The following is a 130855-nucleotide window of genomic DNA, read 5'->3' as shown; positions in this document are numbered from 1 at the left end:
TTGTTGGCGGCGCAGCTGGCGGTGGCGGCGGCCGGCCGGCGGCCCTGAAAGACATTCCTGCGCACAATGTCCCCCGGCCTCCCGCCGCGGCCCGGCCACTGCCGCCAGATGGGGGCTAATTAGCAGCTTTGAGAGCCGCGGTGGGAACCGGGCAGCACCGGGCCCTCCGCCGAGCCCTGAATGGAGGGGGCGACCCCAGCGCCGTGCCCACCCTGGGAACCGCCACCGCACCGGGCTGGGGGACACAGGGAGGAGGGACAGAGGGAGGGACAGGGGAATAGAGTGATCCAGCTACCCCCCGGCCATCCACACTCCACAGGATTGCTGCTTCTCCCCCTCCAGAGGAGGAAGAGGAGGAGAGGCCCTCGGCTCCCTGCATGCTTGGGGAGGCAAAGCCAGGCACGGGAGGGTTTACCCCCTAACCCACCCCCACAAAGGGTAGGGGGGCTGCACTGGCACCTGGGCACACACGCTGGTGTGCAAGGTGGAGTGTACGGGTGCATGGGAGTGCATGGATGTGCACACACGTGAGTGTGTGTGTGTGTGTACTACATGTGCATCCATCTTTGTTTGTTTGTGGTTGTGTTTGTGCTCTGTAGGTTTCATCATCATCATGGCTAGGCTTCGCGAACGAAGATTTGAGAAGGGCTCTACCCACGCTTGCTACAAGCACGCTGATGGCTAAAAAGGCCAATGCGAGATAGACAAGTCCGGTTGCAGAAGGCACAGCAGAAAGACTCCCCAGGTGATATCAGACAAGACGCGATTCTTTCTGCGTTGTCTTTTCTCCTCGAGAGTGATCCTGCGTGTGTTCTCAAAAGCAGCAGCAGCGTTATAGATGGCCGTGTCACCCTGGGGTCCCGGTGCCTCCCGTGGGGTCCCGGTACCCCCGCGAGGGTTCCGGTGCCCATCGCGGGGGTCTCGGTGCCCCCGTGTCCCCGTGGGGGTGTCGCTGTCTCCGTGGGGGTCCCGGAGCCCCCCGCGGGGGCTGCAGGTGTGTGTCCCCGCCCCGCCCCCGTCGCCATGGGCACCGCCCGCCCGGCGCCGCGCTGACAGCGCGCGGGGTTTTATGAATGGGTGACGTCACGGCCCTGGCGTCTCACGGTCTGAGCCGCCGGGGAGGGCGGGGGGGCGCGGGCAGCGCGGGGGGGCCGAGCTCCCGGAGGGGCACCGGGGGCCGGGAGGGGGCGAGGGGCGAGCGGGACTGCGGGGAGCCCGACACCAGGAGCCTGCGGACCAACTACCCGCGCTAATGGCGGCGGGGAGCGGGCGCTCCGCACCCCGTAACTCCCGCAGCCCAAGCCCGCCACCGCCCGCTCCCCGCCATTGCCCCTTTAAGAGCTGCCCTTCGCGGGCGCTTGAATGGGATGGGCGGGGCCGTCCCCGCGCGCTCCGCGTCGCTATTGGCCGAGGCGTTCCGCGCGGCCACGCCCACCGGTCGGCGGCCACTCTATAAGTGGCGCGGCGGGGCGCGAGCTCGGCTGTTCCTCCGCAGGGTCCCAGCGCCGCCCGTCCCGCCCGGCCCCGCCGCCCCGAGACATGAAGGTCGCCGCTGTCGCTCCTTCGCCGCTGCCCGCGGGCGCCGGCGGCGCGCTGAAGGCCGTGCGGCCCGGGGAGGCCGCCCGCTGCGGGCCGGTGCCGGGAGTGTCCGCCGGGGTGGCGGAGCAGGCGGCCGCCGCGCTGCTGTACGACATGAAGGGCTGCTACTCGCGGCTACGGGCGCTGGTGCCGACTCTGCCGCGGCACCGGCGGGTCTCCAAGGTGGAGCTTCTGCAGCACGTTATCGACTACATCTGGGACCTGCAGCTGGCGCTGCAGTGCGGGCCCCCCCGCCCCGCCGCCGCCGGGGATCCCCCCGAGGTGAGTGCGGACCCCCCGGCACCGGCCCGGTCCCGCGCTCCCGCCGGGCAGCACCGGCGTCCCCCGGACCCTCCTTCCCACGATCCACACCGCCTCTTTCCTTCCCGGGGGTGTCCTTTCCTCCTGCCCCCTTCCACCCCCGCCGTCCCCGAAACTCCTCTGACAAGTATTGACCGGCAGCTTCGTCCCCGTTTCCCGCAGGCTCCGTGTATTCCCGCTGCTGACCGGATCCTCTGCCGCTGAGACCGCTCGGGACTCGCCACGGACGACATCCCCGGGTCCCCGGCCCCGCCACGGACCTCGTTCGTCCCCGGCATCCCGACCCCGAGCGCCACGGCTCGCCTGCATCCCTGGCCCCCGGCAGCGCTGCCCTGGGGGTCCCCCCGCAGTCTGGGCAGGGGGTGCCGCGGGCCGTATCCTTCCTTCTCAGATTGCTGAGAGCATTCCCCGTATTGTATATTACAATGATGCTGGAGAATATTGTTCTACAATAGCTGGAGTTTTGTTATTAAACAAGCCCTGATGACCACGCATGCCTCTTCTTCCTGCCCCTCACACCCCTCCCCTGGGGTTTGTGGGGGTTCAGCCCAGGGGATGTGAGCCCCCATCGAACTGGAGGGACTTGGGCAGACCAGTGTGGGCTGGGTGGGTGTGCTGTGGGGTGCAGGGACTGGGCCCCCGTGGTGGTGCTGGGGAGGGAGTCTCTCACAGGTTGGTCCCAATTCCCTGTGTGCTGGCCTTTCCCAGAGCCCACAGAGCCTCTCCCAGTGGCTCCCATGTGGTCCATATCTCTCCCTCCTTCACTCCCTGGGCTCAGACATGGGCTATTAGGGGGCAGACACAGGAGGAAAGACTGCACACCAGTTTCTGTGGTGGGATAAAGCAGCAGCACTGGGATGCATCTTCCCCTGGCCAGGCACCTTGATGGGATGATGACACGGAGGGGACAGTGCTGGGAACCAGGTGTGGGAATCTGTGTCCAGACAGGGAGTGTGGGGGTCCCCATCTCTCTGGGCAATGATGAGTTTGCAGGGTGGGCTTCCCTCACTCCGTTTTCCAACTGAGCCACTTGCACCCTTCCCAGGGCTCCCACAGTCGCTGCTGTGTCAGGGCTGGGGTGCAGGGGTGGTGCTGTAGGGGATGCTTTGCATTGCAGTGTCCTGGGGAGGTGGGGAACAGGTCCTGGGGTGCTGCCTTCTGCGGCCCCACCGGTGCTGCCCCGCTGGTTCCAGCTCTTCCTGGTGCAACCCCTGCCTGTGGAGACAGAAACATTTTGGGAGAAGGAAGTTGCATCAAGGGTTGTGCAACCCCGAGGGCTGGGGGATGCCCCAGGCAGCAGCACTGGCCTGAGCTGCCCCATGACTCACAAACACCTCGAGGACCACACAGCTCCTGTACCGGATCCGTAGAGCCTGGTGGGAGAAAATTGGGGTGCCTGGAGGGGCTCTTGTTTAGGCCCCCAGGGTTCTGAAGCTGGGGGTTTGGTGCTGGCAGGGGTTGACCTGCCCTGGGCACAGGTGTGTTTGTGTGTGAGCCTTGGCACAAGCGTTTGTGTGTGTTTGCATGTTCACAGTCACAGCTCTGAGTGTGTCCCTGCCTGCTCGTGGTTCCCCAGTCCAGCAGATCCCCTGGCAGTGGGATGTGATTTAGGGAACCTGGACACTGCCTGGCCCAGCCAGCCCTGTCCTGGTGGTGACACAGCAGTGGGGGACACTTAGCGGGGTGTCAGGGCTCTAGTGTTCCTGTAGATGAACCTGTCCATCATCGGATGAGTCCCCTCTGTCACCCCCACTGGTGTCCCCTCCCTCACTCTCCAGGTCCATTTTGTCACCCCCACTGATGTCCCCTTTGTCGCCCGGCTCACTCCCGGTCCCGGAGCGCGGCACTGTCGGGGCGGTGGGTCCCTCTCCTGGTGTCCGCTCGCACTGCACGGCCTGGACTGGACTCCTGGAGGAGTCCGGAGGGTCCCAGGACAGGGAGAACCAGTGCCAGGGGCTCTCCTCGGGCTGCGGGGGATGGTGCGGGAGGCGCTGGGGCTCGTCCCGTGCCGTGTTCCCCGGTGCCGTCCTTATCTGCTCATTGCCGGCAGACGTGGAATCTCCAGCTGGAGCCGCGGCGAGACGGGCTCCGTGCGTGTCTCTGTGTGTCCCCACGTCTCTGCCCGACCCTCTGCCCGAGCCCCGCGCACCCCGCGACCGAGCCCTCGCGATGCAGCCCCGATCATCACCTGCCACCCAGGGCATGGGGACAACACGGCGTGGCCACGGCCGGGAGCTGGGGAAGGGGCTGCCAGAGCCAGCCCGGGCTCGGAGCGAGGCCGGCACGGCTGAGCCGCCTCACACGTGCCGGGATGCCGGATGCGGCAGCACCAGGATTCACCAGAAAGCCCCAGGGAGCGCCCAGCCCGCGGGCACCTGCGCTCCAACCGGTCCCTCGGTGTTTTCGTGGGACCTGATTCATCCCGGAAGGGATTAGGGACCGGGGAACAGGGTGACGTTCTGGTCTGACCAGGACCCTGGATGGACATTGGTGTCAGAGCCTGTCCCTGTTGTTTGCTGCCACGTACGGTCCCGGGGACATGGCGGAGCTGGGACCTATGGTGGGACCTGCGGCCCCCGTGATGGGGAGCAGCCTCCCCGCCTGCCATGGTGAGTGTTGGCACAGAGAGGGGGCACCCGGGGGTAGAGGGGCTGTGGTGGGCATGAGGCTGGGGTTCAGGGTCAGCACTGGCCTTTGGGATGTTCTTGGGGGCCATGACCATCACTGCAGCCCTGGCTGGTGGCACTGGGGGTCTCAGGCAAGGGGCAGCTGTTCTCAAGGGCTCCATTATGGAGGGAGCTGTGGTCCCTCTGGTGAGGTTTGCCATGGGGTCTTACATTCCCTTATGGTGCTGGGATGAGAACCTGGTCTTTCCATCTTCCCAGAGGGATTCCTGAGTCCCCCGGGCTGGATCCAGGAGGGCAGCTGGACCCCTGTCAGCCCATGGCACTGTCCAGCTGGAAGGATTCACTCCAGCTGGGGGATGGTCCCATTGATGAGCTGCTCCTTTCCTGCAGCCAGGGCTTTTCAGAGGGGATTCCACAGTTCTGCTCTTGCTCTGACTCCCCTGACCTTCCCACCACTTTCCCTGGGGGCAGTCACCGTGCCCTGGCCACCCTGATCCCCACTGAAGATTGGCTGACCCTACACAGGGTCCCCAGAGCCCTTCCCAATGTGGGAACAGCTGCTGCTTCCCAGCACAAGTGTGTCTAGCCCTGTTTGCCCCGGTGCAGCCCCCCCGTCCCAGGACCAACTCACCGTGTATCCCCACTCCTGTGTCCCCGGGCAGGGCACAGCTGAAGCCCCTGGTGACCCTGGCCCAGCCGTGTCTCTGTCTGTCCCCACATGCCAGTCACACGTCCCTGTGGGGAGCCCTGGTGGGTGGCCCCAGCTCCTGTGCACCCCCTGGGCAGGGGGTCGGCAGTGGACGGTGGGGGACCCCTCCTTCCTCCTCTCCCACGGTGGGCGCGAGTGGGGAACCACGGCAGAACCGGCTTCCCCTTTGAGTCACATGTTGGGCAAGGCCGGGCTTTCGGTGGCCGGAGTGCTGCGGTGTCCCCACACGTGCTGATGTCACCCGGGACTCCCTGTCCCCGATATAAGTCTTGGCTTTGCTGGTGCAGATGGAGGGGGGGTCTCTGTATCAGCTGAGAGTGCCCAAGACATGTCCTCTGCTCCAGCCTTCAGGTGCCAGCACCGTCCTGTGGGTGTCACGTGGCTCTGCCTCCTGCTCCTGCTGCCTGTCTGTGTCCCTGCCACCGTCACCAACCCTGGCATCAACCCTGGCATCAACCCCGGCATCAAGGCCTGGCTGACCCGACGTTCGCTGGAGTTTGGTGGGTCTGTGCCCCTGACTGGGCAGGGGTGGGGGATGATGCCCAGACCACTAAGGATGGGGGATGGAGGAGCCATCCTGGACCTGTCTGCTCGCCCCCCTGGCACTCTGGGGACCCCAGACCCTTCCTTGGTGTCACCATAAATTCCCACTTTGCCTCAGGCCGCCGCTTTGGGCTGGAGCTGTTCCAGTCGGCGCTGCAGAAGGAGCACGAGCTGAACCTGACAGGCTCCTACAACATCCCGCTCCTGGGGACCCTCACCTACGCCGTGCCGCGGTAAGAGCTGCCCGTGGGGTCCCTGTCCCCATCTCTGTCCCCATCCCTGTCCCGGGCACACCCGTGAGCCCAGTGTGCCTGTGTTGTGCAGGATCCACATCCACGAGCTGCAGCTGAACGACTCCACACTGGACTTTGCCGAGGACGTGGGGGTGAGGCTGACGGTGCAGCGCGCCCAAATCCGGCTCAGCGCAGACTGGGCAGCCCGGCTGGGAGCCATGTGAGTCCTCATGGGGACAGGGACGGGGACCTGGCTGGCCCAGGGTGTCTTGATGTCACTGCTGTCCCTGTGCTCACCTGCGCTGTCCCCAGCCAGGACAGCGGCTCCGTGGAGCTCCGCATGCGGGACCTGGCCGTGGCAGCGGTGCTGGCGGTGAGCGAGGACTGCGGCGGCCACCCCACGGTGTGGAGCGCTGGGTGTGACGCCCGTGGCACCGACCTGCACGTGGAGTTCCACCGTGGATACAGGTGATGCCGAGACCCCCGCTCTGTCCTGTCCCTGGAATGTGGGGACTCCCGGTGCCCCAGCCAGGGTGGTGGGCTGGGGGGTGCCAGGGGGTGATCTGAGCACCCCGCTCTGCCCCACAGCTGGCTCTACAACCTGCTGGCACCGCTGCTCCAGAGAACCCTGCGGCAGCGGCTGAACAAGCAGGTGGGTGCTCAGCCCCCGTGCCATGGGGTGTCGGTGTCCCTGTCCCCCCCAGCCCAGTGAGAGGCTTGGGCATCCCCATTCCTGGGATCGCTGATGCCTTTCTCTGCTTCCAGCTCTGCCTTGAGCTCCAGAGGGGCATTGACAAGCTGGATGCTGCCCTGAAGCACATGAAAGGTGGGTGAGAGGACCTCAGGACCAGGGATGAGCACTGTGGTCCCAGGGACACATGGACAGCCCCACTGTGGGACTGGATCCTGTCAGCCCCTGTGCTGACAGAGGGGGGGCTGGTGGTCCAACTCCCCTGACCACCCTCCTGTCCCTGCAGTGTTCACCCAACTGGACAACTTTGCTGCCATCGACCACTCCCTGCTGGGACCGCCAGCCTTCACAGCAGAGCACGGGGACATTGCCCTCAAGGTAATACCACCCTAGGCGTCCCTGGGACAGATTTGGGAACAGGGAATGGAGGAGCCTGGCTGAGCCTCACATCCATCTGTCTGTCTGCACAGGGGGAGATCTTCAGGGTGGGCATGTACCAGCAGAGACGCTCAGCACCGCCAGTGGCACCGCCCATGGCACTGCCCTTGTCCCTGCCCACACCACTGCCCGTGGCACTGCCCCTGTCTGTGCCCACACTGACACCCAAGGCACTACCCGTGGCACATGAGCCCATGCTGCTGGTGGCTGTCACCGAGTTTGTTGCCAACTCGGCTGCCTTCACGTACTTCACGGCCGGGGCCCTGCGCAGGAACATCTCCAGTGACATGGTAGGGACATCTGGAGGGCAGAGCTGTCCCCACTGGGGTCCCACTGGGGTGTCCCCGGGGCCCACCTGTGCCTTGACCCCAGCACCCTGACCCCTCCCTGCCTTCCAGCTCCCACAGAGGTTCCCACTCCAGCTGAGCACCAAGAGCATGGGGGTCTTCTCCCCACAGGTGAGTGTGACACGGGGAGAAGGGGACATAGGTGGGACATTTGATAGGACAGGATGGAGGGTGGATGGGACATGGAATGGGACACAGGAAGGAAGGGATGCGGGAGGGGCAGGACAGGGGTTGGGGTGCAGGGAAGGTGGGAGATGGGATGGTATGTGGGCAGCATGAGGCACAGGGGACATGGGGTGCAGGGGAGATGGGACATGGGATGGGATGCAGACAGAATGGGACACAGATAGGACAGGCCATGGGCATGTGAGGACCACGGGCAGGGCAGGACACTGCCCACCCTGCCTGCACCCGACCCAAGCAGGGCAATCGTGGAACTTGGGCTGGGGCCCATGGTGGTGGCAGTGCCAGTGTGGCTCGGTGCCATCCCAACCCTGTCCCCTCCAGCTGCAGGATCGCTACGGGGACCAGCCCATGGAGCTGCACCTCTGGGCCCGCCGGCAGCCCCTGCTCTCCTGCCACCCCGACGCCCTGCACGGGACCCTCTTCGGCTCCGCCGAGGCCTTCGTGGTGCTGCCCAACACCACCCGTGTCCCCGCCTTTCTGCTGAACATCGTGAGTGGCTGCTGCTGCCACGGCTTGGGGAGCCAGGGCACCCCAAAGGGCTGGGCTGGGGCTGGCCTGCCTGTGCTCCTGGCTGGGGCCACGCTGGGTGATGCTGGAGGGATGTTGGGTTGCAGACAGTGGCATGATCTCTCCAACATCTCTTCTTGCCACAGGATGCCAACGTGACAGGAAAGCCGACCATCACCAGGAACAGGCTCAGGGGGACTGTGAGACTGACAGAGTGAGTGTCTGATCCCAAGTTGGACTCCCTGGGTTGTGCCTGGGGAGCTCCCCATTCTCCACCTCAGGCCATTTGCCTCTCTGAGTCCCGTATTGCCTGCTCAAACTCCATCCTGCTCTCATCCTGGCTCTCATCCCTGCCAGCTACCCTGGCACTAGATCCTGAACCCACTCTGCTGGGCTCCCAGTCCCACCATGGAGCTCAGCCTCTCCCTACCCTGGGAAGGGACAGTTCCTGTCCCTGTGCCTGGCTCTGACCCTGATCTTGTCCTCCAGGCTCAGCGTGACACAGGTGGCATCAAACGTGGGCCCTGTGGAGGTGAGTGGCTGTGCCAGGGAAGCCAAGGGGAGCCTTGGATTCCACATCACCTTGGGAGCAGAGTCTGAGGGGGTGGGAGGGGTGCAGTGGACCCTGTGCAAGGCAAGTCTGGTAGGGACCTGAGCCTTGCCTGCACCCTGGACCCCTTTACCCGCTCTGTGCCGGGCTCAGGGACTGTCTGTCCCACAGGTGAAGCGCCTGGAGACCCTGCTGAAGTTTGGGCTGTGGCTTTTTGGGGTACCCCGAGCAAACAGTGAGTGCTGTCCCCATCCTGTCCCCACCCCACCTCCCCCTGTTGCACCAGGGTCACCTCCCCTTATGCCTTTGTCTCCCCACAGAGTGGCTCCAGGCTGGCATCCCTCTGCCTCTCCCGCATGGCCTCAGCCTGCTCAGGCCCCGGGTCTCGCTGCAAGAGGTGAGTGCCACCACTGTCCCCTCTTCCTGGTGTCCCCCGTGTCCCCCATGTCCCTTCTCTCACCCTGACTCCCTGCAGGACTTCGTGCTCATCACCACGGACCTGCAATATGAGCCATGAGACCGCCTGCCTCGCGGGAACCCTCCAAAGTGTCCCTGTCACCATCCCGATGCCATTGTGACCCTGTGGCTGGCAGAGCCGCCTGCCCCTGGGACTCAAATGCCCCCCCTCCTTGGCAGGGATTAAATCTGGTAGCATGGCACAGCCCGGTGTGCTGTGGGGTGTCTCGGGGAGCCTCCTCAGCCGTGTCCCCCATTCCCATCCCAGGTCCCATTCCCAGCTCCGGGATGGGGCATTGCCTTGTCCGTGGCCATGTGGGGCTCTGGCCGTGCCGGGGTGGGGGTTCCATCCTCTGTGGGGGGCTCACGGTGGCTGGGAAGGGGTCTGGTGGCCCTCGGGGACCGGGGTTTCCCCTAATCCTGGCGGCAGTGTTGGCCATGGAGGTCCCCTCTGCCCCCGCCCGGCACATCCGCTGCGGCTGCAGCTCCGCGCAGCTTCTCCCGCTGCCCACGGGATGGTGCTCGTGTCCGTGGGCTCCCACCGCATCCCGCCGGCCCATGGAGCCCGTCAGGGCCCGGCCGCTGCCCCCCGCGCTCCGGGGGTCCCCCGGCAGGGACAGGAGGGTCTGGGGAAGGCTGAGCTGCGCACAGGGAGCGTCCTGTGGTGGGAGGGATATGGGGGTGGCTCGGTGTCCCCCACGCTTGTGACACCCCGGAAAAGCCCCAGTGTTTGTGGGGTTCTACCCACGTGGGGTTCAAACTGTGCTAGAATGAGTCCCCCACGAAGGGAGGGTGGTGCTGGAGAGGAGGTTTCCCCTTTTGAGGTACAGCCCCAGGAATGCAGGGGGGGGTTGTGGGTCCCAGTGAGGCTGTGAGCCCCCTGCTGTCCTCACCCCAACATGACTGGATGCTGAGCCCATGTCCCCAAAAATACCACCCCATGGCCAGCAAAGAGCCTGTTCTGGGCTCTCCTGCTCCCATCTCTCCTTAGTACCACCCTCCCCCATGCCCCCATCCCCTCGAGACCACAGGAAGCTGTCCTTGGAGCATCCCACCCCTTCCCTGGGCACGGAGAGGATCCCATCTCCATCTACCCATTCCGCCGAAGGCAACTCCTTTGGGCCCAAAGTTGCCCAAATTCCCAACGCTTGCAAAGACCACAGCACCACCAGCGGCTCCAATGACAACTTTATTAGTGGATCACCTCCACCTGCAATCCGAAGCGTTCAATGTTTGGGCTAATGTTAGTCCTCGTGCTCCCCGTGGGGGATCTGAGCGGATCCCACACGGGGAGCGCAAGTCTGTGCTCAGTGGCCAAGTGAGCCCCCCTGGAGCGTCTGGTTCTCCCCCCCCACCTCCATCCCACCTTGGCCTCTGCAGGGAGCATGGCCCCACACATAAATACGGACAGACAAGATAACAAAAATAGCATTGAGTATTCACAAATGAATTAAAAACTACTCGACCTGTACAGAGCGGAGCGCGGGCGCGTGTACGTCGACAGGCCCGCGTGGACAGCTGTGTGTGCCAGTGGTGGGCTCTGAAGGATGAGGGGGTTTATTCTGGAAGCTATTAAAGGCTGGAGGTTCCCTGCTCCAGCAGCAGCAGGAGCAAGGGAGGGATGAGGGGGAGGGAAGCCAGACACCTCAGTCACTGCATGCACCCGCAACAGCCACGCACGGATCTGCCAGGGATCTGCCTGCGCTATGGGACTGGGAGCAAACGGGACAGCACGGGAGAGGATCCCACTGTCCCCAAAGAGGCTTCCCAGTGGCCAGCACGGCTCTCAGCCAGTGCCAGCCCTCTCTCTCTCTCTCTCACCTCCTCTGGGCTTGCTTCCCTGCTGGTCCCATGGATCGGCTGCTCCCTGGGCTTTGCCACCTCTGTGAAGGACATCACTCCCCTGCCCTTTCCAATCCCTGGTTCTGGATTCCTGGACACCACAGCCCCAGCTCTCTGCAGAGCTCCTTGTGCCAGGGACAAGTGCTCTCCCCCTTGCCTGCCTCCCTCCTTTGCCAGCCCAGAGGAGCAGGCTGGGGACAGATGAACACAGCCCCACAGCCATCTACATTCGGAAGGAGGAGGAGGAGGAAGAGGACAAGGAACCCTTCCAACCGGGCACAACCCTGGGCCTGGTACACCATCCCAATCCGGGACTGGATGCAGCTCCCAGCAGCTGATGTCCAGGGAGAAGAGGGCTCGGGGGGCTAACTGAGGGCAGAGCTCCTCGCCCCCAGCCTCTGCCTCTTCCTCCTGCTCCCCCCACCACAGGGATGAGCTCTGCCTGGAAAAGCAAGGACGGGACAGGGATGCAGGGAAGCTCCATCCCACTGTGCAGCCTGCCTCTTCCCGGTGCCTAAGCATGGAGACGGGGGCATGGAGCCTGACCCTTGCTCTGGCTGGGGAACCTTATATTAGTGACACATCTACACACACGCACGCACTCACACATGCAAAAATAAGTCTGTTTATTCTCTTCCACGTGGTTTGGAGGACCCTGCAGGGCTGGGACACCTTCTAGCCTGTTGCCCCACAGCTGCCTGGACCTCCCCGGCGCTGGGAGCCGGTGGCTGAAGTGCTGCATTGGCCTCAGCGCCTTTAAAACACAACGGAACAGTAAATAAGACGGGCTACGATAAAAGGAGCTGGGCGGCACGAGGGAGGCGACTCCGCGGAGCAGGGTGGTGCTCAGCCGGGACCCAGGAGCTGCTCCCCCGCGCCGGTGCCGGTGCTCGGGAGCGGAGTGTAGTGGATGTGGCGGTGAAGGCGCAGCCGTCCTGGCGACGGGGGGCTCGGCGGAGGGTCACTTGCGGCTCAGCAGGGATCCCAGCAGAAGCACTCCGGCCACCGTCGCCCCGGTCAGGAGCCATTTGTTGAAGGTCTCCTGGCCCTTCCTCACCTCGGCAGCAGCATCGTTCCCGTAGAGGTCCACAAAGCGCTCCTGCGGGAAGAGGGAAGGGTGAGCAGAGGGGTGGGAGTGGAGCACGGAGCACTGGCAGGAGAGTGGCGGTGTGGAGCGGGTGGATGACAGATGCCTTGTGCCTCCTCGCTCTGAATCATGCACAGAGGGCAATGGGGGAAGCACAGGACCAGTCATGAGAGAAGAGGATGCCAGAAAGGATTTGTGAGGAGAACACCACGCAGGCAGGGCAGGGGATGCATCACGTGCTCTTGGCTCTCTAAAATTAGCATCCAAGTGTGATAGAAATCATTGCAGCAGGAACACACTGGGCTCCATTCCCTGGCCGAGGCCTGGGGAAGCAGCAGCAGGGCTGATGCCCACAGTGGTGAGCCCACACCATGCATCCCACCACTGATTTCATCTCCACACTGCTGCATCCTGGCACGACGAGCGCTCCCAGATCCTGGCCCTCACAGGTTACTCCACAACACCAACTGGATTTCGTGAATCCCTGTGGCAAAGGCAGACACTGGGTCGCCAAACTACTGCCTTCCCACGGCTTCAGGAGAGCAGGCCAAGCACGAGGCTTGGCCAGGAATGCAGTCACTCCGGCCCAGCTCGTCCAAGCCGGCTGCCTCCAGCCCTTCATCTCCAGCAAGAGCTGGGAAGATTTAGGAAGAACCACAGCCCCTTTCCCTGGGGCTGGGGACAGGTGGCCATGGCCTGGACTGGGGGAGATGGAGGGCAGAGAGAAACCACCAGAGTTGAACTGCTCCTGAAAACAGGTATGTCGTGCCCAGGCAGCTCCTCCATGGCACACTGCCAACACTCCTGCTGCCCCAGGCACCAGGAACCTTGGCCCACTGTGAGGAGAGCTGCTGGGGTCCCTGGGCTGCACACAGAAGGGCAGGAGGGGTCCCTGGGCAGGCTGTAGGAAGCAGGGAAACATGGCCCAGGATCTCCCAGGTTTATCAGGGCTGAGCAGGAGCCACAGGGCCAGAGGGAGCGGGAGCTGCGAGCTCCAGGCTCGGGGATCGCCAGCAGCTTGGCGTCAGCAGGGGCTCGATGCTGTCGCACCTCGGGTCCATCTTCCCAAGAAGGTCCCCTGTTCCCTGATAAGTGAAGGCAGTTCCAGTAACCCGGCTGCTCTGGGAAAGCAGAGATAAGCCCAGCTGACGCTGTGCTCGTGTCACGCCTCACCACGGGCTCCACGCAGACTGGAGCAGCATCCCTGCCTGCCCTCCCGGTCTGGCAGCTCTGCCTGCACGCTGCTTCCCACGCCTGCCCACAGCCTGCGGCCACAGCACTGCAGGGGTTGGGTGCCCAGGTCATGGTTGGCACCCGTGTCACTCATGGAACATGGTGCCAATCTCCCAGCTCCCACAAAACAGCTGCATGCTCGTTCCCAGGGAGCCAGGTTGTGTCCCTCTCCATGGCCACAGGCCTCCCCACCACGGGGGATCCGGTCCTTGATGGGCTGCACTCAGCACCCACCTCTGCCAACAAGGCTCTTCTCCACCTCTCACCAAACACCAGCATCTCCACCTCCCCCGTCTGCCTTCCACACCCTGTGACCATGAGGAGGCACCCACAGACCCAAGGGCAGCGTGTTGGGACAACGGGGACTTTGGGACTTTGCTAACTCACCCCAGGGCATGTCACTGCTGCTGCCTCACTCAGAGTCCTCTTCAGGGATGTGACAATCATCCCCATGACTCACACCACATACATGGAGTGGCAGAAGGCAGCTCGCTTCCCACCATGCCTGCCAGCTGGCATGGGATCCGTGGAGGTGTTGCACGGTGTCCCAGCCCCACAGGAATGGGCAGCTTGCAGGCAGGTGCTGTCCAGGGAGAAAGGTGAAGGCTGCTGCCCACTGCCAGCCCCTCTGCCCGGCCACTCACCCAGGGAACAGCCAGTGACGTGCTGCAGGAGAGGGATGGGAGGAAAGCCCAAATCCAAGGAGGGGGTATTTTAAATTCTGGCACAGGAATTCCCTCTGCTGACAGGTGATGAGCACAGAGCTGTGACAGGGCAGGGCAAGCAGCAGCATTTGCTGAGAGCAGGCTGGCAGGGATGGAGGGCACAGGGAACTGGGGCAAAAGGCACAGCCTTGTCCAAAAACACCACCCTTACAACACCTGTGCCAGGGGAGGTTTAAGTTGGACAGGAGGAAAAGGTTCTTCACCCAGAGGGTGGTTGGGCATTGGAACAGGGTCCCCAGGGAAGTGATCCTGGCACCAAGCCTGAATCAGAGTTCAATGAGCATTTGGACAATGCTCTCAGGGACAGGGTGGGATTGTTGGGCTGTCCTGTGCAGGGACAGGAGTTGGACTTCAGCGATCCCTGTGGGTCCCTTCTCTCTGTGCCAGGGCCCTGGCCCCAGGGATGGTCCTCCCCTGGTACACACCTCCCTGACACTCACACACAGCACCTGGTCCTGCAGGGTGCTCAGCAGGAGGAAGGAGGCTGCACCCTCACAACGCATTCCCCAGAAAAACCTGCTTTCCTCAGGGAGTCAGTAGGACCTGCCCCACTGAGAGTCCCACACATCTCCACAGGCTCCTCCTGCCCCCTGGCAGGGATGTCCCTGCTGTCCCCAGGAAGGCTGCACTGGTGGACAGGGCCACACAGCCACCTGGCCTCTCCATGGGACAGGCACCCCCCCGGCCGGGCAGGGAGCCAGGGAGGGCTGGCAGCCGGCTCTCCCTGCTGCTTTTTCCATGGCATGTGCCACCGAGCTTGTGGAAAGGCAGTTCCAAGAAGCGTGTTTTGAAGCCTTTACTTCTAAGAAAAGGAAGTGTTTGCTGCAGGAGAGATAAATGGCGCACGGTGAACGCAGAGCTATCGGGTGCTACAGACGGAGGGCAGCATGGCCAGAGCCCGGCACGGGCAGGGAGGGGGCATGAGCCCTTCTCCTTCCCTTGGGAAGGGAGCAGCAGCTGCTGGATCCACAGCTGGGGGCCACAGGGGACCCGAGGAGAGCGCCTTGCCCTTCCTCAGGGAAACAGCCCCAGGAGCTGCGATAGCTCAGCCCCTGCACAACTGCGATCCCAGATGTGTCCCCTGGGAAACAGATCCCAGACCGGAGGGAGTGGGAAAACAGGCAGGAGTATCCTCCCTGCCTGTTCCGGGGGGGTTGAAGGTTAGGGAAAGGCAGCTTGCTCTGTTCCCACACCACCCCGGGCCTCGGCTGCTCCGCACCTGAAGCTCAGCACTCCCAGGACCGATCCTGACCTCTCTGTCCTGGTGTTTGGGATCTCAGGCTAGCCCAGACACGTCCAGATATTTCTGGCCTCCCCCCAGTCACCTTTATCTGAGAGGAAATATTTGGAATTCCTGAGTCAATCACAAGGACTATGGTAGCAACAGCACGTCAGTGTCCCAGCCGCTCTCTCTCCCTGTGCCAGTGGGCCTCTTCCAGCAGAGGGGATGGGCTGTTCCCCTGCTGAACACCCTGTTCCACTGCTGAACACCCGTCACATCCCCTTCCCCACCCCGGGTGACCGACATGTCCCGGAGGAGGACGCTCTGGGGCAGGCAGTGAGGAGGCAGAGACGTTATTCCTACGCAAGAGGCAATCCCTTGCCCTGGCCTCTCCTCCCCAGAGCTGGAGAAGGAAGAAACGTTTTCTTGTTGGAGCCTAAAGCCAGCACTTGCTGGGGAAATTGAGGTGAGGGGGGTTTCCCTCCTTGCACAAGGCAGAGGACCCGGAGAGTCAGGCTCCACCACCCCACAGAGGCAGGGCAGGAAGGTTCTGCAGTGCCAAAGGTTCTCTGGACACTGGCTGAGACACTACTCACATCCTGACCTGGGAAGTGGAACACCCAAAATTTGAGGCTCTCACTGGTTTCGTTGGTTTCATTCACCAGCGCTGCCTGCAAGGGAGGGAGAACAGTTGCTGGATCCCATTCAGGGTGAGCAGAGCAGAGCAGGTTCCTCTTTCAAGATAAGCCCCAACACTTGGGGAAAGAGGATTCGGTGACATCAAGCCATGAGGGCAGGTGAAGGAAGCAGATGTGGGCAATGAATCCCCATCTGGCCCCTGGTGAGGCGGGAGAGCAGAGAGGGGAGGGCTCTGAGTTTGGGGGCTCAAAGTTTGCCTCGCACAGGACACTGAAGGGTAGGAAGGTAATCGAGAGCACCAGTACAAAGCTCTGAAAACCAGCAGAGAAGAGCCAGGCACTACTGGGAGTATTCAGGTGAACTGGTGGCACTTGGTCAGACTTTGACAGAGACTCAGACTCCAGCAGGGGCTCTGGAGCTTCCCCACAGCTCTGATACCCAGTCAGACACCCACAGCAACCACCTCAGCACGCACAGCAGCCTTTTCCACCCAAGGATCCTCGTGTCTTTCATCAGAACTGAGCTGGTTCTCCAAAACCTCCCGTGGGATAAGTCAGTGCTGTTCCCAGATGGATCAACAGAGATGCAGGGAGGTTAAGTGCCTTCCCCAGAGCTGTATGCAAGCCAGCAGCGTGAGCCACACATCTGACTCCCAACCCAGGCATTCTCATCACGAGGCAATGTTTCCCTTGAAAACAAGGCTGTTTCTGTTTTACCTTCGCCGTAAGTACAGCTGTGTTCCTGCTCAGAGCTCTAACAGCAACCGCCGGCCAGGAGCGGAGTCATCTGGATGACCAGACATTTGTTAATGAGATGCTGGGAACAGTTTTGTGCTGAGCAGAGAGACAAGGACGGAAAAAGAAAGGCAGCAGCTCAGAGCACAGACCACAACAAAGCCCTGCATCGACAGCAACCTGCTCCCAGAGCCCCCTTGAGCTGCCAGCTCACCACATGGAACTGGCATATGCGAACCTGGAGGTGAAACACGGGGAGGGGGGGAGAAGAGGCAGCTGAGAGCTTTAAGAATAAAAGAAAACATAAGTGTTCCCAAAGGATGCCACTAGGATCCTGTAAACACATCTCTGTGGGTCCCTATGTGATACGAGAAGAGATCCTGGAGGCTCTCCCTCTGCCCTGCTTTCCCTCACACCATATCCCTGTGTGGCTCCCACCACCCCCAGCCTGGAAAGGAGGGCAGCAGGGACAGTGTGACTGCATCAGTCACAGCCCTGCCTGCAGTATCAGGACTTGAGGTCAAGGTGAGCCCCAGACACAGCAGCATGCCAAGGGCCTGCCATCCAAGGCCGAAGTCTCAGACTTTCTCCACAGAAACACAGAATCTTAGAATGGCTGGAAGAGACCTTAAAGAGACCATCTAATTCCAATCCCCTTCTACGGGCAGGGAAGATCCACAGTTCATCCTCCTGGTCCCCACCACAAACCCTGGGCAGGCTTGGAATGGGGTGGGCAAGGGGCTCTGGGGACAGGGGGAGAGGAAGGGGCTTTTGGGACAACACGCTGCAGGTGCAAATACTCCAGAGACTCAGTTCTAACTGTTATGCAAATGGTGACCTCCAGGGAAGCAGCTGCTGATCTCCATGACAATGGTAGGGAATGCCACCCACCCACTGCCTCTCCTGCCCCTGGAGCCGGTGGCACTGGGGTGCTAAGGGTGCTGGGGTGTTGAGGGTGCTGGGGTGCTGTCCCTGCCCAAACCCCAGGGTTCTCCATTCACTGAAACCTGAGACTCTGAAGGAGGCAGCTATAAATTCAAAAGGGTCATTAAACAAGCACATCCCCTCCTCATTCTCCTCCCACTAACCGAGGGGTTTCGCTGTGGGGCTGCAGGGTGGGGGGACCAGCAAGGAGGTTGCCTCTGGGGCCAAAGCCCAACAGACCTTCGGGGCTCCAGCCTAGCCCGGGCCAAAGCCAGCTCTTTTCTAACCAGAAACAAACCCTCACTAGCACATTCCAGCCCTAATCCTTGCCGTGGCAGCCTCCTGTCAAACTGGTTTCATCACCGGCTCCAGGGAACCTGCAATAACCCCACACCATTCAGCACAATTTCAGCGTTTTCCAAATACATGAAAGAGGCTACGGTGACAGCTGTAACCCCCGTCCCTGCCCCGGGAGACTGCTGTGCACAGCACGAGATGGAGAGCAGGGAATTGCGCTCTCCGTTCCAGAAATCTGCTGAAACATTCATGTGTATTAAAGCCGGAGACGATGTGAATGACTAATCCACTTGCATCCATCTTTCATCAGTGTTTTCTCCCAGAGCTAAGCGGGCTGAGGGCTCCCGAAGGTGCGGCAGCCCCGGCCGGCACCGGTCCCGCTCGGCAGCGGGACTGCTGGCAGGCAACACGGCCCCGGTACAAAGGCACAGCGAAGAACACATTGGCTGAGCCGGATCCACTCAAGAGATTAGCACCTGCTGGGAATGGGATTGTTTTCCAAAGGGCATTAAGTGGAATAGTCCGAGGAAAGACGGTCTCTCTGATGCTTCTCCCCACCGGACAGATGGTGTCTGAGCCCCGCAGCGGAGCAGCCTTTGTGCGAGGGGCGCGCTCGGGGGGCAGGGAAGGCTCCTGCTTTCATGTCCCGGTTATCTGCCCGGGAGCAACGAGTGCCACGGCCAGCTCGCTGTGCCGGACGGACGGCACCTCGGCAGGGTCACCCACACCCGGGGAACTGAGCTCAGTTTTCACCTTGTCACTGCTCTTCCCGCACGTCACAGCTCCTGTGCAATCGCGCCCTTGTGTAAGCGTGGGGAAACCTGTGCCGAGGAGATGTGCCACGCTCACGTGTGCCCGGCTGCCGAGCCACGTTCCCTCCCGCCAGGGGACGAGTGGGCGATGCTGACAGCTCTCCCCGGCCCTCACCCTCGCCGCAAGCCTCATCCCAAAGGGAATGGCAGCGTTAGCAGGGCCCACGGATAACGGGCAGGGGTGCGGGGACAGCCCTCAGGGGAGGTGGGCCCTGGGGAACGGCTGCCCAGTTCTGCCTCAGCCACTCGTCCTCCAGCATCCCGGAGGAGCGAGGGCCAAGCTTCACCACTTCCCACTTCAGCCCCAGCACCTCACGAGGCTGCTGTAATTCTTACATGCCACTTGAATGAAAAAAAAGGGGAAAGGGTGGAGGTGCAGGAAGAGGAGGAAGATGTGCTCATTCTGTTTTCACTTCCTGTTAGTCCACATGAAATCTCAAATGATTCAGGCCACAAAGTCCCTTTTAGCAAAATCCTTGCTGACTTGAGGGCAGGAAGCACAGTAGGCAGCTGATGCAGCAAACATGGGAGAGAGTGGTGCAGCATGAGAAGGAGACTTTGTGCTCTGCCCTGGGCTCTTCCATGCATGTTGTTGCATGAAATAATCACTGGCTGGTGCACTGGAAGCTTCTAAATGAGGTCAGTTGCTCTATTAAAAGATATTAGCTCTCCAGCAAGTTTAATACGCTGGTGAGCCATACCAGTAGAGGATGGAGGCACTTGCAACACTCCATTATGGCCCATTTACAGGTAGCAACACCTCATTTTCTCCATACATAAGTCATATGTCACACAGGCACTACCCAGGGCCACACACACGCCCAGCTCTCACATCCCAGCCCAAACCCTGAGCCAGCTCACCGCGAGTCACACACACAGAGTAATGTCACACTGCCACTAACCATGTCCCTGCACAACTCTCATAGTGTTCCCAGCCTTCCTCAGCCTCAGTGGTGGCACAAACCAGAGAGATGGGCAAATGGGACTGGTATCATTTGGAGAAGTGATGCAGGCAGACAGCTGTCCTGCTCCACCTGAGCGTGACATTAGCTGCATTCAAACCAAACCAGCTCTGTGCCAGCCCAGACCACTTCTCTGAGCTTTCCAAAGAGCCCTTCACCCTCCTGCAGAGAAGAGAACCCTTCCATGCTCCTTCAGGGAGCAGCCAGCTCCAGCAGCTCCCTTTCAAGTCCTACCCCAGGAGCCAGGTCACCACACGGCTCTGCCCCACGGCCCCTCACGCTCCTGGTGTGAGCAGCTCCATCTCCTGCTCCAAGCCCTGCCTGCTGCCAACTTGTCACGTTTTGGAGTGTTTGATTTTACTCTTAAGAGCACCTGTCTGGCAGCAGCAGAGGCAGGGAGAACCTGCCTGCTCTTTGTTCTTGGCCAGGTGGAGCACAGAGCAGGACACCTGCCTCGGTGGCCCTCTGAGCTCAGGTGCAGGGCTGTGAGCCAGGGACCTCCAGGACCATCCCAGATCAGGAGTGGGGGCTCAAGAGCTGAGCCCAGCCCCGCTCCCACTGGAGGCTCCTCATCTCCAGGGCTCATCTCCCGGAGCAGGATACTGATGCCAGGAGCTAGCTACTAATTGGATCTACTTAAATCAGCAGCTACGTCTGCAGACACAGCTGAAACACAAGCTTGAGCAGGAAGGAGGATAATGCAATAAATTCAAGCAGCTCTCCCCCAGGGAATTGCACAGACCCCTGAAACTTCCCTCTTTGCAGATACAGCCTATTACCCTTCCCTGGGCATGCTGTGCCAGTGCAGGGGCAACCAGCCTTTGAAAGAGTAACCAGCCCAAAGCCCCCTGAAACACCAAGCTCCCCCAGCTCCCTGCTCCCAGCAGCAGAGGGAAGGCAGACCAGTTACAGCACAACGCTCAAACAGTCCCCGTGGCCATGGGAGCCTCTCTGGTTAACGCTCCGAATCCCGCTCCTCCCTCCCTCCCTCGCTACCCGGAGGCAGGCAGGCAGCAGCGCTGAGTGCACTGGGTTTCCCATTAAAGAGATCCTGGGAGACAGCACTGGGCTGGTACACGTGAGCACGTGTCCGAGAGAAGACACGGGCGGCTGGAGAGAGATGCTGGAGCTGCAGCGGGCGTTCCCGCCTGCAGGCAGTCCTTCCCAGCACTGCTCAGCCCTCTCGATTCTTTTTTTTTTTTCCCTCTCTTTTTTTTTTTTTGTGCTAACTAAATTAAACATGAGGATAAAATAAGCAAAAAAATACCTAAAAATAAAAAATAAACCGAGCATTTCTACAGCACAACTAGGTCACAGCTCCCCAGCATGCGAGTCGCGGCAGCCACGGCTCAGCCCCTTGAGCCCTCCCTGGGTTCAAAACTGACATCTCTCTTAAAAGGCTGCCCCCGAAACCCACACCTGCTCCCCGGTAAGCCCAGCTGGAGCCATCTGCTAACGGCTCTGCCTCCCGGCAGCCCTGGGCACCCTCGCTCCAGAGCACAGGGCTGCTCAGCTGCTGTGGCAGAGAGTAACCCTTCTCCCCACCTGAACACGGCAGGGCCAGCCAGTGCCCTGAGACTGCTGCCCCCCTCCGTGGGCGCACCTCTCCCACGCCTTTGGAATGCATGTTCCCTAACTTTAGCTCTTAGCATCCCAAGGATGATTAGGAGCAGGACTTCAGAGAGATCCTGCACCAAGCACCCCCTCTGCTCATCCTTCCAGGTGAGGAGCAGGGAGGAGGAAGTTTCCCGGTCCAAGGCCAGGGCAGTAAAGCAAGGAGTGCCCTGGCACCGAGGGATGCCGCTTCCCTTTCATGCCTCTACTCTGTGTCTTAATCTTTAGTGGCTCAGAACAATAGTGTTTAAGGGAACCATCCCACGCGGGAGGGTGGAGGAGGAGAGCAGAGGGTGGAGGAGAGCATGGCTGCTCTCCTGCCACCACAAGGCAGAGCCACCCGCAGCGAATACCTGTGCTCTGAGTCAGCAGGTAGGTCAACATCCCGGCTGCTCTCAGGATCCCCAGAGGGGACAGAGCAGCTGCCCCCAGCCCCCTTCTGCTCCCACGGCAGAAGCCACCATTAATTCCTCGCCTCTCGGTTCAGCAGGTCTGCAACACTTCTACAACTGATATCCATCCCCTCCCTTCCCCCAGCTCCTCCTGGGAATACTCTGGCTTTACAGCTAGTGAGGAAAGAGCTGCTGGAGAAATACTCCTTGTAACGTCAAGACGGGACTGTGCTCACAGCCGTCAGCTGCTTGGTAAAAACCCAGGGAGACAGAAGCTTAAGCAAAGGTCTCGGAGCACCACACCACCATTCATCTGCAGCCGGTGTGTGCCGCAGGCGTGTCACCGCTCCCGGGTGACACAAACCGTACAGAAGCTCCAGAGAAATCAGGCACAGCACCCCAGACACGTACAGAAAGCTGCAGCTTCCACTGGGGAGAAGAGAGCACGTTGCTCCCATCCACCCCTTCTGCTGCACTGGGACACCCCATTGCTGCTGAAACAGGGAGAGACCCCGGGCAATGCTCCGGGGACCCGGCTCTGGCGTCAGAGAGGAACAGGATGAGCAGGCGGAATGACATTGCCGAGAGCAGCTGTGAACACAGAGCAGCAAGAAACAGTTTGTTAATTATTTCACAGGTCTTTTTTTAAACGACACTCAGCTCTTCGGATTACAGAACCTCGGAGTGCTTTACGAATCCGAGTTGCCAGTGGCTCCCCTGGGAGGAAAGGAAACGTTATCCCTTTCGCTGAAGGACCCCGGGGTTAAGTGGGCTGCTCTGAGCCACAGCCAGCCACGGGCAGGAGCTTGGGCTTTCCAGGCGCCTGCTCTAAACACACATCTAAGGAACGTAATCAAACTGCACCGCACACCGAGAGGCAGCTCGGAAAACAGGCAGGGCCCCAGAGAAAGGAAAACCAGTTTAAAGGGGGTGAGGAGCAGAGCTCTGAAATCAGCCTTTGCATCGCTCTCGGTCTAGTGGCAGGAATGCTGCTGCGGGCCGGGCAGGAAGCTGCAGTGGAAGTCATTCCAATGGCATTTCCTGGAGAGCACTGCAGAAAAGCCTCCCAGGTCGCAGGCAGGGTGAGGAGCTGCCAGGGCTCTGCTGAGCCCAGTTCTCCAGCCCTCAGTGAGGATGCAGCTACCTGGGCTGCTCACTCCAGGCAGGACAGTCTGAGCCAAGACCCTGCCAGTGGCTCCCAAAGCCAGGGAGGAACACCCAGGATTGTGAAGGGACAGGGGAGACCCCGCTGGCAGGAGGACAGTATTTTTTTCACCCCAAGCAGGTGATGACAATGGGGCCATGGTCTCAGCTGCAAGGGATCAAGGCTGTAAAATAATTACAGAGGCCAAAGTGCAAAGTGACAGCCCAGCTGAGCTCCACAGGCCACCGAAGGGGATTCACAGAATGGTTTGGGCTGGAAGGTACCTTAAAGTCCATCTCATTCCAACTCCTCTGCCATGGGCAGGGACACCTTCCATCAGCCCAGGTTGCTCCAAGCCCCGCCCAACCTGGCTGTGAACACTTGCAAGGATGGGGCAGCCACAGCTTCTCTGGGCAAGCTGTGCCAGGGCCTCAGGACCCCCACAGGGAAAAATTCCTTCCTAACATACAATCTGACCCTGCCCTCTGTCAGTGTGAAACCATTCCCCCTTGTCCTGTCACTCCATCCTTTTGTCCAAAATCCCCCTGCAGCTCTCTTGGAACCCCTTTAGGCATTGGAAGGGGCTCTAAGGTCTCCTCAGAGCCTTCTCTTCTCCAGGCTGAACAATCCCAACTCTCGCAGTCTGTCTCCAAAGAATTCATCTCCAAGAGTGCAAAGCGTGGCCTTGGCTATGCTCAGTCACCTCCACAGTCAGCTCTGCTGTGTGGTGGTGTGGTGGCCAGCACGTGAAACCAGTCTCAAACAGGATTAGAAGTGCTGGCATCTCAAACAGGATTAGAAGTGCTGGGACATTCCCGAAAACCAACATGTTCAATGCTCAGAAGGGCAGAGCTCTGGCAAATGACACTCCCAGGTAACGTGGTGTTGGCAGGGACAGCTTGTGCAGGATACCTGGGTGATGGCACAAGGTCAAGAAATGTTTCCCAAGAGCTGAGAATCGAAGTGTAGCTCTCAACCTGAAACCATTGAGGAGCCTGGAGCCAGAGCACAGGACGAAATCCCAGCTGCACTCTGTCATATGACACAGGCTGAGTCATTTCCTACCATTCAGAAAAAACTAAAAAGATAGAAAATGAGTGTGCTATATTGAAATCTTCAAAGGGTTTTCCCCAAAGAGAACCACAAGCTTCCAAGTCCACTGCAGAGCAACGCAACACATGTCCCAGCACACAAAGTCCTGTGTGGCCAGGGCCAGCTGAGAGCCCGGGAAGCACCACGCAGTCATAGGAAGCAGTCCATCCTCCTTCAGCCTAGCCCAGTTTGTTGGGATTCAGATGTGACTGGTGACAAAGACGCCGTTTGCTTTCACAGCCCCCTCACACTGGTTCCCACCACAGGCCCTACAAACAGGAAACCTCTGACTTGCCACCCACAGATACACCTCCAAGCCCCTCCAGAACGCCCTCCTTAAATCCCACTCTGAATGTGGGTTTAGCCTGGAAGGAAATGCTGTCGTGCACTGGAGGGTCACAGCCAGGCAGGAACTACTGCTCACTTTCCTTTCTCAAACAGATTAAGCACGGTCAGTACATCTCTGCCTGCCAGGCTCTTTCCTGCTCGCTCTGCGCTTCCCCCTCCTGCCTTCCCACTCACCAGATTTCTCCCTCCATGACTCCCGATACCCACTGGGATCACCATTTGAACTTCACGGCTAGTGGGATCTGGCCAAAGCAACTGCCCCAGGAAAGCTTCTTCTATAGATCTGATGGCTTGCCAAGGCAGCAGCTCTCTTCTGGCTGGTTATTAAATGTTCCCCTTGGGTTGCTCTCGTTTGTTTGTTTTCCCAGTGCCAGATTGCAGAGAGGAGGGCAAACCGAGGCAGTGACAAAACACTCCCAGGTTAACGCTATGGAGCGAGATTTACTGTTTCCCCCTTGCCTTAAAAAACAATTTCTCAAGAGAACTGCTACAGCCCAGCAAGCAGCAGCAGCCTCCAAAGGCACCTGCACCCCGCAGCCACCCTATGCTGCCTTTGTTCCACTGGTGGTGAATGAAACAGAGCTTCCTACACAGCCGTGCCGTGCAGCACTTGTGATGGAGCCACGCTCCTTCCCTCTTTCAGAGGGGCTTTCCAGGAAGAGAAGCGCTGCAGCTCTCCAAAGCACAAACCACCTGGGCCCTGCCGAGCAGGCCTGCCAGAACTTGCGCCCGTCTCACCGGGACCTGCCCGCTGCACCTCTCGGGAGCGCTTTGTTTGCGTGGGACAGGCTCTAACAGCTCCGACGCACCACACACAACTCCCTGTGCAAACAGGGAGAGGGACGGCTCCGGCACAGCCAGGGCAGGAGGGTGGCACTGCTCTCGCAAGGGAGAGCTGGCAGCGGGCCAGCGGCGTCCTCCCTGCAGCTGGAATCGCGCGAGAGCCGAGGGAAGCGAAGCATCCCCACGCACACCCCACACGGGAGGCACCCCGCAGAAATTATGGCCTCTGTCCCTTGGCGTGGGCTGGGATGGATGCCCACGAGAAGCGGCACGGTGAAACCTCAGCGTGGGGGAAAGCAATGGCTGAGACCTCGAACAGGCACTGCTTGTGGTTTGCAACAGGCTGGCAGCAGCCACACGCCCGGCCCTGGTTTTTAGGTGGCTGTGAGGTGGATCCCCCCCACTTTGGCCTTCATCGCCCTGCCCAGCTCCCCTCCAGCTCTCAGCAGAGCAGCACAGCCAGGGGAGGGAAGTTAGAAGCCCGGTTCAAGGTTAGAACAAGAGAGCAAGGCTGTCCCCTGAGTGGGAAACGGCGATTTTCAAAGCGAGAGCTGGTGGGCGGGTCAGATAGAGAGGAGTCCTGACCCTTCCGCAATCTGTTGAACAAATATTTGCTCCAAACAATTAATTTAGAGACAGACACAAAAAAATTGAAGAGTCTGAATCGTGATGGTTGGGGGTGGGGAACACAGGGAGGAGGTATTTCATTCTCTGCAAGCAGGGACCAGTGATTTTCCACCAGTGATTTAATCTAAATCCCCCAGAGAGTTCATTTACAAAAAATCAGATTGCATTATCGCCTAGGTCTCCAGGATACAGCCCAATCCGTCACTAACAGCAACAGCCACACTAGCTTGGAAACCTCAATTTGATCACTCAATTCCAAGACTAATCTGTGGCTTTAAAAGCCAAGGCCAGAGGGAGGGGGAAGGACCTCTGAATTTGGCCAGGGTTATCTGCAGGATGAGAGAGCTAATGGGCCAGATACAGCCAGATGAAATGGCCAGCAGATCCAGGGTTATTAATCGAAACCAAGCTCCTCTCCTTGCCTGAGCAGCCCCACCCAAGCAGTGCCCCAGGGCGGCCACATTCTTGGAATTCCTGCACCCTTCCTGAACTGACTCCCTCTCCCTGGGTGCACCGGCTCCCCCTCTTCTCCGGGGTCCCCAGCGTTGCTGGCCAGGCACAGGGAATTGGGAAGAGCCTTTCCTCTGTCAGGAGGGTGCAGAGCACAATGCTGAGCTCTAAGGCTCCTGTCCCCTTCCAAAAATATGGGGTTCTGTTGATGGACCGTGAGCTGAAGAGGGCCATGAGGCCTCAGCTCCCAGCAAGGAGGCGATTCCCCACCGTTTAGATGCTGATGCCTGACAGCATGAACTCTTTTCCAGTGGGAACCGGTAAAGGTTACACCAGCAGGGAATCACTGGGATGCAGACGCCAAATGAAAACTCAGACATCTGTAGGTCATATACCTCCCGCCGGCAGTCCCAGGCTGCACCGCATACAGCCGGACCCGGCATTTCAAGAATGCTTCCTGAAGAAATGCTTATTCATGTTAATACCTCACCACTGAGAGCTCCCGGGGTTTGCTGCTGGGGCGGCTGGGAGCACTGCTCCCCGCCAAGGGAGAAGCAGCTGCAGGTTTAGCAGCTCCCCAGCACAGAGGTTGCCCCCACCTCAGCTCTGGGCTCCCACCACACCAGCTCAGACGGTCCCAGACGCCCACCCACCCGCTGGGATCTGCTGTGGGATTCACTTCACCACGAGCAAGGCAGAGTGCTGTCTCCAGAATGAAGAAGTAGCTGTTACCTCGGGAAACCACCAGCCAGCCCACCACAGCACTGCCTTGGAGAGGAGGAAGCTCCGCTCCCTGCTGTTAATGACATCAGGAATATCCCCCAGAGCAAAAGCTCTGCTTGAAGAACAAGCTTGGATGACATTAGGTTTCCAAAGGAAAACAGGTCTTCTACGTAACATCCAGGGAGATGGAGAAGAAACGGGGAGAAGGGCACGTCTGAGCACAAACTGCTTGTGTCATTGTGGTGGACTGACCCTCTTGGGACAGTGTGTTAAGAACAGAGAGGGAAAGGCCACACACGCCCCTTTATCTCCCTGCAAGGGCCAGGACAAGCACCAGCACAAACACTGCTCCGGTCTGACCGGCCCCACTGCCAGCCTGGAGCGAGGGAGGCCACGGGCAGCCACCAACCCCCCAACCACCACTGCAGAGAGGAGCTCTTACCCATCCGCCATTCTCCTGGATCCAGGGATCTAGGTGGTCGGTCAAGTACGTGGTCATCCACGACACAATGCGCTTCACCAGTACCCGCATCTCCTTGTCAACGCTCTCCACGCACAGGGCCCCCCCGAAGGAGAAGAAAGCCACGATGCGGCCCCAGTTCACCCCGTCGCGGAACAGTTCGTTCACCACCTGCTCGAAGCTCTGGTAGGCCGTGCCGGGGGTGATGTGGAGCTGGGAGGTGAGGTCGCTGAACGCCCGCCGGTACCTCAGCTCGAACTCGTCCCCCGCCTCCCTCAGCGCCTGCCTCACGTCGGCCGCCCGCCGGATCTCGCGCACCTCCAGGCTGCTCCGGTGCACGGTGGCCCCGTTCACTACGTGCCAGGAGGGGCTCCCGTTGAGGACGCCGTCCATCTCGTCCTCCCCCGCCGCCGAAGAGTCAGTCCTGTTCTCATCATCCTCCTCCTCCAGCTGGCTCCAGCTGTACCCCTTCTGCGAGAGCTTGTAGGAAACAAAGTCAATCACCAACTCCCGGTTACTGCTGGACATTTTCACACCTGGGGCGCCCTCAATGAGTCCATGGTCCGGGGCACAAGCAGATCGGCGCTTAGCAGGTCCCGGCTCCGCTCCTCTTCCTCGCGATCGATGGCGACATCTGACCTTCGCACAGAGGAGGAGAGAGGCACCGAAACGGTTAATGCCACAGCTCTCAGATGCGCCCGCGCCATTACCACCGACAGCTTATCCTTAGACCGAGCTCACCCCCGCAGCTCTACGCCGAATCTCGGGGGGGGCCACCGCATCGAAGAACCCACCGCAACACCCCCCTCCCGGGACACCACCCCCAGGCCCCGGGGGCCCCCCCGGCTCGCCCCGAGCAGCCCCCAGGTCTCACCGGGTGCGGGCAGCGCCTTGGCAGACCGGCAGCGGGCCGGGCCGGGGCGGAGGCGGCTCTCGTTGTGCTGGAGCTGCGGGCCGGCCCGGCCGCGCTCCGCCAGTCCCGGAGCGCCGCGGCGGCGGCACCGCCCCTGCCCGCCCCCGCCCCGCCCCGCCCGTTAAAGGGCCCGGTGCCCCCGCCCCCTCCGCCGGCCCGATGTTGCCCAACGGCGGCGGCGGCGCTGCCCAAGGGTCACGGCAGCGCCGGCGCGGCCCGCTTTGATGGTGTAACCGCGGCCCCGGCGGGCGGAGGGGATGAACCGCTGGAAACCGGCGGGCGAGCGATCGCCAGCGGGGCTCGCAAGGCACGGCCCGCCCGGGGGCTGCCGCCGCCCGACCCTGCTCCCGGGGGTGCCACAGGGGGGAGCCGGCCCCCCCCAGCCCACTGGACGGCTCCCACCGCTACCGGACCCCCCTCAAGCCCCCGGGCCGCCCCCCCTCGGTGCCCGGGCCGGTCCCGGCCCTCCCCCCCCGGCCGCCGTACCCGGGGGGCGGGGCCCGCGCACGAGGCCCGACACGGTGCACGGCCCGCCAGCCAATCGGCACCAGCGAGAGCCCCCGCAGGGGCGGGGCCCCGGCATTGCGCCCTCCCGGTTGGCTGAGCCGCGCGTCACTCACGGCCTGCCCTCTCCCGCCCCTCACCTCAGCGGCCGGCTGTGGGTCCGCGTCCTTGCCGGCCCTGCCCCACGGGCCCGGCTGGCAGCGACGCCGCGGAGGTCACCGGGAGGCCCGCCGGGCGTAGGCCCCGTTCAGCAGTGCCGGGGCTCCTCCCGCATCGCCCGCCGAGCGGCTGAGGGGGCGCGGCCGGGTGGGAGGGGGCGGGAGAGGAGGCGGTGCGCATGCGCTCGGCGCCGCGGGGCTGGGCGGGGAGCGTCGGTTGGACGGCGCGGGGGCGCGGTGCGCGCGCGCGCGGCCGGCGAGAACAGCGCGCAGGCGCGAAGATGCCGGGCCCGGGGCGGGGCTGTGGCGCCCCCTGCCGGGTGAGGGCCGGCCACGGTAAGCTGCCGCCCGGCCCCGCTGGCACCGACCCGGTACCCGCCCACTGGCCGCTGATAGGGCATTCCGAGTGTCACTCAAAACGCCGCCTCGCCTGATTGGCCGAGCTCGCCGCGCTGTGCATCGCGGGAGTTGTGGTTCACATCTCGCCGCCGCTCGGTAGCGCACTTCTAACGGGCACCGCATTTCCCAGTGGCCTTTGCGGGCACCGCCCGACTCCGCACGGCGGGGCCGCCTCATCCGGGCCCTGCGGCGGGCCCGGCCAATGGGCGCGCGGCGGGGGCGCAGGGCGGGCGCCGATTGGTGTGTTCGGGCGGGCGGGCCCCGTTTGAAATGCGTTAACGGCGGCGCCGCGCGGGGCGCTGAGGGCACTGAGGGGGCTCGGGTTGGGACCCCCCCGGCTTCGGCCTTGGCGCTGCTTCCCCAGAGCCGCTCTGCTTGTGAGGACGCGGCGCCGCCCGCAGCCCATGTGTCGCTAACGGGGCCCAGGGCGCGACTCGGTAAGCGGGGGAGGGAGGCGGCTCTGGGCGCTCAGCCCGTGGCCGGGGCCGCTGTCGCGCCGAGCCGGTGCGTTCCCGCTCTCCCTGTGGGATCGCGGTGCTGGGACAAGCCTTGGGCTTGGGTGGGTTGCTCGGGAGTGATGTGAAGTTCTGAGTCTTTTAAAACATCACAAAATCTGGCGGAAAGGTGTATTTCACGATCTCACCCTGCTGCTTCTTCTCAGGCCGAATTCTGCTTCACAGGAAAAGGAGGGAAGCCAACCAGGCGAAGCCGGGCTCAAGTAACAGAAAAAGCATCGAGGGAGCTATTTTTGCGCGGTGCTTTTTTTAAGCTAGTGGACCTTTAACTTAATCTAACAATAAGGTGAGGTTATACTGGCTAAAAATAATTTATCTTTCCTTGAACTGATATTCTTAGACTGCCCCATCTTCGTGTCTTCTGAAACTTGTGGGATCTCTTTTAGGGAGGGTGAGCTGTCGGGGCTGTTTATTTTCGGGGGTGAGGGCGGGTCCGGGCCGTTAGGACAGCGATGGCTGTGCCAGCACCTCGCCCCTCCCTTGTCCCCGGAGCTTCCTGCTGGCTCCGCTCTCGGATGGAGGGGGAGAGATAAAGGCTTTGTCTCCCAGTTTGGACCCTGCACGATGGAACAGCAGCGTTGCCTCAGTTCTGTCCCCGGGATGGTGAATCCGGTGTTGATTCTGTGCTGCAGAGAAGCACAGCTGAACACTGAGTGGAGGGAGGGGCACCGGGGAGGAGGGAGAAGCTGCAGATCCAGAGCGTGCTAAAAGCGTCCATTTCACCCTGCTCAGTGAAAAGCAAGCATCAAGGACGGCTTTCCCAGGCTTCTGACATCATATGGAAGTAGTTCAGGAGGTGGTTGGGATGGCTCCTGCCAGGCTGTGGTGGTGGGACTGTAGCTACACAGAGGCAATTTCTAACCCTTTCTAATGGTCCAGTATACACATTAACCACTGAAAAGCATCTGGGAGCTTTGTATGCATTATTATTCCTAAAAAAGGGATGGGAAGCTCAGGGTCTGAGGACAATAAAGAAGCTGCCAGGTTAGTGCAGTGTCCTGTGTGGAAGCAGCAGCTGGTGTTGGAGCCCAGCAGAAGGCACTGGAATTGCCTCAGCACGTTGCTGTGCAGCTGCCTCAGCCTTGGGGAAGCTTCTTTTGCTTGTTCCTGGTTGCCCATCTTAGGTTTTGAGGCATGTGGATCGACTGGTTTTGCACTTGTCTGCTGGAATAGTTTGGAATATCCTGTTTGTGTCTGCTCTTATTTTCTTTCTGCTTTCTGATCCTGTTGGGATTTGCCATAAGTAACATCTGTAGCTTGTGAAGCTCCACTGGTGTGTTGTGATGAGGTGTCATCCCCAGGTGACCAGGAGTTCATCTGATTGCACTGTGAGGTGGCAGAGAAGAGCATATCTCTGTGCCCTCCTTAAAATCCAGACCAGTTTGGGTTGGAAGGGACTCTTAAGGCTCACCTCATTCCACCCCTCTGCCATGGGCAGGGACACCTTCCCCTATCCCAGGTTGCTCCAAGCCCTGTCCAACCTGGCCTTAAACATTTGCAGGAATGAGGCAGATTCTTTGGGCAACCTATGCCTCACTGCCCCACAGGGAAGGCTTTCTCACTAATATCCAATCTAAATTTCTCCTCTTTTATTTTGTCCTATCACATATTAGTCCCTCTCAATAGCCTGTCTGGCCCTTGCTACTCCCTCAAACTCAAACTCTCTGTTCTCTGTGCTTCTGACCTCTATTTCTCATCTTGAAATGCTGCATCCTTTCCCTGACACAATGTCCTGCACAGCTGGAAGGTCCTTTGTCCATTCAGGGTCTGCTGTTCCTGCTTTTGGCACAAAATTCTCAGCTACACTGAGAAAAAGACACTGATGACATCTGTGATGGAATCGTGTCAGTATTTTAAAGCTAATTTGGATTAGAGCGAGGTGTGAAGTTATTCCAAAATACCTCCAGTGCTTGCTGTTGGATCAGTCTTATTCTGGGATAGGAATGCTTGTTTCAATTTAGCTTAATCCTTTTTCAAAGCTAACTAATCTAAACCATGCCAAGGCACTCTTCTGGAACGTGCCAGAGTGTAGTTACTCAAAAGAAACCTGACATCCAGAGGAACCCACTGCCCATTCCTCTGTGTGGATATGGCTGTGCTGCTCTGGAGGCACGTTTAGCTCAGTGAGAGGGCAGACCTGGAAAGGAAATTAAGGTTTTAATCAGGTAGTTGCTTTATAAAAGGAATTTGAAGTGGTTTTGAAAGTGAGAAGAGCAGATCCTCCTTTGCTGCCCCAGCAGCTCCACGGACCAGGTGAAAGCTGATCCTGCAGAACGGGGGTGAGGGTTCCCCAGCTGGCTGGGGACACCTGTGTCGACACAGGAGGTGATGGATGTGGGGGAGAGCAGGGTCAGGCTTTAAATCCACGCCGGAGCTGTGTAGGGTTACAGTGCGCCTGCAGTCACGCTCAGGGAAACGCACGCAGTGCCTGCTAATTGGGGAAATGGCCCTATTAATGAAAAGAAATTTCCTCAGCTCACTTCAGATAGATGAGTGCCACGGTGGAGAGAAAGAATTTTGGGTTGAGATGGATGTGGTTGTGCTGCCAGAATCCTGCTCAGGTGTTTTGAAACGCCTGCAGGGAGTGGGCAGCGGGGGTCGGGCTGTGCCCGGCTCAGCCTGTTGGGATGGCAGGAGCTTTGTGGCGGCACATTGGAGCGATAAATCACTGGAATGTTCCTGTCTGATGGGAGCTGAGTCGGTGGGTGGAGGAGGGAGATGCCTTTCAGTGAACTGCTGTTTCACTGTCCATCCTGTACCAGGCAGGACTGGGAGGATACCTAGGGATTTGAGAAACAGATACCATGACTTCATCCGACTGAAATGGACCCTCTGGAGTTCAGTCACAATAACTTTTACCTCTCTTTCAAAAATCTTGGAGTATGAACCTGAGGCATTGATACAATCTCTTTCTTTTCCTGACTATTCTCTTCTGTCTGGGATGGAGGGAAGGGAAGAGAGAAGGGGTCGGTGATGAGGTCAGTGATGAGGGTGCTGACACTGTGGGACAATATGGACTTTACACAGTAAAAAGCTGGGAACTGCAGCAGTGTAGCAGTGGGCACAAGTAACTGTGAAACATGATGCCCAGAGCTCTGACTTGGTGAACTGACTGGGGGGGGTGAGGGGAGAATGCAGATGACGCATTTGATTTTTAAAAAAGAGGAAAGTGTTGACAGAAACTCTATCTTGATTAAGGGCAGTAGGAAAGCATTCGATTCCAGCCATGTCTCCAGCTCAGTTACAGTTGGTTTTGGCTCTGATTCTTCTGTTTGCCTTCTTTGGGCCCTACCTTGACATCTTCACAGCCGTGGTAGCCGGTGCTTCTCCAGTGCCATTCTTCCCTTTGGCTATTGCAGTTCTGCTCAGGGGAGCTGGAGGTTTCTCAGTGCAGCCATCCTCAGGTTGTGACCAGACGTGATACCCCCGAACGCTGCATTCCCTTATTCATGGAGCACACGCCATCTGGGTCGAACCTTGTGTGGTCTGCCTAGACAGATGGTTTAGGGCTGAGGCTGCCTGGATTAGGAGATACGCTGCCTTGGAGCTGATTGGGCTCATAAAAGCAAAGTTCAGGTGATTTCCTCAGGGAGGGTTTTATAACATCCTCGTGGGCCTTGCCTTGCAGCTGTGCGAGGCACTGCCAAAGCACCTTTGCGAAAGGGTTTTGATGTGATTTCAGAGTTTATAACTTTGTCACTGGCTTTATTCCTGTTCCGTTGAGTTTAATATCACCTGTTGACACAGGGACTCCTCTTGCTGTCAGTGCTCCATTAATTAACTGCAGGGACTGTTTGACATGGTCACAGTGCTCGGTTTGTTTATAGCCTGGCCAGCCTTGGGCTAGTGCTGTGGAATGCAGGAGGGCCTGACACTGCCCTCCTTCTGACTTTTTGCCCAGTAACAATGCTCTACAGAGCCATTTTCCTGCTTTGAAAATCAATTTACTCTCTAGAAGAGCACCTTTGTGTCATTAGTTCTTGTTTGTAGCCCTTCAGAGGGAGACAGGCTGTGCTTTACAGTGCTCTGGAGTGAAGCTCATCAATTTTGTAAATCCTGTAATGATAAGAACTCTTCTTTGTGTGGTGGTGAGGGAAGGAAGTGCAAATCAGTTGCTTTCTGGAAAAGACTCACACTTTACTTTGTCTTAAAAATACAATTCTAGCACCTACAGGTACAAAGAAACCCCTCAAAACCTGATCTTCCTGATAGTTCTGAACCTGCAAATGTCAACAGTGGTGAGATCTCCTTAGCTTTGCCAATCAGCAGTAGAATAAAACCCTGCATTGCTCAAGAGGCATTTTGCCCAAAGGTGTGAAGTGCAAGAAAGGGGAGTTGTACAAAAGGCTGTCCCAGTGCCTCTCCCTAGAAACCCCATGGTGGAAGAGAGGTGGGGGGTGATTGCACTGACATGCTGTTGTTGTCTAAACAACTGTAGTGGTGCAGGCAGAGGACTCCTGGGGACAGTGTGACAGCAAAGATGGCGAGATCAGAATCCCGTTACTCCTTTGATGTCCCAAACCCCTGCATCAACTTTGCAACTCTGAATGAGGATGATGCTGATGTGCACAATGCAGACTCCTGGTTTGGTAAGTTGCTTCCAACTCCTTGATTTGTTTTCTGGTTGGATGAGGCCTCAGTGTTATCTTTGGTTTGGGTGTGGCTTCTGTGCCAATTGGTTAATCATGTTTTTAGCTGCATCATCCATCATGCATGGGGTTGGTTTGTTTGTTTGTTTTTGTTTTTTTTTAATTTAAACTTTAATATCTGTAACTCGACAAATGACTTCACTAACCTCATAATGATATTGTGATGTATTGTTAAAAATTCTTGATATTGTGCATAGTGAACGTTTCTCTTTTTCTCCTTACAGACCTAAAAGCCAATATGGAGAATATCCCTCCTGCAGAAAATGTGGCAAAGCTCTCACAGAGCAGCCCTGCTTATACAAAGCCTGATGTTCTGTCTATCTGCACATCACAAGGAGCAGCAATGAGTAAGCTGGCATACTCTGGGGGCTAGGGAATTAATTTTCCCTGCTTTTCACTGGCAAAATGGAAAGACCTCTGTCTGGCTTTTGTGGGACCATAGTCATAAACTGGTGTCTGCAAGGTCTCACATGGTTTTAATTTGTGGTGTTCTTTATAAATGTGTATGGATGAGATGACACTTGTCTCCCTTCTCAGATGAAAGCAATGGTGAAGCAGAGGATGCACAGACCCACACGGTCTCTCAGAACATCGTTGGGTCCCTGGCGACCTGGAGAGCTGCTGCCCCTGCAGAGGCCCCTCAGAGGTGAAATCCTTGTGTTCAGTTTGCAAAATGATTGATGATGGTGTAACTAAGTAGCTCTCTGCTCTCAGGATCTGCAGTTCTTGGGTGATCCTGTGGGGCTGGAGTTCTCCAGCACGGAGATCGTGTATTGGGACAGCTGATCTGCTGGCTAAGCTGGAGGGACAGTCTCTAGGGTGGAAATGTAATGCAGTATCTCACATACTTGTCAAATGAGACTTGGTAGCACCAGGAGCTTCTGGAATGTGAGGATATCTGAAACTGAGGTGGCTTATAAAGTTTCTTTGTTTATATCTGTCTGACTTGGGCAGAACTTGTTCTTCATATTAATGCAAGGGGCTCTCTATGCTTGCATATACCAAAGAACACTAAGTCTATGGATTGCTAAACTTTAATAAATCGTGCTGCGTTTGGATTGTTGTTTTAAATGCAATTTGCATGGTGGGAATGGTGGAGTTAGGTGATGCACTGACATAAAAAGTGTTATCCAAGTCGTGTGTCTCCTCAGATCTGTGGGAAAGCTGACCCCTGTTTTCTGTTCTACTCCAGGGTGGGCAAGAGAGCGGCTACGAAGCCAAGAAAAACCCAGCAGCGCAAGCAGCCAGGGAGAATCAAAGCAGAGAGAATTGCTAATGCTCTGGATAATAAGGAAGAGGTTCCACCTCTGAAGAAAATGAGAATGTACGTCATCAAAGTCCTCTCCTTCGGGGCTGGGAATGGGGATAAAACTGTTCCTTTGGAAAGGATTTCCACTTGTCTGAGAGGGTTCTTACACAAAGGTTAGGTGGTGATGACTGGAACTGGTTCCTGATACTGGTTTCATAAACAAGAAATGGCTGTAAGAGCTGAAGGAATCGCTCTGTTTGGAAGTAGAGATGTGAATGAAATGAGCGTGGGTTTCTTCAGCTTCTTACTCCTTACTCACTGTCAGCCAGTTAGTTTTAAATTTGTCTTAACTTATCCATCAGGAAGTCATCAGGCAGTTAGTCATAAGTTATGAAAGAGTCACAGCTCAAATATTTCTCAAATTAACTTAACCACTAAGGTATCATGTGGTGATAAGCTTGAGGTCAGGAAATTGTGATCTTTGAAATGCTGCTGTACCACAGTGCAGTACTCCTTCCTCTAGAAAAGTTCCAAAAACTCAGTAATTCATCTTCCCTTCTGCAGCCTTAGAGTACCAGGGAAAACTGGACAGTCTTTGCCTGGGCGTGTGGTGAGGTAAGGCCAGCCTGGCATACCTTAGACCTCACCAGGTGTTGGGATGTTATACATGGTGGTGAGAACCGCAGGTGATCTTTCATTTACAACACAGTTGATCGGAGTGGTTTGCTCTAACAAGTTGTTTTCTTAGTTCTGGCAGCAGAGAGGAGACAGAAGAATCCACAAAGGCAGAGCCTTCACAGGATCCTGACCTGTCCCCAGGGAGAGAGAAAAGCAAACCATTCATGCCCTCCACGCCAACAGTGTTGAAGTACGTGGCTTTCTTGTGACTTGTCTGCTAATCACGGTTGATTTAGGTGACAGTCCTGGCTGAGTGTTTCCAGCTTCAACTTAGCATGTGATGGTGTCACATTTAGTAAACACTGGGTTGAGGCAACAATGTGGGGATGAAATGTACTTCACCAGCTGAACCTGTGCACAGGAAAGCTTTTGCTTTTCTTTTGAGGAACAAGTTGTTCTTGCTGATGAATTGAGCACGCACACAGAAAATGGGTCTGCAGAATAGCAGCTAGCTGTGAGGTTTCCTGAGCAAACAAAATCCAAGCAGATCTTCTGAAGAGTACGATTTTATAACAAGGGATGCTCCTGCAGTGAGGTCGGAGATGAGCATGTTCCTTGCACTAGCATGCTAATAACCAGGAAGGCATATCTCAGCCTTTAATGTGCTTCTGCAGGAGGACCAAACCTTCTAGCAAGCTGAAGAGTACAGAAGAGCAGGAACTTGAAAAGATGCAGCAGTTGCAGCAGGAGGTTATGGAGCTGCGGAAGAAGAATGAGGAGTCTCTGAAAGCAGCTATTGCCGGAGCAGGTGGGCTCTGCCTGGATTGCAGATTGGAGCTGTACTGGGCTCAGCTGGAAAGTGCTGCACAGAGCTGTGCAAGTACCTCTGGAAACAAACATTCCAAAATTTGTGCTAAATGTTAGGAGGTCTTTAATGTAGATCAACCCCTAAACTGCCTGGAAAAAATCGTGTTTGGGTTTTGTCGTATTTTGAAAGGTTAAAGATGAGGCTTCTAATTTGTTAGTTATTAGATATTAAATGCCTTTTTAATCCCCACAAATCCTACACCCCCACCCCACTCCAAAAGGCTTCCAGTTCTTAAGTGTTCTTTTTCTTCAGGACAACTTGTGAAGAGACCCGTTGGTCAAGTAACAAAGCCAATTGATTTCCACTTCTGCACGGAGAATAGGATTAAACAGAATGTGGAAAGCCAGCCTGGGAATGAGTACAAGGAGCTGGATTTTGCAGCAGTGCTCAGGAAGCATCCCCCTTCTCCGGTGAGAGCCAAAGCGTTGCCAGCACTTGGCTGACTGATTCTTGACGTCACCTCCTTGCTGCTTGTGCAACACCCATGCTGGTGACCCACAGAGGGGTTACCACAGGAGGGGCAGGTGTTGTGCAAACCTAACCGTGAGCTCGCTGTGTGTCTCGTTGCCACAAGACTCCAAAGAAACCTTGTGGAAAAAGGAGCTCTATAATGTCAGATCTTCCAGTCATTCCACTTTATGCTTTAATCCTCTGCTTTGAACAGTTTCCCAATATGACTTGTATGTGTTCAGAGTATTAATACTTATGCTTAATGTTAGAGGTTACCTTTTTTAAGTGAGGAGAAGGGGCAGATACTGTGCATCGATGGGGAAAGGAAATGTCCTCAAAGCCTCTTGGCCACGGCCATACTGACTGTGGTTGTCTGTTTTTCAGATCCGAGTGCCAAAGGGACCCACTGTCCCCAAGCCTTTCAATCTGTCCCAGGGAAACAAAAGAAAACTCGAAGAAACCACATCAGAGTACGTGCCCTTTGCCGAGCAGGTAGAAGCATTCCAGAAACGCACACCCTCTCGTTACCACCTGAGGAGCAGAAAACCTGAGGAAGAAGGTGAGTGGTCCTGGCTGTGTCCACAGAGATGGACACGGGTGCTTTGACTGCTCTGAGCAAACAGCCTGTGTCTGCTGTAGGCCTTGCCAGTAACTACTGGTCTCTGGCTTGAATTTACAGGCCAAGTTTCAGGCAAGTCGGTGAAGCCTCAGCTCACATGTGCCAAAACGCCAGTGCTCCGAACAAAGCAGCGCTCGAGACCTGTCACCTGCAAAACTGCAGCAGAGTTAGAAGCAGAGGAAGTAGAGAAAATTCAACAGTAAGTAAATGTTTACTCTGTTTACTCCAGTCCTCCAAGGGAGGAATGTACCACGCTGGACATATCTTTCAGATACTAAAATATCACTTCTCAGGAATACCCTTTTTTGTGTAAAAGAATGAGTAGCATAAAACCATTGATATTCCTTTAGCTTGTGCATAATTCTATGGCTCTGACTGTAGGGAAGTGAAAAGTAGCCAATTCATTTTGAAGGAAGTGCTCTTAGGAGAGCTGATCTTGGGTTCAGCACAGCTTATGATGAGTAAAGCAAACCCAGTATAACACTATACACCCTGCACACACTTCAAAACTCTCCTGGTGGGCAAAGGTTTGGATTTCTAGGGAAGCAATTCATAATGTTTTCCTTATTAATCCTGCTGTTTCAAAACCAAAGGAGGAGTTGCTAACTGGAGCTGCACAGTAATGTACAGTGTATTGGTGACTGCCTCCATCTCTGCTCTGTAGGTACAAATTCAAGGCGCGAGAACTCAACTACAAAATCTTTGAGGGTGGGCCACTCCTGCCCAAGAAGCCCTGCGTGAGGAACGTCACCCAGCCCGTTGGCTTCGAGCTGGAAACAGAGAAAAGGATTCAGGAGCGTGAGAGTAAGAAGCGGCAGGAGGAAGAGCGCTTCGAATTCCACTCCAGGCCGTGTCCCACAAAAATCCTGGAGGATGTTGTGGTAAGAAGTTTAGTAACACCCAGACCTGGGAGTTAGGACTGAGATGGCAATTAGCTTCAAAGTGCCTGTAGCTGTGTTGCATTATGTATTTTGATAATCTGCAGTAAACAGTGTCTGCCATTAGGTAAGAACGGCAACAGGTACATCCTGTGCTGTCTCTGTGTTGTGTTTTCCTGGCACTCAGCCTTGGGTAACTCCTTACTGGCTCTTCTGAACAGGGTGTTCCGGAGAAGAAAGAACTTCCTTGTACGATCCCCAAGTCTCCAGCCTTCGCTTTGAAAAGCAGAACCCGCGTGTCTGCCAGGGAGGAAGAAAAGGTAACAGTTGTCACTAGGCTGGAGCCAGGCCCAGGTCCCACCACAGTGCTTGTGGCTGTGGGATGCTCTGGGTTAGGGAGCCTCTCCACTCCAGTGGTCACCTTTGTCTGTGCCATTCCCTTCAAGCAATCTTGATTTACTGCTACATATTCTACTGAAACTGAATTCTCATACAAAGTGAAATTTAAACACAAGGGCACTAATGGAGGTTTCTGAAGTGTTGCTGCTACGAAGGAGGAAAGTGAACTGCTTAGATTTCTCAGGACATTGCCCTTCCCTATTCTGTCATGGAGGGCAGATATTGCACATGACCCTTCTCCCCGAGATGGGGAGCAGGATTCTGAATGCATCATGTGCTTCTTCCTTTCCCTCTTGTGAAGAGGACACTAAAGTCTAATTCGGATGAGTACTAGAAATGAGAGTGGTTTAGAAAGAGGAAGAACTGGCCTGTGGTTCAGGATGCCACTAAATAAGCACTTCTTAGATTGCTAATTTTTGCAGTATCCAGTGTGTTTGCTTGACCCCACAGTTCCCCTTATTAAAGGAGCTCATTCCAAGCTCTTCATGGCTTTGTTTGGCAGGACTTGTGCTCTCCACAAAAGTGAAAAATCAGATCCTAACACTAATATCTCTTTAGGAAAAGGAGGTGGTGCCTGTGATCAAAGCTAACCCTATGCCACATTATGGAGTGCCCTTCAAACCCAAAATGCCAGAGCAGAGGCATGTGGAAGTTTGCCCCTTCTCTTTTGATGCCCGGGACAAAGAGCGGCAAATACAAAAAGAGAAGAAAATAGAAGAATTTCAGAAGGAAGAGGTAAGAAAGAGCTAAAGCTGCCTTGGATTCCACTCCTTCAGTGCTTGGCAGGACTTGCCTCTTGCTGTTGTCTGTTAAACATGCAAGGGAAGGACAAGAAATATTTCAAGTTGTTTGTTTCAGGTGCCGAAGTTCAAAGCGCAGCCTCTGCCTTACTTTGACCAAGTCAAACTGCCAGAGAAGAAGGTCAAAGCCCCAACCCAGCCTGAACCATTCCATCTGCAGGTGGATGAACGGGGAGCTGCCAAGCTCGAGAGCTGGAAACATCAGGTAGGATAAAAAGGATAACAGAAAAGACTGGGCTTGAAGCAGCTGGTGGAGTTGTGGTCAACTCCAGAAAGTGTCCTGCTTGAGTTGAATCAGGAGCTGAGTTTGAGCAATGAATTATTCTGTCCTTGGCACGAGAGTTGGGCTGTGGATTAAAGATTGGTGGATTGGGGTTTTCTATTTTTCCCACTTTATGGTAAATCACTAGATTTACCACAGCTGCATGAACAGCTGTGGGGTGATTTTTAAGCAGCAGCTCTGTGCAGTTGGATCCCTTTGCTGATCATCTCCCTGCTTGGGGATTTATTGACACACAAATAATACACTGCTTTTCTTGTGTGAAGTCTGCAGTGGACACCTGAAACTTTCTTCAGGTTATTTTTGGCAAAGTAAGTGTCAGGCAACAAGTGACACATCTTTTTGGCTTTAATATGATTTTCAATGGAAATGATTTGACTAAGTCAACCTGGCTCTTTCAGTGTGTTGGGAGGGTGGGAGTCTGTGTCAGGGGGTTATGATCTCTTTGTGCCTGCCACTTGATGTGCTTTCTTCTCCTGCAGCTCCAAGAAGACTTGAAAAGGCAGAAAGAGGCAGCGTGTTTTAAAGCTCGTCCCAACACAGTGGTGTACCAGGAGCCTTTCATGCCCAAAAAGGAACATAAACTACTAGCAGGTGGAGTTACAAGTACTTGCTGCACGAGCTTGGCGGGTAGCTCAGAACTGATGCAATTAAGTGGTGTTTTTTCTGGCTGTTGCCTCTTCTTCATCAGCACAGCCAATAGTGCCTTGCATTTAATCAACTAATTGCCTAACAGCTTGTGTCCCTCGGGAGCAGGGGGGTTTCCTCTCCCTCCCCATCCTGCTCCAGCATGGCAGCTGTATTTAGCAGCTCTGCTGCAATTGGCAGATGATTGATGTCTGCCAGCTCGGGATAAGGGTACAGAGAATGTGAGGAGCTCCCTGCAGAGACAGCTGGCGTTTCTGCAGAGCTGTCACTCTTTTCCTCCCATTTCTAATGAGATGAAGGCATCTACTGCTTGGGTAGACTGAGCTTTGTAGGGCATAAAACCAACCAAAAACTTGTTTGTACTAACAATTGTGTGCTTGCTCCCTCCTATGAGAACACCCGTGGCGGGGTGACGTCTGCATTAACAGTGCTCACGTCTGGGAGCAAGGTTTTCTCTTTTCCTGAAGCCTGGAGGTATCTCCTAACCACCCTTTGCCAAGGGGAAGCTCTCCAAAGGGAGGCTTCTGCTGACACTAGTACCTCTGTGCTTTACCTGGCTGTCTTTGAACCAATGTTGTCTCCTCTGTTTCTAACTTAGAGAGCCTTTCTGGTTCTGTAGTTCCTGAAAGCTTTGAGCTGGCAACGGAAAGGAGAGCAAAAGAACGGCAAGAATTTGAAAAGCGATTGGCAGACGCAGAAGCCGTAAGGGAGAGGTACCAGGAGAAGATCAGGCAGGAACAAGAGGAGCGTGAAAAGGAAGAAGTTGCTAAGCTAAGGCAAGAAATGGTAAGTGAGCTGTCTCTGAGCAAGGGCTGTAAAGCAACCCAAAGGAATGTGGGAATATCCTCAAGGAGTTCATGTCTGAATTAAGATTGTCTTTGCAAGGTTCCCTGTTGCAAACTGAGTCCTCATTAACTTTACAACTGGTTAAAAAAACAAACAAAAAACCTCCCCAAAAAAACCAAAACAAAGCACACCAAACAACAACAACAACAACAAAACACCAAAAAACCCACAAAAACCTATAAAATGCCAAACAAAGAAGGCAGGTCTGCTGAGATGGCTGAGTTTTGGAGCTGTACATGTGTACTTATCAGAGCAGAATGATCCTGGTAAAACCCACAACCCCAGCATGGGGCAGTGTGTTGGGCTCAAACACCTGCCTTCATCCCACCCATGGCTCACCTGCAGGTTTTAGCTTTGTCATAACTGCAACAATTTGTTTAATTTTGTCCTTGATTATATTTATATTTTACAGGTTCACAAGGCAAACCCAATACGGAAATACCGCAGCGTAGAAGTGAAGCCCAGTGATCAGTTACTGACTTTGCCAAAGTCTCCCAACTTCTCAGACAGATTCCGGTGCTGATGAGCATCCACGTGATCCTAGGAGGGAGATCCCATCCCTCTCCACTCCCGTGGTAGGAGAGAGGGAGCAGTTGTTTTTCTGTGACTCTGCCTGAACTCCCGCGCTTGGTTCCTTTGTACTGAATAGTTTAACTCCACTTGAGCCCGTGGCATCCCACCTAACTAAATAAAGTTTCCTACTATGATCTCTGTCTCTGGCTAGTGGGCTGAGGCCCTTTCCTGCAGAAGAGTTTTTGGTGAAGGCTGACCCTACAGATGTGTGCATCTGGCAGAGCTGCCTTGTCTTTGTACACTAAGTGTTTTTTTTCGAGTGTATGTTTTTTAGCCTTTTATTCTGCATTAAGCTTGAATTGTATTAACTAATGTGAGGCTCCTGCAAGCCAGCTCAGCGCGGGTCGAACCTTTCTCGTGCTGTTTGGATGAACAATATAAATCTTGCCCATGCTTTAAAGTAGTTCTCTGTGTACATTAGAGCACTGAACCTTCTTGCTGTTTTATAGCTGAAGCCCTTCTATTTGGGGAGCCATTAAACTGACAAATGACTTGCTGTGAGCTGCTGCCCCAGCTCCTGCCAGCGCAGGTCTCTTGGCTACAGAGACATCAGCGTCTCTGGCCAGTCTGGGCTGCAAGCAGAGTTAAATATAGCCCAAGTGCTCAAATGTGCCAGAGGACAAAACTGCCAGTGTTGTGAAGTCACATTTAGATTAAAAATGTAATAATTATTTCTTACCTCAGTATTGTGCTCTGATTTCTTACCTTTGTATCTTGCTGGGACACACGTCAGCAGGGCTGCCTGCTGCTGCTGTGCTGTTCAGAACAGAAGGAAAAAAAAGGAAAACTTAGAATTAATGTGTCCAGGTAGGACAAACTTTCTTGTTTGGGGGTTATGGCAAACACTTGCTTTCATTTCCTCTGAATTTGGATACTATTAGAGAAGTGTTCTTAGAGTGTGTGGCCTTTTATTCAGCTTTTTGGGTGGAGAAGAGAAGGAGCTCCATCTTGGGGTGTCAGACTCTAGCTGAGGGGATGGTTAGAGGTGCCATCTCATCCTTGCCAGAGAATGTCAAGCAATTGCTGTTTTACTCCTAAACTGGGGGAGGTAACAGAGGGAGAAAGTCCTAAGAGAGCTAAATTCCAAGATGAACACTTATTGTACCTGAGGGATTATGTTTCTGCAGGAATTCTAAAAAGTGTGATGCTCAAGGGATGCCATTGCAGAACAGCTGGAGTCTCTGTGGGAGTGTTTCAAAGAGCACCAGCCTCAAACTTCTCTGCTTGGATTCAAAGAGGAAAAGCCTCCCCTGCTGAAATATTAGGGTTCTTTAAAAAATTAAGGTTTTTTTGCAGTCAGTAACTAAGGAACTCTGGAGAACCAGAGGGCTGAGGAAGTGTATTGTTGGTACTAAAGGATGAATGACCCTGGAGCTGCGTGGCCTCTTGGAAACAGCAAGCTCAGTGGCTCCTTTTTGCTCCAGCTACACTTTTCCTTCCCTTGAGGATTTTTATGTAGGTGTGGCAGAGCTGCACCTGAAAGGTTAACCCAGTCACTAGGATGCCTTTAGCCACCTGTTTCTGACTTTGCTGGTAGCCCTGTGCTGCTGAGCTGAGGGTGACAGGACAGCCAGAAAAGCTCCTGTCACTGCTGCTTGTGACAATGTACAGGAGTGACTGGAGCAAGAGGGATGTGTCAGCATCCTCTTCTTGAAAACTAGGATTGGTGTGGATCTGGCCCCTGCCTTAACCCCTTTTCTGTTGTAGTGGAGCTGTTCCCTGCAATCTTCCGGACACAGGGACGTGGCTGAACCTCCACTGTGCAGTCAGGGAATCCTTGCTGTTTCCTCGAGTGCCAGCTCTGGAGCAGGCAGTGTGTGGGCAGCAGGAGCAGCAAATATTTATGATGAGTCAGGAGAAAGCTGGAATGATGATGAGCTGATGAAGAATGTAAAGGCAAGCAGGATAACGAGGCTGTAGAGCTGGAGCAGCCACTGTTCCCTGAAGGATAGACCAGCTGGATTTCCCTGATGGCCCTACATGGCCTCTGCTCCTGCCCTGAGGAAGGCACTGTGTGCCTGACAGCTTGGCAGTTTTTTCCTCCAATAGTATCATTTGGGTCTAATAAAAGACATTACATCTTCCTCCAGCCAAGGCCTCTTTTATTCCCCATGCACTTCAAACAGTGGAAGGAACCTCAGGCAGCTGTGCCTGCAAGGATCTGGGGTGTTGGGCTGAGATGGAGTCACCCATCAAGTTCCCACAGGCTCATGGGTGGGACTTGCCCCCTTAATTAGGAGGGAGGTGTTGACATGGTGGAAGAAGTGCTCTAGTGTAGAAAATGTGTAAGAGATGGGTGTCCTGGAGGAGCTGCATGTTGGGGAGGATGGGGTTTGATCAAGGCTTCATCAGGGAAATGGGGGCAGGTGATTTTCCTTTGTATTCCAGAACTCAAACCCCATCACCTTTATGCACCTTCCTTGAGAGCAAGGAGTGAGAGGAGGGGAGGAGAGCTGGATACAAGATCTTCCTCTGATGCATTTCTAGTTGAGCTGCACCCAAAATAATTTCTTATCAAAGTAATTTGCTGAACTCAGACTAGAGCTGTAACTAAAAGGCAATGTTTTCCTGGACTTTTATGTTGAATTGCAAGATCTGATTATCTAGTGAATGAAGTCTTTATGAAAAGGCTTGATGATGCTCTCAAATCACAGCTTTGCTTGTCCCTCCCCTCTCTACCAGGAAACCTTGTTGCCTGCCAGTGTGGTAAGAACCTCTTGCATGGGGGTGGCTCCTGGTGCTTCAAAGCCCACACTGGTGCTGCCACTGGTGGCTGCGTTCCTGTCCTCGAGGTGCTGCGTAGCTCTGGGTGCCCTTCTGCTGATGATGGGATTTTTCCTCGTCTTTCCCCATCACCTTGCTGGCACCTGTCACGGCGCGGTGGCAGCGCGTCGTGGAAGCCCTGGGCGCCGATGGCAGCAGTTAAGCTGTGCCCGCCAGGCCCGGCAGCCTGGCTGGTTTGTGTTACAGTGGCATGGCTGGGATTGAGGTGGGGATGTTGTTCAGCCTGCCCTGCTGCTCGATTTAGCTGGGGGTGTAGGGTTTCCCAGGGAACGGGGCCGGCTTTGGCCCCGCAGAGCCTCCCTTCCCGTGGAAAGCGTAAAGGTTAAAGTGTGCTGCCGCAGTTGTGACAACGGCGTCGCTAAGGAACAGCGTGCTTGAGGCACTGCCAGATATCCCCAGGACAGGCTGTTTTCCAGCTGCAGCCAATGTAGGCTCTGGCTTAAATTCCTGAATGGGAAGGGAAAAAAAAAAAAAAGCCAAACCCAGGCTGAGAACCCTGGGTGGTGGCTGGTTTGCAGAGAGGCAGATCACTGTGCTGCTCCCTGGGGTGTGGGGTTTTGGACCAAGGCATCCAAAATCCTGGGGTGCAACACCACCTACTTTTCAATTCTGCTGAGAGGTCTGATTTCAGCTTATTTCCCTCTGCCCACAAACGAATTTTCTCTGTAATAATGCCAAACCTGGTCACCAACTGACCTTTGGAAAACAATTTCCGTGGCCACCAGCACCTGCTCCCAGGACTTTGCTTCCTCAACTTCTCCCTAGGTTTCCTCACCAGGCACCAATCTTGCTCCCAGGGAGCGTGTAACATTGCAAGCATCCTGGGCAGCCTGGCTGGTGTCCAGGCAGGTGCTCCTCTGCTTGGAGAGGTTTTTTTATCCCAGTGTTCACTGCACCAACAGCTCGAGGGAGCTGTGGGGCACAGCTGTGGCACTTGGGCTCCTGTCCCCTGCCTTTGGAGTGGCTGTGGGGATGTGCTCCTTCCACCCAGGGGTTGCTGGGAGGGTGCAGAGCCGAAGGCTGGCGGAGTGGTGGCAGTACGTGCCTGAAGTGACACTGGTGGCCTCCAGGTGTCTGGCAGCCCTCAGCCGGTAGAAGGCAGAGGCAATTCCAAACTGTAGTTAGCGATGACAGTTGGTGGGCAGAGTCCCTGCTACCCAGGCACGGTCTCTGGCTGGTTATTCCTGACAGCAGGCCCTGTGGAGGCTGAGGTGAGGGGACTCCTGTTCACCACAGGAATGGGCAGTGTGGGTGTCACAGTCCCCAAGAACTGTGGGTGTGGGGATGCTCCAACCTCTGCATGTACATGACTGCATCAGCACTGGGGGTTGGAGCTGTGCACCTGCTCCTGCATCATCTTTGATGGTCCTCATCACATTCCAGGTCCTGCCCTGGATTTTGGGAAAGGAGCTGGGCTCAGGGAAGCAACAAATCGTGTGAAGGCTGGAGTGGGAGAGCACCATGTCTGCTCAGGAGCCTCTGGCTGTGTCCCACTGAGCAAGCGTTGCTTTTGCACCAAGGTGGTGATGGGGGGTGCCTGAGGCCTGGGCAGGGACAGGTGAGACAGTCATGACTCCATCCTGACTTGTGTCACTCTCAATGCCACATGTGAACCACAGCTCTTCTGGCAAAGCCTGACCCCAGCCCATGGTTCACAGACACTGCTGGCTCACTGGGAGCTGGGATTCGGCAATGTGGAGCAGCAGCACTGTCCCTTCCCCTGCCCGGCCAGGGTCACATCCTCTGGGAAGGCATCCTGATCCTGCAGGCAAGGTGAGCACAGAGGACCAGCACCATCACCAGCTGCTTGCGGCCACCGTCCCCATAGGTTGGTCAGTGGCTGTCTTGTGTCACCTGTGAGCACCTTGGAAGACCTTGGCCACCTGGACCCTGTCCAGATTGCCCAGGCCACACTCATGGGATGGTTTCAGGGTGCCACTGTGCCTAGTGCCAACCCTCCCTGTGGTGCCGTGCTGGGGCAGGAGGGAGGTCTGTCCCCATCCCCTGCCCTGTGTCTGCGTGTCCCCAGCCCACGAGGGACAGGCGAGAGTGGCGTGTCCTTTGAACGGGCTCCAGCAGCAACAGGTGCTGGGAAAGGCGAAGCGGGACGGCTCCTGCTGCTGTAAAGGATCCTCCTCTGCCTGCACTAATCCGGCTCCGTTACACCCGGGATAGAAGAGGCTGCTCCCTCCGGCGCTGCCACAGTGCGGATGCTGCCCCCCTGACCACCCGCTGCCCAGGACCCAGGTAAAGGGGCTGGGGGGTCTCTGTGGCCCCTCACTTGGGGCGTGGTTGGGGGAGGCCCTGGGGACAGTGAAGCCCCCAGCCCTGGCAGGAACACCTCCGACTCCTCAGGCTCCCCAGGCTGAGCTGTGGGATCTAGGAATGCTCTCCCAGGGACTGCTCCAGTAAGACCAGCAAGCACCTTCCCTGTTATTGAGATGGTTGCTGGTCGGTTTATTCTGGGGCTGGGCTGGCCTGGCCTCTGGGTAGCTGCACAGGGTGGGTGTTTTGGGACAGGGAGAGAAGAGGTGACCAGGTATGGGAGGGCAGCAAAGCCCAGGGCAGAGCAGCGATTTGGGGATCAGATTTTGGGCTGGAGCCCCACACAGACAGAAGGGCACCAACAGGTCCCCTTGGGGGTCCTGGTTACCCCAGGGCAGGGGAGATGAGCAGTGCTGACGGCTGCTGGGTCTGGGGGTCCACAGAGCCCCTGAGCAGATGGGGCTTGCCTGCATGGCTATGTGGCTTGGGGGCCAGCGGTGTTTGGGCCGTGCTGGGAATGCTCACCTCTCCTGCTCCCCACCCGCCAGCCTGGGGCCGGAGCCGCCATCTCCTGCCCCGCCATGGTGGGATGTGGCCTTAAATTGTCACCCTGGCCGCGCCGCGCTGGCTGTTTGCACGTCGGGGGCCCCAGGCACCCGGTGACAGGTGCCGGCGTCAGGCCATCGATCAGTCACCGCGGGGCAGATATCGGGGCACAATGGGACGGTGCCGGGAATGGTGGCCACGTGGGGCCCCTGGCTCGGTGCCACCAGCCCGGGAGCCGCCGGCTGGGCGGTGGGGACACGGTTCCCGGCTGGGTGGCAGCAGCTCATCCCTGCCGGAGCAGAGCCGTGCCCCTGTGTGCAGCGAGTCGGGTCCGGGGAGCCCTCAGCTGCTGCTTTCTCTCCCGCAGGAGCCTCGCCGAAGCGGGAGCGCCGCGGGGCAGCCTCCTCCTGCCCGGAGAGCCCCCATGGAGCGGGGCGGTGGGGCGGATGGTGCCGACACCGGGGGGGCCGGTGGCACGGCCCCCACTGAAGCAGAGGGCAGCGCAGCCCCCGCCGCCCCCCAGGCTGCCCAGCCCCAAGGGGGGACGAATGAGCTTGGGCAGGAGAAAGCGGCTGGAGGAGGGAAACCAGAACCTGAGCGGGGAACAGCCCTGTCTGCTCCAGAGCCCCGGGATGGACGAGAAGCAGTGCCAGGACAGGAGGCTTCGACAGCGCAGCACAACGGAGAACAGGCACCATCCGCGGGGGAGAAGGTGCTGGCTGCCACCGAGGCCCAGGGCGTAGGGAAGGAGAAGGATGAGCCTGGGAAGACGAAAGCTCCAGCTGTAGAAGAGTCTAAAGAAGGGAAGACAGCACCTATGGAGGGGAAGGCTCCGGCTGCTGCCAAGGCTCAGGACAGGGGGAAGGGTGAGAAGGATGAGCCTGGGAAGAAGAAAGCTCCAGCTGCAGGGGAGCAAAAAGGAGGAAAGGCTCCAGCTGCTGCCAAGGCAAAGGATGGAGAGAAGGATGAGTCTAGGAAGAAGAAAACTCCGGCTGCAGGAGAACTCAAAGGAGGAAAGGCTTCAGCTGCTGCCAAGGCTAAGGATGGAGAGAAGGATGAGCCCAGGGAGGAGAAGGCTCCAGGACAGCCTGAAGGAGGGCAGGCAGCACCCATGGAGGAGAAGGGCCCAGCTATAACTGAGGCTCAAGATGGAGAAAAGGACAAGCTCAGGAAAGAGCAAGCCCCTGGGGGGTCAGGGGCTGAGGGTGGTGGGAAAGCAGAGCCCACAGAGAAGAAGGCTCCAGCTGCAGCAAACTCTGAAGGAGGGAAGGCAAAATCCACAGAGGAGGCAGCCTTGGCTGTAGCTCAGGCTCAGGATGGAGGTAAAGGAGAGCTTGCAAACGAGAAAGCCAGAGTGGTTGCAAAGGAGAAGGTCCCAGCCACTGCTCAAGCTTCGGATGGAGGGAAGCAAGCTGCAAAAGCAGAGCAAGCCCCAGCTGATAACAAGGCTCCAAAGGAGAAAATTACAGCTTCTGTGAAGGAGAAGGCCCCGGCTGCTGCAAAGGCTCAGTGTGGGGAGAATAAAGTGATAAAAGCAGAGAAAGCTCCAGCAGTAAAAAAGACTCCAGATGGAGGCAAAGAGGAGCCCATGAAGGAGAAGGCTCCGGCTCCCACAAAGGACAAGGCTCCAGCTCCTGAGAAGGACAAAGCCTCAGCTCCAGTGAAGGAGAAAGCCATAATTCCTGCAAAGGAGAAAGCCCCAGATGCTGCCATGGCTCAGGAGGGAGAGAAGGCAGCAGCAAAGACAGAAAAAATCCCAGCTGCAAAAGTGGCTCAAGGTGGAGGTAAAAAAGAGCCTGCAAAGGAGAAAGCCCCAGCAGATGTGAAGGCGCAGGATGGAGGGAAGAAAACTGCAAAGGTAGAAAAAACCACAGTTGCATCAAAGGCTGGGGGTGAAGGGAAAGATCCTGCAAAGGAGAAGGTCCCAGTGGCTGCAAAGGCTCGAGATGGAGGGAAGAAAGCTGCTGAGGTGGAGGCCCCTGCAGCTGCAGCAGAGGCTGGAGATGGGGCTGAGGAGCCCACAGAGGCAGCAGCCATGGTTACTGTGAAGGCTCAGGGTGAAGGGGAGGAAGAACCAAAGGCAGAGAAACAGCCACCAAGGGTCCCTGAGCCCCCACGCCCCGCTCTGCTGCAGAGCCTGAGCTGCCCAGCCACTTGCCACAGGTACCTGCACCCTCCAGGGATGGGGGGATGCCCCTCGCTGCCCCAGGGAGCCCTGGGTCCCTCCAGGCAGAGGTGGGTGCTTGGGCTCGGGGGCTGCTGGCTGGGCTCTGCTCACCTCCCTCTCCTGCTTCCAGGGAGGAGCAGCCCTGGGCAGAGGTGAAGGAGATGGAGATGATTCCAGAGGAAACCACGGCGGCGGAGCCGAAAGAGGGTCCGACAGAGCCTGGCCCTGCCCCGCCAGCCATGGGGGACCTGCAGCCCCACAGCACCCCACAAGACAGGACAGTGCCCAGTGCCACAGGGAAGCCCCCAGATCCCGCTGGGGTTGCAGAGCAACCTGGACCTGAAGGGCAGCCCCCCTCGACAGAGGCAAAGCCACCCCCCAGCCCCTACCTCACCCCTGATTTTGGGAAGGAAGACCCTTTTGAAATACTGGGTAAGGGCATGAGGTTGCCTGCCTTGTCCTTCCCCCTCTGGACTCTCTGTGGGATGACAGACTGGGGAGTCCATGGCCCTGCCTGCTGCCTGCACTGCCCTCCATGCTGCCAGCTCCTGCCCTTGGCTTGTCACCTGCCTGGTGGCCTTCGAGCTCCCCTTTCACTGTAAACAGGGCTAAATGCGTCGTGTCCCCTCCCGGGCTGTCCAGCCACACTGACTGTGAGGAAGAGGAGCCTGGGGAGTGACAGTGACCTTCTGGCCAGTGGCAGGGCACACTGTGTCCCTGTGTCCTGCACCACTGTCCTCGTGGGGATGGCAGTGAGTGCTTGTTGGGGTCCTTGTGAGGCCAGCTCCTGGACTCTCCAGGGAAAGAGTGGCTCAGGAATGAGTGCATGGGGTGCCCTGTGTGTGGGGTCTGTCCTGGGAGGGTGAGCAGGAGGTGGTGGTGGTGTGGAGGAGGAGTGGCCTAGAGTGGGTGGCAGGCAGCAGCGTGGCCTGGAGAGGGCAAACGTGACACATGGGATGGTGGAAGTGGATGCCATGGAGCAGGGTGAGTGCCACAGAGCCAGGTGGGTGCCTTGCAGCAGGGCCATGCTGTGGGCAGTAGCAAGGGACCCTTTGGGGGATGCTGCGTCCCCAGTGCAGCCCCAGCCAGGAGCCCCTGGTTGGCAGCCCAGCACTCCACCCAGCTGCATCCTGCACCCACAGGCTTGGCTGGGTGTCCGCCTTCACCCCACACCAGGGCACCCTGGGGTGCTCAGCAGTGGGGTCGCCTGGCCAGCACAGCCCCACCTCACCCCATCCCTCCTCTCTGGTCAGATGATGTCCCTCCGCCACCAGCGCCCTTCGTGCATCGCACCGTCACGCTGCACCCTGGCAGCGTCAGCTCCCAGTTCAGCCTCAACTCCAAGGACATCCTGGGCGGGTAAGGAGGGGCCCCAGGAGGGGGAAGGATGCCCACCTTTCCCTGGCACCGCCCCAAATTGCCCTCCAGCCTTGGGCACTAGCTGTGGGTCAGTGGGACTCCTCTGGTTGTGATGGGGTGGGTGGCTGGGGCAGGATGGGTGCAGAGGAGAGCACTGGGCAACACTCCAGGGAAGTGCTGGGGTCCCCAGAACACTGGGTGGCTGATGGCGTGGGCACCTCTCCCTCTCTCCCTCCCCAGGGGCAAGTTTGGTGAAGTCCACACGTGCACGGAGAAGGAGACGGGGCTCAAGTTGGCAGCCAAAGTGATCCGGAAGCAGGGACCCAAGGACAAGGTCTGAAAGATGCTGGGCAGGGGGGCCCTCCTGGCCACGGTGGCATGGCCGAGGTGGGGGCTGGCAGCATCGTGCCCTGCGTGTCCCTGGCGCTGTGACAGCCCGTCCTGGTGGCACGGGCAGGGCTGACACCCCACACCACCTCGGGGTTCTTTCCGCAGGAGATGGTGCTGCTGGAGATCGACGTGATGAACCAGCTGAACCACCGCAACCTCATCCAGCTCTATGACGCCATCGAGACTCCCCGGGAGATCATCCTCTTCATGGAATTGTGAGTGCTGGGGCGGGGTCCCACCAGGCCTGATGCCTGGGTGAGGGGCACCATTATGGGGGATGCATCACAGCAGATGTGCCCCAGGGAGGCTGAGGCTGTGCTGGGGCTGTTCTACTCTACAAACCACTGGGCAGCTTAGGGGTGCCGGAATAACCCCTCTGTGCTACCTGGGGGGTGTCCAACCCCAGCACAAACGCATCCCACCATGCTCTGCTCAGCGTCTCCACGGTGGGGCTGGGTCAGGAGGAGGGTTTGGGGCAGAGAGCCCCCCTAAGGTGACCTCGTGATCCTTCCCCACACAGCGTGGAGGGCGGCGAGCTCTTTGAGCGGATCATCGACGACGACTACCACCTGACGGAGGTGGACTGCATGGTGTTTGTCCGGCAGATCTGCGAGGGCATCCGCTTCATGCACCACATGCACGTCCTCCACCTCGACCTCAAGGTGCGGGGCTGGGGGGTGACAGTGACAGGGGCCGGGGGGACAGCAGGACACCTCCCAGCCGTAGGAGGGATGCCTGTGGGTCAGCATCGCCCTGGTGCAGGTCGGCCACAGGATCTGTGCATTGGGGATGTCCCCTCTTGGCGGGGGGACAATGGTCACCCTGTTCCCACAGCCTGAGAACATCCTCTGCGTCTCTGCCACCGGACACATGGTGAAGATCATCGACTTTGGGCTGGCTCGAAGGTGAGGTTCTCCCCCTCAGCTCCCTCCCTCCTCCTGTCCCACACCTCTCTGTGCCCTTGGGATGCCCAAGACCCACTCTAGGCCATTGCTTTGCCCACAGCTCTCCCTGGCTGGCATGGGAGGGTTGGGGAGGGCAGCACTCGGCTGGAGAGGGGCAGTGGTTTGGGGGAGCAGCCTGTGCCCCTCCTGCTGATGTGTCCCCCCTGGCTGCAGGTACAACCCCAACGAGAAGTTGAAGGTGAACTTCGGCACCCCTGAATTCCTCTCCCCTGAGGTGGTCAACTACGAGCAGGTCTCCTACTCCACAGACATGTGGAGCATGGGTGTCATCACCTACATGCTGTACGTCAGGGCTGGGTGGGGGCTGCCAGGGCTGGACAGGGGGGCCAGGGTGCTGGGGCAGAGCTGCCTGGGGCACAGAGCTGTCCCCAGGCACCCAGCCCCACATGACCTCCCTGGGGCAGCCCTGGACAGACTGGCTCCATTCTGGGGGGTCTGGAAGGTGCTGAAGCCTGAAAGCACCCAGCTCCTCACCCCGCTGTACCCCCAGGCTCAGTGGCCTCTCCCCCTTCTTGGGTGATGACGACACCGAGACGCTCAACAACGTCCTGGCTGCCAACTGGTACTTCGATGAGGAGACCTTTGAGAGCGTCTCCAATGAGGCCAAGGACTTCGTCTCAAACCTCATCATCAAGGATAAAAGGTGTGAAGTCGGCAGGGGCCACTGGGGTCCTGGGGTGGGCATCCCCAGAGCTGCCCTGGGTACCGTGCACTGCCTCTGCAGCCTCCCCTGGGTCCTGCACCAAATGAACCCCACGAGGCCCTGCCCCACTGCTGACCATCCCCAACAGAGTCCTGCATCCCTCCAGGGGACACCTGCCTCAAGCAGGACAAGCTGGATCCCCTGGGGTCCTGCCCAGCCCCACTGGTCCCTGGGCAGATCCTTTTGGCTGGTTTCTCTCTGCAGGTTTTTCCTCTCTCTGGGTTTTAGGGGCTCTGGGGCCGCTGGAGAAGGGGGTGGTTGGGGGTGAGGGGCTCGAGCAGGGATGATGTGGGCTCCTCTCTCCCCCAGTGCCCGGATGAGCGCTGACCAGTGCCTGCAGCATCCCTGGCTCAATAATCTGGCAGAAAAGGCCAAACAGTCCAACCGGCGCCTCAAGTCCCAGCTGCTGCTCAAGAAATACGTCATGCGGCGGCGCTGGAAGGTGAGGGGGGCCGCAATGGGGATGAGGGTCCACACCTTCTGAGGGGGCTGGTAGAGGGGCTGCCAACCTCTGTCTGTCCTGGTGGATGGCATCTGGGACATGGAGGGTGGCTCTGTCTTGCTGTGCTGCTGGCAGCCTGGAGGGAGGGCTCCCCAGCTCCAGAGTCCTTGTGTGGGTGCCCGTGAGATGAGACCCCCCTCAAGCTTAGATCCCTTTGTGTTGGTCTCTCCTGAGTGGATCCCAAAACCCGCTTTTAGGGGCAGGAGTGGTGTCAAGCCCCAGAATGGGGTCCGGCTCAGCCTCCAGAGCCACAGCCCTCGCAAAAGGATGAGCATCTTTCCTCTTCCCTTTTACAGAAAAACTTCATCGGGGTGTGTGCTGCCAACCGCTTCAGGAAGATCACCAGCTCAGGGTCCCTGACAGCGCTGGGCGTCTGAGCTTGGGCTTCCAGGGGGGCTAAGACCAGAGAGGAAGTGTTGGAGAGGGTCCCACATCAGTCTTGCTTTTGGACAGCAGCAGGACCTCTCTGGGGTCCCAGCTTCCCACCGTGGGGCCAGGAGCTGGAGGTGGTCTGCACCCTCCCTGCCCGTGCTGTGCCGGATGCTGCTCTGGTGCCCACATCACACCCCTACTCCGTGCCACTGCCACCACGAGGCTGCTCTGCTGCATCCCTGCGGCTGCTCCTGCCTGGCATCCAGCAGCTGTGGGGCTGCTTGGGGGCCAGGACCCTGCTGGGATCCTCACCTGCAGCAGCTCTGCCAAGCTTGTCCCGCTCTGGGCGACGTTTCTGAGCTCAGGACCCTCTGCTGAGGGCTCAGGCTCAGGACCTCTGGGGCTCCTGGGGCTCCAGCCTACGCTGTTCACATCGAGCCAATGCCCCCACTGATATTTCCTCGGACTGTGAGGCTGCTCCAGAGAGGAGGTTTCTGATCTCCCCCCTGGCCTGGCTGTGTGATGCCCGACCTGCAGCGCCTCTGCTCCGCTCACGCTTCCTTCCCGTGCCCTTGGAGGAGGAAAGGCCATTCCGGCGTGATCCCTCTGCCTTGGCCACCTGGTGCTTGCTGCTCTTGGACCCAAAACGTGCCCTCTCTGCCTGTAAATGCCGCAGCCCTGCCCTACCTTCACTGCCGCTGGTTCCCGCGCTGCCCGACCTCCCTTCCCAGCTCTGTGGCTCGGCGATGACGCTGGAGGGAACCGTGGACCCTCACCCTGCCTTGGCACCGGAGCCAAGGCTGAAGCACCTCCTCCCTGGCCGGCTGGGCATGTGGGAGCAGAGCTGGCCCTGAGCTGCTGCTCGCACAGGAAGGGAGGAAGCGGCAAGCACACTTCCAGAGGCGTCCCCAGCTGGGAGCCAGCGAGGGAAGAAGGAGGCTTTGTGTTCCTCCTGCCCTCCCTGCCCTTCGCCTCTGCCAGCGGGGGAAAAAACACAACCTCTGCTTCACCCGTCCCCGCCAGATCGCGATGAGCGAGGCGGGCTAATGCAGAGCAGCTGGCCCGCGCTCCCCGCTCCGGCCAGCGCCGCTCACCCGACCACCAACACACCGGAACCGCTCCGCCGCTCCGGCTGCGGCCGCCAGCTCCCCCCGCCGCGGGCGGGGGCTCCCCGGGACCTGCCGGGATGGGGATGCTGCCCCTGCTCCCCCACCTCGCCCTGAACCCCCGTCCCCTCTGCCTGCACCCCTCAGGGCTCCCCAGCTGCTCCCTGAGATGGGCTGGCAGGGGGTGCCTCAATTTTGGCTTTCACCACTGCTGAGCCCACCCAAGCAAGGACTGTGTGTTTTCTCCGGGGTCACCTGTGCCCTCTGTGCCCGCTGGAAAAACCCTGGGGAGAGACACAGGGAGACAACTGCCCCCCAGCCCCACTGGCTGCAGCAGGGAAAGGGGCTTCAGGCTTGTCCCCACCGGGCAGGGGCCACAGCTGGTGGGACCCTGCCCCATGATGGAGCCCTGCCCGGCGCTTGCCTTCTTGTAAATAAATGTACAGGTCTGCATACAGCCCACACCTGCTATTCTGGGGGCTGAAGCCCCTCTCCCGCCCGCAGGAGTCCTGCAGCCACAGGGTAAGCGAGATGAGGATGGGAAGCAGCATCTCATCCCTGGGGTAGAGGGGATGGAGAGGGTATGCAGGGATGGGGACCACCTGGTATATCCCAGGGAGGGCAGTGCAGCTACAGAGCTGAGGGGTCCTGGTCTCTGCACCCCCCAGGTCTGAGCTGTGCTGGGGAAAGGGGAAATAGATTAATGGGTGGATAGGTGGATGGATAGTCAGTTGTGAGTCAGAGGTGTCCTCACAGGTTCAGCATCTGCCCACAGGGGGTGGGATGCCCAGGCAAGGGCTGGTGGGTGCCGCTGCCCCTCTGCCCAGGGGGTCTGTGGCCAGCCCCGAAGTGGTTAAGGCTGCCAGAACCCGGACTGCGGCTCCCACCGCGGGCGTCCCTCCCAGCCGCTTCCTGCCGGCAGCCTTTGACCGGTTCCTGTCGGTGACCACCCCGCAGGCCTGGACGCCAGCGCAGCCCCATCTGGTTTGAGTTACGCTCCGCGGCGGTGACGTCTCCTTCCTGTCTGGCCCCAGGAGCTGCGCATCGCCCGTCCTGGCCCTGGCCGGCCACAGGGGCTGCAGGGCCCTGCTGCAGGGTGGCCGTGGGGCTCCCAGATGGATCATTGCCCCCAGACACTCCTGGCACCTCAAGCTGCTCTGGGGCATCAGTTCCTGCTCACAGCCCTGCACAGGGATGTACAGGCACCAGCACATCCCAGGGTGGGCGACTCTACCCCACACCCCAGCTTTGGCATCTCCAGCCCCTTCATTCCCACCATGGGACCACTGAGACTGGATGAGCAGGGCCACAGATCTGACACCCATGGAAGTAGCTGTGATCCCATCCCCTGCTCCCAGCTGAGAGGCAGGACAGCTTGTGAGGACCCAAAGCTCTGGGGAGTGGAGTGGTCGAGGGACACAGTGACAGGGCTGCTCCTTGTTCAGCACAGGCCATGGCAGCCAGTTCCATCCCTCCCGTGTGGGGTCCTTGTCACCCCCATGAATGCACAGCACAGTCTGGGTGTGCACACATGTCCACAGCATCCATCCCCAGAGCCTGGAGCAGCACACATTCCCCAGGTGGGCCTCTACCCCATCTCTGTGGCACCCACATTGCCCGCAGAAAGAAGGGGCCCTGCAGGCATCACGGGTAGGCAGGGGGAGTGGGCAGTCCTCGGCACTGGCACCTGGCAGCACCAGCAGCAGCAGCAGCAGGTTCGCGCTGTGACTGGGTGCAGCACAGTCCTGGCCACGGCACAGCCCAGGATGGGAGCGGGCGAGTGGGCAGAGGGCCAGGCCACCCACTGCGAGCCAGGAGCGAGCCAGGGAGGAGGCAGAGCTGGGAGAGCAGCGGGTCCTTGAGCAGGAGTCAGGGTGGCCTTGGGGCAGGGGAGCACCGAGAGAGTGCACAGCTCTGATCTGCATGCCCCGGGTGGTGCAGGCTGTGAGGAACGGGGGTCCCCATGCCCCAGTCTGGGCTGGGCAATGGGGTGCACCATGCTGCTCCCAGCACGGGGACCCCGTCCTGGGCACCGCGTGAGGCCGGGGCTGTGCGTTCCCAGCCGGGGCGGGCGATGGGCCCGGCCACGCTGCGTGGGAACCAGACGGCCCCTGGGCACGGCTGCGGCGTTCGCTTCCTCCCGCGCCCCCGGGGACCGAGCAAAGGAGGGGGCTGAGGTCAGCCGAGCTCGCCGCCCGCCGCTCCGGAGACGCCAGCATGATGTAGGCGCTCAAATATTGTTTTCCACTGGGTAGGAAAAAAATAAAAGGGAGAAAAGAGAGGCCCAGGGTTGAGTGGCCGTCCCCGATGACGAAGGGAGGCCCCCCTCCGCTGCCCTGCCCGGGGCTGGGACACAGCCACGGCCCAGCAGCAGCCGTCTGGGGGCTGATAACAGGGCTGACGCGGCCGCGGTGCTCCCGGTCCCCGAGTGACGGCAGTGTTGTGCCTCTGTGCCAGCATGGCCCCCACAGAGACCCCCCAAGATTGGCCAAGCTGGTGTCCCACTGGCCTTGGGGGCCCGAGGGGATTCTGCCACAATTCTACTCCCCACAGCAGCATGGAGAGCTCCTGTCAGCCCTGTATCCTGGGGTTGGCTGTGCTGTGGGGTCACTGCTCCTGGGGAACCCACTCTCCCAACCTGGAGACAGTTGCACAGCCCTGCACTTTGCCAGCATCACTCTGGCCTTGCTCCACTGCTGCAGAGGTGCTACCTGGGATGTCCCAGCAGTGTGTGGGAAAGGGCTGGTGGCCAGGTCCCATCCTGGGGCTCCATGGGGACCCCTGCCCGCTCCTGTGTCCCACAGCCTGGCTGACTTGGGCAGGTCCCTGTGCCCAGCCCGATGTCAACAGCGGTGACTCAGCCAGTGCCTCCTCACTGGCAGCTGCCCAGCGTGATTCAGGTCAGAGGAATCCACTTTCCTGGCCGTTCCCACCAGAGCTGCAGCCCCTGGCACAGCCCATCTCTGGGGGTGCCCTGGCCTCAGGGTCTGCAGGGACTAGTTGGGATCCCAGCCACAAGCAGGGAGAGAGAGGGGAGGAAGCCCTGACCTCCCCTCCAGCAGAGCCTTCACACTGTGCCACAACCCCCAGAGCCTCCCTGGCATCTCTCTGGGGCCACACAGCTGCATGAGCAGGGCCTCACAGTGAGGCTGGTGCCATTTGTGCCATGTGTGGCACCCGGGGTGAGGCCAAGCACTTGGAAGGGTCCCAGGCACAGGGAAGTGACAGCGAGGCTCCACTGGGGGATAACTTCTGTTGCAGCAGATCCCCCTGACCCCCAGGGACAATGTTCCTTCACACTACCATGGCATGGGCCTTCAGGGGCTCCTGGCCCCACACTGTGTCAGGACCTTTTCCCCAGCATCTCCCAGGGACACAGGGATGTAGGTGCCCTGACCCAGGCCGTGCCCCGTGTCCCCATGGCCTTACTATCCAGCCAGTGGAGGGGCCAGCAGGGATGGGAGCTGCGCTGGGTGGCCTTGGGGATGTGCGTCCCCCAGCCAGCACCTGGGCTGGGGCAGAGGGTCCCCAGCTTGCCCCTGCCCCTGCCCACCTCGAGTGAGGCACAGAGACCACAGAGGCAGCATTGGGGAATGCGCTTTATTGGGTGCTGGAGCGTACCAGGGTGGGGAGTCCCTCACTCGAAGAAGAACATGCCGGGTGTCCGGTAGAGGCAGGGGGGCAGCCCCAGGGGGTAGCCGTTAGCCCCCTGCAGTGGGATCGCAGCCCCCGGCCCCCAGGGCTCCTTCTGCTCACCCGCCCGTGGCCCCACGGCCCCAAAGGGTGGCTGGCGGGGAGCGGCGGGGGCCGGGGGGGCTGCAGCCAGGAGATGCTCCAGCGCTGTGCCGCACGGCCGCTCCTTCACGCAGAAGCTCAGCGCCTGCACCCGGCACTGGTAGCTGCTGCCCAGCGCCTCGGGGCCCGTCCGGCTGAAGGAGCCGAACACGGGCAGGGATGGCTGCATGTAGCCCTCTCCCTCCAGGAAGCAGGACGGAGGGGGCTTGCCTGTGCTCAGGAGGGTGCCAGGGAACGCTGGTGGCACCTGCCCGAATGGCTGGCCTGTCCCCAGCCCGGGGGGAGCCGTCTCCTCGCCCTCCAGCTGCCCCGGGGGGGTGCCTGGTGTGGCCGGTGAGTCCTGTGGGGGGTCCCTGTGCTGGGTGGGCAGCAGGGCAGGCAGCAGGGCAGGGTGCTGGGCCGGGCGCTCGCCGGGCAGCGGGTACTGACCTGGACGGGGCAGTTGCAGCGCTGCCGGGAGCCCCCCGAAGACAGTCTCCTTGGGTGGGCGGCTCTCAGGGGGTGTGAAGAATGGCCTCTTGGGCTGTGGCGAGTCCGGCAGGTACAGGAAGGGCTGCGTGGCCTTGGGTGGCTGACGCCGGGCACAGGGCTCGGCACACCCTGGCACCCCGGCACCCTCGGACAGCGTGGCAGGGCTCGGCAGGCGCCCCGTGGCTGCTGGTGATGTGTAGCCCCCCTCTGCCTTCCCCTCCTCTGGCAGTGGGGTGGCAGGCAGCCCTCGTGCCCGCTGCCTGGGAGTCTTCCCGCGCCCCTCGTCCCCCTCAGTGCCTGGTGCATCCCGGAGGCCCCTCTTCCTGGTGAAGCGCCGGCGGCGCCGCAAGAAGCTGCCGTTCTCGAACATGTTGTAGCAGTCCGGGTCCAGGGTCCAGTAGTTGCCCTTGCCCGGCTTCTTGTCGTCGCGGGGCACCTTGACAAAGCACTCGTTGAGGGACAGGTTGTGGCGGATGCTGTTCTGCCAGCCCTGCTTGTTCTCGCGGTAGAAGGTGAAGCGGCCCATGATGTAGCGGTAGATGCCACTCAGGGTGATGCGCTGCTCGGGCGCGCTCTGGATGGCCATGGTGATGAGGGCAATGTAGCTGTAGGGTGGCTTGGTGGCCTCAGTGCTGGGGAAGGGGCCGCCGGCTGGCTCGGGGGCTGGTGGGCTGCGCAGCACCGCGTCGCTGACGGGGAGGTCCGGCTGCATCCTCCCGAACAGCCGCTGCCGTTCCAGCCCTGCCGCTGATCCCGCTGATCCCGCTCTGCCGCACGGCCCCAGCACGGCCCGTTAAAACCCGCCGGCCGGCGAGGGGGCGGCGGGCCCCTCCTCTGAGGGGCCGCCCAGGGCGGAGCGGGGCTCTGCCGTCCAGCACTGGTCCCTGTGGACAGACGGACGGATGCGCCGCCAAGACCTGCGGCCGGCAGCCAGTGGCCCCGGGGCTGGCACAGCCGCGGCCTCCCCAGGGTAGAGGCGGGCACAGCCCCCGGTTCCCCCAGCCCCTTTTCCCACGGAAGGTTCCCACGACCTGGTTCTCATCCTGCCCTGCTCACAGTGCACAGCCAGGCTCCAGCTGGGCCTGGAGTGGGGCTCAGTGGGGGGATGCTGGCAGGACTGAGGGTGCTGCCCTGCCCTCAGATGCCCATTTGCCCCCTGCCCACCCCAGTGCCTCAGCCCCTTCTCTCAGCCTGGGCTTGTGCCAGACCCTGTGCTGTGCCAGGTCCCTGCACTGTTCCCAACCCTCAGGGTGCAGCACGGCCCCCAGGAGCCCACTCACTTCACTCACCAGGGGAAACTGAGGCACAGGCAGGGAGTGCCTTTGGGACAGGCTCTCATGTTGCCAGGTCAGTAGAGCACCTCGCTGCTGCCTTCAGCCCTGCCAAGGCGCTCAGATGAGGGGCAGGACAGGTCTGGAGCCACCACAAGAACAGGGCTGTTCCCTTGCATCTGGGGCTGAGTTGGCTTTGCCCACACTGTGCAGATTTGGCTTCCCCAGCCCCCTGTGATCCCCTCATGCTGCCACCAGTCCCTCACACCAGAGCCAGCCCCTGACACTGGTACCAAAACACAACCTTTATTTCTAAGTTTCACAAACGGCAAGTCCCGGCAGTGCAAGGATGCAGCCGGCTCTGCCTCGACTGGCTGAACAGGCACACAGCAAATCCCACTTGGGGAGCTCCTGGGCAATAAATACAGCACTCACGGGGGCAGCAGTGCCTGCCCATCCTGGCCAGCACCTGCCTGCATCTGATTCCTCACTCTGACCACCCTGTGCACTCTGCCTTGGGACATGCAGCTGGAGTAAGGCCGTGGGGACCAGAGCCTCCTGCTCTGAGACTTTATGGTGACTGAGCTCTCCTCTCCCGCCTAGCTCAGGGCTGGCAGAGCTGTTTGACAGGAACATGAATAACGGTGCTGGAGGTGCCAGGGGCACAGGGCTGGGGGGAGTTGTGGAGCAACGTTGGCCTCAAGCGCTGGGCATGAAGGAAGAGCTCCCGTGCGAACACCGGCTCCACCTGTGGAGGCACAGAGAGATAGAGTGGGCACAGGTCTGTAACCCCCACTGCCATGGTCCCAGTGCCCAGCTCAGGGTCACCAGCCCCGGTGTGTACTCACATGGGCCATGATGAGCTTCTGGAAGGGCTGCCCGGCTCTGGTGGGGTACTCCTCCCCGAAGCACAGGTGGATCTGGTACTGCGGCATGAGCTGCCCGTTGCTCAGGTACTCCCGCAGCTCTGCAAGACACCAACCCTGTCAGGGGACAGGGAGTCCCCACAGCCTCGAGCAGCCATGCCAGGTTAGGACCTGCCAGGGCATCCCGAGGGGATCAGGGTCTCCTGGGTTGGCGGGCGGGACTTACGCTGCAGGTACTGCTGTGTGTCCAGCAGCTTGTAGGTCTTCTCCCTCTCCAGCTTGTTGGGCCAGTTCCTGTGCGGGGCCAGTGGCCCGTTCCAGTACACCCTGCCCTGGCACTGGCGCTTCATGAAGACCCCCTCGGGCGCTACCCACAGCAGCACCCCGCGCTCCAGGTGGGGCAGGAGCCGCTCCAGCACGCCGGCCATGGCGGCCGCGTGGCCGTGGCCGCTGAGTGCCTGTGGCGGGGGGAACTCGATCTGCTCCATGCAGACGGGGCCGTAGAGGCACACGCTGTCGGCTGGCACGGTGCGGCTGGTGATGCGGCAGCCCTCGGCCGTGCGGGCGGTCACCTCCTTCACCAGCACGTTGCAGTAGTAGAGGCGGATGTGGAGCCAGTAATCTGGGGAGAGGGGAGAGTCAGCCTGCAGGCAGCCCGGGCTGCTGGGGCCACCCAAGGCACTGCCCACCACTGTGGCTCCTACCTGGGTTGCTGACATCCTCCACTGGGAGGTAGGACTGGAGTCTAGGGAGGAGCTGGCCATGGGTTGGGTTCCAGCCACAGAAGACTCCCCTCAAGAGGTACCCTGGACCAGGGTAGAGACGAGATGGTAAAGGGACGTGGGCAGTTGTCCTCAGGGACTCCCAGGTGCTCTCCTGGCCTGGAGGGCAGCAGGGTCCTTTGCACCATGTTTGCTCATTATTGGGCTCCATAAGAGCCCCTAAGTACATGATTAAGTGGCTTTGCTGGGGTCAGGAGGGAGTTCCCAGCCCCTGTCTTCATCTCTACAGGTGTTGCCTGCACAGGGGACAGGAGAGCAGGATCTCTCCTGCCAGAAAGTGTGTGCTGTCCTGCCCCTAGCCCCATCCCATCAGCAGGGACTCTCCTCACCTCTCTCGGTTGGATGGGCAGAGTGCAGGGGCTGTGGAGATCCGTGGTCTGTCTCCAGCGTGTCTTTCTGGCTCTCCTCCTTCTTTAGACTCCCCACAGTGCTGCCCTGGGGGTAGGAGTGGCTTCAGTGAGGGCTGAGCTGGCAGCAGGGGTCCCTGAGCTGGCTCCTGCCTCTGCCATGGACCCCATGCACCAGCAGATCCCCTGCCTGAGTCTGGCAGCTGCGTGGCACAGGGGACTCTCAGCAATGCCCCATGGGACAGACAGGGACAGTGTCCAGCCAGGAGAGCAGCTGACAGACGAGGGGAGTTTTGGGGGTCCCACCTTCTCCCCTGCCCAGATGGCACAGGGTGAGCTCACCTGCTGGTCCTCACTGCCTGGGGACTGTGTGTCACTGTCCTCTGCAGAGAGCAAGGAAAAACCGATGAACCCCTGGCAAAAGGCAGGAAGAGCCCCAGGGAAGACAGCTGGCTGCCCAGAACACCCAGAGAGGAAGAGGAGCAGGAAAGAAGGGTGACACGTGGGACACGGGGCTTCATACAGTTATGGTGCAGGCAGCAACCCCACATCTGGCACAAGAGGAGGGACGAAAGGGACGTACCTGCATCACAGGCTCTGTCACTCACGATCTGGTACACCTTGTAAGGCTCAGAGATATCCAGCTGGCTCCGCTCAGGCACCTCCTTGAAGTCGGTGCTCTTGTTGAGAGCACAACGCAGACGAGTCTTCCAGGTGGAGGGGTCGGCCTTGTCCGTCCCTTCCTGGTACTTCCCTTTGTAGACGGCCCAAGCCTGAGGGACAGAGGGTGCCATGTGCTGCGGGGGCTGCCCACACCCTGGCCCCCCGCTCCGCTGCCCAAGGGGGCCCTCCGCGGTATGAATGCACCAGGGCTCGAAGGGGGGGGGTACAGTGGGGAACCGGGGCTGTGTGTCCTGGGGGGCTGTGGGGAGCTTGGTGCTGGGGGGTGTGGAGAGCACATGGAGCTGAGCAGCGAGGAGCCCCAGGCAATGCTGAGCTCCGGGCGCGCCCTCGGAGCCCCGGGGGCGAGTCCCGGCGGCGCTCCCAGGGCCGGGTGGTGATCGCGGGGAGCCCGGGGTACCTTGAAGAGCGCGGCGTCCTCCTGCTGCCGGTAATCCTGCTTGGCCGCGTGCTTCCAGGGGATGCGGAAGAGCGTCCGGTGCCGGTTCTCCCAGCGCAGCCCCGGGTACCGGCCGCTGTCGATCTGCGCGATCAGCCACTCCTTCAGCCGCATGGGCGACCCCGGCTCCGCCATCGCGGCCCGGCGGCGAAACCGAAAGAGGCGCCGGCTTTCACTTTCCTTTTCCCGGATCGCGCCGCCGGCTCTGGCTGCCCCACGACGGAGGGGACGGATCTTAAATTTTTTTCCCTGCCTCAGGTTTCTCGCAGCAGTGTCCGACATCCGAGTTCAGGAAAAAGTGGTGTAGTTAACTGAGCAGTGCAGCAGTGTGACGCCGGGAGGGACCCCAAAAAAGGCATCCCCGGGATTTCACTCCCTCACAGTCTGGGCACCCACGTGCACCAGTGGAGATTTTAGGCTCTTCCCCTTCCTCATTGGCTCCTGCAGAGTCCTGGGTGATGAACCCCCAGCCCAGCCGGTGCCGCAGGTGGAGGGAAAAGGTGGGCACCCATTCCCTGCTGTTACCTAAGGCTCAGCCTTTTCCTGTCACCCAGAACACAATGTGCAGCTCACACTGGTAGTTTACATACGGAGATACTCGCACTGGGCGTATTTCTCAACACAGGCACCCTGCACCCGCAGGGGAGGGGACAGGCACATTGCGTCCACGGGAGAGGGGAAAAGGCACTAGAAAGCACGTGGAACTCCTCTGTACCCCTCCCGGGTGCCTCCCCTTAGACTTTTAGTACTCTCACTTGCTCCCTGAAGGGGACAAGGGACCCTGCTCCCCCATCCTCTTGCTTCGACGACCTAAACACCTCCCAGCCCCAGGGACCGTGTCCTCCCTGGAACCAGCAGCTCATCCCGGGGAGCTGCGGGGAGCTGTGGGAACAGCACAGGGTTTCCAGGGTGGTGTGAGCAGTCACATGTTCCCATCTCTCAGATCTCTCCTCTGCTCTTATCCGTCTCTGCTCACGTCTGCCCCGCGGGGCTCTGTACCCTGAGTCGTACAGGAACAGGGTGGGAAGGGCGGATGAGCTGCGCCAAGGGCTGCCGGGGCCGGGGAGGAAGCCTGACTCATCCTGCACCAGCTCCCCGCTGGCCCCCAGCGGGGCACGGGCTGAGTCTCTGGACCACCCTGGCGTGACGCTAGTCTTGGTTCCTCCATCACTGCTGCAGAGCCCCATGTCGCTGTGCAGGGAAACCCAGCTCCCCTGCCCTGCTGCAGCCCCCCCGGCCACCTTTCGCAGCCCCTCCAGCTCTGAGTCAGAGAAATTCACCTCTCGCAGGGAGGAGAAACGCGGCTCCTGAGAGCTGCTGGGGCTGCAAAGCCTCAAATGAATAATCAGCGGCAGAGCGCCCAGTCGCGGGCTTTCCAAAAGGACGTGGGGATGGGACATGGCCACGTGGCACAGAGGGCACATGGGGCCACAGCGGGTGTATGACCCAGCCACGCAGGCAGGGGTTTTCTCTCCTTACTGAGACTGTCCGGGGCCCCTCTGATGCAGAGCAAAGCCCAGGCAGCCCCTGCACCTCTCTCTCCTGGGCGTGCCGGGGGGGCCACGTTCCGGGAAAAGGGCCTGGGTCTGACGGACAGAGGATCCACACGTCCCCTTTCTGCCTTGGGAAGCGGAGCAATGGCAAGGGGTCATTGCACAGTCTCTCAGTGGCTTGCAGAGATTACATTCAAGGCCGGGAGATAATCGCAGCCGCCGGCTCCTTTGCCAGCCCCAGCTCCGCCGGGATAAGCTTTATCGGCCGGGGATTTCATGTGCTGTGACAGCCGCGCGGTGACGCGGGACCCCGGGGGATCTAATTACCCAGGCATCAGCGAGGAGGATCAGGAGCCGGATTCCACACCGGATTCCCCACTGTGCTGCTCCCTGCGCAGGGAAGGTGAAGCTGCTTAACCGTTAAACTTTTCACGCAGAAATGAGCTTCAAAAAGAAGTCAAACATTAACTCATAGCTAACCCTGCCCTCGCCCGGGGCTTTCCAAGTTGTGCAAACCAGATCTGCCAAAATAAATACATTTTACTGTGCTGCTGAGCTGGGCTGGAGGGGCCCTGTGTGGCTTACAGCGGGAACAGGGGAATCCCTGGGTGTAAGCACCTTGGCATAGCATGTCCCAGCAATGGGAAGGTGCAGCTGTGCATGAGGCACACGTCCATCCCAGGTGTGTGGTCCTGGGGTGCAGGTGCTGGGGGGACAAAGGGTGCCAGAGAGCCCTGGCCTGGAAGCGAGGGAATTGGAATAGCAGGAGCTGAGAGGAGGAGAGGGGGACCCCACACCAGGACCTTCCTCCTCAGCATCCCTGTTCCAACCCAGCCAACCACAGGGGAGTCAGACGGCAGAGAAGGGATGTTTATTACTCGGGGACATAGAAAGTCTTTAAGCAAAATGGCTTAAGGCTCTAGTGAGGTCTGGCCAGGTTAAACGCTTGGTTCCCACCTGTTGCAGATTGTGCCCTGGGACGGGCAGGAATGGGGCGCAATGGATTCCTAAAGCTACAGTGCTTGCTCAGGGCTTGTGCTTGGCCAGGTTGGAGCCGGACCCTCACCTAGGAGGCAGCGTGGTGGCATTACCTGCTGACACACTGGTGTGTCCCTGCTCCACAGCCACCTGGATGCTGGGAGCTTGTGCTGCTGGTGGGAAAAATGCTCTGAGGGGAGCGCCAGCTCTCCTGCACCCTGTGCACCCTGAGGCCTGTGCAGTGGGTACCCAAGTGCTAAAGCTGCTGCTGGCAACACCTGGGTGCTGGCCCGTGGCAGGAGAAACCCCCTCTGTGTTGTGCAGGAGCCTGCAGTGACCTGGGGGCAGAGACCCGCGTCCCCAGCATGCCAGATGCGAAGAGGATGAGCCCAGCGTGTGCTGCAAAGTCCGGCAGTGCCCATGAATCCCACCCACACAGAGGGTGGCATGCTCCCAGCCCAGAAGAGAAGAAGGAGATGGGCTTGGTGCAGGTCCCTGCCCAGTGCTCCGCATCCCACTGTGTTTTGTCCTTCATCTCTCCCAGGCTGTTGGGTGATTCCCGCTGCTCTCCCTTGGCTGGGGTCACTTCAGACAAGCCGGGATGCAGGAGAACGTCCTCTTCACCCGCAGCAGGAAGGGACTCGTGCTTCTGATGTCTCTGGCTCGTGGGACCAGTCCTTGCTGAGCTCCCTCTGTCCTGGATGTTCCTTCTCTCCCTGCTGGCAGCAAGGCCTTTATTTCTTCCTCATCATTGAAAGGGGATGTCCCATACCTCTGCTTCAGGTGCCTGCGGACCTGGGGAAGGAGCGAGAAGCAAAATAAGCTGCCAGTTTCCAAGGGCAGGTCCAAGCCTGCTGGAAAAGGGAGTGGGGAAGAAACCTGAGTGCCCTCAGGACCTGTCCTTGCTCTGAGACCCGTGGCAGGCTCAGCAGAGCAGAGCACAGGTGGCAGAGGCTGGTCCCACCTTGCGGGCTGCGCTGCCGCCGAACTCAGACAGCTGCTGCCTGAAGCCAGGGTTGGGGTTGGCGACGGGCCGGATGGTTCGGATGGCATCCAGCACCTCCTGGCAGCTCAGCTCCGTGACGACCATGACGTACGCAACGACCACGGTGGTGCTGCGGGAGATGCCAGCGAGGCTGGCAAGAGAAAGTGCAGATGGGCTTGGGTGGTGGTGCACCCCGAACACACACGCTCGCCTCTTCCTCCACCCCTGTGCCTCAGCTGTAGCAGTTCCTCTTTTCCAAGGACTCGCTCTCCTGGAGGTCTGAGCCCTTCCAAGGTCCTGGCCATCAGTGCCTATAAATACCCATTCCTCCCCAGGGAATGGGAGCAGTGGCTGCTGCCTGGCTGCCTGCCCCAAACCCCGCTCATCCCACACGCTCAGCTGCAGCAAGAAGCTGCCCTGGCTCCAGGACTGCCTGGATCCCGCCGGATTTGAGTCACAAGCTGCAGCCAAGGGTGGATCCTGGGTGGATCTGTGGGCACGGAGCCCTCTGGCAGAGGCTGGCTTTGATCAGGGGTCTGCAGCCAAAGTGAGGGGCTGGATCTCTGCTGAGCTGGGGGGACAGGGCAGAAGGCACGGGGGAAGAAGCATTACCAGTGGACGAGGCAGTTCCCTCCATGCAAGCGACACTGGTGGATAAAACTGATGCATTCCTTGAAGTGCCTCTTGCTGCAGGAAAAATAAACCAGACAGAATAAGAAGTTCAGGGGTGGAACAGGATTCTTGGCCACAGGCAGAATAGCTCTGCGTGTTTGAGTTGCCCGAGGGGCTCTGCCAGCCACTGCTGAGACCTGAGCATCTCAGTGCTGTTGATTCCCAAGGGAAGGTGGATCTGCCAGCTCATGCCATGCTGGGGATGGCAGGGGATGCTGTGCTGGGGACAGATGGGGCTGCCCTGTGACTCGTGTGACTCTGTGCTGGGGCAGTGGGATGTTGGCTGCTCACACCTTCAGCTACTCCAGCACTCTTGGCTGGCTCCTCACCCTTTACCTGTTCTCCCTTCTCCAGGCAGCTCCTGGGAGGATGCTCACTGCTCCTGCCCATGGGTGCTGCAGAGGGGCTGCCCCTTGCCTCACCCCAGGGCCTGGAGCCATGCACAGTGGTCACTGAACTGGGATGCTGTTGGGGTTCAGGGGTGGTCCCCAGCACTGTAGCATCACACCTTTAGCCTGTGGGTGGCTGTGCTTGAGGAGCTGGAGGCAGCACCTCAAGGGCTTGGGGTGCTGTGAGCCCTCACCCCTGGTTGCCCTGCAGACCCCAGCCCTCGAGCATTCCCTGGCCTCCTCAGGGTACTCACATGTTGGCCTCAGGGGTGTCAGGCAGGGGGATGCGGAGGTAGGTAATATCCTGGAAGACACAATAGGAGGAGGAAAAGCTCAGGCACTGTAGTCAGGGTGTCATATGTGCTCACAGCTGGGCTGGCAGGACCTTTGCTCCTCACCCAGAGCTGCCTGTGGAGTTTCACTCCCCCCGCACAGCATCCCCCTAGGTGGGGATGGGGCCACACTCTCCCTTGGGTGAAGGGGAGGGCAGGGGGACACCAGCAACTCGTGGGAGGGGATGGGAAACAAGATGAGGCTGGAAAGCTGGAAATTGTTTCCTGTCAGTGTTCAAGGCCGGGTTACAGTCACAAGCCAGTTTCCCATGCCAGGAGGGCTATCCGGCTCCTCTGGGAGCAGTGACCAGGGAGAGGTGTACGTGCTGTGGGATGCTCAGAGGGGGAAGGAAGATGCAGCATGGAAGGAGCTGCAGGGATCTACATGATGGTATCGGGTGCAGGATCCTACCTTCAGCAAGGGCTGGGGGGATTCATGGATCGAAACGATGTGGGTGATCTTGTTCCGGCTCAGCTGCTCCAGGTCTTTGGCATCTAAAGGATAAAATTAGATATCAACGTGTATTCACTTCTTACCCTTCTCTTCCCACAGTGCACCCACCATGCTCCTGCAGCCAGGCAACACTCAGAGCCTTTCTCCAGCACATCAACTGCATCCCACCCCCACGAGCAGCAGCGCCGACATGGGCAAACGTGGAAATGTGGAATGCAAACCCCATGATCTCAAACCACAGACCTCTCCCTGTAAAGGCACTTGCCCTTGCTGCATGTTTTGGGGGAAGCATTCACACCTGCAGAGAAACACTCTCTGTGGCAGTGTCCCTCCTGCCTGTACTTGTCCCCAGTTTGGGAGGAGACTCGAGCCCTGCCTGCACCTCCCTGGGCAGACACACCCGGCGCTGGGACTTGCTGCAGCCTGAGGGATCTGCTTTATCTTGTGAACTATGGAAGTGGAGCTGCAGGAATTCACATCAACTCTTGGTTTTCTGTAGAAAACACATGAGCAGTGCTCTGGTGCGTCCTCTCTGCAGCCATAAGGACAGGAATGGGGTGTCCTCAGCTTTCTGGGGGGAATATGCCCTGCCTCATGTTAACCCTTCAGCACCCTGGCTGTGAATCCTGGTCTCTGGTGCAGCACAACAGTTACTGTGCTGGGAGGAGAGCATGTTCCTCTTCCTGGGCAACTTCCAAATGTCTCCCTTTCATGCCATGACCAGTGGATGCTGCAGGAGTGGCCGGACAGGAGGAGGAGGAACATTTCCCCATCTCATTCCTTTGGGGTTTTTAACTTCACGTGGTGTAAAACCTTGGCTCGGGAATCCAGACCGCGATGAGCTGATGGCATGACGTGAATTTTAATAGGAGTGAGTCTCGAGGGAGACACTCCGTGGGGGAGCTGTGCTGTGCATGTGGGGAGGGACGTGGGGACCCTTGTGGGGACTCACAGAGCACCCACCACCTTCCGATCTCCCTCGGCAGGCAGTGACAGCAAGTAGACAGTGGAATCAAAGCTTACAGGGGCTGAAAAAGCTTCCAGCTAGAGAAAACATCTCTTTGAGCTTAATGTTGCAGGCCTGGAATCTTGTTGTCACCCTGGCTTGCTTGGCAGAGCGATGCTCAGGTGGCATCAGGCCAAGACCCCACAGCAGAGCTGCTCACAGGAACCCCCGTGATGGACCTGGGAGCTGGGTGCCCTTGTCCCTCTGCTCCCAGCAAGCCACAGCCAACCCCAGCCCACCCTGAGGTGCTCCATGGGGTGCAGGGAGCACAGGGCTGCCATTCCGGTGACATTTCCTTAGCAATTCACACCAGTGGTTTTAAACCTTCCCAGAGCTTACTGCAGGAATCAAGCTGCCAAAGGACCCACGAGGGAGGTGGGAGTACTAACAAATGCTGTTTTTTCATGGCAGATGCCAAGCCTTGGTCATGAATTGTTCCCTGGTAATGCCAACCCCTTAGAATAGTGACTTGGTGGGAGAAGGGGTGACTCTGCCTCTGGGAGAAATTCCCTCCTGAGGGTGGGCAGCCCCCTCCCACCTCCTATAGCTGCAAAACGGGGGAGCATCACCCCAAGGTGCCCCAGTCCTGCTTCCTCGCACTGGTGTGACACCACCAGCTCCTCCGCTCCCAGCACAGGATCCCTTTCCCCCCACCTTGGCCCCTTCACCCTGTGTGTCCGAAGAGCTCAGGGCAGCCTTTAAATCAGGTAACCATACAAAGGCAGAGGGTCTCTGCCTTGCATTCCCCACCGTGCCTCCACTCCACTGCTGCCAGCCCAAACCAGGTGGCAGAGCAGAGCGGGTGGTGGGTGATGGCAGGGCAGTGGGAGCAGGCAGTGGGAGCAGGCAGGGTGTCAGGCAGAGTTTGCAGGCAGGGAGACATCAACTCAAGCAAGCCCCACTCCCCAGCTGGAGGACATCTCTGCAGCATCTGGGTTCCGCTTACCGACAAAGTTCCCAAGGTAGAGGCCGGGAAGGATCTGTGGAACACAAGGGGAAGTGGCAGTGTGAGCAGTGACCTTGTGCTGAGGTACCCAGCATGCTGGGACCCCCTGTGGGAAGCAGCAACCTTGGCTAGAGGGGCCAAAGTCCTGGCATTTGAGGTGACCATCACCAGCCCCAGGGCAGGAATGGTGGTGGTGAGGCTGGACCTGTGTATTCCCAGGGCTGATGCTGCCCTGGCGTCCAGGACCCGGGGCTGGATGTAGCCCTGGCACCTGCAGCCATCTGATGCTGCACCTAATGGGTGCTGGCAGTCAGACATGGAGTTTTTTTATTGCTCCTCTTGTTTATCATCAATAAATCCACCGTTGGGGTTTATTACCTGAGCTCAGCAAGTTGCATACACCTCTGTACAGCCTTGGACTATACCCATGACCTGTGTAAGTCCTGCTGCCTGAGAGATAGGAAAGCAACAGGCACAGAGATGCTTGGGGGGCATTTGGCTGTCCCCCTCCCTGCCCCAAGCTCTGTTCCCCTCACTCTGCACTGCAGGGAGCCCATTTCTCACAGCCCAGGCACAGATTGCTCTGGACACCGTGCCTTCAGCTCATTTTCCCCTGGGAAATTCCACTTCTCATAATGAAAAGATAATTACTTGACAAGGCCTCTATTAACAGCATTGCAGATGCAGAAGCAGGACACCTTGCAACCCTTGTGACACGGAGCTATTTTATATTCTCCCTCACTCACAGCCCGGGCAGTGAAGGGCTGTTCAATCCTGTATCCCGCCGGTTCTCCCCCAGCTTCTCCCTGCAGCAATGTTTGGTGCCCAGGGCAAGGGGAGGTGATTTCCACCAGCACAGCTGGGCTCACACTGGTCTCACTTCTCCCATCAGGAAATGTTTCTCTCGGTTGAACATCTTAAAGAGGTTTGGATTTTTTTAATGATTCCTAAGATTTTAGATCCATTTTCTACCGACGGGGTGCCTTTAACTCGCAGCTGCGGCACTGAGAGGAACCGGTGGGAGAGAGCCAGTTAGCAAGGGCAGCTCCCAAGGGCAGGGCACTGAACCGTGAATAAACAGCACGTGCCTGTCCCCAGCACCCTGCTGACCCGCTCCTTGCAGGAGAAAACGGGGCAGCACATGAATAAAACAGCGCCCACCCCCTCTGCCTAGTAGTGATGCTGAGTTCCATGCACTGCCTGGCCCCACCAAGCAGGGGGTGTGGGACCACCAGGATCGGGGTCTCACAGGGCTCCCGGTGTGTGCTTGGAGCTGGTTCCTTGGGGTTAAAGATGTTGGGAAAGGTTCCCTCCCTCCCTCGAAGGGGCTCGCTGTGACCCCTGCCCTCCACACCCCCTAAGCAGCTGTCGGGACGGGCCCTGGCGCAGTGTCCCGTTGTGTTTCTCCTCCGGTTTTACCCGCTCTGCTGGCAGGTACACAAGCTGCCTGAGAGCCGAGCTCTGTGCCGGATCCCATACCGGGAGGTGAAACGCCGCTTGGCACGGCAGGGGCAGGCGCCAGGTGAGGGTCTCCCACCTCCGGCCCCGTCCGGACTGCGGAGCAGCCTTCTCCGCGCCCCCCGTTACCTGGCTCATGCCGTTCCCCATGGCCGACCGCGGGCGCCGGGGGAGGGGACGGGGCGCGAGTGTCCTTGTCCCCAGTGCTGCCGTCCTCCCCGTCCCCGGGCGCGGCTGCCGTCCCCGCTCCCTGGTCGGGTTTCCGTCATGAAGAGCTCGGGTCCTCCGGGGTCGCTGCTCGTTGCCAGCGCGGCGGGGCCGGGCCGGTGGCTGTGCCGGGGCGGAGGGGACCGCGGCCGCCGTGCTCCACGGATCCTGCCGAGGCCCTTCCCCGGCTGCTCCGGCGCTGCCGCGTACCGGCAGCTGCCTGGCCGGGAGCAGACAAAGGAGGAGAAACTCCCCCCCTGCGCCGTGGCGTGGGAGCACGGGGCCGCGCTGGCTGCTGCCTGTCGCCGCTGCCCGCGGCCGCACAAGGCTGCACTGTTGGGAGAAGAACAAAACCTTTGTCCTGCTCCATCAAGGAAGGTCTGTGCGGCCGCGCGGCGAAGCGCCCGGCAGCGCGCCCACCCCTGCCCTGCCCGCGCCGTGCCCACCCCTGCCCGCGCCATACCCACCCTTATCCTGCCTGCTCCGTGCCCACCCCTGCCCACCCCGCCCGTGCCCACCTGCAGGCAGGTGCAGCAGAGTCCCTGCCTCGCCTGCGTGACAGTCCCGGCGACTTTGCAGGGCAGCGGGGCGGGCCGCGCCAGCGGGGGCTAGGGGTGAGGGGTTCCCGCTGCCCGTGCCCAGCCGCGGGCAGAGCTCAGGGAGGGTCGGGCCGAGGGTGCCCCGGGGGGGTCGGGGCAGAGCCGGGGGGACCTCGGGCCGATTTTTGGGGGGGCGGTGTCGGGGTTCGGGTGCCGCGCGCGCCCCCTGGCGCACGGCGGCGCGGTTGCCATGGGGACGGGAGGGGGGTCGGGAGCGGGGTCAGGAATGGGGACGGGAGCGGGGTCGGGGGTCGCAGCCAGACCCGGTGGGCTCCCGGCGCTGTGTCCCTGCTCCTGCACATCCCCCGGGCAGCGTGTTAAGGCCCAGCCGCTCCCCGTGCAGCACAGCCTCAAAGCCCGGGCTTCCCACCTCATACGGGGAGTATCCTTGATAGCTACGGGCAGGTTTAGATGGATCACGTAACAGAGGATCACGGTATTAATTAGGTTGGAAAAGGCTTCTGGCATCGTCGAGTCCAACCTGTGGCCAAACACCATCACGTCAGCTGGACCATGGCACTGGGTGCCATGTCCAGTCTTTCCTTAAACGCCTCCAAGGACGGTGGCTCCACCACCTCTGTGGGCAGCCCATTCCAATGTCTGATCACCTTTTCTGACATCCTCCTAATGTCCAACCTAAAACTCCCCTGGCTGGCTCCCTGTCCTGTCCTGGGTGTTGTGTCCGTGCAGCACGGCAGCTGAGCAGGATGTGATCCCACCAGGAGCCCTTCCCTGCACCAGCCATGGCATTTGAGCAACCTGGGCTAGTGGAAGGTGCCCCTGCCCATGGCAGGGGGTTGGAAGGGGATGGTCTTTAAGGTCCCTTCCAAGCCAAAGCATCTCTGACTCTGTGAATGGAGTCTGAGGGTGGTTTGTAATGCCAGACTGACACCTGTGGTGGTTCAGGAGTGGTGGGGCTGAGCTGCTGCAGGGTTCCTGTGGGCAACTGCCTGCCCTGGAGAGGCAGGTGCTAGCTGCATGGAAAAGCTACGGTAGGAATAGTAGAACATGGATTGTAAGACCTGCTCTGTTCTAGCTCCCCGTGTCCGTGCAGAGAGACAGAAAATCGAAATTGAGCCTCCTCCTTCATGAAGAAAAAGCAGCTCTCAATGATATCCCTATTTATTTTTCCCCTCAGAGTATGTGGTGCAGTTGGTCCCCAGAAACTTCTCGAGGGTAATTAAAGTGAGTCAGACTGTGGGAGCATTTGTTGTGCTGAATCTTATATTTCTCTTTCTACCCAGCTGAGTCAGAACAGCTGCTTCAAAAAAGATCTGAAGAGGTTTTGGAAGCAGTTAGTTAGAAAGGGAAGCAGGAAAGCCTGAGGCAGGAAAATGTGCCTTTATTCTGAAGACCCTCAAAATGCCTTCAGAGTACTACTTGTTTGTGGAAGAATTTTGCAAGAGCCCTGGCACCACTTGGGTTATGAAGCTGGTGAGTGTGTGCTTTCCCAAGGAAAGTGAGAGATGAATGGATGCCTTCGTTCTGTGGAGGGAGAGGAAAATATGCAGGAAACCCGCAGGAAGAATTGGGCAAAGCAAGGTGCCATGGAGCAGCAGTGCTCCTGGCCGGGTTCCTGGTCAACATGCACCACCAAAACACTGCTTCTTGTGTAACACTTTATTTCAGCAGCGGAAAGTCATCTCAGTTTATTTACAGAGCCAAAGTTAACTCAGTGGTGAAGGTATAAAGTGCAGAGCTCGGTGTGAAGGAACAGTGTGTGCTCCCAGGGGTTCTGGCTGTGGGGTTCTGGCCGAGTTCACGCTCTGGAATCTTTCAGTTCTGCTGCAGGTGTGCAAGAAGGTGTGTGTGGGGGGCGATGTGCAGGGCAGGTGGTTAATTTGGCTTCTGGTTAATGAGCATTAGGGCAGCCCCTAAAGACGGAGCTATGAAAACATTCGCTTGGTTTTAGGGAAATCCCACTGTATTAGATGTCAGCCAGTGTAAGTCTGCTGTAAGCTTACTGAGTGGAATTCCACCCTGAGAATGTGAAGAGATTACAGAAGACTCATATCAGAGAACTCCAGAAGGGTTTGGGTTGGAAGGGACCTTTAAAACCATCTCATTCCACCCCCCTGCCATGGGCAGGGACACCTTCCACTACATCAGGTTGCTCCAAGCCCCATCCAACCTGGCCTCGGACACTTCCAGGGATGGGACATCCATTAGCAGCCTGGAGTACAGGCTGGGGTAGATTTGGTTGGAATGAGCTCTGCAGTTAGAGACATGAAGGGCAGCCTTGTGCTCTGAATCACGTTTGTCCCCCCAAACCTGCAGCTGCTTGGAGCTGTGCTGAACACACCACGTTCCACTTCAGCCAGTGACCTGGGGATTAAGGAAAAATTGTGCTTCCTTTAGAAATACCGGCAGTACAAAGCAACACTGAGAAATGCCTTGCCTCTGCTGGAGGCTTCAGCCCTTTAATGTCCTGAGTGTTGTGCCACAGTGCCTGATTAAAAACACACCCATCCGTGAGCCCTGCGAGTGAGCAGTCCCTGTGCTTTGTGCAGCAGGTCTGGTGAGGAGGCTGGGACAGGAGGATTTGTCTTACCCTCGTGAGAAGTGACTGGGAGGTAATTATGCAAACTAACATGTGAATTACAGCCGGGAGGATAGCAGCTAGTGATTATCCAACTCTACAAATGGGAATGTGTTAATTGGCAACAAAACCCTCATATTAAGCTGATGTTATGCCCCACAACCTCAATTAACACGGTAAATAACCAGAACACAGTAAACAAGGATATATGAAAAGCCTGTGATTACTGAAATTATACCAACAACATAAACAGTTCGTGGCTGACCTCAAAACTCGCAGGCAAGTAAAAATAAACTCCTTCTGGTGCTGTGATGTCCCGAGTTGCCCACTCCCACCCTCAGAGGCAGTAGTAGGTCAGGACATGCCCAGTGTTGCATCCTGGGGCTGCAGGGAGCAGGACCTGCTTTGGAAGGTGTTCCTGGAGAGCTGTGCTCCTTGGGTGCCTTATCCGGGCCACTCCTCACCCTCTGTTCTACCACGTGCGGTCAAGGCTATCTTTGGGATTTTTCTGCTCTTGTTTGCCATAGTTCCCCGATATCTTTCTTGACTTTCCTGTTTAATTAAGTTCTTCTATAACATACACAAATTGAAAATGGGACTTAAAATTCCCAACAACATATGTTGCGTTACGTGTATTTCTGGAAGCGCGTGACAGAGTTTGTTTATTCGGTGCTGTGGGACTTCCCCATAGGCTGCCTTTCCTCCAGGAATCCTCCAAACACAAATCTGAGCTTTTTTTTGTTGGATTCCCCTGCCCCCATAAACTTAAATAAACGTGCTTGCACACAAACAGCGGATGAATCAGGTTATGCAGGGCTTCTGCACTGAAGTTCTGAGAAACCGCAGGAATTGCTAATGTTCACGCCACTAACTCTGCTCTTCCATCTGTAGGCTGGCAAGTCACAAGGTGAGGAAATGTTCCTGAAGACTGAAGGATATAATTGATTGAAGAAGGTGAGAATGAGTCTGTGTCTTCTTCAGGAATATCCAAAGGGCATTTTGTTCTTTTTGCTTTTATTTCATCCTCTCCTTCTGCCAGTGGCTTGGTCTGTTCTCCTGTGCCCTTGTCCTGCAATATTCCTTCACCACTCCCCAGGGCAACAACAAAGGCTTTTACAGTGGATTTTCTAAAATGGATACTTCCTCTGGGATCTACTTCTTACACTTCATATTTATATATAAACTTTCAGTCTCAGGTACATCAAACACCAGGCAGAAACTGGGGTATAGTCTACATTGATATATGTAATATAAATATATTTTATACATAATATACATATATTTTATAATATATTTATACTATACATTCTTGGGGTGGTCCTGCACAGCACTAAGAGCTGGACTTTAATTCTTGTAGGTCCTTTTCAACTCAGGATTTTCTGTGATTCTAAGATTTCTCTCCACTTCATAGGTTGAAAGTTTGACATGAGAGTTTATGTTCTAGCGACAGCTGTAAGTGCAAATATTATTTGGCTATTATACCAATAATGGATTTCCTTCACTTAATGCCCAGTTTCCTCTTCTCCCAGTACATTCCTCTGAAGGCCTGGTTGTACTGAGGTGGATTTGCTTGCTTTTCTAGTGCAGGATTTACTCAGAATAGCAGAGGTGATGGCTGTATCCTGCCTGTCTGTGCCATACAGAAGGGTAAGAGAAGGATTGTACAGTATTAGATCCATCAGATGAACCTTGTCACTTCCAGCTCCTGCAAACCCCTGCAGGACTCGGCTGTCCCGTCGCTGCTGTTGTCATCCTGTCTCTCCCCAGTCCTTTTTCATTGGAAAACTGGTGTCACCAGATCACTGGAAACGTCAGTTTGACAAATCAGCTCGGGACAAAGCTGAAATGTCACTCCTGGTTTTGTTGTTAGTGGTTGGATTTTGGCAGCCTTTCTTCTTCCTCGGGTTCACAGAACGTAAGGACAGGGTGATTCACTGGGGGAGAACTATTTGATTTCCGATGTGTCACACTTGCTGCTGTACTGAGTTTGATAGCTTTCATTTGATTAACACATCTTCCCAAAAGGTATGCCACCTCAATTTGATGGCTGAGGAGACAGGAAAATCCATCACTCCTCTCTGTGGAGGTTCAGCAGAGTTCATGCTGGCTCTGAATGATCAAAAGCCTTTACAGAGTGGGGGTGCAGCAGGCTGCCTTAGGAGCAAGGTACACTGAGGAAAGAGTAGATAGTGAAGAGGAAAGATTTCACCACCCGTGGATCCAGTGATGACTTGATCATTGCAATTTTGATGTCCATGAGTGATGGTCACACTCGTGACCTGTTGGGAGTGGGGGCTCACGTGACAAGGATTTCCACAGGTTATATAAGTTCAGTCCTAGGGGGGAAATGCCTCGATACACCCTCTGGCAGGGGAATTTTACACTGCAAGATGCAGCTTGCCTTGTCAGATGAGGAAATGGGCATGAAAACAAACATTACCCCACCTCCGAAGGATCTGCTTCTTATCGGCCTTTTCCTTTGTCTGGAAACACTTCGTTGAAGACATCAGTCCCAGGTTATCAGGGAAACAATAGATCAAAGGGCTCAACTAATTTATGTAAGCAAAGTTTGGTTTATCACAACGGGGCATTTGGGGCATTCACAGCTTCCCTGGGCAACCTGTGCCAGTACCTCACCATGAGGTGCAGTACTAGCTCAGGAAAATGCTCTTTCCTTTTCTAGTTACCCCTCTTGATTACTTCTGATTTTTAGGGTTTTTTCTGCAATTTTTGGTCAGATGGCATAATGGAGTGTTGGATTTCAGCTCAGGTGTCTGAAGACAGGGCCAAAAAAGTTAGGAACAGACAGGGAAAATAATTAGTTGGTGCTGAGGCACACAAGAACTGTTGGAGTGAGAATTGTGTGTTTGCCTGAGCAGTGTCTGCTTGTCTTGGATCCTTGTCTCTGCTTCATCCCAGATGTTCCAGTCACAAAGGTGGCAGCACAAAAGGCTGCACCTGACTGACTTCGGGCAGGTGAGGGGTACATGCTGCCTGCAGGCTATCCCTGCTGCCTGCTGTTGGGATCTCTGGCAGGTGCAGGCAAGGTGACCTCACCCTGCCAGCTGCCACGTGTGCTGCAGCCACTTAACTGTGCTGCCTCCTCTCCTGACACCCATCCACGTGATTTCCTTGGTAGCAGCATTGGGAGTGAGGCCGGGCCAGTGTTCTGCTTTAATGTGCATCTATGGGGTGGATCTTTTTGACTTTAAACCCAACAACTTTCTGGTTAGTGCACTTCTGAGAGGCAGACACAGCTTAGCCCTTCGTCTCTGAGACCTCAGAGGTGCAGCAAGGCTGGCACTGCTGCACACAGCTGTCACTGTGAAGCTGCCTCTCAAGAGGTGACAGCTGAGAGGAAGAGAGAGGGGGAAATATTAAATAGCATGTCAGATTCCTCGTGAATCTGAGATGGAAATCAGTGTTAGAGGATGGTCTTGAACTCCCCATTTTATGGGCTGCTCCCTTCTATGAATCCCTCTTGTCAGCAGGGAAAGGAGAGTCTTTCCAGCACCTTGAGAGCAGAGAGGATGTTGAGTGCTGCTGGGGAACTTCTGATGGGGACTTGGGGACTGTTTTCTCCTGCAGCTGTACAAGCAGGCAAGCCTGGAGAGTTTAGGTGGCATATGGGCTTGGTGGCCCCAACCTTGTGGTCTCTGGCCTTTTACTCAGAATTCTTACTGGGCTGTGGAGGCTGTGGTTGAAAACAAATCACATGGACTAAATGTGTGGTCATCTGCTGGGAATAGCTGTGTATAATTGCTTGGATGTCTCAGGGCTGCAGGTGGGTGATGGAGCCGCTCAGACAAAGCTCAACCCCCAAGTGACAAAACAAGAAAAACCCCTTGAAAACAAAATTTGACTTTTTTTTTTTTTTTTAAATACAGGTTTTCTCCCTGACTAAGTGAAAAGTATTTATCCTGAAAGTTCAGCTGAAATTCTCAGAATTTTATCTTGCTACGTACGCAACCCAAGCATTGCAACAGCAGGAACCCAAGAGTGCAACTGCCTTGTCATTACAGGAGCTGAGAGGAACAGAAACAGCAAATACTACTACAGAAATGACAAGCAAAATTAGGATTATTATTCTTTCAGCCTTAATCATGTAAAGTGCAAGCAGTACCGTGGGTAAGGCAATTTCCCTTAGATGTGATTTAGGTTGATGTTGCTCTCTTATGAAATGTTGTCTCTATAATTTCTTTTTTTAACTCTTCCCTCTAACAAGACATGGTCACTGGTGTTATCTGTTACAGCTCTATGTCCTGTCAGCTTCAGCCCAATATTTCACATGGTGCCACTGGGGACAGCTTTATTTCGAATGAGCAAATAAATACAGCTCAGCTTTGGTCAGGGATAACTCTAACATGCACAATCTACTCCATTCACAACCTCAAACAAAATTACTGCTTAGGCAGCCTGCAGGTAAAGAGCTGGAGTAACCTCAGTTGGTTAGGAAAGAAATTAATTGGAGTGAAAGTCCTTGATGTCATCGCAGTGCTGCTGGGCTCTCAGAGAGATGTGAACACTCTGCTGGGAACCTGCTCCCTGCAGACACCAACATCTGCAATTAAAAAGGGTTAATGCTCATTCTGTGAATCCTTCCCAGCATTTACTGCTTCAGCATGACTTTGGTTTTCACTTTTCTTTCTAGAAGCCAAAGGGATTTTTTTTTTTTGTCTTTAATACCATCAAGAACAGGAATAGAAACTTTGCAATAAGCTCAGAATGTTCTTTGGCTCGGAACATGGGAAAGAGATTTAGGGTTGGATTTCCTATTGCTTCACACTCATTCCTGCCTGCTAGCAGGGTGATGATTTTGGGCAGGCATTTCTCTTAATGAGCCACTGGCAAAATGACCTGTTTCCCCCTAACTTACTGTTGTAATCTCTGATGGTTTCTGGAGGTAAATGCTTTACCTTCCCTCCTGCCAGTAACCAGGAAGACTGAACTCCAGTGTCATCTTTTCAAAGACACACTTTGTTTTGTAGACAGGAAGAGCAGGGAGGTGAAGATGTTTATCACTTTCTGTGGAGTTTTATTAGAACGTTTGGGATGGATGGTCTGGTTCCACGACCCTCTTGGCAACTGATCGTAACCGTCTAACCTTTACGGTGATTCAATGATGAATATCCAGAAGCAGAGAAAAGTAAAGAAGCATCCTGCCCTTCAGAGTGGGAAAACAAGGCAGTATGGGGATGCCAAGGGGCTGGAGCCCGTGTCAGAGCTGGGACTTGCACAAGAGCTCTCTGTCAGAGGTCCCTGTGCACTGTGCCTCCCACTCGTGCCACTGCTGGAGCTCTCTGTTCCCAGCAGCTGGTCTGACAGCGTTTTGTGATTGACTTTACAACTGTGCAAACCCCAGATATTAATAGCAGAGAGATGTCCAGTGCTTTCAGCTCTTCAGCTGTGTGGCTGGCTGGGAGCTGATTCCTGTGTGCAGACGGGGAATTGTCCTTGCTCAGGTACTTCAGTCCGTGGGTTTGTTGTGGGCTGACCTGGGAGGAGGAGCATGTTGGAGGCTTTGACCTGATCTGGAATGACAGGCCTGTCAGCAGAGGGGGAGATCTGGGTGCTCTGGTGAATGAGAGCATCATGGCAAACACATATTTCGGTGCAGAACTCACCCAGTGCTGGCAGGTGCCCTGCTCAGTCCTGAAGCTGTCTGCAGGCCAGCAGGAGAGCACACAGCTCTGCTGGACAACAAGAGAAGTGTGAGCCCTTAGGGGATTAAGAGACCAAAAGGAGCAAGTGCTTTCAAAGAAGAAAACACCCTGCAGTGGCTGTGGTGACTGTTAATTGGGCACTTACCTGAAGCTGGTTGTGTATTTTACTGTTGGGAAGTAGTACTTGGTTTGTCTGTGCTGACAGGCACTGTAACCTCATTGTAACCTTTCGACATGCACATCTCAGTGTGCCCACAATCGTCTCTGGCTGTGGTGTCTGACTAACAAAACACGAGGGCAGCATCACCTGAAAGTGAAACATCACCTCCCCTCTACAGGCAGGAAGAGGCAGGTGATGTGGAACTCCCCTGTTAACATTTTCCTGGCAGGCTGCTGTGATGCCAGGAAGAGACAACTGAAGCAGCTTTTCGGGAATCTCCCTGCTCAGCACGAAGTGTCGTGCTGATCCCAAGCTTGGGGTGGGAGAGACCAGCAGGGACAAAGTTCACTCTCCCCTCGTGTCGGGCAGCAGTAGTTCCCACTTCCCTCCAGACACCACTGCCTGCCTTGTTTCTGAGGGTTTCCCAGTTTGGAAGCTGCAGTGGGCTTGAAGGAGGCATTTTAGCTGACACAGGGATGCTTGGCTGCTCAGCCAGCCCTCTGCACTGCAGAACTCAGTTCTGTTCCCTGCAAGAAAACAAAGGGGCTAAACACATTCTGCACAGCAAAACAAAGCTTTTAGGGCAGGCAGGCACTTGATCCTCCTCCTGCTACTACTATGGAAACATGTCAGAGCAGAAAACCTGTTGCCATGAGACTGTAAAAATAACCTCACCATCACGTTACGGAGCCACGGACTGGCTGCACCACAGGGGTTATGTAAGAGCGGCTCTGACACTGGGGATGTGGCACTGTGAGCTGGCTCTTGCTCCCAGGAGACAGGCAATCTTCTGAAAAACCCACAGGCAAGGCAGTCCAGGTAGTAAGTCTGCGTTATTTTTAGTTCTGTGCATCTGAAACGTAAGCCTGAAGTGGACAGAGGCACATTTAGGTGTGGAAAAGACCAGGCAATGGTGGTTGGGTTCTTAGGTTAAAAGGGGTCTGAAACGGGGTATTTTTTGGAACTCTGCGTAATCTGAAGTGTGTGTGGAACTGGCCAGGGCAGGAGAGGACCCTGCTAAGCTGGAAGGTGGTCAGGGAGCCCAGGAAATGGTGGTGCCATGTTTGAAGTTGTCACAGCTGTGCAGAAGGGAGGAGAGCAAAGGACCAGGCCCAGCCCTGTCACCCGAGCAAGGTTTGACAGAACAGGAGAGCCACTTCCAGAGCTGGAGAAAGAAGGACAACAGCCATGTTTAAATTCTTAAATTCTAGGAATATCTTTACAGAAGTTCAAAAACTAAAAGGCTTGGCTGGACCCAGATACGTCCTTGCAGACAGAAAAAATCAAACTCACTGTAGTCCAACTCTGTGATTAATTTTCAAAAATCTTCTTATGCAATTAAGAGAACTGTACTAGGAGAAGCCCATTCAGACCAGAGCAGGGAGTGTAGTAAATTTAAAAACCTTTGAAGAACTATTACTGGTTACATCAATTGTCCTTTTACCACAAGACAAACCTGCTCAGCCCTCCTGAGGCTGCTTTTTAAAATACACCTATGCAGTTTTATCCCTTCATCTAGTCCTGAAAGCCTCGTTTCTGTTGTCTCTTGCCTTCCAACAGAGGAATATGTTTCCCCAAGCAAGACTAAAAGGATGCTGCCTCCTCCTGCCCCTCCCTCCACATCTCAGAGAGATTCCTGACGTGCCTCAGATTTACAACTTTGCTTTGTTTGAATGCCACGGGGCGTGCACGACTCAACTCCTCTGCTGTGCTTCAGGCATGTGGTGGATTCCCAATCCCTCCTACTCCTGTTCCCGGCGTGACAATGAAGCCGCTCCGAAGCCAAACCCCAGAAGCGCTCCCATGAACCCCCAACAAGGAACATACACATGGGAGTCAGGAATGCCCCACTGCTCTGATTTTAATGATCCCACCTCCACCCCAGCCACGGGCATCTGCCCTGTGCTGTGTCCAGCACGGCTCTGGCACCCGAGTTCCAGCACGGAGCAGGGAAGTGTCTGTGATCCAAGGAAACTGCAGTGTTGTAGCTGAGGAGCCAAATGCTTCCCAGGGCCCTCCAATGTCCTGCAAACCCTGAGGGCTGTGGCTTTTGCAGTGTGAGCCCGCTGGCTTGCAGTTCAAACACGTGCTGTGACAATGGCACGGCCACCTCAGCCCTCCAGGATGCGGTTGATGAGCTTCATCTCCTCGGCAGACATGGGATTCAGGTTAAACCCCTTCAGCTCAGGTTTACCTGGGAGAACGCACACAAAAAACAGGATTTTGTCAGAAAAGAAGCAAAGCAGTTCACGTTAAACTCAAGTGGGGCTGCAGGGAGGGCAGGGACAGCCCTAAGAGCTGAAGTGGGGGGTTGTTTAAGGTGCTGGTGGGTGATGGCTCCTCATGGAGCTGGACGAGGCTGCTGGGGCAGGGAGGGAACTGCAAAGCCAGTGGGCAAGCAGCTGCAGGAACACACAGAGCTGGGGAATTTCTGGCCCTTCCTGACACGTGTGTCAGGCCCTGAGAAGGGTCCAGAGCGGGAGCATTTACCTTGAGCCTCGTAGAGGCGGTTGACCTTCACACGCAGATCTTTCCGGAGCTTGTTTATCTCCTCATCCAGCTCCTCCTGGTCTGGGATGAGAGAGCGGGAGTGAGAAGGGCTGCAGTGGGCTCTGGGGTGGAAGATCAACCTCCCACGGGACACTGAGTGCAGGAGCCCACCCTGGGGATCCCACTCTGCCCTCAACACCCGTGGGCAGCTTCGTGCTGGATGTGCTTCCCAGGGCACAGCACAGCCAGATCGGCCTGTGATTGCCCACCTCAAAGCCCGTCCCTGGAGAGAACCCTGTTCATTTTTCAGGAGCACCTCCCCTGTGAGGAAAGGCCGAGAGAACTGGGACTGTTCAGCCTGGAAAAGGCTCTGGGGTGACCTGACTGCAGCCTTCCAGCACCTGAAGGGAACTTCCAGGAAAGATGGGGCAAGACTATTTACAAGAGCATGGAGCGACAGGACAAGGGTTCAAACTGAGAGGGAGTAGATTAAGATTAGATATTAGGAAACAATTAATTACTGTAGGTAGGGAGGCCCTGGCACAGGTTGCCCAGAGAAGCTGTGGCTGCCCCATCCCTGGAAGTGTCCAAGGCCAGGTTGGACAGGGCTTGGAGCAACCTGGGCTAGGGGAAGGTGCCCCTGCCCATGACAGTGGTTGGAAAGAGTTGAATCTTGAAGGTCCCTTCCAACCCAACCCATTCTATGACCTTATGACTTTTCTAGGGGCTGCCTCACCCTGCCGCAGCATCTCCCGGGTCTTCGCCTTCGGCAGCTCGATGAACATGCTCCCGAAGCAAACCATGGCCTTGTCTGTGGGGAGAGGAGCAGAGGGAATGGGACCGGGAGCGGGATGGGCCGGCAGCGGAGCCTGTCCCGGACACGCGGGGGGCACGGCGGGCACCGCCAGCCCGGCCTCACCCTCGGGCTCCGGGTCCTTCTGCAGCGCCCGCAGCGCCTCGCGGCTGCGGTTCCGCTTCACGTCCAGGTCCACGATCTGCAGCGGGAGAACGGAGAGAGAGAGAGAGAGAGGGGCAGGAGCGGCCGGAGCTCGGGGCTACCGGCGGCGGGCGGGGCGGGGCAGGGGAGGCCGGGGCCAGGCCGTACCTGCTGCCGCGCCGCCAGCACGTCCTCGGCCAGCTCCTCCACCTCGGCCAGGTAGCGCAGCACGAAGGCGGGGTCGCGGGCCATGGCCGGGCCGCCACCGGGGCCGCCACCGGGGCCGCGCCGGGTCCGCCGCCGGTCGGGTCCGGCCGCAGCCGCCGCCGCGCCGGAGGGTTCCGCGGCGGGAGGGGCCGGGGAGCGCGCCCCCTGGCGGCCGCCGGCGGGAGCGCCGCGGGGCTCGGGGACCTGCCCGGTCCCCCCGCGAGTGAATTATTTATGACTTGTCACAGCCCTCCCCTCTCCCCCAGCACCGCCGTCTGCCTCCTCTTCCCCGCCGCCGCTTCCCAGCGCGGTGCCGCTGTTGGCAGCTGGGCCCTTAGAGCATCAGGTGGCCTCTCTGTCCTCTTTTCCCCCTAGATTGCCATAAAGGGCGCTCAGAGCGTGGGGTGGTGAGCTCAGGTTTCCTCTAGTGCAGCTGGTGGCTCATCCGGAGCTCAGCATCCAGGACCTGCCACCCCCAGGGAGTACAGATGGCTGTGGTCCCAGCAGCTTGCCTCACCCTCAGCCAGCCCCAGTGCCCCCCAGTTTGTGCTGGGCAGGGACCAGTCTTGGGAATGCCCTGCATCCATCTGCTGCCCTGAATGACCCTACCTGAGCGAAGGGAAACATGTTACCCCTCAAAATGTTTTTTGTTGTCCCATTCTTTATGCCACACCCATCCCTGAGCAAGAGGAGCTGGAGTAATGGGGTGTGGGAGATGCAAGGAAATCCAGCACTGACGGCAAGGACCAGCAGACCTTCACGGGGTGAGCTCTGTGGTGGGAGAGGGGCTCCAGGAACCCACCCATGGCTGGTGGGTAACAGGGGACACTGGTCTTCATGTGCTGTGTCCCTGCTCTGGACAAAGCCCTGGAATAGCATCTTGGGTTTCAAAATGCAGCCCTGTCTCCAAGCAGTCACCTCTGTCACCCACTCAGCTGCTGCTTCCCTGGTGATGGTGGAGGGCCCTCTGGTCTGTCCCAGATCGGTGCTTTGATGGCAGGGAGCCCCAGTGACCTGCCTGAGGCAGTGAGCACAGGCTGGCAGAAAGGAGAAGCCCCAGTGCTGGGGGCCCTGGCTCCTGTGACAAGGAGCTCCCCGAGGGGTGTGTCGTGACCCCAGTGATGTGACCCCTCCAGGCTGCCAGGGATGGGAGCGCAGGGGACAGGGATGGAGGGAGCGAGGCAGTGGCTGGCCGGTGGTCACCACACTTCTGTGGGCAAATAATCCCTTAAGGGAGATTACCCAGATCGGAAGATTACTGGCCCTAATCCCATAAGGTCATTTGCTCCAGTAAACTGAGATCTCCTCCGCCTATGGCAGTGTTGGCTGAAGTACGGCGGCTTCAGGGCAGCGGCGGGAGCTGGTGCACACACGGACACCACGGGCTGGGAGTGATCCACACTCACATCAATCCTGACATCAATCAGAAAATGCAATGGGATTGGGGTGGATGCCAATGCTGGGAAATGCTCCTTTGTCGGTAGGGGCAGCTGGCAGGAGATCTGCGGGCTGGATCGGGGACCAGTTTCTTCCATCCACCCTCTCAGGGCTGGCTCCCATGGAGTCCCAGCAGGACAGGGCAGGGGGGCAAGTTGCAGAGTGGGATGCAGGACATGGGACAGGTACGTGGGATGCAGGATGCAAGATGTGGGTTTGCTCCTTTCCTGCAGGCTCACCCCACAGCATCCACCATGGAGCAATTGGCTTCAGCTTCCTGCCGGCTGTGACGGCAGCACTTGATCCCTGTTGCTTTGATGGGATCAAGAGAAGAGCTCCTGATTCCCACGACATGTGCTGGGATCCTAACTGGAGGTGGAGCTACATTCACCTCCCAGGGGACACGGTTTCCAGGCAGGTGACAAAAGGCTCCATGGGCAGTGAAAGCCCATCTGCATGTCCTGCTGCACTCACATGGACACAGCCTCTCGAGACTGGGGTCTGGCTGCAGGGTTGGGAGCTGGATGTGGTGCTTGGGGAGTGTAGCCTGGCTGGGTGGTGGCTTCCCCCTTCAGCAGCTGCAGACCTTCTCCCACCACCTCCCCAGCAGCCCTCGTACTGCCCAGAACAATGGGATGAAGGAGAGGTTTCTGAGTCTGGGCATGAGGGACGGGATGGGGATGGGAATGGGATGAGATGGAGGTGGGAATGGGTGTGGGAACAGGCCGACTGTCCTGGCAGAAGCAAAAGGAATCACAGTGACTCTGGGGTTGCCAATGGCAGTGCAATGAAGGTAGGGTTTTTCTGGGAATGCTGAGCTGCAGGGAGGGGTAGGGCCTGCTCTCCCCTGGAAAGGTGGGGCACAGGTCAGCACAGGCATGGGGGAAGCTGCAGCTGAGGGATCACAGAGCCACGGACGTTTGGAAAACATTCCCAGGGCAGCAAGCAGTGGCTGGTGCTGTGTGCTGTGGCCTCTCCCCAGCCAAGCCCTGAGACAGCCACCAATCATTATGGATTTCTCCTCCTGGAGCCAGCGCCAGGGGCAGACCTTCTGCTTGGAAGCTGGACTCAGACCGGGACCAGAGGTCCATTTGGACCAGTTCCCCTGGGAACTGGGCAGTCAGAGGGAGCGGCCACTCGTCCACTGCTGGGGGCTGCTTTGCTCTCCAGTGTGTTTTGTGGAAAGAGCAGGTTTGGTTTCATCATGTTCCTTTTTCTTCCTTGCAGCCCTTTTCTGTATGCAGCCAGAAACCCTCCCTGCCTGCTGGCAGCTGCACAGGAAGCTTCAGGGATGTTTATAGGGTTTTTTTTTCCTCTCTTCTCTTTTCATGTGGCTGCTGGGGCCTGTTGTTAAGATAAATCAGACTTCAAACCACAGTCTCCATGTTTTCAGGCTGTGGATCTTTAACTGCTGTTTCAGAGGGGGTGTTTCAGGTTCAGGGAAGAAAGGTGGGTCTGTCTCTCCCTGTTTTCCAGATCCCCTTTCCCTGGCACTGTGCCACCATCACAGCAACATGGGCTCTGCTCCATCACCCAGCCAAGACAGAGAGTCCCCAAGGACTGATCCCAAAGAGGTCTGGGGGGTGGCCAGGCATTAGCAGGGGCTCTGGCCAGCAGATCCCTTCCTTGGAAGGGGCCCTGCCCTGCCTGGTAGCTGATGACAAGCTCCTTTCTTCAGGTTCTGGGATGCTGGGAGCATCCCCTCCCCCAGGCAGGCATTTGTGGAGGGGATCTGTCAGGAGCATCTCAAGGTGAGGTGTTTCAGTCACATTACCCATGGTAATACATGCAGCACAGGGAGAGCCTTGCCGAGGCTGCTCCCTTGTGCTGAGTAACACCTTCACCACACTGGAATGTGCCCCAGGAGCCCGGACTCACCACACCCCTCTTTGTGCTGATCCCCCTTGCTGCCCTGCAAGGCAGAATTTGGAAGCCGGCTGTGTTTCCCCAGATCAAACATGACTCCCCTCGCTGTGTGCCGGGGCGCGCTGACTGTGGGCCAGGCTCCAGCCACGCGTGGGGCTCCTCTGCAGGCAGATAAATGGGGCTGAACCTCGGGGGCTGAGCCTCAGAAAGCCAGAGCCCGTCCCCATGGGCTGGGGGCTGGAGCTGCCTTCAGGAGCCAGCTGCCTGCATGCAGTCACCTTCCCTGGAGACCCACCACAAAGGAGAGAAAGCCCTTTCCCTCCAGCAGTGCCAGGGATGCCGGCACAGTGCTGCTCCTCGAGCGAGCACATGTCCTAGGGGGTACAGCCCCTCGCTCTGCCAGACACGTTGTGTCCAAACCCCGATGGGCAGCAGGGGGGAGAGAGACGGGGCAGAGCCAAGGGGTGGGGCAGCATTGGAGCACTGATGCACCCAAACCCCAGTGCCCTGGGTCCACCCAGACCTCGGCACTCCACCCTCAGGGGTGTCCCCAAGGCTGGGGAATAACATGTGTAGCTCTTTCAGGAGTTTCATTTCAGGAACAACAAAAGCCTGCTACCAAACCCCATCTCTGGTCTTTTCAAAGGGGATACACCTTCTCTGAGCAACGTGGTCCAGTGAAAGGTGACCCTGCCCATGGCAGGCGGTTGGAATGAGATGCGCTCTGAGGTCCCTTCCAAACCAAACCATTCCATGATTTTATGCCTCTCCCTCCAAAGCAGGGCTCATGTACAGCCTGCTGGGACTCCCCCGCCTCAGGCACAACCCTGGTGGTCTGTGGCCCTGCCCCAGCCCCGGGGGGAGCAGAGGAACCCACCCCTCCACCCACCGAGACCTTGGGAGGATCATCCCACCTTAGGCGGGGCTGGTCCCACGGGCAGGGTCTTGCCTGGGCTGAGCCTCGGTGACCGGGGGAGCCCGGGGTCGCTCAGCAGCTGCTCGGGGAGCTGCGACCCTCGCTGGGCCGGGGAGGGGGTGGTCTGACAGCGCGGCCGCTGCCCCGGGCGGTCCCACCGGCTGCGGGGTGGGGTGCAGGGGGGTCCCCGCTGGCACCGCGCGGTGCTCGGCGGGTCGGCGCGGCTCTTCCCGGCGGGGCCCCGGGCGGGTCGGTGCCGCTCGGGGGAGGGGCCGGTCGCCCTTCCCAGCGCGGGGCGGCGCCCACCGGCACCGAGCGCTCTACCCGGGACCTCGCGGCGCCGGCGGCGGGGCGGCCGCCCTTCCGGCGGGGAGGCGGCGGGACCTGCCGCAGGCCTCCCGGCGCCGGCCGAGGGGCTGGTGTCTGGCGGCGGGCGCGGGGCGAGGCCGGCAGGCGGCGGCGCTGCCAGGGCGGGCTCCATCCCTCCGGAAGTCTCTCCCGCTCCCTCCTTTCCTCCCTTTCCTCGACAACATGGTCATGAAGTCGGATCTATATATGATATATCTGGTCACAATAAAATACATACATTTCGAGAAGTAGTAGGTAGGTAGTGGTGGTAGGTGGTATAGAGACAGAGAAGATAAGTTCCTCGTCATGAGGTTTACATAGAGCGGCAGTGCGGCGCAGCCGCCTCTCGCGCGGCGCGGCGGTACCGGCTGCGGGACGGCTGCTGGGTGTTCTGCGCGCTGCTCGTCTGCTTCGCGGACGGCGCCTCGGACCTGTGGCTGGCGGCCCATTACTACGTGCGGGGGCAGCGGTGGTGGTTCGGGCTGACGCTGCTGTTCGTGCTGCTGCCCTCGCTCGTGGTGCAGATGCTCAGCCTCAGGTGGTTCGTCTACGACTTCGCCGCCAGCACCAAGGACAGCGGCGCCGGCACCAAGGACAGCGGCCCCCGCGGCTGCTGCCGCCTCTTCGTCTGGCTGCTGCAGGGCCTGATCCACCTACTGCAGCTGGGGCAGATCTGGAGGTACGGGGAGGTGGGGGGGGTAGAGGGGGTGTGGGTGTACAGAGGGGATGGGGGTACCGGGGGGATGGGGGTACCGGGGGGATGGGGATGTTTTTGGGACTAACACACCTGCTGCACCTGGGGCAGCTCTGGAGGTATGGGGGTACCCAGGGGATGGGGGTACAGGAGGCTGAGATGGGGCTGCTGCAGGGCTGGATTCGCCTGCTACAGCTGGGGCAGGTCTGGAGGTACGAGGGGAGGGGTGACATGGGGGTCACAGAGCCAGGCAGGGGTTGGAGGGAGCAGCAGGGTGCAGCAGGGGTAAGGGTGGCGGTAACAGCATTGAGGCCCCAGGAGGGGATGGCAGGGCATGGGGGTGAGTGGGGATAGCAAGGTGCAGCAGAGGCCCAGCCATCTGAGGAGGGCATGGGGATCAATCCCTCCACAGCCCCAGCAGGATGAGTGGTGGGGGAGAGCCACCAGCCATGGGCACATGTGGGTGTGAGTAGGAGGTGTGGGTGTGGATGAGGAGCTGCAGCCCAGCTCGATACCACAACCCTGCCATCCCCACTGCTGGGTGGTGCTGGGCCTGCTGTGGACCTGCCTGGCCATGGCAGTGGGGTTCTGGGGCTGTGAAGTGCTTCTGCTGGGCCCTGAACACCTCGGGAATCCTGCCCTGACCTCACTGTATCTGTGGGGTGGTGGGTGAGGAGGTGCTGGTGGTCCCCTTCACCTGTCCAGGCTCCTCTGCTGCCCCATCCCGGTCCTGGGGACAGGCCAGTGAACAGGCAGGGCAAGTGGCAGCCAGGCAGGCTGGGGCAGCTCGATACCTCCCTGCAGACCCCCCAGAAGCCTGAGCTGATGTTTTCTTGGCACCTTCCTCTCCTGTGCCATGGAGCCAGCCCTGCACCTTCCCAGCTCTGCTGAGCTCCATCCCCGGGTGCTGGGGAAGAGCCGGGCGCTGGCACCGAGTGGCTCTCCAGGAGCTGGTGCCATGAGGGCAGACAATGGCAAATTCCCGGAACAATGCCTGGAGCAGGCAGGGCTCCCGGCTCGGGTTTCCATCCTGTTTCCTCTCCCGAGTGCTGTCGTAGAGGCTCCCCGCTCCCTGTCGGCGTCTGCACGTTCATTCCTTTGCTGCTGCTCCTGGGAGGCTCTGGGGTGTGTAACTTTGTTTGACAGTGCTGCGTGTGCCGTGCTCAGGGGCCTTCTGCCCCTTCCCTCATCAACACGCCTGCCCTCCCTGACCCCCCATCCCTGGGACCACTCTGAGGGTGCACTGGCTGTACCCCCTGCCTCGATGTGTGGGGGGAGCTGGTGAGGGAGAGGGCAGGAGCTCTCTGGCCCTGCCTGCAGTCAGCCCTGACACACCTGATCCCAGCCCGAGCTGGAGCGGAGCTGTGGCTGGGGGCTTTGCTCCCAGGGGTGTCAGCCCCGCTCTCGGATCGGCTGCACCACAGAGGCTCCTAAGCCAATTAAAGCGGTAACTCTGAGCACTCACCCTCCAGGACATGTTGGTCTCAAGCTGCAGCTGAGGCTCTTTCTAATCTCAGGATTTGGGATTAGCTCTGGTGACCAGTTAAATGCAGTTCGTTAAACCCATTAGCGAGGTTGGATCCGGTGCAGGTGGATGTGGCAGTTAGAATAGTGTTGGGTAAATGCTGAAGGCAAGGCTTTTCCCTGGTCAGACCACTGTATTTCTCGCCAAACATCTCCCCTTTCCTGATTTGCCTGCCTTCTCCCTCACCTCTGCAGGTCTCACCTCTACCAACCCCACTGCAAAACCCCGAGTCCCACTTGTGAAAAAGACCCCCCCAGTCCCAAAAAATACAGCTTCTTCCCAGCTGCAGAGGCAGCTCTGAGCACTGGCTCTGAGGTTATCCCAAAGTTAGTTGTCATCAGCGTGTTCACAATGCACATGCACATACCCTGTCACGGATGGTCTCCAGAGACAGTGCCGGCAGCATGGCCATGTGCTCGTGTAAGGAGCAGCAGCGTGGGCCTGTCCCCAGCCAGTCCCATGCCACCACCATGCCTGTGGGTTGCGCTTGGATGGTTTGGCAGCTCGGGAATTGTTATCTGCTCACAAAGAGTCACCAGCTTCTTCGCCAAAGCAGCTCCGCAGGGGGGATGCTGCGCGTGTCGGTGTGCCTCCCTCCTGGCAACCTGACGGGGTCCCCTGCCACCTCTGTGGGCTGGCAGCTGGCCAGGGTGTCTCTGCGGGTCCCACTGGCTGGGCACAGGCCCGGGGTGCCCTCTACATCTGCAGGTCCTTCCCAAAAGCCCCCATCAACCCATGTTCCCGCATCCTCTGCTGGCTTGGGCACCCAGTGCCACCCCTCAGTCCCAGTGGCAGCCCTGGAGGGCAAGGACATCCTGGCTGGGCTCACAGGGGGTGGCAGAGCTGGGATTTGCAGGTTTTCCCCACCACCACCACCATGTGTCCCAGGGCTTTGCTCTGCCTGCATGGGGGAGCCCTCCCAGCCTCAGCTTTGGGGTGTCAGCTTGTCCTGCTGCAGGACCCAGTTCTGGGTGTCCCCACATGGCCCTGTTGCAGAGGGCAAGGGGCTTTTTGGAGCCAGACCAAGCCTCTCCCTGAGCAGGAGTGCCATCAGCTGCTTCCATCCTCCCTGGGTACCCAGGGCACCTTGGGGTGTGGTGCTGGTGGGACACAGAGGCTTTGTCAGTGAGGTGATGTGGATGCATGTGCAGCTCTCCCTGACGATCTGACTTGGTGGGATGTGTAAGGGGTTAAAATGGCTGTAACAGGGAAGCAATTTTCTCCTTGTTTAAATACAGGATTAAGGGATGAGATCCCAAATTACCTTCCAGGAAAATTGCATTCCCTATTGCTCGCTCTGGGACTGGAGGGTCCCTCATCCTTTTCCATCTGAGGATGGGGATTAGCAGATTTGTTTATAACCGGAGTCGGGGTTTTTTCCTCGTTCTTTTTTCCCAACACCGGAAAACCGGGATCAGCATCTGGGAGTTGGGGGCAAACGGTGACGCTGGTGACAAACCCAGCTGTGGTGAAGCTCTGGCAAACCCAGCACCCACCCCAAGCCACCACCTTCCCTGCTGCAGGGATTTCATTGGATCACTCTTCGCAATACAAAGGAGGGAGCAATTAGCCCTGAGAGCTCTCGCTGTCGGTTTCTGCCTCATCATCAGTTTTTTTGAAAATTAAATGATTTTTTTTTTTTTCAAGTGATTGATTCTGTGTTTCCCGTGCAGCTGCCGCGGCGCGGGGCTGGGGAGCGCCCACCACGCTGGCAGCGCCAGGATCATTCTCTGGGCTGAAACACCACGGGATGATCAAATGCAAGACAAATAAGAATCAACATTTCATTCGGGCGAGTTGATGGGAGATGAAATCTCATTTTAATGAGACCCATGGAGCTGGCAGGGAGACAGGAGGATAATTGTGCCCTCGCTGAAAGCTGGGGAGGCTGCAGGTCACTTGTTGAGCAGTGGAGGAGCCAGGGCTGGCAGCTCTGGAGTCCAAGTGTGGGGAATGCTCTGCACTGTAGACAGTGAGATTGTGGCTCTGATGAGCCCAGTTATCGAGGCTAATTACAGGGACAGGATGAGGCCACCAGTACCCAAGCCTGGTTCATGCATGGGTGCCCTGGGACACCAGTGATGCCCTGCAGCACACCGGGCTCTACATCACTTCTTCTATTGTTGTTTCCTGCTACTCCGTGCCTTCCCTCTCTGGGCTGTCCTCTGGTTTGTTCCCCCACCAGCAAGGTTTGTTCTCCCACCAGCAGTGGCTGTGGTGGTGCAATGGCAGCGCTGGCCTGGCTGGCTGTGAGCAGGTGGCACTTGCATGCAGATCTGTGCTGGGAGCCAGGAGCAGGGTGGCCACAGCCTCTTTCCCCTGAGCAGTGAGGGACAGGCTGCAGCAAAGGCTAAAATTAGGTGCTGCCCTCAAGGTGGAGGTTAAAGCGTCACTTTGAGAAGAGAGAAGCCAGCAGGGGCTGGGAGTGGAGCTGGCCAGGGCAGAGCAGATGGCAGCAGGGTGACACAGGGGCTCGGTGGCCCCAGCTGATGGCCCTCACTGTGCTCTCAGGGCTGTGCAGCCCAGGGGTGGGAGCACTCAGCTGTCCCTGCAGTGGAAGCAGGGCTGGCTCCTGCCTCTTCCTGCTGACGGATGAGCTGAAAGTGCTGGGATCAGGCTTTCTCCCATGCTCTGGGCTGATGGAGTCGGCTGGCAGCACGTTCTGGAGCTGATGGAGAAGCCGTTGCTCTGCCAGAGGATTTTACTCATTGGGAGGAATCTATGGTCTGACATCCTTTCTGTTCCCCTCCTCACCAGGCTCCCTCCTCCTCGTCAGCAGAGCCCTGGCCGTGGGGCGGGCAGGGCTGCCCGGGGATGCCCTACCTGGCCGGCCCCGTGTCCCCTCCTGCGGTGCCGGATCTGGCCCAGTGCCATGGGGAGGGTCCCTGGTGGTGGTGACTCAGCCGGGCGTGCGTCGGTGCCACGCACACCTCCGCTGACCCCCGGCCGACCACCAGATGGCCGGGGCCAGTGTGTGGCCGCGCCCGCAGCCCTGCCAAGAGCCGAGGCAGCGCCGCCACGAGCGCCGGGAGCTTCCCGCAGGCAGCACGGCACAACCAGCTGGTGCCTCCATCCTGGCCGGGTCGGGGGGGAAGCAGGGCGGGCTCCATGCCAGCTGGGACCAAAATATCCCTTTTGAGAAGTAGCCGGATGTTGGTGCTGGGCTAGGGCAACCCGAATCTGTGGCTGGGGCTGGGGAGGGGGTTTCCTGGCTTGGGGGGAATCCAGACCCTGCACGAGGGAGGAAGGATTGGGGTGATGGCTGGGTAGGCACTGCCCCAGGTGGGCAGTGGGATGATGTCCCGGGGCAGAGGAGTGTTGAGATGGCTTTGTACAAGCTGCCCCTTCACAAACTGGAGCCCTAGAGCAGGACAGAGACATGCTCAGCATCACTTCTGCCCTGTAGCCTCCGGCACCCCTGGCCTAGGGGGATTTCCAGGGCCCCAAATCAGGGGAACAGCAGTCACAGAGAACAATCCTGGCACGGCCAGGTCAAGGTGAGCTCCGCTGCCCGGGCAGCTGGGGCTTGTCTCACCCTTGCCAACCTCGCGCAGGTACCTCCGCACGCTGTACCTGGGGCTGCAGAGCCGGTGGCAGGCCGAGCACCGCCGCCGCCACTTCTACTGGCGGATGATGTTCGAGAGCGCGGACATCAGCATGCTGAGGCTGCTGGAGGCCTTCCTCAAGAGCGCGCCCCAGCTCGTGCTGCAGCTCAGCATCATGGTGCAGCAGAACAGCATCGAGCCGCTGCAGGGTAAGGGACACCCCCCTGGAGGGGAAGGGGCCAGAGGGAGGGGGTCCCCAGCCTCTGCGGGCTCTCACAGCCGCTCCCCACAGGGCTCTCAGCCTCGGCTTCGCTGGTCTCGCTGGCCTGGATGATCGCGTCCTACCAGAAGGTGCTGCGGGACTCGCGGGAGGACAAGATGCCCATGTCCTACAAGGGCGCCGTGGTGCAGATCCTCTGGCACCTCTTCACCATCGCCGCCCGCGCCATCGCCTTCGCCCTCTTCGCCTCCGTGTTCCAGCTCTACTTCGGCATCTTCATCGTCACCCACTGGTGCATCATGACCTTCTGGATCATCCAGGGCGAGACGGATTTCTGCATGTCCAAGTGGGAGGAGATCATCTACAACATGGTGGTGGGCATCATCTACATCTTCTGCTGGTTCAACGTCAAGGAGGGACGGAGCCGCTACCGCATGTGCATCTACTACATCATCACGCTGTCAGAGAACGCCGCCCTCACCATCCTCTGGTTCCTCTACTACGACCGCGAGACCACCTCCGACTTCGACGCCTTAATCCTCGTCTGCGTGGTCAGCTCCAGCTTTGCCCTCGGCATCTTCTTCATGTTCATCTACTACTGCCTCTTGCACCCCAACGGCCCCATCTTCAGCCACCGCAACGTGGGCTGCATCTTCCGGCAGGCGCCGCCCCCGGTGCCAGGGTCCCCCACGGACGCCGTCACCAGCCCCCCGCGCTCGCTGCCGCGGACTACAGGGGGGGAGCGGGAAGGGGCGCCGGGGGAGCGGGACAGCTGCGTGCCCGTCTTCCAGGTGAGACCCTGCGCCCCGCCGGCACCGGCCGCCCGCGCCCCGCGGACAGAGAGGCCCGTCATCCGCATTGACCTGCCCAGGAAGAAGTACCCGGCCTGGGACGCCCACTTCATCGACCGGCGCCTGCGGAAGACCATCCTGGCGCTGGAGTACGCGTCGCCCACCACCCCGCGCCTGCAGTACCGCACCCCCGGCGCCCCCCAGGAGCTGCTGGAGTACGAGACCACCGTGTAGGATGGCGGGGGCACGGGGCTGTGACGGGACCCGTGGTGGCACCCCGGCCACCCTGCGTCTCCGCAGCCCATTTGCCTTCCGTTGGGTTTGCCGGCTCTGCCGGTGTCGCCGCGCCGAGCGCCCCGCGGGCGGTGGCCGGGGAGGTCTCTTGGTGCTATCGCCCCTCTTGTGCCGCCCTCCTGCAGCCCAGACCCCCGTCCCGCCTGATGGCGGCTGCCCCCGCACCCCCCAGGGCTCGTCCTTGCCAAAATACCTCACCGGTGCCTGAGCCCCAGGCGGTGGGTGCTGTGGCCCGTGTCAGTGGTGCAGGGTGGGGACTGGGGGCACCCTGGGCTGGGGGCACGGTGGGGCACAGGGGGGCATGGTGGGCAGCACATGGGGACACAGGTGCCTGTGCCACGGCAGAGCCATGGGGCTGGGACGTGGCTGCACTGGGGTGTGCGTGGGGCTTGTGACCCGCAGGGAGCTGGGACAGGGACAACTGGGGTCTGTCCAGCCCTCCCAATGTCTCACAATCCCCCCACACCCTGCAGCACCAACCCTTGGGGAGCCCCTTCATCTCCATCCTCAGTCCCCCCGGCTCAGAGTTGAGCCATGTCCCCAACCCCACAGGGTCCCCACTATCCTGTGGGGCACAAACCCTGGCCTGGGGTGGGCATGAACCCTGCCCCCCTGGTTCTGAGCTGGCATCCGAGCTGTGGCTGGGATGGCTGCGCCTCATCCTCCCCACCCTTCCCACAGGAACTTCTTCATCTCATCAGGTTTGTTTTCACCTGAATGGTGACGTTTTGTGTGACATTTTCTACCTCCGCTGGGGCCGGGGGTTGCAGGGCCTGGCTGGCACCACTGAGGGGTGTGTGTGGGGCCGCTGGCGTTCCCTGGGTTCCCTAAAGTGGGATTCACCCTCAGCCATTCTCCCCTCTCGGGTTTGGCATCACTTCCCACCCGGGAGCTTTTGCATTTACTCCCCCATTGGCATCAGCCCCTTCCAGCTCCCCAGTGTAAACCTGAGCTGGGATCCTCCCTCCCCTGGCCTCACCTGTGTGCACCCAGCCTCCTCCCTGTCCCCGCCTTGCCTCCCCCTGCCTGCTCCTGCCTCCCCAGAGGAGAGGGGCGCCCCAGGCTCCGGGTTTGAATGTGTCCCTGGTCCTGCCCGGATCTGTCAGCCCCCACCGAGGGGCTGTGCTGAATGTACCCTGTGCCCTGCCCCGGGCCGGGACTGTCTCAGTGGGGTGTGTGTGTCTCTCTGTGTGTGTGTGTGTGTGTGTGTGTGTGTGTGTGCAGGGGCTGGCAGGGGTTTGCAGGGGAGGGGCCCAGCCCCTCACCCCCTGCACCCATGACCCCTGTGCCTTCCCCACACCTCCTGTGCCCCCCAAAACAGCCCCGCAGGGTCCCGGCCTCTGGCTGCCCCGAGGCACCGTGCCAAGCCCTGCCTGGGCTGGGGAGCAGAGGCAGCACCGACAGCCCCTCCGTGCCATGGGGCACTGTGTGAGGCACCAGAGGACAGGAGGGCTGGGATGGGAGAGCTGCACCTGGGAATGGCTGGGATGTGGGGTCTCCAAGGGCTGGCGTGGGTGCCCAGGCCCGTGACATGATGGGTGGGGGTGTGTGTGTGCAGTAGTGGTGGCATCACGTTGCTTTTGTTTCCCATTTCTCAGTAGCTGGGGTGACAGCCGGCTGGGCTGGCCATCGATGGGGTCACTGGTGCTAACTGGTGCTAACTGGAAACCTTGGAAACCCTTTAGGAGGAGGGTGCAGAGCATGGCTGGGGCTGGGCAGCGGGCTGGGCCCCCCGGCACCTGTACCCTTCCTTCACCACCATCATGGGCAGATCCTGGTAGTGGGGGCTGTTCATGCTGGGGCAGCCCCAGGCATGGGGTGGCTCTGGAGGGGGGGGTCTCTTTTCCTCAGGGAAGGTGGGGGGCAGCGGTCAGGGGGGCCAGGGGCTCATCCCTGTGGGTGTTGAGCAGCATTGCTGCAGCCCCTGTGCAGTGCCCAGAAGGTGACAGCTCCTTGCTGGGTCCCACTCCACCAGAGATGGGGACGAGCCACATGGGGACTGGGAGCCAGCATGGGGAAGCTCTTCTGGGCTCCCCCTACCCCAGCCCCTCTCCCTGTCCCCTGCAGGACAGAGACACCGTTCAGGGTGACCTGCACCCCCCATGCCCTTCACCCCGGGGTTTGTGTGGGGACCCCAGGGCCGCGCCGGTGGGACAGAGGGACACTTTTCTATGCACTCAAGCCACGGTACCCTCAGCCCTGGGCTGCTCTGGACAGGGCATTCTGGCCATGCCTGGGGCTTGGGGGAGCCCCTGGGTCCCGCTGCTGCCCTGGGGCTCAGCCAGGATGCCCCCTTGCTTCCCACCCAGCCTGTGCCACAGGGGCAGCCAAACCCAGCGCCCCGCTGCCCAGGATGGCAGCACCAGCCCACCAGGACCGCAGCAAGGGGGCACGTCTGGGGGCCAAGCAGCTACAGGAGGGGCACAGCTCCAGGGCTGCTCCGGCTTCAGGGAGTGAGGGAAGTTCGTTCTGGCAGGGGCTGCCGCGGGGTCTCAGCCACATCCCTGCCCACCTTCCCCCCCCCCGGGCGCTGGGACCCGGCGGCTGCTGTCATGTACTGTAAATACTCTGTGTGCCACCTTCTTCTCTGGGACCCTCGGCACGGGCGGGGGTGAGCGGGAGGCCGGGGTCCGTCCCGAGACTTTTTTGTATACCACAAACTTTTTGTATATTTTTAATTTTGCTGCAACATGAGATATTAAATTCATTTCAATAAGCCCTGCCTGTGGGATCCCGTCCTTGCTGGCACCTCCGGCTCACGGGTGGGGTCTGAAGCGGGGCAGGATGGTGCCTCCCTGTCATGGGGTGCTCAGGGACTCCAGGAGCAGAGCAGAGTGGCTGTGGTGGTGCTGCCTGCTCAGTGTCAGTGGTCCTGGTGTGGCAGCCAGGAGGGAAGGGGGATATGAGCAGGATGCAGCTTCCTGGGGAGGAAGCTGCTGGACATGGCCACTGCTGGGCCAACCTCCTCCCTGACAGAGCCCCTGATCCCCAGCCGATCCCCAGACCCACAGGGGGCTCAGACTCCATGGGGAAGCAGAATCAGCCCCAGGCCCAGGCAGGAGCCCTGCGGCAGTGAGGGGCAGGGACTGCTCTGTAACAGGGTCCCGAGGGCACCCCCACCACCTGCTCTGGTCCCAGTGCCTGCTCCGGTCCCATCCCAGCTGACTTCACCCCCTGTTTCTGCCCAAGTCCCAGTCCCATTCCCAGGCTCAGTCCTGACCCGGTCCCAGTGTCAGCCCAGCCCAGGCCGGCCCAGCCCAGCCCAGTCCCAGCACCCCCCAGGAGAGGCAGGAACTCACATCCCAGCCATCCTGGTGGAGTTTCCGACACAGGAAAGCACCGCGGCGCCGAGCGGGGCGGTGGGGGCGGCCGCAGCTCCGCGTCCAGCCATGGACTGCGAGGCCAAGAAGGGAAAGAAGGTGCGTGGGGCTGGGGGCTGGTGACCCGGGGGACTGCCGGGAGGGTGGGAGCGGGCGGAGATGCACGGGTTTGAAAGGCCCTGCACCCCTCCCACAGCGCAGCAGGGAGGAGTGAGGTCCCCACTCACAGCCCCCCAAACCACACAAATAATGCAAACCTGGGGTCAGCGAGCAGGGAGGTGCCCAGCCCGTCCCCAGGTGCTGGGTGCCACCGACCCTGTGTGTGGGTGCCAGGGTTGGGTGCCCGGTGCTGACTCCTCCCTGTGCCCGTTCCCCCGCCAGGGCTTTGTGTCGCCCATCAAGCGGCTGGTGTTCCCGAAGGCTGCGCGGAGGGCAGCGCTCCGCAGCAGCGTCTACCGGCGCCCGCTGCACTCCGTGCCCCTCTATCCCCCCGACTACCTGATCGACCCCCAGATCCTGCTGCACGACTACGTGGAGAAGGAGGTGAAGGTAAGGGGTGCCCCAGAGATGCCTGGGGTCACTGCCTGCTTGGGGTGGGGACATGAGGCCACCCCAGGCAAACAGCCAGGGAGGGTGGGCTGGGGGTGCAGGAAGGACCCCCCACTGCAAGATCTCCCTGCCCCCCAGGGAGATGTGTCCTGCCCTTGGGGAGGTGGCTAGGGGTGGAGGCAGGGGGAAAGGTGCATCCCCAGGGCTCCCCAGGCTGCCCTGGATTTTGTTCCCCCCAGTTTTTAGGCCACCTGACATGGGTGACATCCTCCCTGAACCCCTCCAGCCGGGATGAGGTGCTGCAGCTGCTGGACACGGCCAGGGTAAGGGGGGTCACCATTCCCCAGGGTGCCCCCAGTGCTGCCCAGAGGGTGGGCGCCGGGTGTCTGACACTGCCAGGTGCCCCACGCCCCCCCCGCACTCTGCCCCTGCAGCAGCTGAAGGAGCTGCCTCTGCAGACGACCCCGGAGCAGGACAGCATTCTCAGCCTCTCTGCGCGCTGCCTCCTGCTCACCTGGCGCGACAACGAGGAGCTGATCCTGCGCATCCCCACCCACGAGATCGCCGCAGCCTCTTACCTGCGAGACGACGCCCTGCACCTCCTCATCCTCAAAACCGGTGCGGGGTCACGGGCCGGGGGTCACTGCCCACGGCCCCGAGTGCCTGGTGTACCCAGAGCATGGGAGGCTGGACCCTGGGGGGTGATGGGGGTTGGGTTCTATCCAGGGCAGCAGCACGGGCTGAGCACAAAATCCAGCGTGTCCCCCCGCTCGGAGGGGGTGTTCACTTCCCGAGGCTGGAGGGGGCACTGCCTGGGACTCCCCTGGAGACCGGTCCCAGCTGTGCTGCCACCTCTGTTTGCTTTAACGGCAGGAGCAGAGGGCTGGGGTTGCCCCCCATCCCATCCCATCACACACGAACAGGGGCTCGGGCTCTGTGATCCGCAAACCCCAGCTCAGCTGCTAGCTGGGAGAAGGGTCCCCGGGGTGGGGGCTGTGCTCCAGCTGAGGAGTGGCCCCTAATCCCCTGCCTGCTGCCCCCACAACCCACTGGGACTCTCACAACTCCCTCTGCACCTCACTGGGCTGGTGGGACAGTGGTGCCAGAGCAGGGGCTGGGGGCCAGGCAGGGTGGGCAGCGCAGCCCCCCTGCCGTGACACACCTCCACACCCCTCTGTCTCTCCCCACTGCCCCAGGCCTGGGAGTGGACCCGGTCCCTGCCGGAGCGCACCCTGAGGCGGCCCCGGCCAGCGTGCCGGAGGCTTTTCCCCCCGAAAAGCGCCCGGGGGGCTCGTGGCCGGAGGGGGGTCGGTTGGGGGGCGCGATGGAGAGGCGGCACACCATCTGCAGCCTGGACTGGCGGGCGGCGCGGGGCGGGCAGGAGGCCCGGCAGGGCGGCAGCCTGGAGCGGCGGCGGGGCGGCAGCTGGGAGCGGCGGCAGCGCGGGCGGCCCTCGGGCAGCTGGGAGCGAAGGCAGCCGTGCGGCGGCAGCTGGGAGCGGCGGCGGGCCGGCACCGCCGGCGGCAGCTGGGAGCGCGGCACCGGCTTCGGCAGCTGGGAGCGGCGGCACCCCGGCGGCAACCCCCTGGACCCCCAGGAGCCCTGCCCCGACGCCTACTCCAACCTCGTCATCCTCGCCGTGCCCAACAGGGTGAGCGGCCCCGGTGTGTGCCACACGCCACCCGCTGCCTGCTGCCCCATCCAGCGGCACTCACTGACCTCCTCCTCCACCCTGCAGGATGCTGGTGAGGAGTCCTGTGCACTAATCTGCCAGGTGTTCCAGATCATCTACGGGGACCAGAGCATTGAGTGTGTGGACCGTGCCGGGTACCACTACACCTCGACACCCACACGGCCCTGGCTCTCCAGCAGGAGTGAGTGGCTGGGGGCAGGAGTGGGGACACCAAGCGGGGTGGCATGGGGCTGATGGGTGGGGGTTCATGGGCACAGCGTGGGGCTGATGAGTCAGGGAGCATGGGCACTGCATGGGGGGTTTGGCCTCACTGTGAGATCTCGCCTCTCCCTCCCCAGGCGAGAGCTGCCGCACAGATGGGACGTACGGCTACGACGCCGACTACAGCTGCTGCAGCTCCTTGTGAGTCTGGCTCCCCCCGGGGGTGCCCCTAGGCTGGGGTGGGTGCCCTTGCCCTTGGGTGGGTGCTCGTGCTCTGGGTGGCTGCCTGTCCCAGCTGCAGTGGTGCCCCAGCCCTGTCCCACGGTGGGTGCTGTGCAGTGGATGGAGGGCAGCTGGGCACCCCAGGGGTTCAGGGACCCACTGGTCCCCATCCTCCCACAGCAATGGCTCCCACGAGACCTTCGAGGCGTATTACAGCGGCACCTCCTCGCCCTCCTTCCACCACTCCCACCACAGCCTGGCCACCGCCTGCAGCGGCAGCGACCAGAGTGGCGCAGGGCTGGAGCAGCTGCAGGACTACATGATGACAGTGAGGGCACAGGGATGGGCACAGGAATGGGCACAGGGATGGGCAGCAGGCCAGCAGTGCCGGCGGCTGGGGCGGGGGACAGCAGGCAGGTCTGAGCCCCCTGCACCAGAGAAGAGGTGGGGGGACAGGGCTGTGTGCTGCCAGTGTCCCAAACCCTGACCCATCCCCGTGTCACTGCAGCTGCGCAACAAGCTGTCATCGCAGGAGATCCAGCAGTTTGCCCTCCTGCTCCGTGAGTACCGGCTGGGCACGCCGGTGCGGGAGTACTGCGCCGAGCTCCTGCGCCTCTACGGGGACCGCAGGAAGTTCCTCCTCCTGGGTGAGTGTCTGCAGCCACGCTGTGTCCCCCTGATGATGTCTGTGCAGCCCTCGGGGTGGGGTGCTGGTGCTGGGTGTGCTCCAGAGGGTGTCAGGACCCTGGTGCTTGCGGGGGACAGGATGGGATGAGCCCCCTGCCAGCAACCTCCTGAGGCTTATGGTGCCCACGACAGGAATGAGGCCCTTCATCCCTGACCAAGACATCGGATACTTTGAGACCTTCCTGGAGAGCATCGGGATCCGGGAGGGCGGGATCCTCACCGACAGCTTTGGCCGCATCAAGCGCAGCATGAGCAACACGTCGGCCTCGGCCGTGCGCAGCTACGACAGCTGGTCCCTGCGCTCCGAGTCCGAGTCCTTCAACCGCATGATCACGGACATCACCCACGACATCGAGGCGCTGGCACGGGATGAGGAAGAGGAGGAGGAGGAGGAAGAGGACAACTACCTGTGAGCCACTGCTAAAACGCAGCAGTCCCCTCCCTGCTCACCGATGCGGTGCTGCACCTTCAAGCTGAGACTCTGAAGGTGCCCAGCTCTGCCCCAGCACCTGGGAGGGGGGTCATTGTCTCCCCATTTGTCACCGTGGGAGGGGACAGGGCTCTGCACTGCCCTGCCAGCTCTCAGCAGGGCTGTTGGAACCACAGGGCAGCTGTGGCAGGTAGGGGAGCCACTTGTCCTGTAATTTCTGTAGATTTCAATTAAATGTTGGGGCTGGGAGCAGAGCAGGTTCTTCCCCAAGCGAAGGCTGTATCGGGGTGCAGGGGCTGCTGCAGTGGGGGGGTGTGCTGAGGCTGGGGACTGCTGGGCTGGGCTGGGGCACCTGTCAACTTCAGTGCCACGTACAGGTCACTCCCAGAGTTGGGGTGCTCCTGGCTGTTCCAGGCTTGCCTCAGCAATATGAGGGGCCAGTGAGAGTGTGCTGGGATGAGAAGGGGCCACAGCTGGCCCATTGCTGCCTGTGAGGCCTGTGCGACACTCGTCCAGCTGCCGGCTGCGGGTGTTTCACAAAAGGAAGTTCCTGCCCCGGGACCGGCTTCCTGCAGCACCGCCCTGCAGCCCCTCCGCCGCCGAGGGACAGGGCTGTGCTCCCTGCTGGCTGATGGACCTCAGCTGATGTCCCCTGCCCCCTGTACCCCAGCTAATGTCCCGTGGCTGATGGCCCCGAGCCGATGTTCTTTGGTGGGGGACTGTGGGACAGCGCTGTAGCCCCAGACTGGTGTGTGGGCAGCAGATGCCATGGCTACCACAGCAAATTATTTTTTCTCTTTAAAAATTTACATATGCAAACCCCCCATGAGGTGAGTTGCTCTTACACCCTGGCTGCTTCCTCTGACACCCCAAGCCCAAGCGGCGCCATAGTCAGGGGCATGGCAGAGCTGTGGGTCCCCTTGCTGATGCTGTCCCCATCCCAAATTCAGGGCTGCTCTGGGCGATGCAGAGTGAAGGCTGGAACACTCTGGGGCTGGACAGGGCACCAAGAGGAGTTTTGGCACAGGAATACTGGGGCCAGCTGGGACATTGCAAAGCCCAGGGACAACCCCACCCCTCCGAGCTGGGCTTCACAAACCTTATGCCCCTCACCTCCCGTTTCCTGCTCCCCATCACGGGATGCTCAGGGGTGTCTTTTCTTCTTCCTGGGGATGAAGACCCAGGCTCACTCCGTGGTCTGTGCTCCACCCATGCCCCCCACGTCCCCGCACCAGGCTAGGAAACATCCCGGGGGCTACTCTGGAGTGCCGGGACCTAAACCCTCACAGCGTCCCGGGGGCAGTGGGTGGAGAGAAGGGCTCTGACACCCGTCGGGGAGACCCAAGGACAGCGGGGTCACGAGAGGCTGGGATGTCCTTGCGGTGCGTGGGAAAGGGGGGGTCCCCGCTCCCACCACGGTACAGGAGGAATCGGCATCATCTGCCCCGTCCGGCAGCACCGGCGGAGTCGGGGCGGGGCCGTTCCGTGAGGGGCGCGGTCTTAGGGGGGAGGTGGGAGCACAGCCGGGCAGAGCGGAGCGGCGGAGGCAGCCCGGGCTGCGGGACCGGCACTGGGAGCGGGACGGGGACGTGCCCCGGGACGGCGGCAGAGGTAAGAGCTCGGGGAGCGGAGCCCCGAGGGCGGCGGGACAGGGCGGAGGAGCCCCGCGACCGGGCACGGGCAGCCCGGTGGGTCCGTCCCTGCGCCGGGACGGTCCCGCTCAGAGCGGCAGCCCCTGGGTGATAGGAATGGGGCGATGGCAGGGAATCCAGCGGGGCCCGGCTGGGCACGGCGTAGCCCCGACGAGGGGGTTCCTTTTAGTGGCCTTGCGGGGTCTGTCGAGGACCTGTTGCTGCCCTCCCCGACCGAGGGCATGGGGCAGCAAGGGCAGGGGGCTGCGGGCAGCCGTTCTCCTGGGGTCATGGGCACTCACATCCAACCTGGTCCAGTAACTGGGGACATTGCACAGGCCGTGGGACATGGCTCTCGTTGGTGGGATACACCAGGAATGCCAGCTATGGCACAGGAGCCAGTGGGATTGACATGGCCACACGGCTGGTGCAGACTGGGTGCCAGCAGGACCCTTGAACCCTCGGAGGTGGTTGTTTCATGATGCCCTGACCCTGTGTGGGACAAACAGAGCAAGCACTGGCCATGGCACCATGTGGGGCACGGCTGAGTTTAACCCAGGTGCCGTGTGGGTATGCCAAGATGGACCTGGCACAGTCCAGAGCCTGTGCCCAGTGAGGGGGACGAGCTTCACGGCTGCCACCACTGCTCCTGCTCTGCCCTGGGCTTTGGCACACGGGGAAGGATGAGGAATGGGGTGTTGAGGTGACAGTGATGTCCCTGGAGAGTCTTGGAAGTGCAACTGTGCTGTGCCCATCGAGGGCTCAGCCCTGAGCTTCCTCCTTCACTGCCGTCACCAGCACCTTCTCCTTTCTCTGCACCCAGGTCTCTCCGGTCAAGGGAAGTTCATTTGTGAGGGGTTTCCCACTATTGCTGCTTTTTGCAGCATATTTTTCCCACTGAATTTCCTGGGGAGCTGGAGCAAGTTGAGCATTTGCCTTCACCCTGGGCTGGCTCTTTGAGGCGGCTCCACCCAGCAGAGAGCAGGGGAGCGTGGTGGGGAGCAGAGACCCGTGGTGATGGGGGGGCCACAGGCACCAGCAGTGCTGTGTGGGGAGCCCTGAGCTGTGTGGGAGACCACCGTGATGAGGGCCCCACTTTTGCAGAAGACACCAAGTGGCTCTCTGCTGCCACGGTGCCCGGTGGCTGCAGCCTGTCCTGGATCAGGGAAGGGCCGGGAAGCTGCTCCATGGTAGCTGCTGTTGTCTGCCCAAAATTGGCCTGCTGTGACAGAACGGGGCTGGAGCGGGGCTGGAGCGGGGCTTTCACCTCTGTCGCAATGGCCTCACTTCCCCTCCCTCGGCTGCAGCATGGGCTGTGTGAGGTCGAAGGCTGCTGGTGTCCAAGAGAAGACGATAAAAACTGATCCTGACCCTGACCCCAGTCCCAGCATCCAACAAGGCCACTATGTGAGGGACCCCACGGCCGCCAACAGGAGGGTGAGTGGGAGCTGTTGAGTGAGCCAGGGGTTCAGGGCAGAGCCATCACGGGGGGCTCAGCCCTCTCCTCCACAGAGCTGCCAGCACTGACAGCAGGGCCAGCTGCAGGTACTGGCAGTGCCTGTGCACTGGGACAAGGACTTGGCTGTGGGGTGGGAGCCCAGGCCACACTGGAACAAAGCACAGAGTGGACCTGATGGGAATCCAGGAATTATGGAGAAAGGTAGAGAAAAACTAAGGTGTTGGGAAGGGATGGAGATACTGGTGCTGTGTAGGTTGTTGTGTCAGGTGGCACTGGTGATGCCCTTTGGGTGTCCTCCTGTCCCTGCCACTGCTGTTGGGGGCCAAGACCCCCATGGGAAACAGATCTCTGCCACCTGCAATGTCACTCTCTGGTTTTGTCCCACTTTCCAGAACAATCATGTCCCCAGTGTGGCTGTGCCCCTGCCTGAGGATGGTAGGTACAAGGGGGCTGCAAGGGGATGCAGGAGGTGGGAGCATGTGGGGGCAGCATGACCAGGTCCTCTCCAGCCTGGAGGGAACACTGCTGATCCTGGGGGGATGGGAGCTCTGGGCCCCCTCAAAGGCCATACGTGACACGATGAAGATTGGGTGCTGCGGGGGTCCTGGCCAATGTCCATGCCAATGTCCTGGCCAGTGTTCATGCAGGAGTGGCCAGGCACCCATCCCAGCATGGGGAGGGGTGCCCAGGGAGCCTCCCTTGCTGCAGGCTTGGGGGACAATGTGGTGCTGGCACTCTACGACTACGAGGCGATGAACGCTGGGGACCTCAGCTTCCAGAAAGGAGAGCGGCTGAAGGTGCTGGAGGAGTAAGTGTTGCTGGCATTCCCCCACCTAGGGTTTCCTGAAGGTTTACATGGCCCTGTCAGGGTTTTTTTCTGGAACTTGGCCCCTGGAGGAGCTGCTGGTGCCCAGTGCCAGGTGCCATGAGCCAACCCAACGATGTTTCTGTCACAGGTCAGGGGCCTGGTGGCAAGCACGGTCTCTGGTGACGGGACACGAAGGCTTCATCCCCAGCAATTACGTTGCCCGAGCTGATTCCCTGGAGACAGAGGAGTGAGTCCATCCCTCTGTGGCAGATCCTGGTCCCACAGGGTGCTACGCTCCCTCACCTCAACTGTCTCTATTCTGACCCCTGTCCTGCCCCCAGCCCTGCCCCACACCAGCAGCGTCCCTTGGTTCCTTTGGTTCTGCTGCAGGTGGTTTTTCAAAGGCATCAGCCGGAAGGACGCGGAGCGGCAGCTCCTTGGCCCCGGGAACACGATCGGGTCCTTCATGATACGGGACAGCGAGACAACCAAAGGTGCAGAGGGGTGTCTGCAGCTCAGTGGTGGGGAACACCTGCCCAAGGAGCCTCCCTCACCCACATTTGCCGGGCAGAGGAGCTCGGGAGATCCCTCCCCAGCCCGGGGGGCTCTGCTGTGCTGCAGGCAGGGACTGGGGGGCCCATGTCCTTGCAAGAGCCCACGGTGCTGCCACATGTCTGAGCCCCGTGGCAGGGACAGGGGGATGTGCCTCTTTGAGGCTGCTTTGGGTGCTGAGGATGCTTTGGGTGTTCAGGGCACATCTGTAGCTGGCCTGGGGCTGAAGGGGTGGTGGCAGCACGGTGGGATGGGTGCTGCTGGCTCCGTGAGTGCCAGGAGCATGGGATGTCTGGGCACAGCTGGGATATGTCCCTGTGGGGGCTGCCAGCTCACCCCTCCCCATCCAGGCTCCTACTCGCTGTCGGTGCGGGACGGGGACGTGATGCAGAGCGGTGCAGTGAAGCATTACAAGATCCGGACCCTGGACAGCGGGGGCTTCTACATCTCCCCACGCAACAACTTCAACACGCTGCAGGAGCTGGTCCAGCACTACCAGGGTGAGCCCTGGCACTCCCAGCCCCACCATCACAGATGGGGTTTTGTCCCTGAGCCAGGCAGTCACCAGGCAGACAGGGGTGTGCAGATGCTGAGGGGCTCCTGCCTGACACCGCTGGGCTTCTGCTGTGGCTCTGGCTGTGACATGCAGGGATTCCCAGCCCTCCTCCTGGTGCTGTGGCTTGCTGGCTGTCATAGCTGTGGTGTTGGTGTCCCTGAATGTCCACGGACTCCCCCTTGAAGCACGGTGAGGCCGGTGAGACGGGCCAGCTGATGGTCCTGGCTGCTCCCTGCAGGTCAGAGCGACGGGCTGTGCCAGAAGCTCACCCACCCCTGCCACGTGCCCAAACCGCAGAAGCCCTGGGAGAAGGATGCCTGGGAGATCCCTCGGGAGTCACTGAGGCTGGAGAAGAAGCTGGGAGCTGGGCAGTTTGGAGAAGTGTGGATGGGTGAGACTGAGGGGGAGGCAGCTGGGAGGAAGATGAAGGTGACGGTGAAGGAGGAAGGGTGAGGGATGGGAGAGGAGGTGGAGGGATGGTGGGATGAAAGAGGTAGAGAGGGGAGAGGAGCAGGGGGGACACAGAGGTGACCTTGCTTTAATGCAGAGGCTGCTCGGGGCTGGGTGTGTGGAGACAGCTCTGGGCTGTGCACAGTCTCCAGCCCTCACACAGCAGCTACGTCTGCAGGGCCGGGGGTTTTGACTCCAAAACCCAGCGCTCCCAGTGCAGCCTGGGAATGGTCTGTTGTGCCACCCCCCCAGCTACCTACAACAAGCACACCAAGGTGGCAGTGAAGACGATGAAGCCGGGCAGCATGTCCGTGGACGCCTTCCTGGAGGAGGCGAACCTGATGAAGACGCTGCAGCACGACAAGCTGGTGAAGCTGCACGCGGTGGTGACCAGGGAGGAGCCCATCTACATCATCACAGAGTTCATGGAGAAAGGTGCCACCCTCATCCCCGAGCGGTGCCTGTGGGCCAGGCCAGGTGGCAGCACCCGGGTGCCCTGGGATGGTGCAGGAGCAATCCTGCACCCCCGGGCTCTGCACCAACTCCAGGGCCACTGGGAGCAGGTCCAGCTCCTGCCACTGTGTGCCTGAGTGCTCCAGGGAAGGGTGCTGGGTGGGGGGATGTGGTGACAGCGCTGGGAGAGGAGGGACCCCTGACAGGGGACAGATGAGGAGGAACACTCAGCAAGGCAGGAAGGAACCTGCAGCAGTGCTCGCACCTTGGCCCATTCCATGGGAGCAGGGTGGGGGATCAAATGTGTTTCCTGAGTCCCCTTGTCCTGCTTGGCTCCCTGGAGCCTGTGGAGGATGGATGCAGGGTCCAGATGAGCCATCAGCCCTGGCACTATTCCCTGTCTGCAGGGAGCTTGCTGGATTTCCTGAAGAGCAATGAGGGGAACAGGCTGCCGCTCCCGAAGCTGATCGACTTCTCTGCCCAGGTGAGAAAGGAGAGGACCTTCCCTGGCTCCTGCTCCCCCTTGTGCCCCTGAGAAGGATGAACGCAGGAGGACTCAGGGATAATTATCTCAGGGATATTTTCAGGGCCTGATTTTGAACACAGCAGAATTTGCTGTTATACACCTCGTTCCAAATGTGCAACCATTTGTACAACCCCTGAGTCCCTGCTGCTTCTCCAGTGCCCCCCACTGAGGGCTGAATCCAGGGACCCTCTGAGCTGAGCTTGGTACCTCGATGAAATATTTCTCAGAGGCACCTGATCAACAGGAAAGCCAAGATGGGAGCCCAGACCCTTGGGGTTTAGACCAGGTCACTGGCTGCTGGAGCGGGCTGTGCCGGGGTCTGTGCATCAGCTGTGCACTCCTGCACACCATCTGTTCCCAGCAAGCTGGGTCATGCCAACCCCCAGCTTGGCCCACAGCTCTGAGGAGCTGCTGGGAGCAGCACTGGGGCGCAGAGGCTGATGTGCTGCCATGAGCAGGCAGCAGCCTTGCACTGTGCTGGGGCTGAGTCACTGTGGTGGAACTGCAGCTGTGGTCATGGAAATGATCCTTCCGCTCTTGCACTGCCTGTTTACTTCTGTATTTTGTGGGGAGAGCTGTGTGAGAGCTGCACCTCACGCTGGGCTGGCTTGTGCTGGTGTGGTGGGAAAGTGGGGAGTGTCTCCTCTGGCTGTCCCCTCCAGCCCCTTCACCTTCTGGATGCTGGTCACATCCAGGCATGGGGTAACTTGGCACAAATTTAGGGGTTGGTTGTGCACACACCAGGTCACCTCTGCATGATCAGGGCTGACAGATGCACACACTGAGTGCAGAGACGTCTGAGGATGGAGGTGGGGGGGGATTGTCGGGGGCCAGGACAGCCACATCGCTCCCAGGCAGGGCTGACTCTTCACAGACCCCAGGCATCTCCCCACCCTACCCAGGAGAGCCACCCCTGTGGTTTTCTGCCCTGGCCAGGGAAGCTCTGCGATGCAAACCCTTGCTGCAGCAATCATAGTCCGTTTGATATCCCTTTGTGTAGGGGGGACAGTTGACTCCCTGCTTCCCTCGAGGCATTGTGGATGTGTTTGGAGATTGGCCTCACATCTTCCCTGAGCAGAGAGTGATATGCTTGTCTCCACATCCGCACGGCTGTGGATGAAGTGGTTAAGTGTTGCCCTGCAGAGACCCACAGTCACCTGCTCGTGAGCACAGGAGCTCGCTGGGTGTCAGTTCTCAAGGCCTTTCTCCCACAGCAGCTTGAAGGTGTCATGTTGTGCTGGTCACCCAAACCCCAGCCCCTCCTGCAAGGGACTCCCTGCTTGGAGCGAGGCTCCCACGCAGGACCTGGTCCCGCGGAATGGTTTGGGTTGGAAGGGACTTTGGAGCTCATCTCATTCCACCCCCTTGCCATGGGTAGGGCACCTTCCACTAGACCAGGTTGCTCCAAGCCCCGTCCAACCTGGACTTGGACACTTCCAGAGATGGGACATCCATCTCCTGCTGTGGCTCAGCCCCCTCTCACCCCTTTCCGAGCGCTGCCCAGAAGCTGTTGACTTCTTCAGCGCCGTGTGGGGTGTGTTATTTCAAGCAGCCTCTTTGCATTTCCCTCGTTCCCCTGTGGCAGATTGCAGAAGGAATGGCTTTCATTGAGAAGAGGAACTACATCCACAGAGACCTGAGAGCTGCCAACATCCTGGTGTCAGCAGTGCTGGTGTGCAAGATCGCAGACTTCGGGCTGGCCAGGGTCATCGAGGACAGCGAGTACACGGCCCGGGAAGGTGGGGGGGAGAGCTGCTGGGGGGTGAAGGGTTGTGGGGATCCCTCAGAGCCACTGACCAACGTGGCACCTACCCCAGGAAGGGGCGTGCTGGGTATGTGGGCAGAGGAGGGAAGCTCCTCTCATTTGCATTACTTGACTTCCTCCTCTTCTGTTTGTTTCTTGTTCCCCAAATTTCACCACCCATTTCTCGGCACTTGGGTCCGAGTTCATGTTTCCTGTTGTATCTCTTTGTCCAGGTGCCAAGTTTCCCATTAAATGGACTGCACCAGAAGCCATCAACTACGGATCTTTCTCTATAAAATCTGATGTCTGGTCCTTTGGGATCCTCCTGACAGAGATCATTACCTATGGGCGCACCCCTTATCCAGGTAAGGAGGTGAAATGCCACCTCTAATCTGGTTCCAAAAGACACACTCCACTTTCTGGGCCCCACCCATGGCATCCAAGCTCCTCCAGCACCATGGGAAACCTCTGTAAGCCCTTATCAGTAGGGACCACACTCTATTTTATACTAATTGTTACTTTGGTATCTTTTTCAACGGGAAATTACTCTGTAAATGCTGCTACAAATGGGCCGTGAAGGATCTGCACAAATGGCTCTTCTGAGGAGCAGCTCTGCCCCCACACTGACCTGTTTCCATTGGAAGCAATTGCTCATTAGAGACTCAGAACAAGGAGACGTGGAGCCTTTATTTTTTCTTTTTAAATTTATACAAAGTGATTATAAACCCCACCTGCTCTGGGGTACAAAGCTCCACGCCACAGCTAACCCAGCACCTCGTTTGTCCACATTTCCCTGACCCGGAGCAGCAGTTCCCCCTTCCCAGCCCCTCTAACCGCTCTTTTTCCTTCCTGGTGACACTGCCCACGGGGTGAGCGGGTTTGGGAGTGGGGTTTGCATGCCTCTTAAAGAAATCCACCTGTGTGGTATTCACAATTCCCCCCCCCCCATCCCCGTTTCTCCAGGGATGTCGAACGTGGAGGTGATCCGGGCGCTGGAGCGCGGGTACCGGATGCCACGCACGGAGAACTGCCCCGAGGAGCTCTACGACCTCATGATGAGGTGCTGGAAGAGCAGGCCCGAGGACCGTCCCACCTTCGAGTACACACAGAGCATTCTGGAGGATTTCTTCACTGCCACAGAGAGCCAGTACCAGCAGCAGCCCTAGCGCGGGACGCTCGGGGCAGACACTGCCGGTGACCACACACGCCCTGCTCTTCACATCCCACCCGTGCCCTGCTTCCCCTGCCAGCCTGGCCCTGGATCTCCCCAGGATACACTGTGGCCCAGGAAGCAGAGCAGGAGGGAGCCGTGCTCGGGATGGATGGAGAGAGGAGCGATGTGGCGATGTGTGGCTGTATCTTGTGCCTTTCCCAGGAGCCTGAGTGCCCGAGGGATGTGCCGGCTGGACAGTGGTTGCAGGAGGAGAGGCAGGGATGGGGTTGGCCCTGCTTCTGCTACAAATTAAAAATCCCAGATTAGTATTTTTTTAAAATTCCCCTGAGATCCTATCGTGCCATTCTCCAGGTGCTTTGGCTGCGCTGGCCCCGGTGAAATGCCCTGAAGTGCCTGTGCCCCAGCTGGTCCCTTCGTGTCCCAGAGATCCCGGGGCATTCCCGGGGGATGCAGCACATTAGACTTAGCGCAGGATCCGGGGGTCTGGATGTCGATCCCGGGGTTTGGATGTCAAGTGTCACAGACACGTGTCCTGCTCTCTCCCTCCTGGGTTTCCTTCCTCAGTATTTTCACAGCACCCCCCACCCCCCCATGCAGAGCACAGGTTTGGTGAGGCTGTGCAGGAGGGTGGGCAGACAGACAGACAGCATCTCCAGGCTGTCCCTGGATGGATCCCCCTCTGCTTGCCTTGGGAGAAACCTCTGCAGCCCAAACCCATGGCCCAAGGAGCCCTCTCCCCCATGGCAAAGCTCCCAGGCAGGATTTGATGTCTGCTGGGGTATTTGCAGTGTCAGCAAGGGCCCGGTGCTCCCTGCACACTCACTCAGTGTTGTTGTTTATTTTTAGTATTTAATGACAGGTTATTTGGGGAAAAGAAGGAAGCAATGTATTATTTTTAAATAGCCCTGTACCTCTTACAGCAGGGACATCGGGGCCTGTGATTATATTTTCGATACCAAGAGGCAAATGGAGACGCTTCAGCTCTTTTCTATCTGCTTTGTGAGCTCCTTTTCGTAACCAATAAACTATTTATCAACCTCTCCTCTCCTGGCCGTTCCTCCCGCTCCGGAGCACACGGGGGGACGAGGATGGGACAAAGTTGGGGGACGTGGATGGGGGAAGTTGGGGTCCGCAGAGCAGACCCTTCCAGGCCCGGAGCAGCCCTCGGAGCGGGCCCCAAGCTCGGGAGGGTCCGGAGCGCCCCTCGGAGCTGTCCCGTGCTCCGGGACCGGCGGGGTCGGACCGGGTGGTTCGGAACGGCCCGGCCCCGGCCCCGCCCGCACCAAACATGGCCGCGGCGGCGTCGTGCCCGCCCACCCCCCAACGCCAAGGCTCCTGCCCTCAGCAAACATGGCGGCGAAGGGCGCCCCCCATCCCCGACCGGCTCCGCGGGGCCGGAGACCCGCTGGGCACTGAGCGACGACCCCCGCCCCGCCCCATCAAGCAGGGCGGGGCCGGGCTGAGGCGGGCGCGGCCCCGGCGGAGCGCAGAGCACCGTCCCGGCGCGGCCCTGCCCGGCCGCCGCGGTCGCCATGGCGATCGGCCCCGCGGCCAACCCCGCGCCGCTTCCGGTGACGCCAGCGCCGACACGTGGATGCAAGATGGCGGCGTCGGCGGCGATGGTGAGTGCGGGGGGGCCCGGCCCGGCCCCGCGTCCCGACCGCGGGCCCCCGCCCGCACCGACACCGGCCCCGCCGCGGGGCGCGGGGAGGGCGCTCCGGGAGGCTCCGGGAGGGTCACGGGCCCGGCCGCTGTCCGCGGGAGGCTCCCCGGTGCCGCCCGGGGCCTTGCGGCTGTGCCGCGTCTCCCGGCGGTGTCACCGGCGCAGGGCAGAGCTCCGGCCGCCGCTCGGGGCCCGGAGGAGCGGGGCGGGTCCCTGCCCCGCCGGTGCCGTTCTCCCGCGGCGGCAAATTTGGCACCGTGTCGCGGGTCTGGGCAGGAGGGGCCGGGCCGGGGCGTTGCGGGTTGCAGGGAGCACCGGCGCTTCTTTCCTATTCCCATTCCCATTCCCTTTCCCTCGCTGTGCCGCTCTCTGGAAGGAAGGCGTCGCCCTGGACCCGGTGCTGGTGCCAAGCAAAGCGGCTGTTGCGCTGTGTGTGATTTTCACAGGTGTTCAGTGGTAATTGCCGGGCCGGGGCGTGAGCAACCCCTTCGCCTTCCCCTCGTCCCAGCATCCCTGTTATTATCATTGAATTATTCCCTGAATCCTTGCAGAGCTGCAGGTGTTCCTGATGGGACTTTGGAAAGGTAGCTGAGCATCAGTTCCATCTCACAGAGGAGAAAATGAGCTGCTGGGACGTTACTTACCTGCCTTGGAGTCTTGTGGTAGTAAAATGGATTTTCTCATGGCTTTTGCAGAAGGATATTTCCATGAGTGTGGGTAAAGGATGTGTGCTGATACAAAGGTCGCTGCTGGCCGGGGCTGGGGTGTGAGGTGACTCATGGAGAGAGTGCCTTTAGCACTGTGAGTGTCCTGTTGAGGTGCCTGAGGGCAGAATGAAGGTTGCACGCGTAAGAGACCTTTGGTGGATTTTTCTTTTCGTCCCACAAATGCCTTTCCTCCCGTTCTGTCACCACATTCCACGTGTGTGGTGATAACTGCACCTTGTGGGGTCTCACCCTGCTGGGTCAGGCTGGGGCTTAGTGAATAATTCCTCTGTTGAGGCAGCGTGGCTCCTGAACCTTCTGTGCATTCACAGAAAGCGGCAGCGTTGTTTAAGCCTTTCTGAGTGGGATAAATTAAAGAAACTGTGTGCTGGAGTTGTCTGCAAATCCCAGGTCTCAGTGGTAATTATCCAGGAGCGCCTTCTTGGAGAGGGTTTGTGCATGAACAGGGCAGGAAATACTGTTAGAGTTGCTGCAGGGAAGGTTTGAGTTGCTTCTTACAGCCGAGTGCTTTGTTCTGAAGTTGGTTACAGGAATGTGTTTTGAGTATCTTTTGGAGAGATCCCACAGACTTGAGGAAGCTGCCCTCGGGTGTGCTGGGCTGTGTGGGATGGGCAGAGCCGTGGGGGTGGTGGGTGAGCTGTGCTGGCAGCTCTGGCAGGGTCCTGCCTGCCCCGTGCCAGCTGCTCCCAGAGCGACCTGCTTTGCCTGGGCTCGTGCCATGATTTCCCCAGGGTATGTTCTGCCTGTGGGAGAGAGAATTCAGAGTGTGGCTCCTGTCAGGGGCCTGTGTGCAGACAGAATATAGGGACATTTGAAATAAATTCGGTTTTTTTCCCCCTTTTTAAGACAGGGGGTTGCTTTCCTCCTGTAGGATTTTTGCTTGTGATGGATCTTTTCAGTCTGAGCAGTGATTTGGGGGACAAGAGGGGGTCATTTTGCTTCTGCAATTATTTCTCTTATTTAGATCTTATTCTCCTAAGAGAGGGTCTATCTGCATGTCTGCATATGGGAAAATAACCAGGCTTAGTCAGTCCAAACTATTTTTGCCCACGTGCAGCTGGGTTTTTCTCAGTCTGGAGTTGTGCCTGTTTGTTGTGCTACTTGTTGCTTCGTTATGTGATTTCCTGGCACCTGGGATGCAAGCCTGTTTGGTGCATGTGTTTTGAAACACTGGTTAGGGCTGCAAAGGTTTGTGTCCTGTCTGCTGGAAGTTGGGGCCTCACCAGGGCTCCACCACTGAACAAAAGCAGAGCTCCATTCTGGAAGTTCTGACCTTGCCTAGGAGAGAACTCGGCTTCCAGACATCCCCCAGGTGAGATTATCACCTGGCCAGGTCCATGAGTGACACAGATGTTTTGGGTGGTGTCCTTGTTGCCATGGCTGGAGCTGATGCCTTCGTTTGGAGAAGGTGAAGCACATCTGTCAGGTCCTGATAGGAAAGAGCCCCAGCATCAGCTTCCCTGTGCTCTGCCAGCTCAGGAACCTGCACCGGGTATTTCCTTCAAATTTCACTTCCAGAGCTCCCCCACCTGTTCCATAGCAGGATTCCCATGCCTTGCCACCAACTGTTCTTTCCTGGCACAGCTTTCCAGAGTCGCCCTCTTGTCTTTTCTGTTGCCTGGTGGTGCCTGAGTCATCATCATCGTCATCTGTGTGCAAAGAGCCTGATGTCTGCAAAATTTTTGTCATCAAAAATGTCATATTCTATGTGCTCACGTGCCTCCTGCTGAAGTTCTGTCCTGGTCTTGTCACCTCCAAGCCCTCTGGGGCAAGGGTGGCACCAGAATGGTTTTGGTTTGCAAGTAGCAACATAAAAGATCACAGAATCACAGGATGGTTTGGGTTGGAAGGGACCTTAAAGCTCATCTCACTCCAACCCCCTGCCATGGGCAGGGACACCTTTCCCTAGCCCAAGTTGCTCCCAGCCCTGTCCAACCTGGCCTTGGACAGTCCCAGGGATGGGGCAGCCACACCTTCTCTGGGCAACCTGTGCCAGGGCCTCACCACCCTCAATGAAGTAATTAATTAAAAATTTCATCCTAATGCCTAATCTAAACCTAATCTCTGTCAGTTTGAAGCCATTCGTCCTTGTCCTGCTCTTGTCAAAACAGTCTCTCTCAATCTTTGTTTTAGGCTCCCTTCAGGTGCTGAAAGGCCATGTGTATCTGATGATTTAGTACTAACATTTTCTGTAGGTGCCTAGCAATTGCATTTTAAATACATTTTAGATTTTAACCCCACCACTATTTATGGCTTTTTTTTTTTCATCCTGTCGAGTTCCAGTAATTCTGGATGCTCTGTTGGCTCTTGCTGGTGTCTGATCCAAACATACTTTCCTCACCTCAGAATAAGGGAGGTGATGAAGAAGAAGGGGTGTGGGGGCAACAAACACAGATTTTTTTTTTTTATATATATTTTTAGCTCAAGAGTTGTCCCAAACCAAGCTCTGGGTTTTGTGTGGTTTTCCAGTGGTGCTGGTACAACTCCAGCAGGGAGTTTGGGAGGAGGGGGTGAAGGTAGTAGTGCTGTGAGATTACACCAGAGCTGATGTGTTAATCCAGGCAAGCTGCTGCTGGCTAATACTCTTTAAAGCTCAATTTTCATTTCACAGCCTCCCTGCCCGTGCCAAAGCTGGGTCACCTGAGGTGATGGGAAGGGCTGAGGAGGCAGCAAGGTGTGATAAATTAAGGGTTTGCTGCTGCTGGTTGGATCTGGGTTCTTCTCTACTAATCCATGGAGTTTTCCAACGTAGGGAGCTCAGATGGGTGGGAGCAGAAAAGTCAGGTAATGGCCTGCTCAGTGCCCCGTGGTGCAGCTAAAAACTGCATTTTTCTTGTGGTTGAGCAGAGCCAGAATTTTCCTAATTGCAGATGAAGAGGCAGAGACACCCAGAGCAGAAAGTGACCTGGTGAGGGTCGCAGAACAAAGCTACAAATTGCTTTTGGGAGTTTAGTTTCTGTTCGATCACCTGACGGTGCAGCCTTTCTAATATCTGGGGTGAACGGTTCCAGTGTTGTTGCCCATCTCTAATGTTGTTCCTGCCTTTTCTGTTATATTTTACTGCTCCTTCTCCTTTTTTTCAGGAAAGGCTAAGGTATATGCTGGTCTTGCTGTTGTTGCTGCACGGTACAGACTCGTTCTATGTACCTGGGGTGGCTCCTATCAACTTCCACCGCAATGATCCCGTAGAAATAAAGGTAGGATGGACTTGGTGCTGTTGATCTGTTTGATTTGGGGTACTTTGTCTTTTGGTTTGTTTTTTTTTTCTTTTTTATATCATAGCAGCTAAGGGGGGCTGGAAAGTCAAATTTGGGGGTCCTGTTGCTAAAATGTTGGGGTCAGATATTTTCTCTGTTTCACAGCAGTCGAGTCAGGTGGTTGGGACAACCCTCAAGTAGTCACTGTCCTCATCTTACACTCAGTTCCCAACATGATTCTTGTTCTTGCCCTGATATCTTCTACCAAATTCCTTCAGCAGTTGCACCAAAGTCCCTGAGATGTTGCTCCATGTGGGAAAAGAGCCCCTTTTTCACTGTGGCTTTGAAGTGAATGTAGTTTCTCCAGCATTATACTGACTCTCAAAGTGCTTCATAGTGAGCTATGGAATAAAGTAGTGGTTTGAATCAGACCTTCTTAATTTTCTCTTCTACCTGGTTTGCTCGTGCTGTGTCTTCAGGACCAGGGAAATCTATGATAGGCCCTTCCCAAGTGGAGGTGCTTGTCCTTGAGCCTTGCAGATCTTAGAGCCCAGCCTTGCTGGGAGCTGTTTCCACGCAGCATTGCTGGTGCTGAACAAGAGCTGCTACACCCACCCAGACATCAGCGATTTATTGCCCATTTCATTTATTTTTCTAAAGCTGTGGCCTCTGTCTCAGCAAATCCAGCACCCTTGGGGCTGCTGAGGTTGGCTACTCCCACATGGAGCACAGCACACTTTTCTCTTTGGCCACAGGCTGCCAGACACAGGCTATTTTTAAGCAAATGAGACTTGCCTGTGGCTACAGTAAGCTTCCCAGAAGAAGGGGGTATTGGAATGGCTGTTCTCAAAGGGATTTCAGGAGCCAAATGCTCCCTCAAGTGCTAAGGCAAGCCAGTGTGTTTGCCAGTGCTCTTCCAATAAAGGAGCTTGGCTGTGTTGCAGAACAGTTCTGTTTTTTGGAGCAACTGTGGCCTTGGCTATTGTGGTGTGTCTCTGCACTTCCCTTGTGCCCTGTGATTTGTGGGAACTCTCTGGGAATGTTTGGGGTTTGTCACCAACCCTCTTTCTCCCCAGTCTGATGGCTCTCTGGCTTTCCTTGCAGGATTAAAATTGCTGAACTCTTCATAGCCCTTGAGGCCAGACAGGGCCCAGGAAGTCCAGTGGGACATGAATTTTTCTTTTTTTTTTTTTTTTGAGGAAACCTTGTATGAGTTGCGATTCTTGAATCTTTTTTGAGCTCTTAGGACTCTACTGGGACATGAATTCATAAAACCACCAGTGTTTCTCTGTGAATGAATTTCTACTAAATCGTAATGTAGGGAATGTACAGCTGGGAATGGTGCAAAAGGGAAGCGAGCCAGGGGTCTCTCAGGAACATCTTATTTTAAATATTAGTAGTAGTGTCTTCCAAAAGTGAGCTTTATGGTCTTGAAGTTCAATTGTTGGCTTCTGGCTGTGTCCGAGGGGCCAGGAAATGATCTTGAGTCCTTTCCTGGGGATGATCCTTCCATTCTTCCCGCAGGCTGTGAAGCTGACCAGCTCCCGGACCCAGCTGCCCTACGAGTACTACTCACTGCCCTTCTGCCAGCCCAGCAAGATAACCTACAAGGCTGAGAACCTCGGTGTGTACCTGTCAGACAGCACAGTCCACAGCTTGGGGAGGGGTGTTTACAGGGCTAAAAGCAAATGGAAGTGTCACCTCTGCTGAGCTGTGAGGAGAACGTGGTTCCTCTGATTCACTGTGTGCTGGCTGTTTGCAAACAGGGGTTTGCCTTTCCTGAAGGCGGGCATGTAACCTGCTTCATAAGTGGTGATTGATACTTCCAATAAAGTAGCTAAACTGTCCTTCAGTCTGATCCTTGGTAGCAAAGGAGAATTGCTGTGGTCCCTCCAGATGGCAGGAAGCCTGGCTGTCTCCAACACTGCCCCTGTTTTCCTGTTTTCCAGGCGAGGTTCTTCGTGGGGACCGAATTGTAAATACGCCTTTCCAGGTTTCCATGAACGTGGAGAAGAAATGTGAGGTTCTGTGTAACTTTCCCAACAAGCCAGTCGTTCTGACAGTGGAGCAGAGCAAGCTGATCGCCGAGCGCATCAGGGAGGATTACTACGTCCACCTGTGAGTCACCTCTGGCGTGGGTTTGTGTCAGAGGGGGTTTGGTGCTGTGGACAAATTTGATCTGAAATCTGTGTTTTCAGCATTGCTGATAACCTCCCTGTGGCAACACGGCTGGAGTTTTATTCCAATCGTGAGGAAGAGGAGAAGAAGAAGGAGAAGGATGTGCAGTTCGAGCACGGATATAGGCTTGGGTTTATGGACGGTAACAAGGTAGAGCATTGAGGTGCTGTCTGAGGGTGCCTGGAGGAGATCTGGGTGTCTGCCAGAGGGTGTTAGAGGTCTGCCAGAGAGTATCAGAATTGGGAATGCGACCTAAAGGTTTTATAAAGAGTGGAAATATGAGAGAGGGGTCTCTCGTGGGAAGCAGGGGATGGGTGCTGGACTGTTGGTGCGATAGCCAGGAGTCCTTCCTTTTTCTCACTGTGTAACTTTATACATGCTCATGCAGTGGCTTCCCCTCAGCAGAGCAAAGGCACTTTGCCCCCAAGGCTGGCTGATCTCTGATGCTGGAGTGTCTTTAGTTTTCCTCACTGGAGCTGTTTTCTGCAGCTGTTGCTTCTCAGCTTTGCCTGTTCCTGCCCTGGGATGCTGATGCTTTATTTCATGTCACTCTTTCAGTTCTACCTGCACAACCACCTCTCCTTCATCCTTTACTACCACAGAGAGGATGTGGAAGAGAGCCAGGAGCACACCTATAGGGTGGTGCGCTTTGAGGTGATTCCCCAGAGCATTAAACTAGAAGGTAAGAGACTCTTGGGGAGGGGAGCAAGGGGGAAGAGTCTCCTGTAGGAACAAGAGGTGGATGTCACTGATGTATCAGGGTGCCAGTTGTTGCTTTACAGGGCACAGAAATGAAGGAGTCCGAATTGTGAGAATAAACCCCTTTGTTTTTAAGGAAGTACCAACAATAGAGAGCTATCCTTGAAATGCAATCCATGGAAAAATCATTTCCTGTAAAAAGATCTGAGTTTGAGGTTTTGGGGTTGCATTTTTTTGCACTGTATCATCTGGCATGATGATGAGGCATGCCTGGCATGTAGCTCTTGTTGTGGTGCTGATCTCCCTGACTGGGACACTGCGTGCTTGTCCAGGGACACACAGGATGGTTGGAACTGGTCCAGGGGGACTGAAGTTTAAAAATAATGGTTAGGGGAAAAACATTCCTATGTCAGAGAAGGGTCTCAAAGGGCAATTTCTTATGGTGTGTATCACCCCTGTGCAGCTCTCCTCTGGCAGAGCAGGCTCTGCTGCAGAGGTCTTTTTTTCTCAGCATGTCATGTGGAATAGAGGATTTGTTCATGGTCTAGATCCTTGGCTTCAGAACCTCTGAAGGCTTTTATCCTTCCAGTTAAGGAGAGCCCTGTGCATAGCTTTCCTGAAAGTTTGTTAATCGTGCTCCACTGCTGGTCAGGAGAATAGTTTTGCAAACTGCAGAGCAGGTGAGCAAGCAGCGAGTGCTTCCCCACAGTACCTGGAATCACTGCAGCCCAGTGCCCTAAGGGTGATGCTCCGTGGGAGAGGTGGTGCCTGAGGGAAGGGCTGACTGTGTGTGCCGTGTTTTCCCTTACAGACTTGAAGGCTGATGAGAAGAGCATGTGTACCCTGCCCGAAGCCACGGGTTCTGCCCCTCAGGAAATAGATCCCACTAAAGAGAACCAGTTGCTCTTCACCTACTCTGTGCACTGGGAGGTAAGGCAGTACTGCAGAGCTGCCTGGCAGTGACGCTCCAGGTGTGTGTCACAGGTGTTGTGGAAGCCATTGGGAATGTGCTGATGTGAGAAGAACTGCTCCTGTTCTTTCAGGAAAGTGACATCAAGTGGGCTTCCCGCTGGGACACGTACCTGACCATGAGTGACGTGCAGATCCACTGGTTTTCCATCATCAACTCAGTTGTGGTCGTGTTTTTCCTTTCAGGTGAGTGGATGTGTGGGGTGGGGAGGGCTTTACCGATATCTGCAGGGAATTTGCTTTGAATCTCAGCTGCAGGTGGCTCGAGGAGGATGAGGCCACGTCTGGACCTGGGCAGACGGGGCAGGAAACCAAACTCAGCACTTAAAACCTCCCGGTTCAGACAGTGCCCTGTGGGGTCAGGCAGTTATCTGCCTGGCTGGGGTCACTGAGGGAGTGTGTGGTGAATGCACATCTTGCATGTTTATATTTAAATTAAAAGAAAAAAAAAAACAAAACAAAAAAAACCACAGGAAAGCCACAGTGCCCTGCTCCTGCTGGAATGCTGCCTCCCCTACTCCCTGGGGTTTTGTTTCTGTCTTTGCTGATGACTCAAGGCCTCCTCTCCCAGACAGAACAGCGTGTAGTTGCACAGTGTGAGAGCAGCCACAGCCATGTAGGAGCCTCTGAGCTGAACACAGTTTGTGCTTGTTTTCAGGGATTCTCAGCATGATCATCATCCGGACCCTGCGCAAGGACATCGCCAACTACAACAAGGAAGATGACATTGTATGTGTTTGTGTTTATGGGGCTGGGATCAGGGAGGGAGGGAAGCACAGACCAGGAGGGACCTCTTGTGCAGAGTCTCTTCTCTTGCCCCTGTTTTGCTCTGAGCCCTGGCCATGGGAGGGGCTGTTCTGTCGTGCTGTCACACATCTCTGGTTGTCAGTGTACATTGCCAGTTCAGATGTCCTCAGACCTGAGTAATGACTGCAGACAGCTCTGGAAATGTGTGCCCTGGCACTGGCAGTTCAGGTCTCAGCTGTTCTAAGCCCAAGAGGAAAGAAGTTTCTTGGCTAGAGGGTAAAATCCTGGAGAAGAGCTGCATCCAGGGAAGTTACCCTCTTAGTCTGGCTGTGATAGGACTTCAGTTTCCTCTGGCATATCATATCTAACTAACCATCTTTTTCTGTTGTTGCTACAGGAAGATACCATGGAGGAATCCGGTTGGAAACTTGTGCATGGGGATGTCTTCAGGCCTCCCCAGTATCCTATGATCCTCAGCTCTCTCCTGGGTTCTGGAATTCAGCTCTTCTGTATGATCCTGATTGTCATCTGTAAGTGGCACGTGCTGCATGGGGTGGCTGTAGTAAGGATGATGCCTGAGGGTGTTTGTCTTCACCCTGTGCTCACTTGGGCTGGACTGAGGCCCATAAAGCTGCTTCCTTTGGCCCGGGCTCGGCGTTGCTGAGCTGCCCGATGGCATTTCCCAGCTGAAGGCAGCTCTGTGTGATTATAATTTGTGTTGCCAAGCTGTGAGCCCTGGGTGACACTGGGCTGAGAGACTTTTGCACAGGTGTGCCTTGCCTGCTGAGCTGCACCTGCTCCCATCCCTGGGGAAGCCGAGGCTGAGGCATGGTCTGTAGCTGAGATCAAAGCTTCCTCTCTGGCCAGTGCTGGAGGCTGTGGATGTGTTATGCTGTGAAGGAAATGAGGCCTGTGCAGAGACTCCAGCAGCTGTGGCCTGTGGATGGGACAGGCCCCTGTCTCATGTACCTCAGAGCTGCTGTTCCTTGTCCTGTTTCCCTCTGCAGTTGTTGCTATGCTGGGGATGCTGTCGCCTTCGAGCCGGGGCGCGCTGATGACAACTGCCTGCTTCCTCTTCATGTTCATGGGGTAGGTGCCTCCAGGGCTTCCCTCCAGTGCTGTCCTGCACCTCCCCAGCAGCAACAGCTCATTCTCTTTGTCTTGGCTTGTTTCTGTCCAGGGTTTTTGGTGGATTCTTTGCTGGCCGCTTATACCGGACTCTGAAAGGCCATCGGTGGAAGAAGGGAGCCTTTTGTGTGAGTCTTGGATGTTCTGTGCTGTTTATCCAGGTTTGCTGATAGCAGGATCTGTGGATAAGCTCCACACATGTTTGTGGCAGCTGGACACAGCCTGGCTGTGCTTCAGGTTTGCTCTGGGTTGAGTCCCTGTAGCTCTACAGAAAAGGGCAAACACCAGAGTGCGTACTAGAACAGAGAGGATTGTCCAAGATCCTCCACCAGCCCAGTTGTGTCCTCATGCTGTAGAAAAAGGGACACTACTCCACATGTGCCTTATCCCAGCCATGGGCTCATTACAGAGGAACATTTGGCTGATGGAGTCATGTGTCTTCTCTTGTGCTGTGGTTGCTCTTGCAGACAGCGACCCTGTACCCGGGCGTCGTCTTCGGCATCTGCTTCGTCCTGAACTGTTTCATCTGGGGGAAACACTCCTCTGGTGCGGTAGGTACCACCCTCAGCCTGGGGCCTGCTGGGTAGGAGGGGGTTAGTGGGCTGACAGGGCCTTACTTGTCTTCCCAGACCTTTCCAAATGTGGGTGTCCTTGCAGTGGGTGACTGGAGGGTTGGCCTGGCTGATGACATCAGTCTCCTGGGCAGGTGAGCTGTCGGCCTCACTTCTGTGACTCTTGTAATTCCAGGTGCCTTTCCCTACCATGGTGGCCTTGCTCTGCATGTGGTTTGGGATCTCCTTGCCCTTGGTCTACTTGGGTTACTACTTCGGATTTCGCAAGCAGCCATACGACAATCCTGTCCGGACAAATCAGATTCCCAGGCAGATCCCAGAGCAGAGGTGGTACATGAATAAATTCGTGGGGTGAGTGATGAATGTCTGGGAAATACGGTGAGTTAATCCCCTCCCCTTTGTCCCCTTGGGTTGCTGAACATGACTTTCTGCTGGTCTCTGGACATGGACAGATGGCAGATGGGGTTCCTTGAGACAATATTGGTAATTTGGACGTGGTATGGGGGGTGCTCGTAGCAGTGGTATGTGCTCAGCAGTGGGAGCAGCTGTGCTGTTGCCTGTGAAATTTATTTTAGTAATCTGGAGCTGTAGAGCCTCTGGAGCGTGTGCTGTGTGGTTACAAGGAATTTTTAATGTCTGAACAGTTTTATTGTGCTGCTTATGGTTTTTGTTTCTGGCTCTGTAGGATCCTCATGGCTGGTATCCTGCCTTTCGGAGCCATGTTCATCGAACTGTTCTTCATTTTCAGTGTAAGCATTTAACCCACTTTGCTCCTGAATAGGATTCCTCTCATGCCAAAGCTTTTGAAAGGGAAGGGGCTTCCACTGGAGCAGTGTCCTATTCCTGTACTCAGTGAAGGGGGATAGCTGTTCCCTCCAGGCCATTCGGTAGTTTCCAGAGAGAGCTGTGGGACTGGTGATTTGAAAGATTGTGCTAAAGATGAAATTTACTGTAACATTACGTCAAGGAGGGGTCCTGGTCTTAAGACAGTCACTATTTCAGCTGTTGCCCATTTTTCACCTTGTATGGACAGGGAGTAATTTGCTGTTCCATTGCTTGGGAGGTGTGAGGGAATGAACAAGCTACCTCAGAGCTGTCCTTGTGCACCTTTTTGCAACCTGAATCCTCTGAAGTGATGTTGTGAGACACATCAGATCTGTGTTTTCATCTACATGAGGCTGAGGGGCTCCTCATTTTCCCTTGGTTGGCTGCCAGAAGTTAGTCCCATGTTCACTGATTGATCACAGTAGCACAGAAGCAAATTCCTGCTGTGTCTTTGTTTCAGGCAATCTGGGAGAACCAGTTCTATTACCTTTTCGGCTTTCTCTTCCTGGTGTTTATAATTCTGGTGGTATCCTGCTCCCAGATCAGCATTGTCATGGTGTACTTCCAGCTCTGTGCTGAGGTGAGATTTCCATGTTTGCAGATTGGGTGGCTCAGGGTACTTGCTCCTGGAAAAGCACACAGGTCATGCTGCTGCTGCTCAGCAGAAATTAGTGTGGCCCAGCTTCACGGGTGGGATTGCTCCCAACACCTCTTGGCTTCAAGAGGAATTGAAGCTCCTGGATTATCTGTTAGGCTGGGAACTGTGGTTTCATACCAGGAATTCTGCTGGGTGAAAGGTGTTTTCTGCAGACATCTCTTCTCAAAGAAACTGGTTCATTCCATGCACATACAAAAACAAATGCAGAGCCAGAGGTGAGCCACATCCAAGTACTGTGAGCGTGACCTGGCTTTGCTTCACTGTCAGCTTCCTGTCCTCTTGGTCTGGAGACCCTTTTGTGACAAAACAGTTCCCCACCCCAAATTGTGGGTTTCCTTTGAAGGAAAATGTATGATATTCTCCCTGTCCTGGAATGGTCACAGCTCCCCTGAGACAGGAGAAGGATTATTATCCCACAGGAGAAGGAAGCCTGTGGGATAATGAGGCTCTTTATCCTATCAGGATTATCGCTGGTGGTGGAGGACCTTCCTGGTGTCAGGAGGATCTGCCTTCTATGTGCTGATCTATGCTGTATTCTACTTTGTGAACAAGGTATTGTTATTCCTCCTGTATGAAAGTGCTGCCTTTCTGGGGAAGACTGGGGGATTCGGGAAAGGAAATAATGGGACTGCAGAGTCCTGGTCTGTCCCGTGTCAGCCCAAGGCAGCTGAGCAGCCAGCAGTGCTGACAGCCCTGCCAGAGGGGAGAGGAGGCTGTAGGTGCCCTGGGTCCCTGCCCACATCACCTGTGTGCAGAGCAGCATTCCCAATCCCACCTCGAAGGGAATCTGTTCAGTTGGATGACAACAAATCCTCCCTTTGGCACAAAGGTCCCCTTGCAGAGGCCGTTGCTCTGGACTCTTGTCACCTCTGTGCGTTATGTTGCTCATTTTGTTTTCTCCCCTCCTCTTCTGTTTCAGCTGGATATTGTTGAGTTCATTCCCTCCTTGCTGTACTTTGGCTACACCGCCCTCATGGTCCTGTCCTTCTGGCTCCTCACGGGCACCATCGGCTTCTACGCAGCCTACATGTTCGTCCGGAAAATCTACGCCGCCGTGAAGATCGACTGAAGCTGCAGAGCCCCAGCAGGGATCAGGCGCCTCCGAACGCGTGTCCTCCCGGGAGTGACGTGGACATCTTCTCCCAGCTCTTTTTAAGGAAACGAAATCCAGTGGGAGAGAGAGAGAGAGGAGAGAAATAATTAACTCTTCGATTTGGAATGTAACTTTTGGCACAGTGTACATGGATTCTGGGCTACTTCTGGGGGAAAAGGGGTCTGTAGATACCTTACATTTTATTATCCTGTTCCATATTTGAGGGAGTTTTTTTTTAGCAGAGAAATATCCCTCTGTATAAGTAAAACCCCCTTTTTGCTAATTCATCCTTTTTTTTTTATGTTGATGACGAATGGATTTGAAACAGCAGTGGAAACACTTGTGAAAACGTTTTCTTCCAGCCCCTGGGGTGCTCTAGGATTCAGGGAGACTCTTCAGACGAGCATCAGACTGGGTTTTTCTCCTGCCTTCGTGTCTGCACAGAAGAGGGAGCTTGACTATGGCAAAATAACCGGAGCCAAACGCTCGCCCAGCGGGAGGTCCGGCGTGCTCCGACCACCGAAGTCCTGGCTTCGGCTCGTTTACAATTTGCTGGAGGTGCCATTTGGAGCCTGGGAAGTGCAATTTCACCCTGAGAGAGCTTGACAACTGCAAGCCTCGGCATCGCCGCTCCCTCCCTCCAGCCTCGGAGAGCACGGGCCGCTGCGGGTGCCTCTGCTGGAAGGGCTGAGGGGAGGAGGGTGGGATTGCCTCTCCTTCAGAAGGCAGGATAGGATATAACCTCCATGGTTGTGCTGGAATACAGGACTGGAAGGACGCCTGAGGTACCGATCAGGGTTTGTTCTGTCAATGGCTCTGCTCCATATGCATGAGGAAACAGGGTGGGCTCCATCCTGGGAACGCCGCTGGGATCACGCGGAGCCTGCGGAGAGATGGAGGGACGGCTGCGGTGCTGCGGCGTTAGTGCCAAGCAATCTGAGGCAGTGCTGGGCCTGAGCTGCCCCAGGGGCGTGCAGGCCGTGCTGAAGGGGCTGGGCACAGAGCAGGTGGCCCTGTGGAGCTTGCCCATGGCCTGAGAGTGGGGCTGTCTCCCTGCTGGCCCCCTCTCCAGCCACCCTCACTGCTCTCTGCTCCTCCTCTGAAATTCTCTACCTCCAGGGAACAGGAAAAGCGTAGTCCCCTAAGCTGTACTTTGTTCTTCTCCACAAAAACCAGTGCAAGCCCTCCAGGACAGCTGATGTGGGCTCTTTTCACATGGCTTGATGCCTGAATTGGCCCTTGGGAAGCTCTTCTTTTAAAAGAGGTTAAAGTTGTTTTTTATTTTGGTCACTTCAATGATGTTTATCAGTAAAAAGGTTCCACATTGCAGTGCAGACTCTCTACATCCCCAGGCTAGCTGGATTCAGTCAGGGCTACAGGGGAGAGGTTTTTCAGTGAGATCTAAGAAAGTTTTGCTTCTTGTATTAAGGTCTCCCGATGACCAGCTGCCACAGGTCACACTCTTCCTACCCAGAACTGTCCAAAGCCCTCCCTGCTCCCAGCACTGATGTGCACCCTTGAGGGCTTTGGGGCTCTTTTTAACCCTAATTGTCATAAGTTTCCACCAGGTCCACACAAGGGCCCGTGTCCTTTCCCGTCAGCCTTGCTCATCATGCCAAAGTCCAATCAGCCAGGAATCATGGATGGAAAAAGGGAGCAGGGGATGTGTGAGCCAGCTGTGCTGTGGAGTCCTGTGTCAGTTCTGATTTCAGGTCCTTTTCTGAAATTTTGATTGATTTTTTTTTTTTCTTCCTCTTTTTTTTTCTTCTGCCCCTGCCCCAGTGGAGAGGCTCAGCCAGCATTGATTTCTCTCCCTTTCCTGAACTGTTTTCTCTGTATTCTTTGTAATTTTTAATTAATGTATGTATTCTTTGTGCCCTATTGTAAATAAATCTGCCATTGTCCTGTCATCCTGCTCTCCTGGGTTCTCCTAAGCCACCTCTGGAGAATTTCCTTTTGTAACACTTGGCCTGTTCGACACCCACGTGGTCTGTGACGTGCGGCTTCAGACAAAAGCAGAGCTTGGAATACTTCAGTTTTCTTTGCAGTATTTTTCTCCTGGTAAACTTGACTGAGCAGTAAGTTTCTCCCAGTGTGGCATGTCCTGAATGCTGTCATGTATTGTAATTATGCCGCCGGTTGAGGCATTTGGATGTGCTGCAGGGTAAGATCCTTTGAGCAGCTGTCTCTCGTGTGAGATCCGTTGTTTGATGTGTGATGGGAAGAGCAGCAGGACTGTTGGGTGGCAGTGCTGGACAGATAAAATGGTGCTTTAGAGCAGCAGAGGTGAGAGGACAGCTCAGAAGGGAGCTGCCATTTCCT

The 130855-nt window shown here is 58.0% G+C and overlaps 13 protein-coding genes and 1 long non-coding RNA gene across 25 annotated transcripts; 9 read left to right on the top strand and 5 right to left on the bottom strand.

The window, feature by feature from the left end:
* Positions 1-494: 494 nt before the first annotated feature.
* ID1 (inhibitor of DNA binding 1) lies at positions 495-2389 on the top strand. Of its 2 annotated transcripts, XM_050314173.1 has the most exons (3): positions 495-745; positions 1496-1860; positions 2062-2389. In XM_050314173.1, exons 1-3 carry the CDS (start codon positions 694-696, stop codon positions 2101-2103), a joined length of 459 nt encoding a protein of 152 aa, XP_050170130.1. In that variant the 5' UTR covers positions 495-693; the 3' UTR covers positions 2104-2389. The 2 variants fall into 2 exon arrangements, with proteins under 2 accessions (XP_050170130.1, XP_050170128.1); XM_050314171.1 differs by lacking the exon at positions 495-745 and having other exon boundaries at positions 1337-1860.
* Positions 2390-4456: 2067 nt separating this feature from the next.
* Positions 4457-9298, top strand: LOC126639403 (bactericidal permeability-increasing protein-like). Its single transcript, XM_050314157.1, has 16 exons — positions 4457-4508; positions 5580-5735; positions 5897-6011; positions 6103-6231; positions 6324-6479; positions 6600-6663; positions 6777-6837; positions 6989-7080; positions 7173-7430; positions 7539-7598; positions 7995-8162; positions 8327-8394; positions 8670-8712; positions 8902-8965; positions 9051-9127; positions 9206-9298. Exons 1-16 carry the CDS (start codon positions 4457-4459, stop codon positions 9245-9247), a joined length of 1605 nt encoding a protein of 534 aa, XP_050170114.1. The 3' UTR covers positions 9248-9298.
* Positions 9299-10362: 1064 nt separating this feature from the next.
* On the bottom strand, positions 10363-29092 carry BCL2L1 (BCL2 like 1). Of its 4 annotated transcripts, none has more exons than XM_050314168.1 (3): positions 28854-29092; positions 27279-27935; positions 10363-12127 (listed from the first exon to the last, which is right to left on the bottom strand). In XM_050314168.1, the coding sequence occupies exons 2-3, from the start codon at positions 27822-27824 to the stop codon at positions 11990-11992; spliced, it is 684 nt and encodes a 227-aa protein (XP_050170125.1). In that variant the 5' UTR covers positions 27825-27935; positions 28854-29092; the 3' UTR covers positions 10363-11989. The 4 variants fall into 4 exon arrangements, with proteins under 4 accessions (XP_050170125.1, XP_050170127.1, XP_050170124.1 ...); XM_050314170.1 differs by having other exon boundaries at positions 27279-27930; positions 28854-28997; XM_050314167.1 differs by lacking the exon at positions 28854-29092 and adding an exon at positions 28171-28336.
* TPX2 (TPX2 microtubule nucleation factor) lies at positions 29001-42796 on the top strand. Of its 4 annotated transcripts, XM_050314154.1 has the most exons (18): positions 29001-29019; positions 29932-30071; positions 34224-34374; positions 34659-34781; positions 34972-35080; positions 35627-35758; positions 36432-36551; positions 36976-37109; positions 37422-37579; positions 38004-38178; positions 38299-38437; positions 38903-39119; positions 39338-39436; positions 40074-40250; positions 40374-40520; positions 41078-41189; positions 41842-42029; positions 42502-42796. In XM_050314154.1, the coding sequence occupies exons 3-18, from the start codon at positions 34266-34268 to the stop codon at positions 42610-42612; spliced, it is 2250 nt and encodes a 749-aa protein (XP_050170111.1). In that variant the 5' UTR covers positions 29001-29019; positions 29932-30071; positions 34224-34265; the 3' UTR covers positions 42613-42796. The 4 variants fall into 4 exon arrangements, with proteins under 4 accessions (XP_050170111.1, XP_050170109.1, XP_050170113.1 ...); XM_050314152.1 differs by lacking the exon at positions 29001-29019 and having other exon boundaries at positions 29598-30071; XM_050314156.1 differs by lacking the exon at positions 29001-29019 and having other exon boundaries at positions 29599-30071; positions 41863-42029.
* A 5885-nt stretch (positions 42797-48681) lies between these two features.
* On the top strand, positions 48682-54757 carry MYLK2 (myosin light chain kinase 2). Its single transcript, XM_050313834.1, has 12 exons — positions 48682-49041; positions 49237-50420; positions 50555-50856; positions 51678-51783; positions 52024-52117; positions 52279-52388; positions 52694-52835; positions 53008-53078; positions 53292-53420; positions 53629-53781; positions 54151-54283; positions 54640-54757. Exons 1-12 carry the CDS (start codon positions 48682-48684, stop codon positions 54718-54720), a joined length of 2865 nt encoding a protein of 954 aa, XP_050169791.1. The 3' UTR covers positions 54721-54757.
* A 4695-nt stretch (positions 54758-59452) lies between these two features.
* Positions 59453-61499, bottom strand: FOXS1 (forkhead box S1). The gene has a single exon (XM_050313707.1). The coding sequence runs from the start codon at positions 60797-60799 to the stop codon at positions 59459-59461; it is 1341 nt and encodes a 446-aa protein (XP_050169664.1). The 5' UTR covers positions 60800-61499; the 3' UTR covers positions 59453-59458.
* A 149-nt stretch (positions 61500-61648) lies between these two features.
* On the bottom strand, positions 61649-65320 carry LOC126639145 (interferon regulatory factor 4-like). Of its 2 annotated transcripts, none has more exons than XM_050313705.1 (8): positions 64435-65320; positions 63937-64126; positions 63696-63736; positions 63336-63441; positions 62929-63105; positions 62451-62846; positions 62207-62325; positions 61649-62106 (listed from the first exon to the last, which is right to left on the bottom strand). In XM_050313705.1, the coding sequence occupies exons 1-8, from the start codon at positions 64753-64755 to the stop codon at positions 61963-61965; spliced, it is 1494 nt and encodes a 497-aa protein (XP_050169662.1). In that variant the 5' UTR covers positions 64756-65320; the 3' UTR covers positions 61649-61962. The 2 variants fall into 2 exon arrangements, with proteins under 2 accessions (XP_050169662.1, XP_050169663.1); XM_050313706.1 differs by having other exon boundaries at positions 62929-63030; positions 64435-65318.
* A 1168-nt stretch (positions 65321-66488) lies between these two features.
* On the bottom strand, positions 66489-73612 carry DUSP15 (dual specificity phosphatase 15). The gene is made up of 7 exons (XM_050313708.1): positions 73316-73612; positions 71729-71762; positions 69735-69817; positions 69245-69294; positions 68542-68616; positions 67909-68080; positions 66489-67739 (listed from the first exon to the last, which is right to left on the bottom strand). Exons 1-7 carry the CDS (start codon positions 73334-73336, stop codon positions 67527-67529), a joined length of 648 nt encoding a protein of 215 aa, XP_050169665.1. The 5' UTR covers positions 73337-73612; the 3' UTR covers positions 66489-67526.
* An 18-nt stretch (positions 73613-73630) lies between these two features.
* Positions 73631-84108, top strand: LOC126639149 (uncharacterized). Of its 2 annotated transcripts, none has more exons than XR_007628761.1 (4): positions 73631-73771; positions 77423-77485; positions 80419-80659; positions 80785-82613. It is a non-coding gene; the product is annotated as an uncharacterized LOC126639149 (long non-coding RNA). The 2 variants fall into 2 exon arrangements; XR_007628760.1 differs by lacking the exon at positions 80785-82613 and adding an exon at positions 83915-84108 and having other exon boundaries at positions 73635-73771.
* Positions 84109-84197: 89 nt separating this feature from the next.
* Positions 84198-86108, bottom strand: PDRG1 (p53 and DNA damage regulated 1). The gene is made up of 5 exons (XM_050313709.1): positions 85950-86108; positions 85764-85839; positions 85581-85655; positions 84845-84925; positions 84198-84548 (listed from the first exon to the last, which is right to left on the bottom strand). Exons 1-5 carry the CDS (start codon positions 86031-86033, stop codon positions 84466-84468), a joined length of 399 nt encoding a protein of 132 aa, XP_050169666.1. The 5' UTR covers positions 86034-86108; the 3' UTR covers positions 84198-84465.
* A 4630-nt stretch (positions 86109-90738) lies between these two features.
* On the top strand, positions 90739-97882 carry XKR7 (XK related 7). The gene is made up of 4 exons (XM_050314031.1): positions 90739-90774; positions 90867-91234; positions 96329-96528; positions 96612-97882. Exons 1-4 carry the CDS (start codon positions 90739-90741, stop codon positions 97562-97564), a joined length of 1557 nt encoding a protein of 518 aa, XP_050169988.1. The 3' UTR covers positions 97565-97882.
* Positions 97883-99490: 1608 nt separating this feature from the next.
* Positions 99491-105016, top strand: CCM2L (CCM2 like scaffold protein). 2 transcript variants are annotated; one of them, XM_050313687.1, is made up of 10 exons: positions 99491-101043; positions 101326-101493; positions 101733-101816; positions 101928-102111; positions 102690-103144; positions 103232-103367; positions 103525-103588; positions 103790-103937; positions 104118-104256; positions 104429-105016. In XM_050313687.1, the coding sequence occupies exons 1-10, from the start codon at positions 100567-100569 to the stop codon at positions 104707-104709; spliced, it is 2136 nt and encodes a 711-aa protein (XP_050169644.1). In that variant the 5' UTR covers positions 99491-100566; the 3' UTR covers positions 104710-105016. The 2 variants fall into 2 exon arrangements, with proteins under 2 accessions (XP_050169644.1, XP_050169645.1); XM_050313688.1 differs by lacking the exon at positions 103790-103937 and having other exon boundaries at positions 104429-104576.
* A 1249-nt stretch (positions 105017-106265) lies between these two features.
* Positions 106266-115106, top strand: HCK (HCK proto-oncogene, Src family tyrosine kinase). The gene is made up of 13 exons (XM_050313960.1): positions 106266-106337; positions 107665-107794; positions 108209-108251; positions 108525-108624; positions 108773-108871; positions 109015-109118; positions 109527-109676; positions 109971-110123; positions 110435-110617; positions 111043-111119; positions 112747-112900; positions 113139-113270; positions 113869-115106. Exons 2-13 carry the CDS (start codon positions 107666-107668, stop codon positions 114069-114071), a joined length of 1527 nt encoding a protein of 508 aa, XP_050169917.1. The 5' UTR covers positions 106266-106337; position 107665; the 3' UTR covers positions 114072-115106.
* Positions 115107-115611: 505 nt separating this feature from the next.
* TM9SF4 (transmembrane 9 superfamily member 4) lies at positions 115612-130443 on the top strand. 2 transcript variants are annotated; one of them, XM_050313477.1, is made up of 18 exons: positions 115612-115701; positions 119551-119664; positions 121189-121288; positions 121614-121782; positions 121863-121992; positions 122401-122524; positions 123353-123471; positions 123585-123696; positions 124169-124239; positions 124655-124787; positions 125265-125346; positions 125438-125513; positions 125853-125936; positions 126133-126308; positions 126643-126706; positions 127243-127362; positions 127903-127992; positions 128360-130443. In XM_050313477.1, exons 1-18 carry the CDS (start codon positions 115612-115614, stop codon positions 128507-128509), a joined length of 2004 nt encoding a protein of 667 aa, XP_050169434.1. In that variant the 3' UTR covers positions 128510-130443. The 2 variants fall into 2 exon arrangements, with proteins under 2 accessions (XP_050169434.1, XP_050169435.1); XM_050313478.1 differs by lacking the exon at positions 115612-115701 and adding an exon at positions 116163-116404.
* Positions 130444-130855: the final 412 nt, after the last annotated feature.

Source organism: Myiozetetes cayanensis, unplaced genomic scaffold (genome assembly GCF_022539395.1).
Source record: "Myiozetetes cayanensis isolate MyiCay16 unplaced genomic scaffold, myiCay2020 scf19, whole genome shotgun sequence".
Taxonomy (NCBI): Eukaryota; Metazoa; Chordata; class Aves; order Passeriformes; family Tyrannidae; genus Myiozetetes; species Myiozetetes cayanensis.
This window is presented reverse-complemented; position numbering and strand designations above follow the sequence as displayed.

What these genes read in the sequence shown, in the direction of transcription:
- PDRG1 (XM_050313709.1), bottom strand. Translation starts at nt 86,033, where the DNA reads ATGGCCCGCGACCCCGCCTTCGTGCTGCGCTACCTGGCCGAGGTGGAG. An exon ending in CCGGGAGATGCTGCGGCAGG is followed by an intron (nt 84,926 to 85,580) that starts GTGAGGCAGCCC and finishes CTCTCATCCCAG; the next exon opens with ACCAGGAGGAGCTGGATGAG. An exon ending in CCGCCTCTACGAGGCTCAAG is followed by an intron (nt 84,549 to 84,844) that starts GTAAATGCTCCC and finishes GCGTTCTCCCAG; the next exon opens with GTAAACCTGAGCTGAAGGGG.
- CCM2L (XM_050313687.1), top strand. Translation starts at nt 100,567, where the DNA reads ATGGCCACTGCTGGGCCAACCTCCTCCCTGACAGAGCCCCTGATCCCC. An exon ending in GCCCTGGCTCTCCAGCAGGA is followed by an intron (nt 103,368 to 103,524) that starts GTGAGTGGCTGG and finishes CTCCCTCCCCAG; the next exon opens with GCGAGAGCTGCCGCACAGAT. An exon ending in CAGGAAGTTCCTCCTCCTGG is followed by an intron (nt 104,257 to 104,428) that starts GTGAGTGTCTGC and finishes TGCCCACGACAG; the next exon opens with GAATGAGGCCCTTCATCCCT.
- ID1 (XM_050314171.1), top strand. Translation starts at nt 1,363, where the DNA reads ATGGGATGGGCGGGGCCGTCCCCGCGCGCTCCGCGTCGCTATTGGCCG. An exon ending in CCGCCGGGGATCCCCCCGAG is followed by an intron (nt 1,861 to 2,061) that starts GTGAGTGCGGAC and finishes CGTTTCCCGCAG; the next exon opens with GCTCCGTGTATTCCCGCTGC.
- LOC126639145 (XM_050313705.1), bottom strand. Translation starts at nt 64,755, where the DNA reads ATGTCGGACACTGCTGCGAGAAACCTGAGGCAGGGAAAAAAATTTAAG. An exon ending in TGACAGAGCCTGTGATGCAG is followed by an intron (nt 63,737 to 63,936) that starts GTACGTCCCTTT and finishes TGCTCTCTGCAG; the next exon opens with AGGACAGTGACACACAGTCC. An exon ending in CACACAGCAGTACCTGCAGC is followed by an intron (nt 62,326 to 62,450) that starts GTAAGTCCCGCC and finishes GGTGTCTTGCAG; the next exon opens with AGCTGCGGGAGTACCTGAGC.
- HCK (XM_050313960.1), top strand. Translation starts at nt 107,666, where the DNA reads ATGGGCTGTGTGAGGTCGAAGGCTGCTGGTGTCCAAGAGAAGACGATA. An exon ending in GCTGGTCCAGCACTACCAGG is followed by an intron (nt 109,677 to 109,970) that starts GTGAGCCCTGGC and finishes TGCTCCCTGCAG; the next exon opens with GTCAGAGCGACGGGCTGTGC. An exon ending in GTTTGGAGAAGTGTGGATGG is followed by an intron (nt 110,124 to 110,434) that starts GTGAGACTGAGG and finishes CCACCCCCCCAG; the next exon opens with CTACCTACAACAAGCACACC.
- XKR7 (XM_050314031.1), top strand. Translation starts at nt 90,739, where the DNA reads ATGGTCATGAAGTCGGATCTATATATGATATATCTG. An exon ending in CAGCTGGGGCAGATCTGGAG is followed by an intron (nt 91,235 to 96,328) that starts GTACGGGGAGGT and finishes AACCTCGCGCAG; the next exon opens with GTACCTCCGCACGCTGTACC. An exon ending in CAGCATCGAGCCGCTGCAGG is followed by an intron (nt 96,529 to 96,611) that starts GTAAGGGACACC and finishes CGCTCCCCACAG; the next exon opens with GGCTCTCAGCCTCGGCTTCG.
- TPX2 (XM_050314154.1), top strand. Translation starts at nt 34,266, where the DNA reads ATGGCGAGATCAGAATCCCGTTACTCCTTTGATGTCCCAAACCCCTGC. An exon ending in AGCAGCTATTGCCGGAGCAG is followed by an intron (nt 37,110 to 37,421) that starts GTGGGCTCTGCC and finishes CTTTTTCTTCAG; the next exon opens with GACAACTTGTGAAGAGACCC. An exon ending in CAGAAAACCTGAGGAAGAAG is followed by an intron (nt 38,179 to 38,298) that starts GTGAGTGGTCCT and finishes TTGAATTTACAG; the next exon opens with GCCAAGTTTCAGGCAAGTCG.
- DUSP15 (XM_050313708.1), bottom strand. Translation starts at nt 73,336, where the DNA reads ATGGGGAACGGCATGAGCCAG. An exon ending in TGGGGAACGGCATGAGCCAG is followed by an intron (nt 71,763 to 73,315) that starts GTAACGGGGGGC and finishes TGTGTTCCACAG; the next exon opens with ATCCTTCCCGGCCTCTACCT. An exon ending in GACACCCCTGAGGCCAACAT is followed by an intron (nt 68,617 to 69,244) that starts GTGAGTACCCTG and finishes TTTTTCCTGCAG; the next exon opens with CAAGAGGCACTTCAAGGAAT.
- LOC126639403 (XM_050314157.1), top strand. Translation starts at nt 4,457, where the DNA reads ATGGTGGGACCTGCGGCCCCCGTGATGGGGAGCAGCCTCCCCGCCTGC. An exon ending in TGCCCTGAAGCACATGAAAG is followed by an intron (nt 6,838 to 6,988) that starts GTGGGTGAGAGG and finishes CTGTCCCTGCAG; the next exon opens with TGTTCACCCAACTGGACAAC. An exon ending in TGGGGGTCTTCTCCCCACAG is followed by an intron (nt 7,599 to 7,994) that starts GTGAGTGTGACA and finishes TGTCCCCTCCAG; the next exon opens with CTGCAGGATCGCTACGGGGA.
- MYLK2 (XM_050313834.1), top strand. Translation starts at nt 48,682, where the DNA reads ATGGAGCGGGGCGGTGGGGCGGATGGTGCCGACACCGGGGGGGCCGGT. An exon ending in TCCTCCACCTCGACCTCAAG is followed by an intron (nt 52,836 to 53,007) that starts GTGCGGGGCTGG and finishes CTGTTCCCACAG; the next exon opens with CCTGAGAACATCCTCTGCGT. An exon ending in CTCATCATCAAGGATAAAAG is followed by an intron (nt 53,782 to 54,150) that starts GTGTGAAGTCGG and finishes TCTCTCCCCCAG; the next exon opens with TGCCCGGATGAGCGCTGACC.
- FOXS1 (XM_050313707.1), bottom strand. Translation starts at nt 60,799, where the DNA reads ATGCAGCCGGACCTCCCCGTCAGCGACGCGGTGCTGCGCAGCCCACCA.
- BCL2L1 (XM_050314168.1), bottom strand. Translation starts at nt 27,824, where the DNA reads ATGTCCAGCAGTAACCGGGAGTTGGTGATTGACTTTGTTTCCTACAAG. An exon ending in TCCAGGAGAATGGCGGATGG is followed by an intron (nt 12,128 to 27,278) that starts GTAAGAGCTCCT and finishes CTCTTCCCGCAG; the next exon opens with GAGCGCTTTGTGGACCTCTA.
- TM9SF4 (XM_050313477.1), top strand. Translation starts at nt 115,612, where the DNA reads ATGGCGATCGGCCCCGCGGCCAACCCCGCGCCGCTTCCGGTGACGCCA. An exon ending in ACAACAAGGAAGATGACATT is followed by an intron (nt 124,240 to 124,654) that starts GTATGTGTTTGT and finishes TTGTTGCTACAG; the next exon opens with GAAGATACCATGGAGGAATC. An exon ending in TATTCTACTTTGTGAACAAG is followed by an intron (nt 127,993 to 128,359) that starts GTATTGTTATTC and finishes CTTCTGTTTCAG; the next exon opens with CTGGATATTGTTGAGTTCAT.